Source organism: Jatropha curcas, chromosome 4 (assembly GCF_041381405.1).
Source record: "Jatropha curcas cultivar XTBG-Jc1 chromosome 4, XTBG_Jcur_1.0, whole genome shotgun sequence".
NCBI lineage: Eukaryota > Viridiplantae > Streptophyta > Magnoliopsida > Malpighiales > Euphorbiaceae > Jatropha > Jatropha curcas.
Genome location: NC_143154.1, coordinates 27,047,514 through 27,184,322, shown reverse-complemented (window position 1 = coordinate 27,184,322; position 136,809 = coordinate 27,047,514). Strand labels below are relative to the sequence as shown.

The 136,809-nt window shown below is 32.3% G+C and overlaps 19 protein-coding genes, 1 long non-coding RNA gene, 1 other non-coding gene and 1 pseudogene across 36 annotated transcripts; 14 read left to right on the top strand and 8 right to left on the bottom strand.

Annotated features, from left to right (window-relative positions):
• The first annotated feature begins 2,668 nt into the window (after nt 1-2,668).
• On the top strand, nt 2,669-9,326 carry LOC105646753 (agamous-like MADS-box protein FUL-L). 2 transcript variants are annotated; one of them, XM_020684382.3, is made up of 8 exons: nt 2,669-3,127; nt 7,377-7,449; nt 7,862-7,926; nt 8,030-8,114; nt 8,214-8,255; nt 8,636-8,677; nt 8,766-8,911; nt 9,087-9,326. In XM_020684382.3, exons 1-8 carry the CDS (start codon nt 2,943-2,945, stop codon nt 9,187-9,189), a joined length of 741 nt encoding a protein of 246 aa, XP_020540041.1. In that variant the 5' UTR covers nt 2,669-2,942; the 3' UTR covers nt 9,190-9,326. The 2 variants fall into 2 exon arrangements, with proteins under 2 accessions (XP_020540041.1, XP_012088065.1); XM_012232675.4 differs by having other exon boundaries at nt 2,672-3,127; nt 8,030-8,129.
• A 33-nt stretch (nt 9,327-9,359) lies between these two features.
• Nucleotides 9,360-14,893, bottom strand: LOC105646754 (Regulator of chromosome condensation (RCC1) family protein). Of its 3 annotated transcripts, none has more exons than XM_012232678.4 (9): nt 14,743-14,893; nt 14,180-14,474; nt 13,488-13,681; nt 13,332-13,379; nt 12,397-12,469; nt 11,972-12,143; nt 10,456-10,887; nt 10,187-10,378; nt 9,360-9,669 (listed from the first exon to the last, which is right to left on the bottom strand). In XM_012232678.4, the coding sequence occupies exons 2-9, from the start codon at nt 14,433-14,435 to the stop codon at nt 9,615-9,617; spliced, it is 1,422 nt and encodes a 473-aa protein (XP_012088068.1). In that variant the 5' UTR covers nt 14,436-14,474; nt 14,743-14,893; the 3' UTR covers nt 9,360-9,614. The 3 variants fall into 3 exon arrangements, with proteins under 3 accessions (XP_012088068.1, XP_020540040.1, XP_037496423.1); XM_020684381.3 differs by having other exon boundaries at nt 14,630-14,882; XM_037640495.2 differs by having other exon boundaries at nt 14,180-14,882.
• A 1,225-nt stretch (nt 14,894-16,118) lies between these two features.
• Nucleotides 16,119-17,755, top strand: LOC105646756 (uncharacterized). Of its 2 annotated transcripts, XM_012232680.4 has the most exons (7): nt 16,119-16,275; nt 16,372-16,539; nt 16,621-16,740; nt 16,835-16,878; nt 16,964-17,089; nt 17,229-17,370; nt 17,461-17,755. In XM_012232680.4, the coding sequence occupies exons 1-7, from the start codon at nt 16,228-16,230 to the stop codon at nt 17,536-17,538; spliced, it is 726 nt and encodes a 241-aa protein (XP_012088070.2). In that variant the 5' UTR covers nt 16,119-16,227; the 3' UTR covers nt 17,539-17,755. The 2 variants fall into 2 exon arrangements, with proteins under 2 accessions (XP_012088070.2, NP_001292954.1); NM_001306025.1 differs by lacking the exon at nt 16,119-16,275 and having other exon boundaries at nt 16,396-16,539; nt 17,461-17,538.
• Nucleotides 17,756-21,106: 3,351 nt separating this feature from the next.
• LOC105646755 (oxidoreductase bty37) lies at nt 21,107-22,843 on the top strand. Its single transcript, XM_012232679.4, has 7 exons — nt 21,107-21,264; nt 21,361-21,528; nt 21,611-21,730; nt 21,825-21,868; nt 22,058-22,183; nt 22,323-22,464; nt 22,555-22,843. Exons 1-7 carry the CDS (start codon nt 21,217-21,219, stop codon nt 22,630-22,632), a joined length of 726 nt encoding a protein of 241 aa, XP_012088069.1. The 5' UTR covers nt 21,107-21,216; the 3' UTR covers nt 22,633-22,843.
• Nucleotides 22,844-23,875: 1,032 nt separating this feature from the next.
• Nucleotides 23,876-26,822, top strand: LOC105646757 (Thioredoxin superfamily protein). 7 transcript variants are annotated; one of them, XM_020684392.3, is made up of 9 exons: nt 23,899-24,039; nt 24,190-24,232; nt 25,185-25,353; nt 25,443-25,562; nt 25,652-25,695; nt 25,806-25,931; nt 26,011-26,098; nt 26,382-26,438; nt 26,522-26,822. In XM_020684392.3, exons 3-9 carry the CDS (start codon nt 25,210-25,212, stop codon nt 26,597-26,599), a joined length of 657 nt encoding a protein of 218 aa, XP_020540051.1. In that variant the 5' UTR covers nt 23,899-24,039; nt 24,190-24,232; nt 25,185-25,209; the 3' UTR covers nt 26,600-26,822. The 7 variants fall into 7 exon arrangements, with proteins under 7 accessions (XP_012088071.1, XP_012088072.1, XP_020540051.1 ...); XM_012232683.4 differs by having other exon boundaries at nt 25,181-25,353; XM_012232684.4 differs by having other exon boundaries at nt 25,152-25,353.
• A 346-nt stretch (nt 26,823-27,168) lies between these two features.
• On the bottom strand, nt 27,169-31,874 carry LOC105646759 (E3 ubiquitin-protein ligase At3g02290). The gene is made up of 5 exons (XM_012232685.4): nt 31,627-31,874; nt 30,630-30,991; nt 29,277-29,703; nt 28,389-28,498; nt 27,169-27,433 (listed from the first exon to the last, which is right to left on the bottom strand). Exons 2-5 carry the CDS (start codon nt 30,747-30,749, stop codon nt 27,407-27,409), a joined length of 684 nt encoding a protein of 227 aa, XP_012088075.1. The 5' UTR covers nt 30,750-30,991; nt 31,627-31,874; the 3' UTR covers nt 27,169-27,406.
• Nucleotides 31,875-34,691: 2,817 nt separating this feature from the next.
• Nucleotides 34,692-45,284, top strand: AUG5 (HAUS augmin-like complex subunit). Of its 2 annotated transcripts, none has more exons than XR_002285860.3 (10): nt 34,692-35,710; nt 36,664-37,206; nt 38,324-38,465; nt 38,783-38,956; nt 40,447-40,656; nt 41,989-42,174; nt 42,653-42,812; nt 43,849-44,044; nt 44,289-44,441; nt 44,565-45,284. XR_002285860.3 is itself a non-coding variant. In XM_012232686.4 (10 exons), the coding sequence occupies exons 1-10, from the start codon at nt 35,199-35,201 to the stop codon at nt 44,691-44,693; spliced, it is 2,385 nt and encodes a 794-aa protein (XP_012088076.1). In that variant the 5' UTR covers nt 34,698-35,198; the 3' UTR covers nt 44,694-45,284. The 2 variants fall into 2 exon arrangements, 1 of the variants encoding a protein (XP_012088076.1); XM_012232686.4 differs by having other exon boundaries at nt 34,698-35,710; nt 44,309-44,441.
• A 3,093-nt stretch (nt 45,285-48,377) lies between these two features.
• Nucleotides 48,378-49,993, top strand: LOC105646761 (Pollen Ole e 1 allergen and extensin family protein). The gene is made up of 2 exons (XM_012232687.3): nt 48,378-48,746; nt 48,910-49,993. Exons 1-2 carry the CDS (start codon nt 48,581-48,583, stop codon nt 49,803-49,805), a joined length of 1,062 nt encoding a protein of 353 aa, XP_012088077.1. The 5' UTR covers nt 48,378-48,580; the 3' UTR covers nt 49,806-49,993.
• Nucleotides 49,994-50,953: 960 nt separating this feature from the next.
• LOC105646762 (serpin-ZX) lies at nt 50,954-52,850 on the top strand. The gene is made up of 2 exons (XM_012232689.4): nt 50,954-51,512; nt 51,644-52,850. Exons 1-2 carry the CDS (start codon nt 51,078-51,080, stop codon nt 52,430-52,432), a joined length of 1,224 nt encoding a protein of 407 aa, XP_012088079.2. The 5' UTR covers nt 50,954-51,077; the 3' UTR covers nt 52,433-52,850.
• An 80-nt stretch (nt 52,851-52,930) lies between these two features.
• LOC119371071 (U1 spliceosomal RNA) lies at nt 52,931-53,091 on the top strand. Its single transcript, XR_005178629.1, has one exon. It is a non-coding gene; the product is annotated as a U1 spliceosomal RNA (small nuclear RNA).
• A 2,378-nt stretch (nt 53,092-55,469) lies between these two features.
• Nucleotides 55,470-56,197, top strand: LOC105646836 (protein SOB FIVE-LIKE 4). The gene has a single exon (XM_037640521.2). It carries the CDS (start codon nt 55,567-55,569, stop codon nt 55,972-55,974), a length of 408 nt encoding a protein of 135 aa, XP_037496449.1. The 5' UTR covers nt 55,470-55,566; the 3' UTR covers nt 55,975-56,197.
• A 1,750-nt stretch (nt 56,198-57,947) lies between these two features.
• LOC105646763 (6-phosphogluconate dehydrogenase family protein) lies at nt 57,948-61,257 on the bottom strand. 2 transcript variants are annotated; one of them, XM_037640486.2, is made up of 2 exons: nt 61,237-61,257; nt 57,948-59,745 (listed from the first exon to the last, which is right to left on the bottom strand). In XM_037640486.2, exon 2 carries the CDS (start codon nt 59,735-59,737, stop codon nt 58,271-58,273), a length of 1,467 nt encoding a protein of 488 aa, XP_037496414.1. In that variant the 5' UTR covers nt 59,738-59,745; nt 61,237-61,257; the 3' UTR covers nt 57,948-58,270. The 2 variants fall into 2 exon arrangements, with proteins under 2 accessions (XP_037496414.1, XP_012088080.1); XM_012232690.4 differs by lacking the exon at nt 61,237-61,257 and adding an exon at nt 61,072-61,230.
• A 4,513-nt stretch (nt 61,258-65,770) lies between these two features.
• On the bottom strand, nt 65,771-68,205 carry GAUT9 (galacturonosyltransferase 9). Its single transcript, XM_012232691.4, has 3 exons — nt 67,794-68,205; nt 66,472-67,710; nt 65,771-66,261 (listed from the first exon to the last, which is right to left on the bottom strand). The coding sequence occupies exons 1-3, from the start codon at nt 67,965-67,967 to the stop codon at nt 65,986-65,988; spliced, it is 1,689 nt and encodes a 562-aa protein (XP_012088081.1). The 5' UTR covers nt 67,968-68,205; the 3' UTR covers nt 65,771-65,985.
• A 1,954-nt stretch (nt 68,206-70,159) lies between these two features.
• LOC149497111 (uncharacterized) lies at nt 70,160-79,840 on the top strand. 2 transcript variants are annotated; one of them, XM_089720101.1, is made up of 6 exons: nt 70,160-70,361; nt 70,432-70,498; nt 72,139-72,210; nt 72,592-73,829; nt 77,729-77,795; nt 79,436-79,840. In XM_089720101.1, exons 4-5 carry the CDS (start codon nt 72,596-72,598, stop codon nt 77,776-77,778), a joined length of 1,284 nt encoding a protein of 427 aa, XP_089576227.1. In that variant the 5' UTR covers nt 70,160-70,361; nt 70,432-70,498; nt 72,139-72,210; nt 72,592-72,595; the 3' UTR covers nt 77,779-77,795; nt 79,436-79,840. The 2 variants fall into 2 exon arrangements, with proteins under 2 accessions (XP_089576227.1, XP_089576228.1); XM_089720102.1 differs by lacking the exon at nt 77,729-77,795.
• Nucleotides 79,841-83,391: 3,551 nt separating this feature from the next.
• LOC105646765 (uncharacterized) lies at nt 83,392-84,871 on the top strand. 2 transcript variants are annotated; one of them, XM_037642002.2, is made up of 4 exons: nt 83,392-83,500; nt 83,893-83,996; nt 84,312-84,366; nt 84,564-84,871. In XM_037642002.2, the coding sequence occupies exons 1-4, from the start codon at nt 83,487-83,489 to the stop codon at nt 84,676-84,678; spliced, it is 288 nt and encodes a 95-aa protein (XP_037497930.1). In that variant the 5' UTR covers nt 83,392-83,486; the 3' UTR covers nt 84,679-84,871. The 2 variants fall into 2 exon arrangements, with proteins under 2 accessions (XP_037497930.1, XP_012088082.1); XM_012232692.4 differs by having other exon boundaries at nt 84,462-84,871.
• A 320-nt stretch (nt 84,872-85,191) lies between these two features.
• Nucleotides 85,192-95,678, top strand: LOC105646767 (uncharacterized). The gene is made up of 2 exons (XR_002285872.3): nt 85,192-85,381; nt 91,563-95,678. It is a non-coding gene; the product is annotated as an uncharacterized LOC105646767 (long non-coding RNA).
• On the bottom strand, nt 88,319-89,236 carry BZIP43 (basic leucine-zipper 43). The gene has a single exon (XM_012232693.4). The coding sequence runs from the start codon at nt 89,057-89,059 to the stop codon at nt 88,472-88,474; it is 588 nt and encodes a 195-aa protein (XP_012088083.1). The 5' UTR covers nt 89,060-89,236; the 3' UTR covers nt 88,319-88,471.
• A 1,136-nt stretch (nt 95,679-96,814) lies between the features above and the next one.
• On the bottom strand, nt 96,815-97,916 carry LOC149497110 (uncharacterized). Its single transcript, XM_089720012.1, has 4 exons — nt 97,726-97,916; nt 97,383-97,470; nt 97,117-97,238; nt 96,815-96,932 (listed from the first exon to the last, which is right to left on the bottom strand). The coding sequence occupies exons 1-4, from the start codon at nt 97,914-97,916 to the stop codon at nt 96,815-96,817; spliced, it is 519 nt and encodes a 172-aa protein (XP_089576138.1).
• Nucleotides 97,917-109,047: 11,131 nt separating this feature from the next.
• On the bottom strand, nt 109,048-110,190 carry LOC105646768 (uncharacterized). The gene has a single exon (XM_012232694.4). It carries the CDS (start codon nt 110,087-110,089, stop codon nt 109,304-109,306), a length of 786 nt encoding a protein of 261 aa, XP_012088084.1. The 5' UTR covers nt 110,090-110,190; the 3' UTR covers nt 109,048-109,303.
• Nucleotides 110,191-111,700: 1,510 nt separating this feature from the next.
• On the top strand, nt 111,701-113,533 carry LOC149497109 (uncharacterized; annotated as a pseudogene).
• A 2,368-nt stretch (nt 113,534-115,901) lies between these two features.
• Nucleotides 115,902-119,020, top strand: LOC105646769 (Pentatricopeptide repeat (PPR) superfamily protein). The gene has a single exon (XM_012232696.4). It carries the CDS (start codon nt 115,995-115,997, stop codon nt 118,662-118,664), a length of 2,670 nt encoding a protein of 889 aa, XP_012088086.1. The 5' UTR covers nt 115,902-115,994; the 3' UTR covers nt 118,665-119,020.
• A 216-nt stretch (nt 119,021-119,236) lies between these two features.
• On the bottom strand, nt 119,237-125,427 carry WIT1 (WPP domain-interacting protein 1). 2 transcript variants are annotated; one of them, XM_012232698.4, is made up of 6 exons: nt 125,267-125,417; nt 125,110-125,198; nt 122,398-122,999; nt 120,770-121,971; nt 119,958-120,116; nt 119,237-119,578 (listed from the first exon to the last, which is right to left on the bottom strand). In XM_012232698.4, the coding sequence occupies exons 3-6, from the start codon at nt 122,957-122,959 to the stop codon at nt 119,396-119,398; spliced, it is 2,106 nt and encodes a 701-aa protein (XP_012088088.1). In that variant the 5' UTR covers nt 122,960-122,999; nt 125,110-125,198; nt 125,267-125,417; the 3' UTR covers nt 119,237-119,395. The 2 variants fall into 2 exon arrangements, with proteins under 2 accessions (XP_012088088.1, XP_012088087.1); XM_012232697.4 differs by lacking the exon at nt 125,110-125,198 and having other exon boundaries at nt 125,267-125,427.
• Nucleotides 125,428-136,809: the final 11,382 nt, after the last annotated feature.

The window sequence follows — 136,809 nt, the reverse complement described above, 5'->3', positions numbered from 1 at the left end:
GAGTAGAGCAGAATGTCCATGTAATTACGCTTCCTTTAGATGAAATATGCGAGGGTTGGGCGAATGAAAACCCAGTGGAGTGGACGTAGAGCTGTTTCCGCTATCAGTTTCTCCTGTTAAAAAAGACATAAAAGACGTAGCGGCAGAGATTCAAAGTGAATTAGAGAAATTTGACAGGAGAAGGTATCTCGTTCCTCTCTGGAAACCCGTTCTTTGTCGCCAAAAGATGAGTCTTTTTTATGATGATTGTGATTATTGGGCAACAGCGGTAGATAATGAGCTGGAGTTGGTCGGTGAACTTGAAAAGCAGAGACTTGCTTGTTTGCTGAGAATTAATAGGTTGAACAGAAGGCCCAGGATCTAGAACTTGCTACTGCATGTCCGCGGTGGTTGAGGAACAAAAGTGGGAGAAACAAATCTCCCATAATCGAAATTGCACAATGTTGAGATGGGAATTGGATTTCTGAGTAAATGTTGAATTTTAAACCAAAATTGAAAACCAGGAAAGGAAATGGCGTAGCCATGGAGATTTGCAGTAGGTGTAGGGTTTGAAAAAAAATGACACAGTTACGTTCTTTCTTTATAATTATTTCTTATTCTTAAATAAATTTTTTATTTCCTAGTTTTTAGACTTTTAAATAATCTTTAATAATTGAAAAATATTAAAAATATTATTTCATTCTTTTCACAAAACATTGCACATTTTTTACATGTGTATAAAGTTGGAGCGATAATTTTAGAGAAAATTAATTTTTGGACAAATTATACACGCTGTATTCTTTTTACAATAAATTGAGCCTTCTGCCCAAAATTTTAAAATGTTATATTCTTTTTTCTTAAATAATTTATATTAATAGAATTGCTTGATTTTAATTCATTTTTATAGTTTATACAAACCCCATATATATTTAATTTAGCTAGTATTTAAATTTATCGATATAGTTTATAATTAGGCATGGCCGGTTCAGTGAACCGCCGGTTCCAGTTCACTGAACCGCCTGTTCGAGATTTTTAAAATTTTGAACCAGAACAGACCCTTGAACCTCTGGTTCAAGTCCGGTTCTAGTTCCGGCACGGTTCAGCACGGTTCTGGCAAACCAACGGTTCAAATTACAGTTCCGATTCGGTTCCGACATTACGCAAATTTTAAAAAAAATAATAAAATTTTGATTCTGAATTCATGAATAAATAATAATTTTAAAATGTTTAAATTTTATTAACTAGATGAATTATTATAAATTTTAAAAGAAAAACTTCTATTAACTAACTTAGAACTATTATTACATTAAATTTACAAATTTTGCTAATTTACTAATATAAAAAACTATAAATGGAATATAAAATTAATGGAATGAGTTGAAAATTATTATTTTCAAATACTAAGAAAATTATTTAAAAAATCAAATGAAGTAAATTTATGAATGAAAAAATTTGAGATCAGAGAAAGAATTTGGAATTGGATGTAAGAAAATAAAAAATAAACAATAGATAATTCCAATATTAAGGAAAATAAAGCAATAGAAAAAATAATGAACTATAAAAATTTGAGAGAATTTTGATTGAGAATAAGAGAAGAGTTAGGATATAATTAATTGTGAAATAAAAAATCATCAACTCATCATATTTATACATGTTTCTCATTTATTAGTTTTTCAAATTGTCCTTTATAATAGAAAAATAACAACTATATTTTTGGATAATTTAATAAATTACAGTAAATAAATAAATAAATGATTAAAAATGAATAAAATTTATTTACCAAAAAATAAATAAAAAACACCTATCATATCAAAAACTATCCGTTACACTCTTTTTTTGTACATTTGAAAGTATTTTTTTTATATAAATCAACTATTTATGTACCATTTTTTATATAAATTAAGTCAAAAAATGTGTATTTTTTTCACAATTTTTTATAACTTATGTACCATTTTACTTCTCTTCACCATAAATCAAATTAACTACAATCAAATCAAGTGATATAAATTTTTTTATAAAAATTTTAAGCTACAATTTTTTGTGTATCATGTTCGAACCGGACCGGAACCACCGGTTCCGGGCCGATTCCGGTTCATATTTTAACATTCACATGAACCTTAATCGGCCCTTGAACTGCCGGTTCCGGTTCAAAATTATGAACCACCGATTTCGGTCCGGTTTCAGTTCGTCTACAATACGGTCAGTTCCGGTTAGAACCGAACCGATGGCCATGGTTTCTTAGGCTGAATAGTAATAGTTAAAAACAAAGTTGATTAAAGAACTGTGATGTCTCACATCAAAATATATTTTAATGATATATAGCTTAATAATAGATATAAATTCGAATCTCCCTTCACCACGACGGAAAAAAAGAAAAGAACTGTGACGCCATTACCATAACGTAACCATAACAAATCCATCAATAAAAATTGATAACTTAAACTTAAGCAGAAAGACTGAAAGTGATAAGACTCCAGAGGTATTTATGTACGGATACCATTTCTCTTTCTTTAAGCCTATGGCTCTAACAAACTTCCCAGCCTCTCTTCCAATCACATTTCGGCAGCACATTACCTCCAAAACCACGCTTGTTTCCAAGACCACCGCTGTTAATTCTATTTTATTTTTATTGCAAACTAAATAAATGAATAAAAGATAATAATAAATACTCTTTAACACTCCTTTCCCCATTCCCTTTCTTTCCCATATATACATAAAACCTTCCCCTTTCCTTCATACAATAACAAGAAAGCAAAACCTAGACATACTTAAATAGAAACTTTCCCATAATACCTTGCTCCATACATATACATATTCTTGTTTCTTGTTTCTTGCAAGTTTTCTTTCTTGCTTTTCTTTGAAATGAATAATCCAACAGGTAGGGTTTCTTGAAACAAAATTATAATTCGGTGCTTAACAAAAATTAATTTCAAGAAAACTCGTATAAATACAAGAGTGCAAAAATGGGGAGAGGTAGGATTCAACTGAAGCGGATCGAGAATAAGATTAGCAGACAAGTCACTTTCTCTAAAAGAAGAACTGGTCTGCTGAAGAAAGCTCATGAGATCTCAGTTCTTTGCGATGCTGAAGTTGCTTTAATTGTTTTCTCTACAAAAGGAAAGCTTTTTGAGTACTCTACTGATTCAAGGTACATATTTATATACTTACTGTTTTTTTTTTTTTCCCCTCTTTTTTGCATGGTTTTTTCTACTATCTATGTGGGTTTTGTTTCTTTTGTTTATATTTTTCTTGTTTTTGTTTTCTGTACTGCATTACTCTGGAGATTGTTTCTTCCCATGGCGTGAAGCTCATATGTCTGTTTTCCTTAAAATACACACAAAAAAAAAAAAAAAAAGATATATATGTTAAGATTTCCCCTTCTTGTACTTTAGGTGCATGAAATTGATCTGAGAACAAGAAATGGAGTCTTCTATGTTTAGTAGTACTGTTTTGTAGTGAATTTAACTGGCACTTACAACCAAGATCCTACTACCTTTCTGCTAAATTAAAACCTGGTGAAGAAGTCTCACTAGCACTAGGATGGGCCTGCACTAGCAGACACCTACTTCTGCTCCTAGAGCTTTGTGTTATGGGGTTGAGTGTTTCACTTTTTTTCTTTTTTGCATCAGGTTTATAACCTAGAACGTTTGTATTCATTGATGTTGGTGCACCTCCCTCAATGATATAAAGCAATATTTGTTGATTTGAGGTAGTTATTGATTTAAGATTTCCATACAGATACTTCCATTAGACTATATATGACCATTATTTTTGGCAAATCACAACAGTAAATCCTAAGTTTAAGGGATTTTTGTTAATACTAGAATTAAGTTTAATTAGTATAGCTATAAGGTTTGTGATTAATCTGTTGAAACCTTTTGTATTAGAAATTACTTCTTTTGAAATATTTACTTAGGGTTAAATCTAGCTCTAGTGATTATTGTCGATTTATTGAATTATAGAGATGTATGTTATTCCAAAGATTATTAAGCTTCTTTACTACTACTACTACTACTACAGAATAGAATGGCACTAGTGTTTCTATTGATAATCGTTTTACTTTGTTTAATTTCTTAGATGCTTTTGACAAGTATCAAGGTTCTGATAAGTAAGTTTAAAATAGCCTAGCCAAATTATCAATCTTTGGTTGGTGTGATTCTCCAAATCCGTTTATGTAGTATGACTGTATGATGTCATAGGGATATTATTCTCTCTCCAAAATGCTAATATATTTGGGTGTTTAGCGCCCACGCTTATAAGTCCATAACTCCATCCTTACATATTCGATGTTTGGGATCTATTACATTCTCTCCCACCCAATCTTGTGATGCCCTTGTCACAAGTGAGGCCCCTGCCCACCCGCCTTTGTGGCGTTCGGCAGGACACTGAAATTGAGTCTGAGTTAACTTTGATACCACTTTGTCACAGAGCTTCCCCTAAAAACTAATTTATTGGGCACATACTTATAAGTCCATATCTCCACCCCTATCTATTTAGATTAACTGGCCTAGAGTGGGTTTAAGGATCCACCTATGAACCAAATCAACAAAAATATAAATTTTTTTAAAAGTTGTTTCTACTTTATCCTTTTTTTTTTCTTCTTAGTGTATCATTTTTTTTTCTTCTTAGTGTATCATAAAAATTACGTTCCTTTTAACAAAAAAAAAAAAAAAAAAAACATTTTTTATATTTTTTTTATCTATGAATAGGCCCATAGATCTGTGTTTAGGCCATTTTTCATATTTTTTTTATCTATGAATAGGCCCATAGATCGTGTTTAGGCAAGTCAATCCTTATTTATTTTAACTTATGGGATATTTATCACAATGAGTGTTGACAAAATATATGCTTAATGCAGAAATTTGACTTTGAACCATGGTCAATTATCTTGCTTAAATTTCACCCTGAATCATGGCCAATTATTCTTGTAACTCCTGAACTTTGCCAAGGTTTAATCACGACCATACAATTTCATATTTTACTAATAATCATGCTCCTCACCAAAGTAAAATATCTTGTATAGGTTCAATTATGAACCTACATTTTCACATTTTTTTTTGTACGAGTAGCATAATTATTATTAAAATGTGAAAGTGTAGAATCATATATATATATATATACACACACTTAATAATGAAAGAGCTCAAATGGGAATAGAAGGAAACACACATTGCAATAAGTCAAGAAACCTGTTTCATAGAACTGGAACATACTTCATTATATCTCCTAATTAACAACTAAAAACAATTACTAAGTTGCCAATGAACTTTAGCTTAGTAGCATTTGGAGACATCTGCAGAATTGTGAAGTTGTAATTCTAATATAAAATTAACCAAAAGATAAATAAATAAAAAAGGAATTAGATTAATAATTTAGTAGTGGAATACTTGTCTCATAATACAAGACCACGAAACCTAGCAACTTAAAACCCTATAAAACTTTCATAGACGGTAAACAAAACCTTAGATCGGAGAATATATACTTCAATGCTCGCAAACTTTGGACCCTAGATTTCACACCTTCATGGCTTAAAAGGGGGAGAGTGTAACATTATAGTATTCATTTAATACTTCTTAATTTCCAATTCATATCTTCCAAACTAGTTATAAGAATAAACAAAAAGAAAGCTTCAAAATGGCTAGAGCAGAGAGATGAGAGATATAAAAAACAAGAGTGACTATAGGCATGCATTTATATGTTGTTTTTATTGTATTATTTTTGATTTTTTGAGCATTAATAGGAAATTTTAACATCAGTTAGTTTCTCCTACATACATGCTCTCATCCTTAATAGTAGATTAAGGTTAACAGTTTAGGCAAAAGATGGTTGTTGAGATAATAGAATTTGGAGTTTCTTGTTAAGAGGATATATAAGAAGTTCCTCTATCCTTCTATTTAATGAAGTTGGCATGCCTTAGAAGAATTTCATTTATAACTTAATATAATAGAATAATAATATAGAGACCCTTAGATTAAGTAGTAGTTGCATTTTTCTCCTTCATATTTACTGTACTGTTAAGGAAAATAACCTAATAAAAAGCTAACTGTTTTATATACTTGTTTCCTTTTGATTTTGATATTTACTCTACTCTTAGGGAATTTTGATATTTACTGTACTGTTAAAGTAAATAACCTAAGTAATACCGATGACTCGTATTTAGCTATCTCCAGTTAGTCCCTATCAGCAATTACTTTTGACTATCATAATTTGTTATTTTTATGTAATGTTTTTTATATTTAATACTAAGTTTTTAAAATATGAAATTTTTATAATTTTAAATATTTTTATAATATTAAAGATTAGAACTTTTAATGTTTTTAATTATTTTTCAATATTGTAACTAAAACAAAAAAAGAATTCTTTGAAAAATGTTTTTAAAATATAAGTTATTTTTCAAAAATAAATTGTGCTGAAGTTCAATATATACTAATTATGTTTCAGAAAAAGACATATATCTGTCTTTAATTGAGATTTTATTTGGTTTAATGATAAAAAAAATTTTAAAAATAAAGAAAAAAGAACACCTTATACATGAACTCCTTTTGTAATTCTATCATAAATTCTTATAATTTTCTATTTTTTAGTTCTATACATCATTGGTCCAATTTCAGATAAACTTATTCATAATTTTAACTTATTTTTTATTAAACTGCTAAGTTTTCTAAATTTTAATTTGTCTCTCTCTCTTTCTTTTATTATTTTGATACTAGAAGGGAGATTTTACATCTGTGAGATTCAAATTTTAACTTTCACTATCAGGTTATTAGATGCCTATCATTAACTATAAGCTTGTAAAGGATATCTAAATTTGATATCATTTAGATTTTTTATTAGAAACTTTTTAAACTGCTTCAGTTTGCTTTTAGTAAGACAATTTCTTTCTTAGTTATGCATTTAAACTGACAAGAAGTAGTCTATTTGAAGTAGAGAGTTGGAAGTATAAGAGTAGAGTAGAATGTAAAAATTTGAAAGTATCGAGTTTAAATTCTCTTAATTATAAGAATTTTCATCAATTTAATGTATTTAACGAAGGTTTAACGATCGAGGAAAGGGATTCCAATAGTGGCCCTCATCCTCCCACCTAATAATTTTTTCAAAACCTGTCTTAAAAATTTTAATTTTACCATTTAATAGTGATTTTTTTAATTTTGGCATTTTATCCCTTGACTCTTGAAAATTTTCTTTAGGCCTTTATCTTCCATTTTAGATCCGTCATCGAAAAGGCTACCTCTTATTGTATAGTCATAATGTTATTAAAAACAAAACATAATATTATTTTTTTTTCTGTTTTATTAGTGAGTAAGGTGCTAAATTTGAAGTTTGATGAACAACTCTGTATATAATAAATATTTAAAAGCTGTAGTTGAGCTTGGTTTATAACTTCAACATTTTCACAGCATGGAAAGGATCCTGGAAAGATACGAGAGATATTCATTTTCAGAAAGAGCTCCAAATGACACTGAATCACAGGTATTCTATTTATTTTATTTATACTTTTTTAAAATTTAAAATTAAATTTATTTACAAATCTTACTAATTTTAATAAGATTTTACTGAAGTATAACAAAATTGTTACTATTATGATTTATATTCTTAAGTTATCTTGATATTTCCATATAGCATTGTATTATAGTATTATAAGATATTATAGTATCATATTTCTGTTCTCTACCTATTTAATTACTGAAAAATAATTTCTTTTCAAAAAGAATGCGAAATTTTAAATAGTTTTAATTTATATCCAACATGTTAAGTATGAATTTATAAATAAATTTCACAAAATTTTATAAAATTTATTTATGTCAAATAAAGATTACACATTGGTCGAACTAATTCACAACAAACTTCTTTTTTTCTAAAAAAAAAATTTAATGTCATCTAGGAAAATTGGCCAGTGGAATGCCCCAAGCTCAAGGCTAGAATTGGGATCTTGGAGAGAAGCCTAAGGTACAGAAATTTTATTTTTTCCATATACATATTGGCTTATATATATCTAAATTATATATATTGGGTTGGCTAATAATTTTTTAATTACAAATTGATGATATAGGAACCTTGCAGGAGAAGATTTGGATTCCATGACTCTAAGAGAGCTTCAACACTTAGAGCACCAGATTGATAATGCACTTAAGCGTGTACGATCAAGAAAGGTTAATTAATTATATTAAATCTTTTCAAAATTTTCTATTATGATATAAAATTTAAATGCTTAAATAATTACTGTGGCTTTGCAGAACCAACTCTATCATGATTCCCTTTTAGAGCTGCAGAAGCAGGTAATTAAAGTTTATTGCTTTTGCGATTACTTACGTTGCTTTCTAGGGTTCATCTCAATTTCCTGCTTGCTTAATTTAAAAACCCTAATTTATAGAGTGAATAGATAGAGTTTCCGGATGTGAGACTAATCTCATTTAGGGTTAATGATTGTCCGCTCAATAAGTGCTTTTTCATGGATCAAACTTCTGATTTTATAAAAATCATCCGCTGAACTTAAGTGTGTCTTGTTATTCGAGCTGCTTCCTGTAGATATAGATATATGATTTTCATGAATATGGCTTGTTTATTATGGAAACTTGTTGGCTTTAGTCCAATATTACTTTTTCTTTTGCTTTTCCTTTTAAACATCTTGATCTGATAAAAAAAGGTTTTATTACAGGAAAGATCGTTGCATGACCAAAACAACTTGCTAAGCAAACAGGTAACGGACCTATCTTTCAAAAGTTTCTTAACTACATTGCCTTTAGCAATAGCTAATTTCCTATAGCACCCAAAAACAAAATTTATAGCTGGAGGAAAACCAAAAGAAATTGGCTGAAGATGCACAGTGGGAGCAACAAAATCTTGGCCAGAACTCATCCTCCTTCATGCCTCCACCACCTCCTCCGCCGCCGCCACAGCCACCAATGCTATCTTTTCCGCCTCAAGGGAATCAGTATAGTCTCTCTCTCTCTCTCTCTCTCTCTCCATACATTAAATCATTAACTTAACATCCTTCGATATTTGCAGTTAATAACAATAATAATTAACTCATATAGATAGCATAAATAAGAATTAGAAACTTTTGGCTTTTTAATTAACGTTATGTATTTTGTTGATGAATAATGCAGTGCCAATCTCCAGACAAGAGAATTCATGAATGAAAATGAGGAGGCAATAGCTCAAACTCAGGCTAACATGCCGCCATGGATGCTTGGCCATGTCAATGACTAGAAAATTGCTAATCAATTTTATCACTTGGATCATTATCACTTCATTTCTTTTGCCATTTACGTATTACTACAAAACTATGAACAATGTACTTGTCCTTGTGCCCTAATTGGTATCCATTCACTCTAGTATTAATCAAATCGATGGCCTAATTAAGATCATGATTATTAATATTTTATCAAGGCGTAACAAGTTTTATCATATCATATAAATATTTTAATGAATGTACAATTACAAGTTCATCATCAAGTGGATGAATGTTAGTCATACAATCATGGAATAATCCATCATCTAGGTGGCTGACTGGAAATACACTACTAAGACCAGCTTACAAAATATCAGAGATACCACCCATTGTCATCTAATATATGTACATAGACTGACATAATATTCAGCAATCTTCAAATCAATTTTTCGATCAGCTCTTCTCACTGCTGAGAATATTCTTCATAATCTACCTCGTCACCATCAAGCAAATGCTCCCTGCAGATATAAAGAGTTGTTTAAATTGCTTCTTTTCCACATATAAGCATGACAAAAAAAAAGGTCCAACAGTTTCACACATTATCGGTATTAACAAAATAAATTCTCACAATAAGGTAAAAAAGATAGCAGAAATGTAATTTCTAATGGGAAAGAATTAATCATGACACTTGACTAGTTTGCTCAAAGATCAAATAAAAATTGAAGTTGCATTTCGAGTCATCTTGGAAGTACAAAAAGCACATTCTAGATTCACTGCCAATCTCATTTTACTAAAACTTGTATTGGTTAGTTCCATCAATTGTCAAAGCATCAACAGCAGCACTCATAGTACAAAAGCTTTGGCTTTCGTAACAAATTTTGAGATTCCAAATGAAGTCCAGGGAGTTAAATATGACAATGATACCTTAAAAGGTAAGTGACGAGATTCTATGAAAATCTTCAGAAAATTGCAGCCAATTAGGTCAAAGATAGATCAATTAACTACATTTAAAAGGAAAAAAAAAAAAAGTAATACCTCAATCTTCCACAAAGGCGTGCTAAAGCATCTGCTCCAGTTCTAGATGCAACATCCTCGATCTGCAAAGCGTTCGATAGTGTCACACTATCTGCAAGTCTAAACTCACACAATTCTTTTAGGGAACAAGCATCAGTCAACACAGCTGAATGGCCACCACCGGCTGCTAGTTTTCGCACTTCTCCTACACACCTGCAATATGGTTCTTCCATCAGAGTTGAAGATGACATAACCATGCAGAAGCTACAAACAGCTCAGTGATAACACACCAGTCAACTGGTGATGGATACCAAGCATAAGTAGTTTTCTGATTAGCTGCCTGCCCATAGCTATTATAGCCCCATCCATGTATTCTTCCATCCCTCAAAGAAACAAGCGTGTGAGAATGTCCACAAGCAACAAGTTGCACTCCATTCGGAAGAACCAAAGCGGGGATATTTCGAAGAAATGATTCAGAATCGCTCGGAATGAATGAAAAAGATCCAGTTTGGGGACCAAGGCCCAATTGCCCTACCTGACCACTGCCCCAAGCATAAAGAGCTCCTTTCTCAGTCACAGCACATGTGTGTACACCTCCACATGCAACATCCTTTATGAAAATTCCATCAAGGGCAACCACTCGCCTAGGCAGTAGCTCTTTATCCCCGGACTGAAGAGAAGTGTGCCCAAGTTGGCCCACATTTCCTAAACCCCAAGTATAGCTTTGGGGAACAAAATTGAAAAAAAAAAATATCAGTAATAAAATAAAATAAAATAGTACAGATAAATAAAATTAAAGCCCATTAAGGATTAATCTAATCATTTCTATTTTCATCATTTAAAGGATTCAAATCCAAGCCATAAAAAAAAAAAAAAACATTCCTTGAAATGACAGAATTATTTGATTTAAATAATTAATCATTTCACTGTTGGATGGGGATGAGGGTTAACAAGTGCTGACAAGTATCAATTCTTCTAACCAAAAGCTAAATATCAGAATTTTATTTGGCGGCACAAGACATACAGAAATACTAAGGCTATATTTGATAAGCCATAATGGAATGTAATATGGTGTAAATTTACACTTAAATGTCTTTGATTACATTACAATACAACTTACCAAATGTACCATAAGATAAAACAGTAGTTTGCAGGGCTGAATGGAATCATGAAAATAGGAAAAGAAAATGAATTTGAAATGGAATACTAGAAAACTAAGCAGACAGAACTTTGCAGAATGATCCTAGAAGATGGGACAGCTCTCAGTTAAGATGGTGTCCACCACATAAACAACCAACAATGAACATATATACACACATCAATAAGTACTAACAATATTACACATAGAGTGGGTATTGACTGCTAGTAATCATCACAGTAGAATCACATATAGACAGCATGTATGGATTAGTCGACTTCTGCTACTTAATAAAAACAACAAATGATACAAAAAACTGTGAGTAGATAAAGATTCTAGAAATCACTAGACTCCAGCTAAGGACAAAATTAAGGAATCATAATAGAGAACAAGGGAAACTAGCTATTAACACTTCTCAATGGAAAAAATAATAAAATCCACAAAGCATTTAAGCTCTTTATGGTATAACCAAGCTAAGAGAAAAGAGACTTGCATATTAGAATGCATCGCAATTCCATTGCATCCCATCTCCTGAAAAGACGTGAGATTCCCATAAGAAGATTTTTTCCAACCTTCAAAGAGAGTTACATGTGTCATAATGATAAACACAATTCTCATGCTTAAATGTAGAAATCATCTCCATCTAAGAAGTTCTTCAGATAACTTACACCTCGCCCTTTTCTGAAATGGCAGCTGTGTGATACTCCCCACATGACACTTGGGTGATCTTCACAAGCTCAGGGGCTTCATCAAGAAACTTCGCAAAGGCATTTATTAAACGAGCTCCCTGCAGTCCTTCACAAGTAACACCTCTGCCAAGCTGACCATATTCATTGTACCCTGGTATATCAAAATCACAATATGACACAGATCAATTGGTGAAAAGATATTGCTATAAATAACCCTGTTTCCTCTTATAGATCAAATAACACACACCGTAAACTAATTAAAAAACAAAAGAAAGCAAGAAATGTTTGACCAATGTGAATAAAAATCACATCTACATGATAACTGATTAAGTTGTGATAACACTATCATTTAATTGCTGCCAATAATAAAATCTAGAACATTATGCATTTGGAATAGCATTTACCCCAAGCTTGTAGTAGGCCATCCTCTGATAAAGCCACCACATGAGCCGCACCACAGGACACTTGACGGATAATCTGAAAAAAATAATAATATATAAACCCAATTAATTATATTGTATTAATGGCAGCAACTTAAAAATTAAAGATACATTGGTACACAATAAATTCTCAAATATGTTTCTGTTCCATCGTAAAGCGAATATTACACAAATTTAATAAGAATGGCACTCAAGAACAGAAAATCATAGGCCCTCAAAATGTTGTCACGTCAAGTTATTACAATCCCACTTAAAGATGCAAAAAGGCAAATTTATCCAAGCACATCCAGTGCTACAATAGCATGAAAGCAACAGGAGTACCAACACTCAAGTAACTACCCTACTATTATAACTAGACTATTTTTTCGACTTTAAAATTAATATGAGAAACAGTAATTACTCTACCACAAACCACTCAAAATAGCCTGATTACAAGACTTCAAAACTACTTATAGATGCCCAATTCTCATATCATGACCAGAACAGCATTGAAATAGAACGAGAATAGTAAAAAGAAGACCTTTTGTCCGGTAATCAAAACCAATTCTTCAACAACATCGACTAATCCATTGCATCGATTTTCTCTATTCCTGAAGTAAACTAAGTTGAGTTTGGACCATGACAACATCGAGAAAAGGGTTGATTAAAGCACGTATACACAAAGCAAGTTAATTTAAAAAGCAGATGGCTCTGACTTCACTTGCTACTCAGAAATGCAGAGTGCAAGTATAATGAATGAAGAAACTTAGATGAAGTTATTGTCGAGCATGTTGCACATCCCCATTGTTATCTCAAATAAGAACCACAAAGTCACATCTCATTTTCATGAAATCTGAAAAACATACCAGATTTGCTTCATTATCTGAAAGTCAAAAATGTAAAATCCGACAATCACATACCGTATTTGGTTTGAAGGCCCCCCAAAATAAACGTGGAAAATTTGATCCCTGTAAAGATGAGTAAATGGTTTATCAAAATAGGAAAGGCAACTAGGCAAGGACATATACGTATCCAGATACAAAACAAATAGAATAAACTCAATAGGTCTACATTACTTGGTTTTGTCCCCAAACCCATAGTCTACTCTTTGAGATGGTTCCATCGTTTTCACGTGGTTCTGCAATAGCAGCAGTGCAGTGTGCTCCACAAGATACAGATTTCACAAACTCTGCCTCCAATTGGTCTACTCTCTTTGGGTACTTGCGACCCTCCTCAGTGCCATCTCCCAGTTGACCAAATTCATTAGCACCTGATCAAGCATATAAATATAAGGTTCCTTTCTTCATGGGAGGTAAAGAAAACACAGCCAGGCATAATCCTTTATCTCCCATGTTGGTGATCCTTTCTTCTGATAGAATGATCTTGTAAGAAAAAAAAGAAAGCCTTTGTGCTAGATATTTGTTGTTGTATATCCCACGCCATAAACAAAAAGATGTTACAATCATACTGGTAATATTGTCATCACCATGTAAGATCAAATAAATTCTCCATAAGCAACCATTATCATAATCAGTTTCCATATGAGTCAAGAAGACAATATACAAATTATAAAGTATCAGCGGTTCTGTACATGAAGAAATGCAAGCCCCTGAAACTTCAAAAGAAAACAGAATCATAACCAAATCCCATGAAAAGGGCAACCCATCAAAAGTTATGGCAGAAGATATATAATCAAATTATCGTTCTAACCAAAAGAGAAGAATATGCAATCAAATAAGCAAAGCAAATAAAGTAAGAGGAACCAAACCCCAAGTAAAAAGCGACCCATCAGAGGCTACAGCTGCAGTATGCTCACGGCCACAAGCTATGTCTAACCAGCGAGCATTGGCACCAGCTGGACACCCAAAGAGCTCAGGAGGGAGCTGCTTTGGAATTCGCAATTGGCCTTCTTTGCCTTTCCTTCCCGTTTGCCCACTCTGGTTATAACCCCACACATAAATTGCACTCTTTGCTGGCAGATTCATGGACTTTGCAGTCTCTCCAATAATCTCATTAATGTCCATCTATAATTTGTATGATTTCTAATATACAAATAAAGAAACCTATACAGCAAAATCAATAGAAAAAGGGGGAAAAAAAGAAACGAAATGAGATTGAAGCGTAATTCAAATGAAAATCAAATTTGTTATTTCTAAAACAAATTGCAGTTGAAATTCGCGACTTTATTGACCCATTAAAGAAATTAAAGTTAAGATACCTAAATTTGAAATGGATTGTGTTATTACATGTTTGGTTGCAGGGAAAAATGAGAAACGAGAAAAGAAAAGCAATTTGACTGAAATAGAATCATGGTAAAAGGAAAAATCTTACCTTTTTTAAATTAATCCAAAAAATACTAAATCTTTGAACAAAATCGGACAAATTCAACTTATAAACTTTAGAAGTTTTTAGTGAAATTAATATTTTGGAGAAACTGCGCGTAAAAAAGAAACTAATTGCGTTGGAGTTTTGATTTTACGGTTGAGAGTTGAAACAGGAAAGAAAAGGACGATGTTCCGACACCCAAAAACCTAGGAGTCGGGTCGGATCGGGTCGGGTCGATGTCCGAATCAAAACCCCAGCCCGGTTCTGCCAAAGTGAAGTCTCCAGGTTCCGGTCCTTTTGGCATAACTTTTTCATTGAAATTTTTTGAGAAAAAAATTTAGTAATTAATTAATCTAATTTCAAAGAAATAACCTTTTTACTAGTATTTATTGATAAAAAATTAATCTTTTTTTTTTTTGCAATCTTCTTTTAGCATTTTTAGTTTTTATAATTTTTTAAATGAAATAACCATCAATTATATGGTAGTTTCTCTTTGATATTGAGAGATAAAGTTTTATGAGGCGAAGAAAAATTTTTTATAGGAAAAGATAAATTTTTTTTATTTATTTTTATTTTCTCTAACATTTTTCATCCATCTAAACAAACTATTAGTGTAATTACTTTTCTTTGAACACTCCTACTAATGTATTTATGTAAAAATCAAAATTATAATGATAATAGTAATTTTACTTTTATATATGACTCGTTAATAAATTTTTTTTTTTTTTTGATAATTCGTTAATAAATCTTTTGATAGTTAGTAATCTTTGAAAAGTTTAATGTACCGTCTAGAAGTTAATTTTTTATTGAATCATCTAGAAGTTTGACTTTAATAAATTTTTTTTTAAATATACTACTTTATGAAATGAAATTGTCATGCGCTATATAAATAATTATATTAAAAAAAGAATGATTCACACGGTGTATAGATAATTATATTTAAAAAATGACTACTTAGACTCTTTATATATTCACCCATAATTATATCAATGAAAAGTTTTTTTTTAAACGACGTGCAAAAAAAAAATTAAATGAAAATAAAATTTAAAAATTTGTATTTTAATTAGTTTTTCTCACCGTCATAATCTAGACCAAAAATGTAAAGATTAGACTTATATGGTTTATAGGTTCACCGTACACGAACCCAACGAAGGTGATTTTTTTAATATTATTTTCACTTTATCTTTTTTGAGTGAATAGTAAAAAAAGAATTAACTTGTGATAAACAATTTATAAAAGATTCTTATTTCTATCCCAATCTAGACAAATATACCCCAATCAAAGATACATTTTCTTTAAATAATAAATTATTATTCATTGATTTGGTTAATTGATGGACCAATAAACCGGTTTAGCCCACTCAATCTAAAGCTTAGCCGTCTCATTTGCATTCTCAGTGAAATAAAACAAAAGTCAAAAACATACAGCGATATCAACCCTTTTGCTTACTATAAAGCAAACCAAATATGTCCCTGCAATCATTCACACTCAATGCGCTGGGCAACTCTTAACAAATTCCCACCTTCTGTATTCTTTCAGGTACACAAAACCTTCTAACAGTCTTCTTAATTCTTTCTTTACTTTCATTTTCTTGACCTCTTTTAACACAATTCTTGATTGGAGTTTCCATTTCAGAAAGCTAGCAGATACCCAAGAATCATGAGTCAGTCAGTCAGCAACAGCAGCGGGAAGAAGCAGATTAGAATTGATATCAGCTCAGACACTATATGCATTTGGTGCTTTGTTGGCAAACGAAATTTAGATAAAGCCATAGCTACTGCTAAAGACAGATTTGATTTTGAGGTCTCTCAATTCTACCTTTTCTCATTAAGTTATATTCTAATATATTTTTCATTTCGAACTCAGACAAGTTCTAATTTGCAGATTAGATGGCATCCGTTTCTTATTGATCCATCTGCCCCGAAAGAAGGCACAAAGCTTATGCCTCTTTTCCAGCAAAGATTTGGGTCTCGAACTGATGCAGTTCTAAATCAACTCAGAGAGGTTAATTATCTTCTTCATTTGATAATTATCTATGCAATAATGGCCTTGGAGTTTGACTTTTATTTAATTAACCTATTATGATAATTGCGTTCAGGCTCTTAGAGGTGTTGGTCTGGAATTCAACATATGTGAGCTCTTGTAAGTTCTTTTTTGTAATTCAGCTTTATAAAAAATGTGCTAAGGGGTTTATTTGATGAATTAACATGGTTTTGGTGATGCACAGTGGGAATTCCTTAGAAAGCCATAGGCTTATACATTTTGCTGGCCAGCAAGGTCTTGACAAGCAACATAATCTTGCAGAGGAATTATTCCTTGGTTACTTCACAAAGGCTAAATACATTGGCGACAGGTAAATAGTTAAACTTTTTTGTCATTCAATCTTGTGATCTAATTGGTTTTCTCATTAATACGGAGGGTGGGAAGTATCGAGTTTGAGTTCTCTTCAATCCCATAACGGCGAATACGGTAACATTAATGAATTGATGCAGGGAATTTCTCTTGGAATGTGCTGAAAAAGTTGGAGTAGAGGGGGCTGCAGAATTCCTTCAAGATCCCAATAATGGTGTGAAGGAGGTATATGAGGACCTCCACAAGTACTCAGCAGGCCTCACAGGAGTCCCAAACTATGTGGTATGCAATAAAATACCCATTATTTATATTTTTATTGTTTAATCATTATAATAATCCATATTAATTTTTTCTTTTTCTTTCTCTGAATAGATCAATGGAAAGAAGAAGTTGAATGGAGCCCAGCCTCCAGAGGTTTTCCTCAGAGCTTTTGAAGCTGCAGCAAATTAATAGTTTACATTATATAAGCTGGAAGAGACAACAATAAATCAAGATTTCAACTTTCCCTCATGCATTTGTGTAATGTTTTATTATTTTTAATTATTTTTCTTGTGTAATATTGGAACATAACTGTCATATGCATTTTTCCTGCAGTGGATATGTTCAAATTGGAATGGTTTGAGGATTTGTGTGGAAATTTAAAAATATATTTCTTCTTTCAATATAACTTTCTGATCTTCACTATTTATCTTCACTACCTAACACCCCGTTTATGGGCTTTATCTCGTACACCAAACTAATAAAATAAACTTTTAACAAGAATATTTTTTTACAATCACTAAGAAAAAAAATAATAAAACAAAAATAATAATTAAAAAAATCTTTAATTGGCGTGTTCTATGAAATCACTTATATTATACACCTATCGACAAATCTTATCATATCGACATATCAATATTATCTATTAGTTACAAATTTTAATTGTCATTTACGCTCTATTTTGTATAAATGAAGTCAAAATGTTAAATTCATTGTATATGATTTTTTCATGTTTAGAATAAATTAAAAAATGAAAATTTATTTATTTTTATTTCTAAAATACTCTAGCCATAATAATGTTAGAAGGCTAGGAGGATGAAAAGTTTTGGTTATAAAATATTAGGTTGATTAATTTTATGGAATTCATTTAGAAATTTTACATTTTTCTTGTAAAATTTTATAAATTTTAATTTAGTTATATTCAAATACATAGAATTGAATTCGTATAATTAATTCTTCATTCTTTTTCATACCAAACACAAAAATTTAAATTTATAATTAAATTCTAACAAGTTTTTTAGAATTCATTTATTCCAAACAAGACTTATAAGTCCAATTATATACAAATCAACCGCAAATATATTCAAATCCAATTAATACAAACTTAGACTACAATCAAATACGGATATGTAGGAACTATTAGAAAAATCTTTGAATTAATAATATATATTTGATCTACTACTTTGTAGCATAAACAGAAATATAATATCTTAATTTTGAGAAGATATTATCTCTAATAAAACTTCAAAATAATCGTTGTCTTCAAACTAAATTATGGGCTTATTTTAAATCATTAAAAAAAATTTAAAACTTTACAGGTAATTTTAATTATACGTTAAATTCAATTTTCTTCTCTTACTATTCTGAACTTCAATTTTAATTATAATAGCACCCTAATTTTAAATTGTATCTAATTTAATGAGTAAAATAAACATGAATTTTTAATTATGGTTTATTGAAATTATAATTAAGCTAGATCTCTTATACAAATAAGTTTTATTCATTACAGCATAATTTTATTTTTAGGGAATCATTACTTGTTAATATTATACAAATAAAACAAAAAAAAAAAGTAGTTTTTAGGTGAATATATTATTTTTTATTTTAATATTGGGTACAAAATAATATTTCTTTGAAGGCAATTGAAAATAATATTTATTCACTAAATTGGATATAATTTGAAATTATGGTGCTATTGTAACTAAAATTGAAATTTAGAATACTAGAAGTAGAAAATTAGATTTAAAGTAATTAAAATTACCTATAAAATTTGAAGTTTTTTTAATGATTTAGCCCTTAAAATACTTGGACTTTGATTTTGTAACATTAAAAGTGAATTTGACCACAATCCGGTGATGAAAGACACCGGAAAACTGATGTGGCAAGCATCATTTAAAAAAATAATTTTTTATTTCACGTCATCCTGCTCAAAGTTTTTTGTGTTCATTTTTTCTATTTTGTAAGACCTCCATCTCTCTTCTTCCAATCGAGGCTTTTCGATCTTCATCTCCGTATATAAACCCATAGATCAATAATCAATTCATCAAACAACCCAAAATCAAAACAAACCTCTTTTCAATTTCCTTCTATTTATGAATTTAAACGACACAAACCCAAGTTTTACAATTCTCAATATGCTATCAAAATTAAAATTAAAATCATATCCAGTAAATATTCTTTGCAAAAACACCTTAGAATTCAAACAAAACGTAGAAATAATAATATTCAGGTTTCTAAATTACATACCTGAAATTCTCTTTCTCTCTGTACTAGCTCAGATCCTTAACATTTATTTTTTAATCGAAATTCCTGCTTGACCACTGTGAAGGGGATGAGAGAAAAAAAAAAAAAAAACACCTTTTTAATTGAATAAAATGATCTCTTGTTCAAACCGAAACTTTATAACATCGGCAAATGGTACTTTTTTTTGTACAGCTAACTTAAGCAAACTGGAATTTTCTCTCACAAAAAAGAAGTCTTTTATAGGTGAAAAGCAATTCATGGATGGTTATTAAGGCTTGTGGAGAGTGCAAATGGCTTGTTGTTTGTTGGTTATTTATAAAATAAGAAAATAAGGGAGAGAGCAAAGATCGAAAGAAGAAAAGAAAAATAGCCATTGAAGAGAAAAATGAGATATGGAAGATCATTTAGAAGAAAGAGAAAATGGGCACAAGTTCCATCTCCCGAGACTTTGACGCCGAATAAAAATTTATCTTTTTTAGATCATTCTTCCTCTATCAATTTTTCGGTGTCTTTTATTACCAGATTATGAAAATGATATTTTTAATATTATAAAATCAAAGTCCGAAAAAATTTTAAGCGACAAATTAAAAATTTGAAACTATAAAATGATATCTCTCTAACTTGACAAATCATGGGTAAAAATAAACCTTAAATTATGAGATTTTGTTAGAGATAATTTCACTTAAAAATCAACATTTTGTTGTAACTATAGTAACATGCAATATAATATTAAGATAAACATTAAAAATAATAATAAAAAGATCGTAAATATATTGGCCTACTTCTAGAAAGAATAGAGAAAAAAAATAAATAAAATTTCTTAAGTTAAATTTGTCAGAATTTAAGGCAGGCGAAGACATTATTGAAATAGTCAAAAAAACAATGAAAATGAACCTTCCAAATCCAATTCTTGCAATTCCCCATTGGCTATGCGTTTGGTAGCTCTTCAAAAAGTCTTTCTCAGCTTCAGTATTCTTCTAGGTAAACAAAACCCGGTCTAGGTCCATCCATGTGCTAGACCAATGGAAAATATTAAAAAAAAAAAAAAAAGAAATGAAGCGCTATAATTGGTTTGGCTCGTGAGTGGCTAAAGCGTAAGGATTAAACTTACCTAATCTATAGATTAGGTCCATATATCAAACTAATAAAGGAGATTTTTTAAATATTCTTCTCATCTTTTTTTTTTTTTCTTTCGGGTGAATAGTCAAAAATAGATTCATTTGTCTCGTCTGGATCCATGATCCTATATATAGATCAAATCAATAAAAATAAAAATTTTTATCGAAATCATGATATTTTTACTATAAGCTGAGAAGAAAAGGATAATATAAAAACAATTTTAAAAATTTTTTGTTTTTATAAGTTTAATTCATAGATAGAGTTATAGATCCAATCAAAACAAATATAGTCCCGTCAAAGATACTTATTCTTTAAACAATTAACTATTATTTATTGATTTAGTTCATTAGCAGACCAATAGACGGGATTTAGCCAAATCAATCCAAAGCTTAGCCGTCTCATTTGCATTCTCACTGAAATAAAATATAGTCAAACACATACAGCCAGATCAACCCTTTTGCTTGCTATAAAGCAAATCCAATATTTCCCTTCAATCTTTCACAGGCAATGCGTTTGGCGACTCTCAACAAATTCCCACCTTCTATATTCTTTCAGGTACACAAAACCTTCTAACGGTCTTCTCAATTCTTTCTTTGCTTTCAGTTTCTTGATCTCTTTTAACACAATTCTTGATTGGAGTTTCCATTTCAGAAAGCTAGCAGATACCCAAGAATCATGAGCCAGTCAGCCAGCAACAGCAGCGGGAAGAAGCAGATTAGAATTGATATCAGCTCAGACACTATATGCATGTGGTGCTTTGTTGGCAAACGAAATTTAGACAAAGCTATATCTACTGCTAAAGATAGATATAACTTCGAGGTCTCACAATTCTATCTTTTTCTCATTATGTTATGTTATAATATATTTTTCATTTCTAACTTAGAACAGTTCTAATTTGCAGATTAGATGGCATCCTTTTTTTCTTGATCCATCTGCCCCTAAAGAAGGCACAAAGATTATGACTCTTTTCGGTCAAAGATTTGGGTCTCGAACTGATGCAGTTCTAAATCAACTCAGAGAGGTTAATTTCCTTCTTAATTTGTTAATTATCTATACAATAATGACCTTGGAATTTGACTTTTATTTAATTAAGCTATTATGATAATTACATTCAGACTCTTAGAGATGTTGGTCTGGAATTCAACATATGTGATCTCATGTAAGTTTTTTTTTTTTTTTGTAATTAAGCTTTTTAATAATGTTAGTATATATTGCTTCCGGCGTCAAATAAATTAATCTCTTGTTTAATCGTTAAAAAAAATATTATTCGTATATAGTCCGCTGCTTTATAAGAAAATATGCTAAAGGGGTTTATTTGATGAATTAACTTGGTCTTGGTCATGCACAGTGGCAATACCTTAGACAGCCACAGGCTTATACATTTTGCTGGCCAGCAAGGTCTTGACAAGCAACATAATCTTGCAGAGGAATTGTTCCTTGGTTACTTCACGAAGGCTAAATACATTGGCGACAGGTAAATAGTTAAACTTTTTTGTCATTCAGACTTGTGATTTAATTGGTTTTCTCATTAATATGGAGGGTGGGAAGTATCAAGCTTGAGTTTTCTTGAATCCCATCACGGCGAATTCGGTAACATTGATGAATTGATGCAGGGAATTTCTCTTGGAATGTGCTGAAAAAGTTGGAGTAGAGGGGGCTGCAGAATTCCTTCAAGATCCCAATAATGGTGTGAAGGAGGTATATGAGGACCTCCACAAGTATTCAGCAGGCCTCACAGGAGTCCCAAACTATGTGGTATGCAATAAAATATCCATTACTTATATTTTTATTGTTTAATCATTATAATAATCCATATTAATTTTTTCTTTTTCTTTCTCTGAATAGATCAATGGAAAGAAGAAATTGAATGGAGCCCAGCCTCCAGAAGTTTTCCTCAGAGCTTTTGAAGCTGCAGCAAATTAATAGTTTACAGTATATAAGCTGGAAGAGACAACAATAAATCAAGATTTCAACTTTCCCTCATGCATTTGTGTAATGTTTTATTATTTTTAATTATTTTTCTTGTGTAATATTGGAACACACTGTTATATGCATTTTTCTTGCAGTGGATATGTTCAAATTGGAATGGTTTGAGGATTTGTGTGGAAATTTAAAAATATATTTCTTCTTTCAATGTAACTTTCTGATCTTCAAAAGAAATGTAAACAACCATAAAATCATTAATTACTTTAGAATGAAACACTTACCTACACATGATATGTACATATTCAACATATGCTGATGAGCCTATTTTATATACACCAAACCAATCAAAAATAAACTTTTACGATAAAGATAATTTCTAACATGAGAAAAAAAAAATGATGAATTAGTAATAATTAAAAAAAAAAATTAATTAACTTGGTGTATGGAACCATATAAACTATATACTAGGTATAAACAAGTCTTGTCTTGTCAAGGGTTCAATCTATCCATCACTTACATTTCTGAATCATGTACAAATCAAACACAAATATATTCAAATCCAATTAATACAAACTTAATTACAATCACAATTCATAGTCTAACGATTTTCTTGTATAAGTCTTTGGATACTATTAGGTAGGAACTATTAGAAAAATCTTTGAATTCATAATATATATTCGATCTAACTACTTTGTTTTGTAGGATAAACAGAAACATACTACCTTAATTTAGAGAAGACATTATCTCTAATAAAATTTCACAATTTATTACTATAATTCGTTGTCTTCCTTTTCCAAACTGAAAAGAACTAAATTATGAGATTTTATTAGAGATAGTTTCACTTAAAAAACAACATTTTGTTGTAATTGTAGTAACAGTAATGAAGCTAGGAATTAAAATTAGGGGTTTAAAAAATGTTCAAGAGATAAAAAGGTAAAATTGAAAACAATTACAATTATAATGGGTACAATAAAAGAATTTTAACATTTACAGGCGATTTTTGTATAAAAAATTTTGTTAGGGGGTCGGGTGGGGGCCACTCCTGGACGCCGAGCTCCGTCAACGTGTAGTACAATGCAATATATTATTAAGATAAACATTAAAAAATAGTAATAAAAGGAAGTTTGTTTTATAAAAACATAATAAAAGGAAGTTGAAAAGTAGAATTGACAACCGTAAATATGAAAAATCGGAATATTCTAAATATATTAGCCTACTTTGTAGAAAGGACAGAGTAACTTCGTCAGAATTGTAGGTTGGTGAAGACGTTATCGAAACAGTCAAACAAACCATGAAATTAAACCTGCCCTCTCCTATAAAGCAAATCCAATTCTTGCGATTCCCCATTGGCTATGCGTTTGGTAGCTCTTCAAAAAGTCTGTCTCAGCTTCATTATTCTTCCAGGTCAACGAAATCTCAATTTCATTATCTCAATCTTTTCAATTCTTTCTTTAAAGTTGTGTTCTTTTCCATCGTTGGTTGGTGTTTTTCCCTTTTCTTAGCTTTCTTAACTTAGAGAATTCATTTTCTTGACATATTATTGTTATTCTGCAGTTTTCTGGAAATCTTTGTGCTTGCTGTTTTAATTACTGGACCAGTAAGCAAAACCCATTTATTGTTTTGTTCTTAATTTGTTCATGGTGTCATTATTGAAAAGTAGCGCTTATCTTTCATTATTTGCATTTTAGCTTTTTGTTTCTTTTATTTTACCTGAATTAGTCCAAAAAGGACAAGGATTTCTTTGTTAGGTCTGATTAATAACACAAGTAGAGATCTTATCACCCAAAAGAGCAAATATTCAATTAGTGCTTGCATTAACAACGCAAATGAAAATTACTAAGGGTAACTTCTGATTGTTCCATCAAAGACCTCAGTCTCCAAAAATTTAAAGAAATTGTATGACAGCATATAAAAAGTAAGGATAATTTTAGAGTTATGCTCTTTACTATATTACCAACGTGAAGTTTGTCACTTGAAAACAAACAAATCATTTTTCTTTGTGGAAATGGATATGGTTTAGTAGAAATTAATGAGACAGTATGGGATACAGAACTGTTGATTTGTGAACCTAATGAATAACTAGCTGCCAGTTTACTCTTATACATCATGGATTGGGATAGTTGAACGTGAAACCGTGTGGCTTACAATGCTCATTTCATATTCTTCTGCAACTGAGCCTTGATTATCTGATATTTTTTCAGTGGATTTTGAACTTAAGGCATTGATGACTTCTAGGACAAGTTTGATTTACTATAAAATTGATAGAATTGGTAATGGAATGCAATTCTTGTAATTGGATTCCATTTGTTTTGTTGGGTTCACAGGGAATCCAATTTCTTTTCAATATTTTTATATTATTGGAATGATATCTATTTTAAGTGTAATTCTAATATAACCAACACAATCTATTTGGTTATTTAAAAAATAAACTTGGAATAAGCTTCTTTGAATTTAGACAAACATTTCCATTTCGATTCCAATTCCAAGGTGAACTACCATGCCCTTAGATCTTTCAGATTGGAGCCTGATTAAGTTTCTTGGTTAGAAAGGGAGCCGATACTCTCCTCAAGGATCATGAGTCAGTCAGTCGGTAACAGTAGCGGCAAGAAGCTCATTCGAATTGATATCAGTTCAGACACTGTATGCCCATGGTGCTTTGTTGGCAAGAGAAATTTAGACAAAGCCATTGCTGCCTCCAAAGACAGATTTGATTTTGAGGTCTTTCTCTCTTGTGGAGCTCTCTTTCTTCATATGTTACTTTTTTTTTGTTATGTTCCACAATAACTTGGTTCAGTTTTAGTTTGCAGATAAAATGGCATCCATTTTTTCTTAATCCATCCGCCCCTAAAGAAGGCATTAATAAGCTGCAGTTTTATAGGGAAAAGTTTGGATCCCGAACTGATGCAATTATAGCTCGGATGACAGAGGTTTCTCCTTCTTTGTAAATTACACATGCACATGTTGCCTTCAAATTTGGCTGTCATGTAAATAAGCGATTATCATAATTGAATTGCAGGTTTTTAGGGGTCTTGGTCTGGAATATAACATATCTGGTCTCACGTAAGATTGAAATTTCATTTTAATATTAATATATGGTCCGCTGCTATATAAGAAGACACAACAAGTTTATTTGATCAGCAAACCATTAACATTGTTTTGGATATTTGCAGCGGCAACACTTTAGACAGCCACCGGCTTTTATATTTTGCTGGCCAACAGGGTCCTGACAAGCAACATAATCTTGCAGAGGAATTGTTCCTTGGTTACTTCACAAAGGCTAGATACCTCGGTGATAGGTAAATTAACTTTTGTCATAATGTTCATTAATTCTTGTATCCCAAAATTGCAAATGCTAACATATACAAATGGATGCAGTGAGTTTCTTTTGGAATGTGCTGCAAAGGCTGGGGTAGGGGGTGCTGCAGAATTCCTCCAAGATCCACCCAATAATGGTGTCAAGGAGGTTTGTTCTGTTCTAATTTTCTTTGCTCCTCCTTGTTTTCCAGAAAGCCAACAGAAATACCGAAATTCAACTTTTGTTAGGTTGCAATTGCTTTTTTATTATTCAAGGATTAAAGAAGAATACATATATATATTGGCAATCTATTGGCATAATATTTAACCTTTTCATCTTCCTCCCACACTTATTGGTTAATTGCATTACATCTGTTGGATTCATATTCTTGGTTAATCTTGGTCTTTTCATTTCTTTTTCCTGTTGAACTCAGCATTATGATTCTTTGCAGGTTAATGAGGACCTCCAGAAGCACTCTGCAAATATCACAGGAGTTCCATACTATGTGGTATGCAACAAAATATCGATTTTTATGAGTGTTCGACATCAATATAATCTATATATGTCTATGATTGTTCTTTTCTTGAACAGATTAACGGAAAGCAGAAGTTGAGTGGTGGCCAGCCTCCAGAGGTTTTCCTCAAAGCTTTTGATGCTGCAGCAAGTTAACAGTTTATCCCTGTTAAAAAGCTTTTATTTTTCATTTCCATATGCAGGAAGGATTTCTTTGCCTGTACTTCTAACATCGTAAATATCAGTTGACATGTACAAGTATCCTTTTCATGCGATATATTTATTTACTTATACCTTGAATCATACGGGTATAGTTTACTACATATGTTGGATGAGACAATAACAAGTTAACAATAAATGAAGATTTCACTTTCTTATATGTTCTTGTGTAATATTAGTTTTTCTTGACATTAGCAGGAAGCAAAGTTTATTTCACATGTGAGATAGCTATGAAAGATTGAAATTTGCTTTGAAGAGAATTTTTAAATTTTAGGTAGTTTTAGAATATGAAAAATTCCGCACGCCAAAACATAATCTACTAACAAGTGCATATACAATTTGACAATAAACTTAGCTTCAACTCCCGAAATGTCCTTAGTTATACTCCATTATGAACTTACCAAACTTAGTCTAAACAACATCCATCACAACAATAAAAACTGGGGGCAAAAAAAAAAAAAAAAAAAAAAAAAAAAAAAAAAAAAAAATACCAAACCTGAACCATATTTTGATGAATTATAAGCAGATTTTCATTCATATGGGCAAAAAGAAATTTTAACGGGTGTTTTGAAGAGACGTATTTTGGAACAATTGTTATCATTACAATTTCTTTATATTTACCATAGATAACAAACACTTTAACCTGAAATATTCACAAAAAAACTCTACACGTCTCCTTTTCGGTTTTCTTTCTTCTCCTGTTGTGGCTGGTTTCATCCACGACAAAAAAACCTATGATCAAGATCAAGTCGTTTCATCGAATACCATTGCCTGTTAATGCCAACCAAAGTAAATGCTTCAGTAAAAGTAGCAAGATTCAGGCAAAACAAGATACCTGACTTTATTGCTATTATTGCTTTTATGCTAAAAGAATGTAAAACTTTGGATCCAAAAGAAGAATATGAAAAAAAAGAACTATGATTTTGACATGCAAACATATTATTATAAAAGGGATATATCACAGAAGAAAACACAATCCAACCTTGGTTTGCAAAGAACATAATAAAAGCAATATAAGATTGTTGAATCATGCACGAGTACACAAAAGGACACAAACCACAGACCACACTACCACAAATTTTAGAACAAGGGATAGCTTTTTTCTTCCCTACTCTTTTCTCTAACCGAATTTTTTTACAAATCAAAATACAGCCATCAGTTTCCTTTTCTGGCTACTGGGACAACATGATATCTCAACCATGGGGAACTTTAAGATAATGGCGGTAGAAAAATCATTTAGAACAGTCAAAACCATGCATTGAAGAGTTGGCATATTTAGCTGAAAATTTCAATGTTTTAATGATAAGGATTTGAAGAAAACTGTCAATATCATTCAGAAAGCTCAACAATATATCTGAACGCTTCACCAATAAACAGATGCCCAACCAGTTAAAAGATGTGCTGGGTTACAAAGCCTACAAAGCCATTAGCATATTCATGTCTTTTCCAACTAAGCAGGAGATATAATTCCATTTCATTCAGGGAAAAATCAGTACCTATGTTTCTACATCAGAACCCCAAAAGATAAAACAATTCTACTTTCCCATTTTTGATAAATAAATAACGCGTTTGGGAGACAAGTGAAAGGAGAGTTTTAAAATGCAAAGAAATGAAAAGACATTAGCATGAAATCTGTTTTTTAGAGTACAATGAAAAATAAATAAAGCTCTTGCATGCTATGTGCAGGATCACGATTGAGAACTGGAAAAAGTAAAGCATGAGTTACCTTGCCACAGACTGGACAGCTGTCACTTCTTTCCATCCACTCATAAATACAACCTAGGTGGAAATGGTGAGAGCATTTTGTCACTATCTTGGGATTCTCTGGTGTATATTCTGCACGTGCAAAGGAAAGGATGACAACTTAAAGTTCAATACTGTCAGTCCACAAAAGCAAATTTAATAGCTTCATTAAACAGTTAATATCAATCAGCATTACAACCCTGAAGAATGAAACTTCCGATTCAAGATTGAATTCTAACATTCCTGATCACAGCCAAAGTTGTGTTTTCATAGAAGTTTCTTCTAAATTACCAGACAAATGCTTTTTCAAATGGAATTTTTTTTTTTCATCAATAAGATTGCAACCAATTATCGGGTGGGCAGGTCAGTAAATTAGAGGAGGAACATATATTTACAGGAGCCACGCACTTCACTTAATGTGCCTCTCCAGTTCATCTTACAAGGCAACTTCTGTAAACTTCCCCATTTTCTACATATCCATGGAGAACAAGGATAGATAGACTTTTTAACACGTCAAATTTCAGATGATGATGTTCGAGCAGCTCTTTGGCATCTCCAAAATCTTTGACCAATTTTGTGCAAATCTATACTCACTTTATGGTAAACTGGGGTTTGGTTTGAATGAATTAGCAGATAGTGTTGATAATTACATTATCTTTTTTTGGCAGTAAAGTCCAATTCATTGACAATCTTCTTGGACTAAAGTTAAAAAAAATAAAAACATATAGAAACAGTGTTTGCAGGATGTAAATAACTAAATTAATAGTTTTGCCTTCAAGAGAATGGACAGACATCCTAAGAGAGAAATATAGTTATCATGCAGTAGCTTAGTAGCTGCAACAACAATAATAGGTCAGATAAGATGTTTTACCTTCAAGACATGTTGGACAGACATCCTCATCTTCTGAAGATGAATAAATATATCCAATTCCGACAGTCGCTTTTGCTGATGAGAGCTTTAGTGAGGATCTAGCACGCTGTTCTTTGGATCCTTCTTCGCAAGCAGATGCTGTCCATTTGTCCCCTGTACTCAAGGAATCAGAATCACCATCATTATCACTTCTTAATGGTTCTGATTCCTCATGTGCGTGACTTGAGCCTTTCTCACGTCTTGAAACCAGACCATCACGCTGCAAGCGGAAGTATCTGGGATCGGCATCATAAGGCAAGGGCCTTGGAGGAGAACGATACATGTCAGAGAGAGAGTTATCAAGTGATGAAGAAGAAGTCATAGAAGCTGCCCCCTGAATGGATGAGGGGACCGAATGCACTTCCCCTCTTCGAAACAGTGAGGAATACTAAAGAAAAAAGTAAAAGAAAATTGTTCAGAACTCCATTAGAGTGAATATTAAAGGGGAAAATGTTCTCACTGTTAAATAAGTAATAATTCAAAGTCCACATAAATCAACCTGGTATCCCTAATAGCAAAGCACATAGAATCATCAATTAATTCCTCACAAAAATAATACTCTATGCTGGACTTCAGTATATACTTCAGCAACAAACTAAGACTATGGAAGCCAAGGGCTTCTCCTTGATTAAGAGCAAGCTATCAAAAATCTTTCATTTTTACCGAAAAAACTTTACCAACCCTTGCACTATGATGGTGGTAAATTCTGATGGCAAAACATAGGTGTTCAGGCCTCAAACTCAAACTACCACATTACTTTTACCCAAAAAAATAAAAAAAAATAAAAATAAAAAAAAAAAAATCAGAGGTAGTCCTATTCCAGCTGAATATGCATGCAAGCACAGTATCAATTTGTGAGAAGGGCCAAATAATCGCACATTCTCCAAAGTTGTAGGAATTGCTTCCTTGTTTAACATATTCATTACAATATCAATTTGTGAGAGCCGACATTGAAGAACAAATATGCAAATTCTTTTCCTTGTGAATCAATTTCTTTCTTTACACTTTGTCTCACACACATTGTTCTTCCTGATACTCATTGGCCCAAGAAAAATAAAAAAGAAGCAATATTTCCTATTTTAGCACTCAGTAGATATGCTTTTAGCATTATTGCATCTCATACCAAGCTACTATAAATAAGTGTTGAATCACATTTGCATGCACACAAAAAGATAGTCCTGACAGTTTCAGTTAGATTCTTAGTCAAGGATAATATAAATTGTTCCCACAGAAACTGAGATGCAAAACATCATTAAGAAAAATTAAAGTTGCTCTTGGTTAACAAGGCGTGATAATAAGAATAATGAAACATACCAAGTGTAGAAAATTCTGCAAAAAGCAACTGAGACACATGCAGTTTCTATATGCAGAGCTGTTAGGATTCATATAATCCTCAAAATCCTCGGCATGCAAACAGCAACAAACAGAACCCATTACGTCAGTTCCAATCCCTTTCTTTTACTGAAAGCCCTCCGCAATAATTCCCAAAACTCACCAGCAAAACCCAATGCCACAGCGCATAAGCATCAAGAAGTAATGCCTTGAATAAATAAATAGAGAATGAGAGAGGACTCTAAGCTCGCAGAAGTTGAATTGCCTCCGCGAACCAGTACCCTCTCTCTCCGGTTCAAGTGCCGGAGGCCTCTTTTTTATGTCGGTTAAACAATCACCATCACCTGCAAATTAGAAGAGAATATGAACATGGGAAAAAATTATGGTCCACAACATAATTCAGAAAGATCCGCTAAACGGATATCATTAGAACATAGCAAGATAAATCATCACATAAATCACAAATAATATGTTCAAAGCTCAAAATTTTTTTCCATATCTAATTGATGAACAAAAAAACATTGATAATCGATTGTTGACCAATTCAAGTTATAATAATAATATCAAATTCTTAATAGACTAACAGACTGAATAATATGCAGCTAAAAACGAGAATTATTATCAAATTCTTAACAAAATTAATGGCTGTTTTGACCATAATAGCCAATTGTTTGAAAGTTACAGTTTTTATTCCTTATCAAGGTTTTTCATTCAAAAACATGAAAAAGGGTCATTTCCATTAGCAGAAAGCAAGAATCTTAACAAACAAAAACTGGAATTTGAAAAAAACAAAAATTACCAAATCATCCCACAAACAAAAACCCAGCAAGGAAAACTATCAAAATACCAATAAATTAGAATTGAATCGAAATTCCAAGAAAATAAATTAAAAAAAAAAGATCAAATCATAAATACGCATGGATCATTCAAAATACCAAGCGTGTCAGAGCGAAAAATTTGATGAAGCAGATAAAAGTACCTGGAGGGGGAGCTGGAGAGAAGTGGAGACAGAGAAAGAGAGAGAAAAGATCGATGGAGTATGTTGTGAAGCGAGAAGAGAACCTGACATAATCCGGAAAATCGGAAAGAGCGAGAGAGAATCAAGGACTTGAAATCGGATTTATATTTCGGCGAAAAAAGCTAAGAATGCGCGAAATTAAAGCTGCCGTCTCTCTCTCTTTGATGGTGCTGGTGGTGGCCTGGTGGGTGATAGAATCAATCCACTTTCAACTTTAATTTATAATAAATAAAAAAATGGCTAGTAAAGTACTACTAATATTTGTATTTTCTTATAATTTTATTATATGGTTTTTTATTTTGTTTCTATTATAAAAATACAATAATATATACAAGTAAATGGCACAATTAGAATCTTTTAGTAGTCAAGAAATTAAATTAAAAAAAAAAAAACTTTTAAGGGTCCAATGATTCACATTCTCTATAATGGATTTTGAATATTTATTCTTATTTATTATATAAGAAATAAGAAATAACAATCAAGAAAACAATAAAGGTTTGTATGGCTGTCTACAAAAGTATTTGAGAAGATAATTAATCAATTCTGTCTAGAGAAAAAACAGGTAATCACTTAGCGAAAAAATTGATGAAACCACAATTTTGGTTGGCTTTTTTTATTTTAATAGTAAAATTTGAAATGATGGTATTTATTTATTTTTGAACATTGTCGAGGGATTCAAACTTTAATTAATTGCGAGAATGCATATGCACTTATCATTTAGTTATGTCTTGACATATAAATGATGATAGTTAATTTAATTAGATAATGATAAGAAATTCACATTTTTCTCTTCAAAGAAAGTTGTAAGAGTCTAACATTAACCTATGTATGTTTGATAAGATACATTGATGATTAAATTGTATGGATATTTTTTTAATGTTATAAAGAATTTTGGGTGTAGCTATAGCATCAAACTTTTTGTAACTGAACTGATTAATAATATACAAAACAAACAACATCACCAATTTCAACATTCAAATAAATTGGCCAAATATATAAATTCACTCATGAACTTTATTATTTCAACTTTGTGATGCCTCAACTTTTACTCTGATTCATTAAACACTTCGGCTTATAAAATTAAATCTATTAAACACTTCACTTTTCAATTTTATTTTATTGAACAATTGAACTTGCAAAATTAGATTAATTAAACATTCATTATAAAGTTTAATAAAATTAAACCTATTAATCACTTCACTTTTAAAATTTATTTTATTAAACACTTCAACTTGCAAAATTAGATTAATTAAATACTCATTAAAAAGTTTAAATTTATGAAAATTATTGTTTTAAAAAGTCATGCAGATAAAAGCCAAAATCATGATAGGTCATTCGCAATGTTTAATGTGCCACAAGTTTAAAGTTGTAAAATTCAAGAGTGAATTTATGTATTCAGCCCAGAAATCTATTGCATTGCATAAAGAAAATGTGTACTAAAGCTTAGCATCTAAAAATAAGTTTTTTTATTGTTACGTTTATTTTATAAAAAAATGAAAATTTTATTTAGAAAAAAAAAATAAGAGGAAGAAAGAGTTAAAAAGGTAAAATTACATGATTTAACACATGGTAAGATAAAGGATCAAACATAATTAAACCATTTGACAATACGATATTTATTAAAAACTATTAAAACTTCCAAATTTTCAGATTTAAACTCTTCAAATTTAAATTTTCCATGATGATCTCTTTTGTTTTTGCCCTAAATATTCAAGTTCTCAATTTATTAGAAGAGCATTGAGTTTGTTACAATAGAAATTTATTCATCTTGTTCTAGCTTTTTTTTTTTTTTTTTTTTTTTTCCAACTTCTCTACCAAGTCCACGATATATTTCATTATTATCACTATGTTTTTCAATTATGTCGATTGTTTTATTCATCCTTTGATACTCGTTTTTATATCCTGATCATTTGCACTTGAAACTTCCTTTTGGTTAACTATTTTGCTCGTTTTCTACATATATTTAGCATAATTGAAAATACCTTGTGCAATTTCCCAATAATTTACGAGATCGTTTGTTCTCATCTTTTAGTCTCTTTTAAGCAATCTTTTTAGTAAGGAAGCTCTTCCGTTTAATCCATAAGTCACTTTTCTATCTTTAGAAATTTTAATATATTCAAAGTGATGGGAGCTGAGAATTATTCGGCGGAAGCAAATTAGTATCGAAACAAGTACGAAAGTAAACTAAAACACCAATCACATAAGCATTAATTTGTTTTAGAGCAGAATCACTCATCGGTGTTTTTTCTAGAAAGTCACCTTGTAGTTTTCTGCTATGTGACTTTAATTAATTCTATAAATTTTATTTTTTATTTTTATAAAAAAACTAAAGACAAGATAAAAAAAGAACCATCTGTCACATGAATTTAAAAAAAACGTTAAAAAGATTTAATCCTAATTATTTTTCAAAGTTGTATCTCATTTTCTTTATAAAAATTTGATATTTTTAGCCATAATTAAATTTTATAATAAACTTATTTAAATAAAAATGTTAATTGTTATCATGGTGATATTAATAATAGAATTTTAAAATTTTAATTTGAATTTGTTTAAAAGAAAATAAATGAGAAAAATTTTCAAAAAACTTATATGACTTGAAATTAGAACATATTAAATTATATAAATTGAACACATATATATGAACCTACCCCTTCTTTAAAACTAAAAATTCCACCATTAAACCAAGTTTATGAACGGATTTTTTTAAGATATTACAAGTTGAATTTCGTACAACAACAAATTTATAGGTTATTAAATTTAAAATTATATTGAAAAAATGTAATTACTATTTAATTTTTATTTCAATTTTAATATTTATTTTTGTATAAAATAATTAAAAACCTTTCCACGTCTTTGTAATAAATGAAATTATGAAATAATCATTCCTGAAAACGCCAGAAAATGATTCATTCACTTACTAGTTACAATTCCAAGCTTATTAATAAGAAACGAGAAATAAAAGACAGTATAGACAGGACAACAGAGTAGGACCAATGTCCGCTGCAATTTGATGATACGTCAATAATACATTACATTCTCTAAAATAATTCATAGCTTAACAGTTAATCAAAATCACCAACCGCAGAGCGGGACCTCCATTTTTGAATCTTTTTAACTTTTTCTCTATCTCTGGTTTTCCATTTCAGGATCTTAATGCTAACCCAAACCCGCTTACTCATAATAATACTACAGTCTCTCTATCTATTCTTCTCACAATTTCTTCTTCTTCTTCTTCTTCTTCCTTTTGCCGGCCATATTGCCACCTACATTTGTCAGATCTGTTTGTCCTTACACATACACTCTCTCTCTTCAGAGAAATCTAGGGTTTTTGCTTGTTCTCTCTCGCTTCCTTGTATGCAGACGCATCCTAATTCAGATTGAATATTAGGGCCTTCCATCCTGAGTCAAACCCTAGTTTCTTTCGTAATGCCAACCTCACGAAGCTTAATTTCATGTTTTAGTTCGAGCATAATGCCAGTTTAGTATCAGAAATCACCACTGGCGGAAATCGGAATTCTGAAAATTTTTTAATAATGCAGAGCTCAGCCAGCTCAGTAGCGCAACCTGAGGCCATATTGGAGTGGCTTCAAAAGGAGATGGGGTATCGGCCGTTGGGACCGTACAGTGCCCCTACGAACAAATCGCAATTGCCCTCCACTGATGCGCTTCGGAAGATTTGTCGGGGAAATATGATACCCGTTTGGAATTTCTTGATGAAAAGGGTGAAATCGGAGAAAACCGTGGAGAGTATAAGGAAGAATATAATGGTGCACGGTGGTGTTGAGAGTGGCAGTTCAGTAAATTTGGGAAAGGAGGAGGGTCGGAGTAAAGGAGCGAGGAGGAAAGAGAAGGTGTTGGGGGAGAGTTCTAGCTCGGCAGAGAGTAGGGAGGCTGCTTTGCAAGAAAGGGAAATGGCAGCAAAGGAGGTGGAGAGGTTGAGGAACATTGTGAGGAGGCAGAGAAAAGATTTGAGGGCAAGAATGATTGAGGTCTCAAGAGAGGAGGCTGAGCGGAAGAGAATGCTTGACGAGCGTGCAAAAAACAGGTCTGGCGTTTGAAAGTTTGATGCAATTTCGTTCTGTATCATGATTGCACAGTTTAAATGGTTTTGTGTGTTTATTTCCAAGGACAGTGTTGTTTGTCGCTCTGGCATTGAGGAATGGAAAAATTGCTTTATCTAGAGTTGTTTTACACGTGTGCAAGAATATGTGTAATTTTTCTTGTAAGTTATCAGACTTCTTTAATTTACTAATAATACATATAGTGTTATGGGAACTAGGGAAGTGATGGATGCAAAAGTTGGATGGCGTGGATTTTATTAGTTTTGAGAGGAATGAAGAATTGCATCTATTGTCTTGGCCTATAATTAGGTGGATCTATTTCTACTTTCATAGACAATGCTAATATTATATTCTCAGTGGTAAGAGGGAAACATTCTAGAGATTTTTTTTTATAATTTTTTTTGAGGAATTGATGGTGTATGGTTTTCAATTTGGAATGTAGGATTACTTGGATTGTGAGACCACTTATTTGTTAATTATGATGATGGTGCATCAGCCTAGTGGCTGTGCATAGTTACTTTCAACACTATTATATGTTGTGCCAGGGCTTTGTTATTTTGCACTTGAGAGTGTCTGCGTCTTATTGCACTTCCACTGTTCGTATTGGACCTCCAGAAAATAAAAATATTCTGCCATTTCATTTCTGTGAATTTGAGTGTTAAATCACATTTCATGGATACGAATATGTGGCTGTTTCAAGATTGCTAAGTATTTTATTGATTTGGATATACGCAAGTGCCCTTAGTTTCGGTAATCGTAATTTTTATGTGAAACTAGATATTATACTTCTATTCGATATTCTTTTGTTAAGCTATAAAGCATTAGATAGTCTGCCGAGATTCTGATTTATTTTGCTTCATGGACCAAGAAATTTGGTTCAGGATTCTGAAAGTGATGAACTTTGCTTAGCATTGATGATTTATTATTGCTACTGCAGGCATAAGCAGGTGATGTTGGAGGTTTATGATCAGCAATGTGATGAAGCAGCAAAAATATTTGCCGAGTATCATAAACGTCTTTCTCATTATGTTAATCAAGCAAGGGATGCTCAAAGGTCAAGTGTTGACTCTTCCATTGAAGTAGTTAGCAGTTTTAGTGCAAACAGTGAGAAGGAAGCTGTGTATTCAACTGTTAAGGGCACTAAATCTGCGGATGATGTCATACTTATTGAAACAACTAGAGAAAAACATATTCGGAAGGCATGTGAATCTCTTGCTGTTCATATGATTGAGAGAATCCGCAACTCCTTTCCAGCTTATGAAGGAAGTGGTATTCATTTGAATCCTCAATTAGAAACAGCAAAGTTGGGTATTGATTTTGATGGAGAATTACCAGATGAGGTTAGAACTGTTATTGGAAATTGCTTGAAGAATCCTCCACAATTACTTCAGGCAATTACAGCATACACTTTACGACTGAAAACACTGATTTCTAGAGAAATAGAGAAGATTGATGTCAGAGAAGATGCAGAAACCTTAAGGTAACTTATATTTTCGCATCATTCCATATTGTGGCGTATAAGATCACTTCTTTCGCTGTTTCTCAAAGTTGAAATGATTGCATATCTAGCATTATTTAAATACAGTTTTTGCCTATTGTTATTTGAGAGTCTTGGAGCAGTCTTTTATTTGCCATACGTATACCCCAAGTGTAATGTTGCTTGCAGAATACAGTATTTGGTAGTCTACTCCCTTGATTTGATCTTACATGGTGCGAATGTCTAAATTGATATTTTGGATATCTTTTAAATCCTATTACCAATACTAAGTAGCAGTAAGAAAATTATCCTGTATTTCGCATGTTTGTTTCTGGTATAATTTGCATTTGGCAGACTGGGAATGGCTTTTTTCTTTTCAACAAATGTGAAATGAATGTCAAGTTAAACTGAATATTGTTAACATTAATGCTGATGAAAAAATGCCTTTACAACCTTACTGTGGTCCCATAGTTTCACACGTAGTTTTCTCCCCCTTGCGTTTGTATGCAAGTCCTGCAGTACTACGAATTATCCACAGCTTTGTGCATCCCCGTTAATACTAAATGTTTAGCTGGGATCTTCATATAAGAGATGTATAAAACATCTCTCAATAGATCTAAGTTACAAAATAATCAGTCTTATGTTTTGCTTGCTACTTTGGTGGAAGAGAAGCATAATGCATCTTTCAATTGATCTAAGTTACAAAATAATCAGTCTTATGTTCGCTTCACTCTCAGTTAAGCCATGTACTGAGAAAGGTAGATTTTTATTGTAAGTTTGGTGGGAGAGGCTTCAAGAATGAGTAAGACTTTGGGCTATGGCATTGTCTGAAATTTTTATAATATGGTGATTGTGGCAACAGAAGTATCTTAAATCCTTACTGTTGGACACATGTTGGTGTTAGCTCCATTAGAATCTGTATTCCTTGAACAAATAAGTGAAGGTTTGCGTTTAGCCAAGAAAACAAAGCTGAATGTACATTCATCTCAATGATTTCTCATAATGGATATGCAAATTATTTTTATTTTGTTTATTGTAAAAATTTATCTACTAATTTTACAGTGGGTTTATCTCTTAACATTAGGATAATCAGATTAATAATTTTTAATTTCTTCATCAGATACAAGTATGAGAACAACCGAGTAATGGACATTTCTTCTTCTGATGTGAGCTCACCATTAAATTATCAACTTTATGGCTATGGAAAGATTGCAGCAGATGTGCCCTCTAAAGGAACTCAAAATCAACTTCTTGAACGACAGGTTTCCCTCTTTCTAGATGTTAGCTTCTGTATTTGTAGTAGATCTTATAGTTTTTGTGAAAATAATCTGTCTTGTATGTTTACTTTTGAAGTTAATGTTTCTTTCCCTGCCCCATAAAGTCTTATTTGTCAATGAGGTTAATGACTTTGGGTGCCAAACTCATGCCCTGCTAGTTTTGAAGAGGCATGAACAAATGGTTTTGCATTTATATGTTTTCTTTTTTCATATATTGTGTGTGCATGTACATTTTAGCAAAATCTGTTTTCTCTAATCTTTTCTGGCTATGTTTACTTGATGTTTGTTTTATGTTGTTGCAGAAAGCTCATGTTCAGCAGTTTTTAGCTACTGAAGATGCAATTAACAAAGCTGCAGAAGCTAGGGACATGTGTCAAAAGCTTATAAAACGCTTGCATGGAAGTGCTGATGTAGTTTCATCACACTCACTTAGTGTTGGAGGCACATCACAGAACATGGGCGTCAGGCAATTTGAGGTAATTTCTCAACCTAATCTATCTATAATCTGTGTTTGTTAATTATTGTTGTGCTTTGTTGTTTGCCTATTTCAACACTTGCTTCCTCATATTGAACTTCGATTAAACAATGGTGCGTGTATCATTAATTTTGCCTACTGAGTTCACCTTTTTTTGTGACTTCTGCTTGTTTGTAGAAAATATTTTCTTGGTTAAAAGGAAAATCAAGTCATTTTAAAGGAAAACAATTTCCTTTAAGTGAGGAAAACAGTTTTTGAATATTGACAAACTTATTATAACAAAACAAAAAGCTTATAAACACATTTATTAATTCATAGATTACTGATAGTCACTGTTACTGACCACCTCATTGCTTATCGCCACCATCACTGATCATTGACGACTTTCACTGTTTTTAGTATTAATAATAAAATTTTAAAATATTATTTTGTAGTCTTGTAAATTACAATTTTAATATTTTTTAACTGATTTTTAATATTGCGACCAAATTCTTGGGAATTACTTTCCCAATGTAAATTATTTTTTAGAAACAATGAGCCTAAAATATATTTCGTTTCTTTTTGGTCTATGATAAAGTCATTGGCATCTCATAGGATCAAGAATCTCATCGCTAGACCATAATCTGTTTAGCTAAATGAGGTTTGAAGGGCTTGATACTTTGACAACTATATGTTAAACGATTTTCATCCTTTTATAACTCGATAATCTATTATGACCTTCCTAGGCAAGTTGTTCCTGGGTGTTGATTTAGGATTTAATCTTGGTGGGATCATTAACGAGACTTAAGCGTGGTAAAAAAATAATGTGTTTGATTTTAAGAAAGCTTAAGTTCAGCATAGTTGTTGCATTTTTGACAGCTTGTTTTTGGCATAAAGTTGTATACTGTTGTAACATGTATGGGAACGCTTCACTATATTGTGGCTTCCGAATTCCATAATTTGTACTTTGGATTATTACCGAGTCATGGCAAACTGTAATGATTTCTCAATTTTATGGATAGTACCTAAAAAAGGCCCTTCCAAAATCTGTGTGATATGTGCCTTTTCCTCCCATTAGTTATTTTCACTGCCAAGTGCCAGCATTATACTGTTGGCATTCATTCCAATTCTAGCTTTGCCTGTCTGGAAACCACTTTTTTTCTTCCTCCAAAATGTTTCATTTCTACCTGCTGCTGCTTCTGCTAGAAATATCTGAATCCTTAATGCAAATGGACATATTATCTTGAAGGACACTTTACAGTGTTGATGTTCTACGCTAAGCATAGTTACCTTGAGAGGCGCATTTAGGCTAAAACTATCGTAAATACTAATATAGCTAAATTAATTGGACCATGATTTTACAAGCCAAGTACTCTAGGACATTATTTCCCTTTGTTTGATTTTTTTCTGCATCTATCTTATACTAAATTTTCAGGTTTCTAACTGCATTTACTGCTTACAATGCACCTGTGGTTTTATGGCTTAACCAATCCCTCCATTCTCGTTATGCAGTTGGAGGTTTGGGCCAAGGAGAGAGAAGCTGCTGGACTAAGGGCAAGCCTGAGTACCTTGACATCTGAAATTCAGCGATTGAATAAACTGTGTGCAGAGAGGAAAGAGGCTGAAGATTCTTTGAGGAAGAAGTGGATGAAAATTGAAGAGTTTGATTCACGCAGATCTGAACTTGAAGCCATATACACTGCTTTACTGAAGGCTAACATGGTATGATATCAATTATTCTGTAATTTTCTGAAGTGGTCTGTCTGATATTTAGTCTAGTCTTGTTTTGATAATTGTTGATTCATTAGTTAGAAAATTCAAAATCCCTGTCTATCGACTTTACTTTTGAAGAAGAATTTACCCACAAATATTTGTGTCTTGTTATGCAGCAAAAGTGAATGTGATTTGCACAAGTATTATTTTTATGTGCTACGGCTGATGCCTGGCTTATGGGAAGTATACCACAAAGACCTTTTTGTAAAATTTTTTAAAGCCGGTGCCTAAAAAAATGAAATAAGGTGACAAATACAAGCTATTTGAATGAAATCCTCGAAATAATTCTTTTAGCTGAGGAACAGAGTGGCCAACATCATTAAATGGTGTGAATTTCTTCTCAGCCTCACATTTCATAAGATGGTATTAATTCCTATGGTATACAAGTAAAAGTGGGAGGCCCTATCTGGCATCAATCAAGCTGAGGTAGGACCAAAGAAATTGAAGCCTAGATATAGAATGTACTCATGAATCTTTCTATTGATGTAGCTAAAGTATAAACCGAGTGGAACAGAAGAATGATTATTGACTCTCAATTAGATTCGAATTAAGGATTAGTTGAGTCAAGTTGAATTGTGATGATGTTAAGAAAAGATGAATATCAACAGACCTTCATAGCTGCCTGAATGAAGAACAATGTGATCAACCCATTCCACATTCCTCTTGCATATAGAAACTTAAATAATCACGTGTGTCCCTCATTCTCAAGTTTTCTGCTGTTGTATTTATGGATAATCGCAAGCTTGTGATTAGGAATAGTTACATATAGCCAACAAATTGGATTCTTCAATTGTTGCGTTCTGACTTCATCTAAGACATTAGAAAGTTCATCCATTTACTGTAGTTTTGTATCCTGCACTTCTATGGTAAGTGAAGGTGTCAAATTTAATGTTTGTTCATCTTGTACCATTCTCCAGAGTAGGCAAGTTTGGAAACCTTTAGGGGGTCAGCACACTGTTGCATCTAGCTAAAATACAACCTGTTCCATTCCTCACATAAAAGGTGCTTCTCAATCAACACCCTTCAGGGAATTTTGAAGTTTGATGACATCCTAGCTAGCCAAGTCCTAAGGCTCAGTTTTGCTGGTGACATTAATGTTTCATATGATAGTTGATCTGTGCTTATTAATAATGCATATGTGCAGTATTTGTTTTATTTTCTTCATTTGATGCCTTTCCATTTCTTTAAGTGCACTGCTGTTTTATTCCATATGAACTGTATGGAATTTGGAGTCAACCAAGGAAGTCAGTTATACTTATGCTTCTGTTTTTTGCCTTGTAGGATGCAGCTGCATTTTGGCATCAACAGCCATTGGCTGCAAGGGAATATGCGTCAAGTACCATCATTCCAGCATGTGCAATTGTTGCAGATATTGCAAACAATGCAAAAGATCTTATTGATAGAGAAGTTACTGCGTTCTCTCAGAGTCCTGATAATAGCCTGTACATGCTTCCTTCAACGCCTCAGGTTTGTAAAATTGCAACACTAGTATCTGTTGTCTAATCCTAGTTGATATGCAATTACTGTGGCAAGGAACAAATCATAATTTTCTCATATACTATTTTAAATATTTGTCCAAGGGGATAAACCATAATCCCTCAATCACGTTTCTTCTTGTTGTTGTAGATGTTTTGGTTTGTCTTTCTGGTTTGATAAATTAAATTTTTTTTTAAAGAAGGCAGCCCGATGCATGAAGTCCCGCATTGCACGGTTCTGGGGAAGAGTCGGACCACTTTGGATCTATAGTACGCAGCATTCCCTTGTATTTTTACAAGATGCTGTTTTCACGACTTGAACCTGTGGCCTCAAAGTTACACGGCGATAACTCTACAGTTGCACCTAGGCTGCCCTTCAATACATTAAATTAATGTCAATAAAATATTTATGCTCCTTTGACACCTTTTCCTTTCTTTCTTTATGTATTTTACATATTAAATTCCATCAGGCACTCTTGGAGTCCATGGGTTCTAGTGGATCCACAGGACCTGAAGCTGTTGCTGCTGCAGAGAAAAATGCTGCTTTGTTGACTGCAAGAGCTGGTGCTCGGGATCCATCAGCAATTCCATCCATCTGTCGTGTATCTGCTGCCCTTCAATATCCTTCTGGTGAGTTCTTATTTATCTCTAGCTAGATGCATGTCTATCTTTTAGTATTACTTTTTGGTTGGGTACTGACAGTTACAGCAGAGATTTTATCATTTACTCGTTACGTTTCTACCAAATACTGAATTAATAAGAATTAATTGGATTTAAGCCATGGCATATATTATTTGCGGTGACTGAAACATGTCTAAAATCTGGTCAGATTTCATATCAATTAAACAAATTGCTTGGGTTTTTCTGGAAATATGTATTTTGTCTTAGTGTTCTAGTTGCTGTCAGCTTTCACCCTTGGAAGACCACACATGTTTCAGTTTTTGGCTCCTAGTTGGCTGGATGCCAATTATCTGAATAATGTGATAAATTTTTAAAAGTCCAGCTGAAAGCTAGACTTGTTCAGTGTGGTCTGATAATATATTTTTCTTTGGTAGCATACTATTAATGAGCTTCTTTGAAGAAAATGAATATCCCATAGAAGTTTTGGAGATTTTTCCCCCTTATATACTAAGGGCTGGCCAGACCACATTCCTTCCTGTGCAGAACTCTTTAACCATACTTTTGAAGCCTAATAATTGTTGAAGGCAAAGACAAACACTAGCCTTTGGCTGTACACAAGTTAAAATGAAGAATTAAGAGCGATAATATGTCGTTGACTGCTGAATGGAGTAAATGTTTCTCCTTACTCTAGATGACTTTGGTAGTTAGTTTCAGTAGCAGCAAAAGTTTAACTGTTAGAGGTATTAAGTTGACAATTAGTCATGGTCAGTTGACAATATTCTCTGTTCTAGATATAGTCTAGCTGTCTATTCCTGCCAATGGCGGCTTTAATGTCAATTTATGTCTGTAAGATTGTTGATCATACCTTGATATGAGTGCTGAAAAGTGGTTTGAGAAATTGGGAAAAATTTTAATGACTTGGCATGAGTTTAATATATTGCCTACTGGTGGGTAGGTGGGATGCATCGAATCATGCCCAATGGCCATACATGGTCTTATTTTCATTTATTTTATTCCACTTGAATGATCCATCATTTACAACCAGGTCTGGAGGGTTTTGATGCTGGTTTAGCATCAGTGCTAGAGTCTCTGGAGTTCTGCTTGAAACTTCGTGGCTCTGAGGCTAGTGTATTGGAGGAGTTGGCAAAGGCAATCAATCTTGTCCACATACGACAGGATCTTGTTGAAAGTGGTCATGCATTATTGAATCATGCATACCGTTCTCAACAAGAGTATGAAAGGTAAATCGAATATGGATAAATCTGTTTTATTATTTGATTACAAAGTTATTCATGGAGTCCCTTTTTTTTTTTTTTTTTTTTTTTTTTTTGGAAAAAATATTCTGCATTCAAAATAATCTATTCTCCTTTTATTATATCTTGACTTGGAAGACCGAAACCAAGTTGTGTAGGAAGTTAAATAATGACTTGTTCCAGAAGTTTTGCCTATTTGTTAAACTTTGGTCAGCTTTGATAAGTTTAGCAGTTGTTCACTATGCCATGCAGGACTACAAATTATTGTCTAAGCTTGGCTTCTGAGCAAGAAAAAATTGTCACTGAGAAATGGTTACCTGAACTTAAAACAGCAGTTATGAATGCTCAGAAGTGCTTGGAAGATTGCAAATACGTGCAAGGTTTGGTGAGTAACCACAGTAATCAATAGTTAATTAATGTTTCATTGCACCAGTTCCATGTCTTTCAACTAATTTTTTTTATATAATTCTGAAATTAATTATCAAGTCTTTCATGCATGTTACTTCAGCTTGATGAGTGGTGGGAGCAACCGGCATCTACTGTTGTTGACTGGGTCACTGTTGATGGACAAAATGTTGCTGCTTGGCACAATCATGTCAAGCAACTTTTTGCATTTTATGATAAAGAGCTCTTGTAAAAACTATCGATTACCAGTGCCAAAGAACTCCTAGTTCAGTTGCTCATACTTGGACATTTTGCCATAGCTGTGCTGTTATGTAAAAATTACTTCAGCAAGTACTGTTGGAAGCATGAAAAAATCCTTGGAGATGCAAATGAAGACATTTAAGAGAATCTTTCGATTTGTTATGTAGAGTGAGGATGGTGGTTGGATGCATTTTGAATGGTAGCCACGGATGCATCTTCTATCGAGAGAAGGGGGACAGTGATTAGGCATTTTCCATTCACGATTCAAATCAAGGGCATAATCTATTGATTTAGGAGGTACAAGAGATATTCCGGGAGGATCTCGCATGCTTTGAGGGTCTTATGTTTGGGAGAATTGTTAAGTTTTCACCACTAATTTTGTATAGAATGGATCTTCAATATAAATTATAATGTCTTGTATGTTAGCCATTTGTTGTTCTTGGGTTGTGAGTTGGTTTGAGGCTTTTCAATAATGCCATTTAAAAAGTTGTAATTCTAACCATTTGTATTTGTAGCTTAATCTGCTTCACTACAACTATTTTTTTTTTTTTAATTGAATCGAAGGGTCTTATGTTTGGGAGAATTGTTAGCTTCTCTTAAAATTCACATGATTAGGGTGGAAAACAGCAATTGGCTCGAAAGGTGCTTCTCTAATGTGAATCAATGTGTCTATATAGAGTTCGTCTACTGAAGAAATAATTTATTTAGGGAAAGAGCACGAGCAAGAGTTTAACTTTGTTTTCAAATTTATTATTCCATATTTCTCGTTTCAACTGTAGTTTAAGATAATTATAGAAAGTTAAAAAAATTATTAAATAACTTAAATTCTATAACAAAAATAGGCTTCTTTTATAATTAATCCTAATTTGAATGAGCAAGAAGTGGATAATAAGTTGTAAGAGAAATGCAGCTTGGAAAGGCTCAACAACTTTGAGATTAACAAAAATGGAGTAGACCCTCATGTAGGATTTGCTTGTAAATCTTATTTCAGGAAGGGTTCAGTTGGGGATTGGAAAAACCATTTATTATCAGCTGAAATGAAACAAAGACTATAAAACGTTACCGTTTACCAAGATTTTAAGGTTAATTTGATTATGTTTTAGTGTTAGAGTTTAGTCTCTTTATTCTTCTCTACAATAATTCATGTTGTTCCAAAGTAATTACTCTCTGTTAATCTCAAACCCAATAATTCAGTCGTGTAATCACAATGTTTTGAATTCAAAAAAAAAAAAAAAAAAAATCTTTATAGTTATTTAGAAGAAAGGGATATTTCAATATCCAAGTCTTATCTGTTAGCCACATCTCCTACTTTTTTTATATATTGGTAATATTTGTCAGCCAAAACAAATTTAAAGTTGAATTGCGACATTTGAATGAGCCGACAATGAACATCACCACTAATTTGGCCCGTGAAGATTGGACATGATGATGTGGTTTCATCACTTAAATACACACTTGTTCCGTGAACCAAATGAAGCTCATTGCCTCATTTCGATTTCGACAAAGCGTCTACTTCAGATTATAATATATTAAATGTAAACTTTTAAATTATCATTTTTCAATGAGTTTTTATTTAATAAAAATTTTAATCAATAAATTTACGAATTAACTCGATTCGATTATAGTAAACAAGCTTCAACTCAAGTTTGAGTCCATCAATGAGCTCCAATATATATAATATATCATCCACAATCTTTTTGTCTATTACAAAAAATATATAGAACTAAAATTTTTCATCGGTTAATATGATGCCACCTCAGCAGTTTTGCTGTGATAGCGTCTATGTTATTTTTTCTTAATTTTTAATTGCATTCTAATTTGATTTTTTTTAATAATATAATTAATCATTATTATTTTAAAATAATAAAATAATAAAATATTAAAATATTAAAATAGAGAGGTAAACAATCACGTCACCTTTGATATTCCAAGTTTAATTTTCAAGAAACACGTAAGCTCGAAGTTGTAGGAAATATAATCTCATTGGACAGAGAATGTAAATATTTTTGTACCTTTCAAGAAAATCTATTTTTTTAAGGAATTGAATTTGTATTTTCATATTTACGGGATCGAGATTGCTTTCCACTGCATCTAAACTAAAATTAATAATAATAATAATAATAAAAAGTAGTGAAACATTGTTGACTTCCTTAAATCACAGAGATTATGACTGTGTTCTGCAATAACTTTTTAAACAATTTTTAGCGTTTTGACCGTTATTTAAAAAGTTGTTCAGTAACGTAGCATTTGGACTAGGTTTCAGAAGTTATGGTAGTGTTTTGTGAAAAATTAACTCATGTACTTCTATAACATTTAGCTTGTGGCGTTTCATGAAAAGTTACTCAAACAGCTAATAGTTAAACGCTATTAAAACATCTAACAGTAACCAAAATAACTAATTTTTCCCTAACAATCCCTAAAAGTGAAAGTATTAAATTACACTAAATTAAAGTTTTTTTAAATAAATAGTAGATTTATTAAATATGATTATTTAAGAGAATATAATTTAAATTTTACTATCATGTCATCTAATAGATAGAAAATGTCTAATTGACTAAAACATTTCTCTCTTCCTACCTCTCTGCAATAGATTAAAAAAAAAAATCAATGTATAAATATTTTTATGTTTTTTTTTTTTTGGATGGATTTTGTTTCAGATCTTAATAAAACTCTAATTTACTCATAAAAATATAATTATATATATATATATATATATTCTAATTTTTCATTCTAAATGGAATCAAGTTAAGCTGAAGCTCATACAACAATACTATTGAGTTAAACTTATCCCGAAGTGATGGTCGGCTCCTTTTTAATAAGCTCGGACAGAAGTTGATAAAACGGGGTTCAATTTAATTACACATTTGTCCCTGACTCTCTTCACTTTGGAGAAAACGACAGAACCATTGAAACGTAAATGTAACTGAATCTGCGGAATGCATGCAAAATACAAGAAAATGAGCACATTTTTGTTGAATTTGGAGTCTCAGTAATTAATCGGTGCACTTAAAGCAATGCAACAAACTATTCAAGTTTGAACTTTCGTGTTTTGTTTGGGTATTTAAATGACTTCTAATTGATTAATTCAAACAAAAAGAAACTCTGTGAATCTCCTTATCAAGCATATTGCATATTCTACTGTGAAAATCTTGTCGAGGAAGAGAAAAGAAATCAAATAAAAGATAAAGATGGGAGTTTTGAACTACACAAAACCATGTGCACATACAGTACACAGACAAAAACCTCAGGCTCAGAATCACATGTTGCACAAAATGATAGGATTTCTTTAAGTCTTGGTAGCTTCTACAAGCATTATTAAAATCTTTGATCATTTGCATTTTTTAAAACAAAGAATCTAAGTATATAATTGCCCTGCTTTTTTTTTTTTTTTTTTTTGTCTAAAGTGAAATATCATTAACCCATCAAACAAACATCATTCTCAAATTATTTATTTATTTAAAAAAAAAAAAGAAAAAGAAATCTGTGGCTACGCTGCATGTCTCGTGAACTAACAGGGACCCAACTACAATATCCTTCATTGGTAATTTTACACCAAGAAAGGAACAAACTCCATTAATGATGGTGAAATAAAGGCAACAAAAAGGGTTAGAACAGTTTCAAAACACTGTTTGTTCATGCTTGTCTATTCCAAAAATTTACCTTTCTTTTGAGCTGTTTGGTGGTAGGAAAAATAACTCAGCATTCACTGCTGCTAGTTTGCAGTTGACTGGTTTTTGCATGAATGATATAAAGAGCCTTGATGGGTCAGGTTTTATAAGTGCAACAATTGATTTAAATGCTTACCCATTTTGAACTCTCATTCTAAGAGAGCTTCTTAGTCACAAAAAGAGAAGAAAAATACCCAAAAGGAAAAACAAAATGTCTTGTTTTTTCGTTATATTCTTTCTCTGTTTCACATTAAATAACCTGAATCTTTCACAAGCTAGGCCTTTGCAGAACCTTCCCTCTGCTGTTGTTGTTGGTACTGTATACTGTGACACATGTTTCCAAGAAGATTTCTCAAAGAACAGCCGCTTCATTTCAGGTTAATCCTTTTTTAATTTTCTTGCATTTCTGGTATCAAATTCTTTTTCTTGGTTCTATTTTTCATTTCTTGTATCAATTTCTAGCAAGTTGATAGTCTGAGAGACAACTTTATATTTTAGAATTGTATGATATTAAATATTTTGGGATGATTTTGCATGCAGGAGCATCTGTTGCAGTGGAATGTAGAGATGAGAATGCAAAAAAGGGATTTTACCAAGAGGTGAAAACAAATAATCATGGAGAATTCAGAGTTCATCTACCTTTCTCAGTTAGTAAACATGTAAAGAAAATCAAGAAGTGTTCAGTCAAGTTGATAAGCAGCAATGAGCCATACTGTGCAATAGCATCAACAGCAACTTCATCAACTTTACATTTAAAATCAAGAAAACAAGGGATACACATTTTCTCAGCTGGGTTTTTCAGTTTCAAGCCTCAAAATCAACCAAATCTTTGTAACCAGAAACCTAGTATTCAAGATTCTAAAGAACTCAATTCCCAGAAAATTTCATCAATTCCTCCTTTTAGTACTCCTATTAGTAACCCAATATTTCCACCTCCACTTGAAGACCCAACAATCCCTAATCTTCCTCCGGTTACTCAAAACCCTGTCCCACCAGTTCCTACAATTCCTCTACTTCCAAATCTGCCACCGTTGCCTCAACTCCCTCCTCTGCCAAATCTGCCACCACTGCCACCACTACCACCACTTACACCGTGGCCTGGCAAAACCACCACCACTACTTCTTTGAAAAATAACCAAGAATTAGATCAAACAGAAGCCAAACCTAATTTTTTCTTTCCACCACCAATTTTTCCACCATTATTTCAGCCACCGCCATTGTTCCCTCCATTGCTTCCTCCAAACCCACTTCAGCCTGCTCCATCACCATTGATTCCTCTACCACCAATTCCAGGCTTAACTCCATCACCGCCACCACCAGTCTTTCCATTTCCATTTCCATTTCCTTTCCCCCCTTCACCACCTCCAAGAATCCCAGGAATCCCTCCTGCTGCTTCTTCTTCTTCTTCTTCTTCTTCAAAGAAAACATCTCCTTGACTTATAAACAGTATCCCGTAATTATATATGACTGTAACATTATATCCAATAACTATGTCTAGAAAAATTAGGCCAATTTTTCTTTTTCTTTTTTCCTTCACTATTTTTCCTGTCTATGTAGAAAATTATATATGTTTACATAATATGATATATGGTAATGGGATTGGCAGATTGGGCTTAATGTTCAATAGTAGTGTGTTAATTGTCTTTTCTTGTTAACGAGAGTGAAATAACAGAGAGTTATTGTGGCTATACAAAGGTACTTCCTTTTTTTTTTTTTAAATAGGGTTTTATGAGAGTTTATGTAACCTTATTATCATAATGACAATTTTAGGCCATATGTATAAATTCTAAGAAAAGTCTAATGACTGACATAACTTTATTTTAACATATTAAACACTTAAGTTATAAATTTCACCTTTTTTTTAGTAAATGAAGAGGGAAAAACGAAACAAACTAGAGCATAACCTAAAATAATGTACACCTTTAAAATCATGAGGAGGTCATGATGAAATACTAGCTGCAGGACCTTTTAGAAGATGCAGTCCCAAAGGAAGAAATGGAGCAAAATTAACAATTTCACCAGCACAAAAATTAGCTTCCCAAAAATGTGGAAATCCGAAAATGAGCTCCATTATGCGGGAGAGCTTTGATCTGTTTCACAATGGCCTTCGCTAAACCAGGAAAAAAATGGAATTATTAAGAACTTGCGGAGCTGACAAATTATCCGTTTCAATGTAAAGATTGGTATATCCAATGCTTACCGCAAGCTTAATGCCACTTACAGTCGTCAAAGCTCAAAATTTAAAATTTTATCTATTAAAGGCTTTTCCTTGTAAAATCATTTTTATTAGTATGATTACTCCAATAATTTTATCAGGCCACTCTCATGTCATTAATTAAGTACTATATATCCAATTAGCTAACAAGCATTGTAATCCCTGGAGTGTTTCTAACAGGTTTTTATGTATTGATTAGGTTTATAGAGTGGGTTCAGAATGTGTTTGGCCCAGAAAGTATTGGCTCATAAATGAGCTATTCTAATGAGTTTTGATTAAAGCTTAATTTAAGACAAAAACGCCTCAAGTTTTTTGCCATAGACATAAACAAGAATAATGTTACATCAAGCCGGCAAATATTTGAAGACATCAAATATTTTCCTTTTAATAAATACAAAAACAATCTTTGTAATCTTCGTTATAATGTGATATATTATATTCTTGAACATCAACCAAAGGAAATTGCAGTTTATGTAATAACTTGGATGTAACAATGGCGTCCACAGTGCAGACAGTCACTAGCAATTTCAACATTAGTTTCTGTTCAAAAATGGCAGTTCGTATTTTGCAAAAAGAAATAGAGAAAGAATCAAATTTTGTGCTTTCTCCTTTGTCATTTCAATTGATTTTGAGTCTAATTGCTGTTGGCTCAAAAGGTTCCACTTTGGAGCAGCTGCTTTTCTTTCTAGGATCGAAGAGTATCAATGAGCTAAATGATTTGGCTTCCATTGTTAATTCTGTATTCCTTTCAGCAAATGAAAGCAAAGGCAAACGCAAACGCAAACTCTTGGAAACTTCAAGTCCTCCAGTGGTTTCATTTGTCACTGGTGCTTGGGTCGATAAAAAGTATGGTCTAAAGCCTTCTTTTGAGAAAGTGTTGAAGACTGTTTACCATGCCACAGCCAAAGAGGTTGATTTTGCAAATAAGGTAATCTTCAATTAATGCAAGATTTTGCTTCTAATTAATTATTTTCATAAACCACTTCTTCTTCTTCTTCTTCTTTTATTTTTTTTTTGGAAAGAAAACACCATTTTATATGTGCTTAATTTTCAATGAAGGCTGATCAAGTGACAGAGGAAGTTAATTTATGGGTAAAGAAAGCCTCCAAAGGACTCATCAAAAACCTTCTTCCAAAACAATGTCTAGACAGCAATACAGCTCTTATTCTTGCAAATGCACTCTACTTCAAAGGTTCATGGAATCGAAAATTTGACGTATCAAAAACTAAACACAGAGAATTCCATCTTCTCAACGGTCAAGTTACTGAAGCTCCTTTCATGACAAGCAAAGAACACGAAAAACATCTTTATGGATCCTTTGATGGGTATAAAGTTCTAAAACTACCCTATCAATATGGTCCAGAAACTAATCGATTTTCAATGTATTTCTTTCTTCCAAATGCAAAAAATGGTTTGCACAATTTAATCCAAGTTTTCAAATCAAATCCTGAATTTTATCAAAAAGAAATCGGATTACAGGAAGAAGAGCTACCTGAATTTTGGATTCCAAGATTTAAATTTTCATTCCAGATTGAAGCATCAGACGCCTTGAAAGAGTTAGGACTAGAATTACCATTTTTCCCTTTAGGCGAATTTACAGAAATGGTTGATTCTGCTTCTTCAGAATTACTTGCACTATCAAAAATATTCCATGAGTCTGCTATTGAAGTAAATGAACAAGGAACAGAAGCAGCAGCTACTACTGCTCCTGAATTCAGGTGGTTATGTGCTATTCGGAATCCGCCAAGCTTTGTAGCTGACCATCCTTTTTTGTTCATTATCAAAGAGGAAATCTCTGGATTAGTGCTCTTTATCGGAGCTGTACTTAACCCTCTCATGGTTTCTTGATATTTAGCAGCAAACCAATTAATGCTTAATAAAATTGAACGTGGAATTCAATCTTATAGTTTTTTCTGCATTTTCTTAATACATTTGTGTCTGTATAAAATCCATGATCTTAACAGTAAACTGCTGCTTCTTTCTTTCTTCCAATTGTTTGTAAGAATAATTTGACTCTTAAAGATTGATTTTCTTCTGGATAAGAAAATCTTTCCCTCAGTTTCCCTTTCATCTGCAAACTAGAAGCAAAGAAATACATAGATATACTGTACGATACTAAATATTCTTAACAGTTTTAGAGGAAGGTGACGTTTGTTTCCCGGGAAAGTGCATCTGAAAGGGAAAGTAAAAGGATTTGATAGGACAATGAACACTGTTAGGCGCTTAGCAGTAGGTAAGTTGTTTGTTTTGCTTTTTAAGAATAGTGTTGAATCCCACATCGAAAACATTTGCTGTTGGACATGTGGCTGAGCTCGTATAAGTAGAGGCTAAAATCCTCGGAAGAACATACTTACCTGGACGGGGTCAATGGGTGATCAAGAAGGCCCATGGCCTAGATTAGTGACCTCCATTGCACTTTGGAGGGGTGCTGGTCTAAGGTCTCCCCAAGAGGGAGAGCCTACGTCATAATTTGTGGCAGTGGGGGCCTGCGTTCGCGCGGCCCCTTCCCAAAGTTTAAGTTGAAGTACAATTTTATTTTTCAGGGGCTTGGTAGAAAAGGGCTTAAGGAATTTGTAAAATTCATATTTAGGTATGTTTAAGAACTAAAATAAATTATAGGAGAATCTAATTAAATAGATTAGAGAATGGATTTCTAATAATCGGGATTGATGTCATGGACTACCTCAACCAACACTTTGTTGATAAACTAACCTATAATTTAACACCTTGTTGATAAGCTAACCTAAGTAAAGATTATAACACTTTGTTGATAAACTAACCTATAATTTAACACCTTGTTGATAAGCTAACCTGAGTAAAGATTATAGAAGTTTCAAATTAACATCCTTAAATTACATTTCTTTTTCTTTTATTATTAATTCGACCTTGACCTTAGAAAAAACAACTATACCATTAAGCTAAAATTAGCTCGTTGGTGGAGCAAGGGGTGTTTATTTCAACTTTAACAATTTATTAACCTCTAATTTATTCATTCAGATAATAAGAAATAAAATTGATTATCTACACTAAATTAATAAGTTAGTTCTCTGAATTTGCACTAGAACAAGTTGTACAACTAATTGGATGAAAAGATAAAATTGTATAATTATAAAAATAATATTATATACCATTTTTTAATTATCTAACAATTAATTTTTAATATTACTTCATAATCATTTAGCTTAATAAGATAATAGATCCATAATTAGTATTTAAAATTCAGCTCAAACAAATGACCCTTAAATGAATCACACAAGTAATTGTAAAATGAGGATGAAAAAATAATAATAAAACGATTGAAATTGATAAGTAGCAATAAAATTAGGTCGATAACGAAGGTTTGCATGTAGTTTTGTATTGCTCTGCAAATTATAAGCAAATTTATGTATTAGTCTTATAAAAAATAAAAATGAGACAAAGATAGAACATACTATTATCAAAACCATATTAACTTGTATATCTACACATACTTCACAAGATATTATTATTTTATTCAATTGACTTTTGAAATGAACTTCATTAGGGAAGTCAATTTTTTTCTTAAAAAAAAATTTTTTTTAGTAGAATTGGTGATGATGTTGGTTGGTAGCTATGCCAAAACAAGAGAATAACTAAAGTGATTGAAAAACATTTTTTTTTTTTGTTAAAAATAACAATCGAACCCATATCCTTTTGGATGGGTACTTAAAATGACAACTTAGACCAACTCGACCATCTTGACTTGATTGCTTAAAATTATGCATAGCTATTTAGAATGTGTAATGCAATCTACTCATGTTAAAAGAATATCTCAAAACAACATCACCCATGAAACCAAATAAAGCAAAATGAATAAAGAAGTAAAATGAGTAGTAGTCGAGGGGAAATGCTGAATTTGTATTGCTCAAAAAGCATTAACTCTCATTTTAAAACTATGACTAAAACCAACAAATACAATATAATCAAATTGTGATCCCAGTTAACTAAAAGACACAAGCCAGCTTTATTAACATAACACAAAACAGCATATATCAAAGGAAAAGACAGAACAATAGCCAGCAGAAATTAGGCAGTCTCCATTTTGCAACTATTCTAATGTAACATCAATTTACCAGTTGGCTAATCTTCACTTTCCTTCACAAAAGCTGACCTATTTTTCTGACAAGACAGAGTTGAAAGATAAGCAAGAAGTGGGAAGGCTGTGCTCTAACATGTTTAAGGACATGGGTTCAAATATTCTTCCAAGATTGAGGAATGGGTTCAACTGCAATTCTTCTTACATGACAGATTCATTTCATATTTGTAGAAAATGTATTTTTCATGTTTTGCAGAGATGACTGATAGGGACAGAACAGAATGATATAAAAATGTTTGTTTTTTTATTTTTAGGCCGAAATCATAAGTTACTGTTCCAAACACAGGAGAGGTCATTTTCATATTAATTTCCAAACAAAAAAAATTTGAAATTGGGTTTTGCTGTAATTTGGAATTCAATTTACAAGGCATTTAAGTTGATTAGGCTGTGGCAATTAATCTCCAAAGGGATCATGTCAAGATGCAAACCCTAATCTCTTTCTTCTTTAAAAATTTAGAACGCACCAGAAAGAAAATTAAACAAAAATTCAACCACTAAACAACAATTCCAACTGTGCCTCACATTTAGTTGAAGTCTTAAGGTCAATATTATAATACTTCAAGTTTGTTGACAAACAACCTTCTTTTTAATTATAGACCAAGATAAGAACCCTTTTTCTCTTTTAAGGTTCTTTCTATTTTATATTTCATCACACTTCTAATTAGTTATTATAAGCTGTACTATGCTTTGTTTAAGCAAATGTTGTATTAGCATCTATATAGGATGTATTAGATGTAAAAGATCATTCTAGCTCTCCTTACAGAGGCCATATGCAGTTCTCCAACTCTGAAAAATAAAATAAAAAGAAAAATTCTCCTTCCTCTTCTTGCATTATTTGCATTCTCTTCAGTCTTTCACACCATCAATAATGGATTCATCAAAACACCATTTAGGCACAGAAGGGTGTAGCAGCAGTGAATCTGGGTGGACAATGTACATTGCCTCTCCTATGGAAGAAGATGACAATGAGTGCAGTGACCATGTTGTTGATGATAATGACCACAATACCATTGCTATCGATGGAAATTTCAATGACGAAGGTGGTGATGAGCAAGACAGTGATGACTCGATGGCTTCAGATGCTTCTTCCGGCCCCAATCATCGGTATAAATATGAGAATGGTCAAACTAGTCGTGGAACAACAAGTGTTAAGCAAGATAAGGGCAACAATTTCAACCATTGTTCTCCTACAAAGCCAAACAAAAAGGAGAAGAGTTATGAAAACAGCACCGAAAAGAACAGAAGGTTTCCTGCTAACAGAAAATACAGCAAATAGTCTAGTTGAAAGGGTGCAAGGTTTGTAAAATTCACTGCACAAAAAAAAGAAACATGCTTTTTCTTTACTAGATAAATTTACTTCACGGGTTGAAACTAGAAACACATTCCATTCTCTTTTATGAAATTTTGTATGTTCCTAGAGTTTCAATGTGTTTGTTGGAATCAATTTAGAGTTATCTAAGTCAGAAAGAGAAAAATCTCCTATCAAATCATAATAAAGTCAATGGATTTATGGGCTGCCATTCTGTATTGCAACATATGATAGGCATTTGACTTAAATTTCTGCCAGTTTGTATCAATATGACAATACCAACTTCTTGACATTGCAGCTGGAGCCTGGAATCTGGCTAGTTAACCTTTATGTTATAAAATATCAAAAGCAGTTAGCTGGAAGGTCACATACCATACAGAACAATATAACTAATGCACAAACTCCTTAATGACGATACATTTTATTTGTTCATGTGACCATGTATAATGCATGTGAATCGAGCATTATGAAATAGCAGTATATGCTCTGCTGGAAAGAGCAAAGTTCCCCTCTTTGTTTACGGGGAGCAGGATAAAAAAATAGGAGATCAGTGTAGAAGGTGTGGGATATTGGGTTCCAAGGATATAATTATTTGAGATCAAGTTAAAAAAATTAGTAATACTTTTTTTTTTCCAGCAAAAGCATAATAATGCAATTGCATTGTGTTATGCCTTTGTGTCCTCGAGTGCGTGTGCAATGAAGCAACAGAGTCTTTCATGCTGGAAAGAAGATGGATCAACACAGAACGACAAATAAGCAACATAGATAGATATAACTCAGTTATGCAAACAAGGGTTGCAAGTGCAACAGCTAGGCAACTATAAAGTATGGGCTGTATATCAAAATAACTAAAAAACATATATAAATGACGCACACCACAGATGCAAGAATTGTTGATCAGATGATAGAAACACATGCTAGGAGACCTGTATTTCTTTCTCTAATGAAAACAAAAGGAAAACAATAAAATAATTGAGCATGCTTTATTAGAGACAGACAAGAACATGAAGAAAGACATCTTAAAAAAAGAGATTTACCACCTTCTTCAAAGGTAAACTGAGTTACATTCAAGTTTGCATCTCTTTGATGGCAGTAAGGCTAACATTAGACTGAAGTTTTAAGGATTTGTAAGTAATGAGCTCAGCCTTCTGCAGTAAAAAATGAAATCCAGACCAGAATTAATGTCACAGAGGATGAGGGCATTAGCTTCAGGATGGAGGGAATATAATATGTTTGTCTTTCCATCTTTCTATTCTGTGCGGTGTAGGATACCAGTTACCTCTTTTAGTATGAAAGAGAATGAATGGATTACATAATTTCTTTTCTACAAAAACAATTGACATGTGCAAAACAATTTTTGTTCTTTAAGAAGCAAACTACAAAAGCAAACTAAAAATGTTTGAACTGGTTGTTAGTTTATGCTTTATGATCCTGAACGAATGCGCTATCCCAATTCAGAATTAATTTTGGTTTGGAGCATATTCTGGTGCATTAACCTACACAATCCAACAAAAATACAATCTAGCACATTATATTAACACAAGGAAGAACGTGAGACAGCTAAAGGAATTTAGAGCATGTGATGCCAGTAGGAGTTTTACCAACCAACAAATACAGGATGTACCATGTTCCAGTTGGAACGGAAAAGAAAATAATAAAAAGCTGATACTCAAGTTTGGAGGAGAGACGGTAAGGAAGGAAAGGTTTTTAAATGTAAGGTATGGAAATAGAAAGGAAAGTAAAGCAAATGACTTATCATGTATTTATATTATCCCCGTATCAAGATCAAGAATTAAAATTGGATCTTTTGGATGTTTTGAAGGTTAGGAATCCCAAAAAGATGCCTCCAATTATCTTGACTCTCCTAAATAAAGATGCTTAAAAACCTTACTAAACTTTCTTTTAAGTCCCAAACGGAGTGTAAGAAAGGAGGAACAAAATGCCACCAAATGAGAATTTTCTTGCTCAAACATTTTCATGGTACTATGCTGCAAAGCAGCTACAAGTGCCTTCTTAAACTAGAAAAAGAGGTGACTAATTTCAATAGTACAAATCTAAACACAAAGTGAAAGCAATAGAGCTGCCGAAAAACAGCCACAACATACAAAAGTAGGACAAAAGTCTAAACACAAATTGGACTCAATGAACTTGATTGAGACATGTTGACCAAAATAGTATTGATGCAACTTCTACCCAGCATAGAGTCGAGAACAGAAATTATTATGCTTATTGAGATGTTACTAAGGTACCATGAGAGCACGTGTTAATTCTTTAACTGTCTTGCAATCTTGAACCACTCAGTGTGGAAAGATCCCTCAACATCAATCCTTTCATATGTATGAGCACCAAAATAATCTCTTTGAGCTTGGACCAAATTAGCTGGCAGCCTCTCCCTTCGGTAACTGTCAAAATAAGCAAGACTAGAAGACATCCCTGGAGTACTAATGCCAGAGTTGATAGCAAGACACACAACCCTCCGCCAGGCAGATTGACGATCAATTATTTCCTTTGCAAACTCTGGATCAACAAGAAGGTTGGCCAGATCAGCATTCCTATCATAGGCCTTCTTGATTCTGTCTAAAAACACAGCTCTGATAATGCAGCCTCCCTTCCAAATCCTAGCCAGTTCTCCCAGTTTCAAGTCCCATCCTTTCTCAATACTCTTGGCACGGATCAGATTCATCCCTTGTGCATAACTACAAATCTTGGATGCATAAAGAGCTTGTCTCACATCGTCAATCAACTTCTTCTTGTCAACCACTTGATCGGCCAAAACATCTCCAAAGCCACCTGCTTTGAAGACTTTAGCAGCTTCAACTCGTTCCTCCTTCAAACCACTAAGGAATCTTGCATCCAAAGAAGATGCAATTGTGGGAGCTGCAACTGAGAGATCAGCAGCTTGCTGTACAGTCCATTTACCTGTACCCTTCATTCCAGTTTTGTCCAAAACCTTGTCAACCAAATATCCTTCTCCCTTATCATCTTTAATTCCAAATATATCTGCAGTGATCTCAATCAAGAAGCTCAGAAGTTCACCCTTGTTCCATTCTGCGAAAACACTTTGGAGTTCCTCATTTGACAACTTTCCAACTGATTTTAGTACATCATAAGCCTCTGCAATCAACTGCATATCACCATATTCAATTCCATTATGAACCATCTTGACAAAGTTACCAGACCCACCTTTCCCAATATAAGTCACACAGGGGCCACTATCAGGAACTTGAGCTGCCACTTTAAGAAGAATATCTTCAATGTACTTGTATGCCTCAAAGGAACCTCCAGGCATCAAAGAGGGTCCATTCCGGGCACCCTCTTCACCACCTGAAACTCCCATTCCAAGATAGAGCAAACCCAACTCAGCCATGGCCTTTTCTCTCCTCTCAGTGTTCTCATACCACTCATTCCCACCATCAATGATACAGTCACCTTTCTCCATGTAGGCAGAGAGAGTCTTTATAGTTTGATCAACAGGTGCCCCAGCCTTAACAAGCATAATTATCACCCTAGGCTTTTGGATTGACTGAACAAAAGCTTCAGGATCATGGAAGCCATATAAGGGAAGATCTCCCTCCCTTTTAGCTCTTTCAACAGTCTCATCAACTTTGGAGGTAGTTCGATTATAAACAGAAATGGGAAAGCCTTTTTCTGCAATATTAAGTGCCAGATTCTGGCCCATGACAGCCAGACCTGCAAGGCCTATTCTTGTTGGTTGTGGAGGTGCAGCCATATTTTGCTCTGTCACATAAGATCTTTAATAAGAAAAACTTTAAAAAAGAAAAAAGAAAGCAACAAAAAAATCGCAATTTATACAATTATCTAAGAGGAAATTTTTTTTTGGAATCCTGAACTATAGCTGATAACTACGTCGATATCATGTTTTCCCATATAAAACAGTGTTAGAACAAAAGGATTTATAGAGGAAACTTTTACCAGATTCAGCCTTAGAACACATGACAGCAAAACAAACTTCAGAACAAAAATCAGAATTTTTTGTGTAGACAAACCAGCAATAAATGATTTTGCTGGCTACTAATTCTAGAGTTTTTAACTTCTTGTTATGTTGCTCAATCCCCATCCCCTCTTCTGCCCCATCAAGGAATGCACATGCCATCAAAGCTTTTCCATTTTATCAGTTTGTGAACCAATTTTTTAGTGGAAAACTTCAAGGCAAAATGTGCATGTTGATTTTACGATATCGTGGTTTTTCTCATAAAAAAGATGTGTTCATAGTGAATTATGTCTGATAAAGTTAGTAATGCTAGTCATATGACAAAGTCGGGATGGAAAAGAAAAAACAAAATGTCATGGAAAGGCTAAACAAGAAATCTTTAAAAGCTATACTCCTTAATGTACACATTTATATGACTAACTATAATCAGGTCCTTCAACCCCAAAAAAGGATTTTGGGATCACAACAGAGTTGAGGTGGAATCCATTTTCGTGAGAAAATTCCCATCTCCATGCCTAACACGACAAGCAAGCCTTAACTCTTATTCATAGGATGCTATTATAAGTTTGAGGGATTTTATAGATTTACTATGTTCAATTTAGATCGAATAGCAACCATGCAAGAGAGTGGAAAAGAAGCGAAAAGTTTATCATCTCAAAAACTACTTATTTAGCTCTTGGTAAAGAAATCCTATATTCATCAAAAAGAATAAATCAAACAGAACGAGAACACGATCTGAAGTGCCATGGTTAGCATTAAAAGCAATCAAATCACAGAAATGAAAAAGAAAGATACCCAATTAATTCAACAAGAATCTATGGATCAGAAGAATTAATCAAATCTATTTTTAACTTCTTATCTAACAGACTAGATTTACAAGCAAGATCATGCAGAGACATGCAAATCCAAAACATCAAAATATTCACAAAAGAGAAAAAAAAAAAAAAAAAAAAAAAAAAAAAAAAAAAAAACATGATCAGCAAATCCCACAAACATTTTATTCCACCTATTCCAAATTGAAAAGGATATTTAGATTAAGAACATGCCACAAAATTCAAGCAAAACCCATAAAAAAGCAAATGTACTGAATTGTATTAAAACAAAATACATACTTGGAAATTGGAATCAAGAGAAAAGAAAGACGATCCAGGAAAATCAAAGAGGTGGGTTTTGGAGAAAAGAATAAATAGTTGGTGGTTAGGCGAAAAGAAATGGAAATGTGGGAAATAAAATGGGAAGTTGGGAGATTTATTGGTGGAGATGGTGGAGTTGCTTACCGTGTACAAACAGTAACGACACGGGCGTTCGATTATAGAAATTATAGAATACAATCTCTGACTCGCAGCCTCTGTTAAGTTTTTGGGCACGTCTGACTTGACTCTTTTTTGGTTGGTGAGGTCTAAGGCTGATATGGCCGACTATAATAGGACATTTCACATTTGGTTTTGCCACCTCATCTTTGGTTCGGCTGATGTGGCAAAAGTTTTTGCTTTGTGGGTTTTGATTTCTTTTATATATATATATATATATATATATACATTTAATTCTGATTAGGGTTACAACGGGTAATTTTATTTCTGTGATTATTTCTTTTCATTCATTTATGGAATAATGAAATCAGGTTTAATTTCTGCTAAACTTGAGAGCAACATAAATTTTATCAAAAAATTAATAATTTGTATAATTACTATTTCATTTTTTTACGAAATGATCAAAAAATCCTATTTTATGCAAAAAGAAAATAAAATAATAATTTTTAATATGTCTAATTAACACAAATTATTTAATTTTTGAAATATACTATTAAAAAAATATAAAAAATATTTAACATTTTATTAGTTAAAATATTAAAAATTATTGTTTTATTATAGTTTTTGTTCTAAATTGGGCTTTTGATAATTTGGTGAAGCGTTGGAATAGTAATTATACAAAAATTTGATTATTGACGAATTCTCCATTATTTTTAAATTCAGGAGAAAAATTAAGTATTATTCCTTTTATAATTTTAAACTAGTAAAACACTACTTTCAAAAAAAAAAAAAAAACAACTATTAATATGATGCTCTTCTTTGTTTTTTTTTTCACCACATTAAACACCACTGAATTAAGCCTTTTTTTTTTATACATGTGTCTTACTGTCTCACTCTATACTTAGGCTCCGTTCATTTCCGTAAAATAATTTATAGAAAAATATTTTTCATAATTTTTCATTGTTTGGAGCGCTCAGAAAAATTAAGTCAACAAAAAATATTTTCCTGATCAAAAGAAAATTAAGTCATTTTTTAAGGAAAACAACTTTTCATTTTCAAGAGAGTAAAATATTTTTCAAATATTAGCGAACCTTCTAAATTCATATCTTTTTAATTTATTAATCATAATAGTCACTGCCACCAGTCACCATTTACCACTGACCACCACCACAAGCAACCAGCGGCCACCACCATTGTCACCTGCGGCTTTCATAATTTATAATTTTTTTCTAATTCTTTTCATATTTAACAATAAAATTTTTAAATTATAAAATTTCTATTATTATTAATATTTTTATGGTCACAAAGACTTTAATATTTTTAACTAATTTTTCAATATTACAATCAAACAATGGAAAATAAGTCATTTGAAAGAATTCTTTTTTAAGAAAAATATTTTTCATGAAAATATTTTTTAACAAGTTATTTTCCTGCAAGTTATTTTATAGAAATATACGGAACCTTAAAATAGGAATGATATTCAGTTTATATCTCTTAATAGTTTAAGTTTCGAAACTCGATTTTGTAGATAAAATTAACCCATACAATTCATTTTTATTGATCCAACCATATATTAGTTACTTGCTAATTAAGTTAATTAGCAAAATGCTATAAAATCAAATGATTCTTTATTGAATTGAATTTACAATTATTCAAAACTTTTATAATTAAATTCATTTAGTTAAATTGATATAATTTGCTCAGTTTATAATAGAAAAATTATGAAATGTAATTTTAAATTATAAACAAAATGCCAATAATAAAAATATAATAAATAAACAAAACTGTAATTTATATATATAATAAATAAAAATTTGGAAATTTTAATTAAACAATTCCCAAAAATAAAAATAAAAAATAATTATGAAATAAGCAGATTCTGTAAGCTTTTTTTATATATAATTGGTATGTCATTATGACATGCCAATGACAATGAGTCTTGATTAAATTGAAATTTTGGTTTCCATGAACCAACTTGTTCACAACAAACATATATGAAGTTGATCTTACCCAACCTTATCTTTAAGAAACTATTTATTTTACTTTCATTATTTTATTATTTATTCTAGAACTTGATACCATTAAAGCTTTAGATTTATGTTTGACCCTCACCTCATAAGTTTCCATGTGACCTTCACATGTGTGATGTATCCCATGCAAATTTTTTAAATTATTTTAATTTATTTGGAAGATTCAAGGCTTATAATTACAAGCAAAATGTTATATATATATATATATATATATATATATATATATATATATATATATATATATATATATATATATATATATATAAAAGATTAGAAATAAATACACAAGATATATTTATATTCAGTAGACAATTTGCGCGAGATCAATAATTAATGATTCGATTAATCAAAAAATATATTTATGAATTATAAAACTCAAAACGAAATTATTCTCATATAAAAATCTTTTAAAAATAAATAAATAAGCAAACCATTTAAATTTTTTTTTTTCTCATAAGACTTTGTTTTTTGTCGGAAAACAGATGTGGTGACCTACCTTATAATGGGAAAGGCAATGGCATGTGCTCCATTTCTGTGATTTACTTTTCATATTGAAGATATTTGATTTTTTTTTTTTTTTTCAAGTCGTAACGCAAAGGGAGCAATATTCGAATCAATAGTCAATGGGATAGTTTGTTCATGAGAACTTTCCAAAGGTTGATAAGGAAAATTCTATTTGATTTCTAGATACAATGCAGGGAGAGGTTTATCGTTCAAACTAAGAAGAAAATTTTATTTATTTGTTTGTTTTTATTTAATTATAGATGTTCATATAAACATATCTAGAACTATCAAATTCGTAATCAACTATATTTTTTTTTAAAGGGCGTAGTCAACTATGTTAATATCTTAATAGTAAAACCTTCATATTACCATTTTTTAGATTGAAATTTAAGTAAGTTGCTTATTAAAAAATGAATAAGGTAACGATTTGAATCAAAAAAATCATAATCCACCATACTTATTAAACATACATCCACCGACTAAATAATGTGTAAAATTATATTTAATGGATGTATTTTTACAAGTTAAAATGTTCAGCAGTTGAATGATTTAATGAATTTACACTGGATTTTCCTTGTAAAGTTTTTACTGTCAGGTTTATATACTCAGCTAATTATTAAATGAATTTGACAGAAAAGCTCAATAATGTATTTTTTTCTTTTTTTAAAGAAGTGTCAGAGTCACCAAGCGACCGAGACAATCCATTGCAAGTCACTCTCCTCTTACACACTATGACACTAACATTAAATGATACCGAAACAGTGAACTCAAAGGAGCTACAGCATTCACACATTTTCCCAATGTAAAAATACGATTCTCTTTTCAAAAACCAAGTCAATAAATTTGATGTCGATGCAAAACAAAATGCTTCCCACCCAAACAAGCACCTGTCTCCTAACCTCACCTTTGCAAATTACAAATTGAATATTAACCAACGACATAAAAGTTAAAAACTTTGAGCTTTATAGATAATAATTAATTCCAGACATGACAGCGTTGGTGTTGAAACTGATTTTTCCAAAAGTATCTTTGGAAGTGAAATAGCAAAAGCAGAAAACCTAGAAGCACATGATGACACAAATTCAAGCAACTCATACTATGATAGATGAAGACCACCAATTGGGTAAAACCCGTTTGTTGTTGAGACTTCTAAGTCTGATATTTATAGTATTCTAGAGATTTACAATCAAGCCAAGCTCCAACACCATTTAGAAAGAGTTGATCAGAAATTAACAAGCAAAATCCAGAAAAGTAAGCTTTAAATGAGGTTATCTTTGAGACAGATCAATGCAGGTTGATACATTGATAATTAAGGATCATACAACTCGTTGTTCCAATGAACAATATTTTCAATCATAATTTTCAGATTTCATGATTTCAATTTTAAAGGACAAAACTTATATTCAAGCTCATAATCTTCGGGTGTAAAAGCAATGTGATAAAAAATACTGTATTATCACAAACCTCTCGTCATATAGAATGTTCACAACATATCTCTACAAAACTTTACAAGTTAAATAGCTTTCATATGAAAATGAAAAAAAAATTAAATGCACCAAACTATTATTTTAAACTTAGCCGTCATAATTTAGAGAAGGTAAAATCGTCATAGTTTAGAGAAGGTAAAATGAAATTTAAGTTCCAAATGTTATTAATTAACTCAGGAAAGGTGAAATAAAAGTTTTTTGATGAATCATACCATCAGAAATCGGAAGCATAAAACTAATTTATTGTATTTATAGTTCACGTATATTAACTGATCTTGACAACTAGTAATGCACTATAAGTTCATAACACCAACTAGAATTCATTTCGCTCAAGAGAACTTTGATAACTCTGTTTCAACAGACCACTAGCATATTAACTGTCTTTGCTGGAGAAACTGTCATCAAAACCATGTTGCGATGTGCATCTCATTGGATTAGTTCCTAAGACTACATTTTGAATCATATTTGAACAAAGAGCCTAAGATAAAAGCAGTTTCGGAGATAATAGTCAGGTCCTAAATTTGGTGATACTTTCATGACTAACAAAATTTGTGTCACTGCATTTGAGGATACAAAAAATTTCAATCAAAAGAATCATTTCTGCGTGTACATCACCATTTTGGTCGAATACAATTGCCTTTGAAAATTACAACTAATGATAAAATCCAAAAATGTTGTAAGAATATGAGTACCCCAGTATGAACACTTACAACTTGTAGTGTAGTTGTGCAACAAAGCAGGAAAGTGGTACGTGTCTATAGGCCAAAATTGCACATCTGAACAAACTCCATATCATTGTCGACATATTTAGTCCACAGATTCTTGTACTGATTCATGGCAATGTCCAGCCAAGGTTTCATGTTTCCATTATAATGAATTACTGCAGCATTGTTGATCTCATCCATGCTAATACTTGGATTATACCCAAGACCAAGCACGTGCCAAGATTTGTCCAATGACTTTGTTGTTGAGCAAAAGGTGATCAAGCCAGGTGGAAGAGTACCTAATTTCCATAGAGTACGATCCTCATTCTGGTCACCAAATATGGACAAAGTTAATTGATTATATCTTTCAATCTCAACATAACAATCAATTCATTACCATTTTCAGAAGAAACAATTTCTTGTATGGATTACTTTTATTTGGACATTAAAAGCAAGTAATTTGCAGAATGCTGCTAAATGCATAGCTATCTTAACATCAAAACACAGAGAAGTTCAAAAGGAAGCACAGATACTTACCAAGTTCTGCCAGTAATGATACTGCTCCGTGCACTTTTCACGCCTCCAAGAATCAAGATCAAATATATTCATTCCATAAGCCCAAGCACAGGACTTGGGATTAAATCTCTCCCTAATCAAAGGGTGTGAGAAGTTCAAATACTGTGCATAACGATGAAATGAACCAAAGCATGTCTCGACAGCACCATTCACCTTTCCATCCAAGTCAATCTTCCACAACCCTGTCAAGTCCTTTTGAACCACAACATCATCATCCAAAAACAAAATCTTATGCAACTTAGGGTACATCTCTGGCAGATAAAAACGAAGATGATTCAGCATAGACAAGTATTTGGGATTCCTGAACTTCATATTACTCACATCCTTGGTAGCATTCTCTGCCTGATTTTGAAAGTAAAACTTCTGCAGCTGAAGATTCTCTAATTGCCTCAAAACTGGCACATATGAAGAATTCAAAAAACTAAAATCCTCCACACCCTTAACCTCCACATGGGCACCTCCTTCTACAGGTCGCATCCTAAACCATACCTTCATGGCTGCCACATTCATTCTATCCGTAACCACATGAAAAACATGTTTCCAAGATTCCTCTGCATTCTTCACCGCAGACCTCACCACAACTGACACAGCAATTACGTTATCTGAAAATATAGCATAATGATACAAACTCGGATCCTCAAACTCTGGTTTAGGATCCTCTTCCCTATATTTCTCCGGATGTGAAATCCTCTCCTCCACAAGCCTCATTGCCAAACAATGCAAACTCTTAGGTATTGATTTCGCTGCAATCAAGCTAGCAAAAGCCCCATTCTTTTTTGCCTTAATTAACAACTCGTTAACAGCAAAGATAGTATCTTTAAGCTTCTGAATCTTGATCTGATTATCATAACTCTCCTTAGCCTCAGCTATCATCAACCTAGCAATTTTGACTCTTTCTTTCACTTCCTTCTCAAACTGCCTCAAAACATCCTCATCCACTGCACCCTCTGATTCAAACAATGATGATTTGTAATTGGGTTTTGCAGTAATGTCAGAGAAATTCTTAGCTAAGTCATCAAACATTCTCAATTGCCTAGAAATATCAAGCTTAAGTTTTCTAGCATAAGCAGCATAAGCATTCACTAAAGTCATATGGTCACTAGCTTGTTTATATATCAAATCCAATCTGGTTTTGAACGGATCCGAGTTTAATGCCAGGAAAGTCCTCTGTACATAAGCATTACCAGTACTGGGCAGCGACTGTAAAAAACCCAATGAAAAATTAAAAAGAAATCGAAAAAAAAAAAAAAATACTGACGCTAAATTAAGTAGAATGCACTCACTGAGTCATGAGGAGAGGTAGGAGGATGGGTGGTGAGGAGGACGGAGAGAGTAGCGAGAAAGAGAAGAGTAAACATGGCGGAGACTAAGATCCGGTAAGAGAAGAAACTACGAAGGCCGGAGTTGAATCCAGCGGATCCTCCGCCACCTCGGCTGCCACGGACGGCGACCGCCATTGGAAATTGAGGGTCGGAATGTAGCGTTGCTGTTGTTCTTGTTCGTTTTAGATATGGAAATGGCTACAGCGAAAAAGAGAAGGCAAGTGGAGGATTGTACTTGCACAGATCTAAAATGGAAAATTTGCGCGTCTGTGAGATTATTTTATTTTTGTTAGAGAAATGGGATTTGGTCATAGGATGAGTGGAAGAGTATCTGAGATCACAAGTACATGTCTTTGCCTGTTTGTTTTGCAATATCAAATTCAGAGCTGACCCACGTAGAAAATTACTTGATAATTACTTTTTGAAAAATTATTATTTCATCCTGAAATTTAAATAAATTATTTAAATAGTCATAGCTGTTTAGTTAAATATGGAGACATCTCGCCGGACGATATATTTCTTCCGTCTATGTTTAGATGTTTATGCCGTTAAAACACAATAAAAAATAAAAGAAATATGAGAGAAATCTTTAAAAATACAAATCTACCCTTAATTTTAAAGTTTTCACTAACAATTGCTAAAATGATTTAAGAGCTAAGAAATTAAATTATTATTATTATTATATTAAATGCATTCGCTAAAGGAGATTAGGCAATAATTTTGGGTTAATTAAGCAATTCCATAGCCATTAGCTTTCGCATTTTTGTCTTTCTATTAATTCTTTTTTTAGTTTCAATCCCTCTGTGCATATTTATCCCCATATCCCCTGATTCGCATAGGAGAAATAAAGGAGAAGAAGAGAGGACGTAAAGATATTTTTGGTGTTCGGATACTAAGAAGTGTTAGAGGTATTTACGGAAATTTTAATCTTTTTCTGCAATTTAATGGTCAAAATCCTTCAAATTAGATGGAAGAACTATTTAAAATTAGTTAATCAAACTTAAAAAACGCGTTGGATATTCGATTATACAATAGGAATTATTTAAATAATTTAGTCTAACCTCGTGACAAAATAATAATTTTTATTTATTTTTTTTCTTTATTTTTGGTATTTTTTATTTTAATTACAATAATATAAATTGATTTATTATTTTTAAAAATTATAAATATATAGTAAAAGGAAATTACACCTCTTGAAAAATCATATAATTTGATTGGAGAATTAGTATTTGGTTCCAATAACTTGATGAAATCAACTACTGAAACATATATAAATGTATTCATTTAGTTTAAAATCGTATATTTAAATTTTACCTTTTACCATTAATTTTCAATAAAAATACTATAATACATTTTATTATGTGTTAATTGATAAAAATAATCCCATCATTTCAATAAATTGGTTAAATATGTAAATTCATCCATGAATTTTACAATTTTAATCTTGTGACACCCTAAATTTCACGAATGACCTATTAAGCACTTGAACTTGTAAAATTTTGATAATATCACACCATTTTTTATACTAATATCAATAATTTCTAGGGTTTTGGGCTTTTATATGTAAAATATCAACTTGATATGTAGTTAGCATGGCTTTTGCAATAGTAATTTTCATAAATTTAAACTTTTTAATGAGTATTTAACTGATATAAATTTAGCAAGTTGTAGTGTTCAATAGAATAATTTTAAAAATATAAGTGTTTAATGGATGTAATTTTATAAATTGAAGAGTTTAATGGGTCAAAATAAAAGTTGAAAGTGCCACAAAATTAAAGTTGCAAAGTTCATGGGTGAATTTATGTAGTCTAGCTAATAATTTCTATGCATTATCATTATCATCTTCATTACTATTATTATCATCATTATTAAAAATAATTTTTACTTTTAGCATAAAAGGTACGGAAAAAATAGGATAAACATTATTTTGGTATTTTTATTAAAAATTAATAAAATATATAATTTTTGAAAAAAATAATTTATTAATCAAATGGAATCAAATATAAAGGCGAATCAAACGAATGTTTAAAAGGCAATGACTAAATAATTAATTTTATATAAATAAAAAAAATTTGATTGTAACATCCTACTGAATCGAATCGTTGCATAGAGTCGAGTCGAGTTGAGCCGAACAAGAACCCGGTTCAAGCCATTTAAATCCAGAGTGGGGTAGAATGGGATGTAACTTAAATAAGTAAAAGAAGTGGACTTACTTGAATGAAACAAAAAGATCAAAGTATAAGGAATAGGACTTACTTGCACTAAAATATAAAGTTTAGGTATTAAAATGTAACATATGGAAAATATAGGTACTATTTGGTAATTTTTAACACACAATCAAAGATAAATTTGGACTACACGAGACTTCCATTTCAGTTTGCCTTCTTCATTTTCTTCATCTTCATCTTCAACGTCTTCTTCATCTTCATCTTCCTCTTCATCTCCTTTCATCTTTCTCTTCATCTCCTTCCTTTCTCCATCCATTTTCATGTGATTTAAACACTACATTCAACCTAGAACTCTATCCAAGTAAGTAGCCCTTCTTGATTTTCATACTTTTGTGATATTTTAGATGATTTCTAAGAGTTATTATGTATAGGAGAGGGGAACTCAAAGTTGGAAGAAAAGGAAGCTAAGAAGAGGATTTAAAGCTCTTTTGGTTGAAGGTTTGATATCTCTTTTAGTTTTTCACATTTTCTTGCATGAAAACTTGTGTAGTGTGTTGATAATGAAAACATATATTGCTGAATGTTGAATTAGAGGTCTGTAAATGGTGATAAAGCATGGGATGAATTGAATGAATGAAGTAGATATTGATTTCATGCTGAACCCAGTTTGTTGGACCATTGACCAGTAACTTCACCCTGATTTTGACTCTGTTTAACGATGGAATTAGGAAGTGTTATAGAAGAGTTATTTGTTCCTCTATGTTTTATCTGTCCATGAGTTTTTGAATCACCTAATTTGGAGTTATAAATTGAGAGATATGACCAAAATAGTACAGACTGTGCAGGTTGGAAATCAACAGTCTGGACGGACTGGAAGTTGCTCATTTCGGTAAATATTTGCCTACCTTACCAACGTAATTAAGAGATGTGGTAGAAGACAAATTTGTAGCCTAATGTGTTAGCTAACCATAGAAGGCAGAATCACCTAAATTGGAGTTATATATTGAGATCTGTGACCAAAATAGTATAACTTGTGCAGGCTGGAACCCAACAGCAGGGCAGACTGACAGTTGCTACTTGAGCTCAATGTTTGACTACCGTACCAACGTAATTAAGAGATGTGGTAGAAGACAAATTTGTAGCCTAATGTGTTAGCTAACCATAGAATGTAGAATCACCTAAATTGGAGTTATAAATTGAGAGATATGACCAAAATAGTATAAACTGGGCAGGCTGGAAACCAACAGCAGGGCAGACTGGCAGTTGCTACTTGAGCTCAATATGTGACTACCTTGCCAACGTAATTAAGAGATGTGATAGAAGAAAACTTTGTACCTTAAGATGTTAGCTAACCATAGAATTTAGAATAGCCTAAATTGGACGTATACAGAAAGAGTTATGATAGGATTTGTGAAACATGTACAGGCTGTCTGGCAGATTTCAAGAACACATTAGAAATAATGTTGGAATGCATATGTAGATTCATTCACCCGAAAATTATTACTGCATTTTACCTTCTAAGTGAACTTAATTCAAACTAAGAATTTCCTTAATCTGAATGGTAAAATTTAGTTACATAAATATTAGTAAGAATTGCATCGCGGGTGCAATAGCTAGAGTATTTCCATGCAAGTTACTTTATACATTATCAATGGTATGCATTATTCCTCATTAGATATTTTCTAAATAATTCTTGTATTATCACAATACACATAATATGCTCCATTAAGGTTAGGCAGAAACCACGTAGATAAGACTATGTCGCGACATAGGATAGCAGATCTGCGCCCCATACAGTTTGGTACTCCAGCTACAGGCTGTTGAGTGGATATGATTTATATACGGGCCATAACAGCCCAGCCATACAGTATTCATCCAGTTTCATACAGTTCATACAGTTTTTCTTATCACTTTGGTTTCACTATAACCTTATGGAGCCATGCAGTTATGTGATTTATTATTTATAAAGTATACGATGGTTAATAAAAGTTGCAAAATTTATACAACATCATGAACAGCAGGTAAAATCATGAAAGTATAATGATATGTGTGCTTATATGTTTATTGTTTTATTTCTTATTAAATTGAGATATCCACTGAGCATTATTTGCTCAGCGAGTTATTTATTTAACTCGTAGGTTTCGAGACTGGACCGTAGAGAATCAGCTTACAACTGCTGCAGTTCATCTGTGGAAGACTCAGTCTTCAGGGTAGCTACTCATTTGGATATTTTGATTCTGTCTATCCTTATCATGGCATGTACAGGGCACACAGTTGGGCCCATTTCATTTTGAAAATTAGTATCATGTCTTGTAAAAATATTAAGTACATATCTATATTTTCCTCATGTAAAAAGCAACAGCTTGACATCATAATCAGCATACAACATGATATTAGCCTAAAAGGACATAGGTTCAACCAGATTGTAGCGTCTCAGCTCGGTTCATTTGAGTTAACGGGTGGACCGGGAAGGGATGTTACAAATTTTGGTATCAGAGCACTAGTTTAGTTCCTCGGGCTTAAATGCATATGTCATTATAGTGTACATGCCATGACTACCCTGATGAACTAAGCAGTTGTTATTTTTATAGGAGGATGTCACAAGAAGGTGAAACCGAGTCACACGCCTCCAGAGCTGTGGAGGGTGAGGCTCCAGTAGCACCAGGTCAAGAGGTGCTGTTAAAGCAACTTGCAGATACGTTTAGACAGATTGCAGGGGTGGTACCTCAGGCATCAGTAGTAGTAGACAGAGAAAGAAAGTCCCCACTAGAAAAGCTTAGAAAATATGGTGCAAAAGAATTCAGAGCTAGCAAGGACGACAATCCCGAAACAGCTGAGTATTGGTTAGATGGTACTTTAAGAGTCCTGGAGCAATTACAGTGTACACTAGAGGACAAGTTGATTTGTGCCACGTCATTACTGATAGAGGAGGCATACACATGGTGGACTACTGTTCAACAGAGAGTACCAGCAGAGCAGCGTACCTGGCAATTCTTTTTGGATGAATTCAAGAAAAAGTTCATCACAGAGGCTTATCTTGATGCTAGAAGGAAGGAATTCTTGTACCTGAGACAGAACAGAATGTCAGTTGCAGAATACGAAAAAGAATTCACCAGACTCAGCAGGTATGGTGACCGGATAGTGGCTACAGAGGCAGAGAGGTGTAAAAAGTTTCAGGAGGGCCTGAACGATGAGATTCAGATGGGAGTGGTAGCTTCCAGATTCAGAGAGTTCTCAGCTTTGGTAGAGGCAGCTCAGGAGATAGAGCGAATTCAGGCCAGTCAGCGTACCAGACGCCAGCGGTCTCAGCAGAAGAGAGATCAGACTCAGAGTGCACCCAGTACATATCAGTCGGAGAGCAAGAGATTCAGAGGTGGTAGTACTTCAGCTGGTCCTAGGCATCCTTTTAGCCACGGCACAGCTAGGGGTGCTCATGCGCCAGCGGCATCAGTTGTGGCTAGTTCTGCCGGTGGTGGTCGAGGTTCAGGCAGAGGAGCTAGTAGAGGCACCAGTAGAGGCACAGGGTCCGATGGTTATACTTTTCCACCTTGTGAGCATTGTGGCAGACGGCATGGTGGAGATTGTTGGATGGTGACAGGTAGATGCATGATATGTGGAGCATCAGACCATCAGAGGAGGGACTGTCCTAAGAGGGCAGAAGTTTCTACACAGTTCATAGCAGGCAGAGGTAGAGGTCGGAGTAGAGGTGAGAGCTCCGGAGGGCAGAGACAGCAGTCAGAGACTGTGGACAGACCTGATACCAGAGTTCCAGCCAGGGTCTATGCTATGCGAGCCAAGGAAGATGAGGAAGCTCCAGATGTCATAGTTGGTGCGTTTTCTTTATTTGGTCATACAGTTTATGCTTTAATTGATCCTGGATCATCACATTCATACATTAGCGTACCTAAACACTGGGTTAAAGGGTTAGCAATTGAGCATGTGAGTCAGGGTATTTTGGTTACTAATCCATTAGGAGATACAGTAAAAACTCATATAGTAGTCAAAGGGTGTCCAATTGTTATTCATGGAAAGGAGTTTCCAGGAGATCTTATGGAGTTACCATTCAGAGAATTTGATGTTATTCTGGGTATGGATTGGCTATCTAGACATCAGGCTATAGTTGATTGTGCAAAGAAAAGGGTGACATTATATACAGTAGCAGGGGAAGAGATTACAGTCGTCGGGAAGCGACGAGATTTTCTTGGTAATGTGATATCAGCCATGGCAGCAAAGAGATTAATTCAGAAGGGTTGTGAAGCATACTTAGTTTGTGCATTGAAAGCAGAGAAAGAAAAGTTAAAAGTGCAAGACATACCAACAGTATGTGATTATCCAGACGTATTTCCAGAAGAGTTACCAGGGTAACCACCAAGGAGGGAAGTGGAGTTTACCATAGATGTCTATCCTGGAGCAGCACCAGTATCAATTGCACCTTACAGAATGGCACCAGTAGAGCTAAAAGAGTTAAAGCTTCAGCTACAGGAGTTATTAGACAAAGGCTTTATTCGCCCCAGTGTATCACCTTGGGGAGCACCAGTGTTATTCGTAAAGAAGAAAGATGGATCACTCAGACTGTGTATTGATTATAGACAGCTGAACAAGCTGACAATCAAGAATAAGTATCCATTGCCTCGAATCGACGATTTGTTTGATCAGCTAAAGGGTGCAGGCATGTTTTCTAAGATCGATCTCAGGTCGGGATACCATCAGTTGCGGATAAAGGAAGAAGATATCTCCAAGACGGCATTCAGGACCCGATATGGTCACTATGAATTTTTAGTAATGCCATTCGGTCTCACTAATGCACCGGCGGTTTTCATGGATCTTATGAACCGCGTGTTTCATTCATATCTAGATCAGTTCGTGGTGGTGTTTATAGATGACATTTTGGTCTACTCCAGAGACAGGGTTGAACATGATAAACATTTGCGGATTGTACTTCAGACACTGAGGGATAAACAGCTGTATGCCAAGCTCAGTAAGTGTAAGTTTTGGCTGGAAGAAGTTTCTTTCTTAGGACATGTGGTGTCATCAGAGGGTATCAGAGTGGATCCTAAGAAGATTGAAGCTATTATTGATAGGAGACCACCCAGGAATGTTACAGAAGTTCGAAGTTTTCTGGGTTTAGCCGGCTATTACAGAAAGTTCGTAAAGGGATTCTCCATCATTGCATCACCTTTAACAAGATTATTGAAGAAAGAGGTTGTATTCCAATGGGATGATAGGTGTCAGCAGAGTTTTGAAACTTTGAAGAAAAAGTTGACTGAAGCACCAGTGTTGACCCAACCAGTGTCATGTAAAGAATTTGAGATTTACAGTGATGCCTCTCATACTGGGTTAGGATGTGTACTCATGCAAGACAGTAAAGTGGTAGCTTATGTCTCCAGACAATTGAAGCCACATGAATTGAATTATCCAACCCATGATTTAGAACTGGCAGCCATTATTCTAGCGTTCAAAGTATGGAGGCATTATCTATACGGTGAAAAGTGTTACATTTACACTGATCATCAGAGTTTAAAGTATTTACCGACACAGAAAGACCTGAATTCAAGACAACGGAAGTGGATGCAGATTCTGGCTAATTATGATTATGTCATTAATTACCATCCGGGTAAAGCTAATGTGGTAGCTGATGCCCTTAGTCGAAAACCATTGTATGTTTTGAGAGCAATGAGAATCAACATGGAGTTGCAACAGCAGGGAGCTATTCTAGCACAAATGCAAGTACAACCATCTTGGGTTCAGGAAGTTGCAGAAGCACAGAAGAAAGATGAGCACATAGCACTATGGGTTAAACAAGTACAGGAAGACCATGGTGGGAAATTCAAAGTGGATAACAGTGGAGTATTGTTCTATGAAGACAGAGTTGTTGTACCACAAGGGGAAATCAGACAGAAGATTCTGCATGAAGCTCATAACAGTCCATATACAATGCATCCAGGCAGTACTAAGATGTATCAAGATTTGAAGAAAGGCTATTGGTGGCCAGGCATGAAGAAAGACATTGGAAACTTCGTAACAAGATGTTTGACATGTCAACAAGTAAAAGCAGAACATCAATTGCCAGCTGGGTTGCTTCATCCAATAACAGTTCCAACATGGAAATGGGATCAGATCACGATGGATTTTGTTACCGGATTACCTCAGACGCAGCGGAAGCATGATGCAGTATGGGTAATTGTTGACAGATTAACCAAGTCTGCGCACTTTCTACCAGTCAGGATGGACTATTCTCTGGACAAGTTAGCAGAAATCTATGTTAGAGAAATCGTTCGACTACATGGAGTTCCATCATCCATTATATCGGATCGTGATCCAAGGTTTACATCGAAGTTCTGGGGTAAACTGCAAGACGCATTAGGAACGAAACTACATTTCAGCACTGCCTTTCATCCTCAGACAGATGGCCAGTCAGAGAGAGTCATTCAAATCTTGGAAGACATGATGAGATCATGTGTTATAGAATTTGAAGGCAGTTGGGACAGATATGTACATCTCATGGAATTTGCCTACAACAACAGCTATCAATCGAGCATCAAGATGGCACCATATGAAGCGTTGTATGATAGAAAATGCAGGACACCTGTATGTTGGACAGAACTTAGTGAGAAGAAGATTTTGGGTCCAGATTTGGTTAGAGAAACAGAAGAGAAAGTGGAAATCATCAGAAAACGGCTGAAGGAAGCAAGTGATCGACAGAAGTCCTATGCTGATTTAAAGAGAAAGGACATTGAGTATACGGTCGGTGATAAAGTATTTCTAAAAGTGTCACCATGGAAAAAGATCCTAAGGTTTGGAAGAAAGGGTAAGCTTAGTCCTAGGTTCATTGGTCCATACGAGATTCTTGAACGTGTAGGACCATTAGCCTATCGCCTAGCGTTACCTTCGACATTAGATCAAATTCATAATGTCTTTCATGTATCAATGTTAAGGAGATACAGATCCGACCCATCACACGTGTTATCAGCAGAAGAGATTGAAATTCAACCAGATCTCACTTATGAAGAAGAACCAGTTCAGATCCTAGCCAGAGAAATTAAAGAATTGCGAAACAAGAAAATAGCATTGGTCAAAGTTCTTTGGAGGAATCATAAAACAGAAGAAGCAACTTGGGAATCTGAAGAAATCATGCGACAACAGTATCCGCATTTGTTTACAACAGGTAAACTTCGGGACGAAGTTTTTTATTTAGAAGGGTAGAACTGTAACATCCTACTGAATCGAATCGTTGCATAGAGTCGAGTCGAGTTGAGCCGAACAAGAACCCGGTTCAAGCCATTTAAATCCAGAGTGGGGTAGAATGGGATGTAACTTAAATAAGTAAAAGAAGTGGACTTACTTGAATGAAACAAAAAGATCAAAGTATAAGGAATAGGACTTACTTGCACTAAAATATAAAGTTTAGGTATTAAAATGTAACATATGGAAAATATAGGTACTATTTGGTAATTTTTAACACACAATCAAAGATAAATTTGGACTACACGAGACTTCCATTTCAGTTTGCCTTCTTCATTTTCTTCATCTTCATCTTCAACGTCTTCTTCATCTTCATCTTCCTCTTCATCTCCTTTCATCTTTCTCTTCATCTCCTTCCTTTCTCCATCCATTTTCATGTGATTTAAACACTACATTCAACCTAGAACTCTATCCAAGTAAGTAGCCCTTCTTGATTTTCATACTTTTGTGATATTTTAGATGATTTCTAAGAGTTATTATGTATAGGAGAGGGGAACTCAAAGTTGGAAGAAAAGGAAGCTAAGAAGAGGATTTAAAGCTCTTTTGGTTGAAGGTTTGATATCTCTTTTAGTTTTTCACATTTTCTTGCATGAAAACTTGTGTAGTGTGTTGATAATGAAAACATATATTGCTGAATGTTGAATTAGAGGTCTGTAAATGGTGATAAAGCATGGGATGAATTGAATGAATGAAGTAGATATTGATTTCATGCTGAACCCAGTTTGTTGGACCATTGACCAGTAACTTCACCCTGATTTTGACTCTGTTTAACGATGGAATTAGGAAGTGTTATAGAAGAGTTATTTGTTCCTCTATGTTTTATCTGTCCATGAGTTTTTGAATCACCTAATTTGGAGTTATAAATTGAGAGATATGACCAAAATAGTACAGACTGTGCAGGTTGGAAATCAACAGTCTGGACGGACTGGAAGTTGCTCATTTCGGTAAATATTTGCCTACCTTACCAACGTAATTAAGAGATGTGGTAGAAGACAAATTTGTAGCCTAATGTGTTAGCTAACCATAGAAGGCAGAATCACCTAAATTGGAGTTATATATTGAGATCTGTGACCAAAATAGTATAACTTGTGCAGGCTGGAACCCAACAGCAGGGCAGACTGACAGTTGCTACTTGAGCTCAATGTTTGACTACCGTACCAACGTAATTAAGAGATGTGGTAGAAGACAAATTTGTAGCCTAATGTGTTAGCTAACCATAGAATGTAGAATCACCTAAATTGGAGTTATAAATTGAGAGATATGACCAAAATAGTATAAACTGGGCAGGCTGGAAACCAACAGCAGGGCAGACTGGCAGTTGCTACTTGAGCTCAATATGTGACTACCTTGCCAACGTAATTAAGAGATGTGATAGAAGAAAACTTTGTACCTTAAGATGTTAGCTAACCATAGAATTTAGAATAGCCTAAATTGGACGTATACAGAAAGAGTTATGATAGGATTTGTGAAACATGTACAGGCTGTCTGGCAGATTTCAAGAACACATTAGAAATAATGTTGGAATGCATATGTAGATTCATTCACCCGAAAATTATTACTGCATTTTACCTTCTAAGTGAACTTAATTCAAACTAAGAATTTCCTTAATCTGAATGGTAAAATTTAGTTACATAAATATTAGTAAGAATTGCATCGCGGGTGCAATAGCTAGAGTATTTCCATGCAAGTTACTTTATACATTATCAATGGTATGCATTATTCCTCATTAGATATTTTCTAAATAATTCTTGTATTATCACAATACACATAATATGCTCCATTAAGGTTAGGCAGAAACCACGTAGATAAGACTATGTCGCGACATAGGATAGCAGATCTGCGCCCCATACAGTTTGGTACTCCAGCTACAGGCTGTTGAGTGGATATGATTTATATACGGGCCATAACAGCCCAGCCATACAGTATTCATCCAGTTTCATACAGTTCATACAGTTTTTCTTATCACTTTGGTTTCACTATAACCTTATGGAGCCATGCAGTTATGTGATTTATTATTTATAAAGTATACGATGGTTAATAAAAGTTGCAAAATTTATACAACATCATGAACAGCAGGTAAAATCATGAAAGTATAATGATATGTGTGCTTATATGTTTATTGTTTTATTTCTTATTAAATTGAGATATCCACTGAGCATTATTTGCTCAGCGAGTTATTTATTTAACTCGTAGGTTTCGAGACTGGACCGTAGAGAATCAGCTTACAACTGCTGCAGTTCATCTGTGGAAGACTCAGTCTTCAGGGTAGCTACTCATTTGGATATTTTGATTCTGTCTATCCTTATCATGGCATGTACAGGGCACACAGTTGGGCCCATTTCATTTTGAAAATTAGTATCATGTCTTGTAAAAATATTAAGTACATATCTATATTTTCCTCATGTAAAAAGCAACAGCTTGACATCATAATCAGCATACAACATGATATTAGCCTAAAAGGACATAGGTTCAACCAGATTGTAGCGTCTCAGCTCGGTTCATTTGAGTTAACGGGTGGACCGGGAAGGGATGTTACATTGATAGTAGTAATTTATTCTAGTTTTCACCTAAATTCTAATAAGATATTATAGTTGTTAACATTTATAAAATACCTAGTGTTTTGTTCAATTCAATTGTAGCTGTGAAATTTATTTTGAAATTAGCAAATTATAATATCTTTGTGATCAAGAGAAAATATTGTAGGTTACACGACAAGAGAATTTCTCCCATTTACTCAGGAAATCTATAACTTTATACATTTTATTTTTCACATAAGTGAAAAAAATTAGCTAAATTAAGTTATTAATAACTAATTTTGTAGTATTCATCTTCTTGTTTTGCAATGTTTTTTTTTTTTTATTTTCTGAAAAAAAGTCTAATTAACTGATTTATTTTTTAAGTAAAAAAAATTCAATAATTTAAAGAATATGACTTTTTATTATTAAAATTAAAATAAAATGGTCAGTAATGATGAAAAAATATATTATAGTATTATAAGTGTGTATATGTTGATTTTATAAATAACTAGATGAAGTTCCGCAGATTGTGCAGATTGCTCTATTTATTATACATTATATTTTATTTTAAAAAATATTTCATTGATAACTTTTAAATAAATGAATAATAAAAATAATTGGAAGTATCTTAGATAAAAATGATTTGATCTAAACCTCTTTAAATTTTCAAGCATTTCAAGTTTATAAGTGTCGCTTAATTTTTATGTTCTAATGATAAGACGATACCATTTACACTGTAGGTTACACAACATGGGATAGCCCTCTTCTTGGCTCACCAAATTGGTGAAAACACCTATGGATGAGAGGACTCAAATTCCTCATATAAGGGAGAAAACTAACCAAACCTCTCACATATTTAATATAATAGTTATTTTAGACCGAAAATATTGTTTTTTATTATGGAAAACTATTACACTGATTTGAAACTAATATATATATAAATAAAAATAGAAAAATAAATAAAAAAGATATATAAAAATAAAAAATATGTAAATATAGATAAGAGAAAAATTTCAAAAATAATAACTAATAACTATCTTTGTAGAAATATAAGAAAAAAATTAATTTATTTACTTATATATTGAGTCTGATTTTCCTAACAAAAAAAGAGTTATTTTTATTTTGTTTGGAAACAAAAACTGGGAAATATTAATCATTCAACAGTCCTCATTAATTATAATAAAAAATAAAAAGAAACAGTAAAATACACGTGTTCTATTTGTTCGTGTTTCGCATGATCAGGTGTCCATGCCATTCAGGAACTGTATTCATGCAGTTGGAATTTGGCGTAGTTTAGTGCATGTTCGTGTTTGGCATCTCTTTTTTCAGGAAAATTGTTCTGTCTATTGTTTTTTTCTTACAGTTGAGAGTCCTTAGCCTTTGTCGTTTGGTGTGGCTTGTTGGCTCATTTAGAAGAATCACAATGCATGGATTCTCTGCGGTTCTGGTTCAGCTGTCTTTACTGTTATGCTGTATGTTGTAAATTTCGGTTGTCCCTTTTTCCAGCGGTTCAACTTTAGGTTTAGTGGATTTAATGGATTCCAACTAATTAATTTATAGCCTCAAATCCAACTTAAATCTCAAAGAACTCAAAATAAATAAATAAATAAAAACCGTTATACTGTAAATGCTGTCAATTAATAAACACAAGATGAACACTCTAAATTTATATTTAATTCACCTATTGAGCTAAATCAAAATAGAAATAAAAGTTGATTGAACAATAATGAAAATAATATATTTAAAAATAAAAAGAGAAAGAAAAAGAAACAAAAGAAAATAGAGCAAAACTACTAAAAGAAAGAAAATTAAGATAGGCGTGACCAAATTGTTTAGTTGCTTTACAACCTCAACTTCCTTATATAGATAAAAATGAAATTCAAAAATTTTAAAATTATATTTGGAATTTTAAAATTATATATTTTTACATTTCAAACCAACTAAAAATAAATTTTAAATACTAAAAAGATACTGATAGGATAAATTTTGTTACCTTAATCAATTATATATATATATATATGAATAAAAAAAAATATTTTCCTAACTAATTATTTATCTACAAAAAAAAATAAAAAATAAGATAGAAAACTCAAAACTTTGTAAAAAAAAAAAAAAAGAAAAATAAAGATAATAGAAGGAGAGAATGCCAAGTCAGCTTTGTAGAGATATTTTGTGATTCAAGGTTATAGATGGATATATAAATATAGATAGATAGATATTATGATACGTTTGTGGAATCCATTTTTTTGGTATAATTTGACTTTAATTATAATCAATTTTATAAATTTGAATTTTTAAAATTAAAATTTTAAAATTGGTTTCTACATTTAGTGAAAGTAAACAGCCAAAACATGCTAAATTTTACAAAAAATTATTTTGTGGAATTGAACCAAACAGGTTGTTAAAGAATTATCTTATTTAAAAAACTTCACAGGGTTAAAAAAAATAACTTAATATATTATTTCATCCTCAACTTTAAGTTTTATTGCATAATTTACTTTGATTCAATCTTTATGCCAATTTCACCGTGAACTTTAATATTTTATTGTAATTTTACTTCAATTTGTCCTTTGTATAAATTTCACTATAAACTTTGATATTTTATTGCAATATCACCCTAAATTATAATTATGATTTAAATTGTAAATAAAAAATAGATTCACTCTTGACCTTGAGTTTAGATTAATTTAATACATTTGTGTGAACGAAAGAGTTTGCATTAATAGTAAGGACAATCTCTGTTATTATTTTTAATATTTTTAAATTATTTCTTTTATTGATAATAAGTAATATTTAAAAATTAATTATTTGATACAAGAACTTTTTTAAAAAATAAAATATAATATAATTATTATTATGACTTGATTTTAATATAAATTTTAAAATAATTATAAAAACTAAAACAAAGCTAATTGCAATTTATTTGACTCATAAACTATTAGAAATTGTAACATTTTTTTTATCAAGGTAGAATATAAAATATAATTATATTCTAATTTTTTTTAAAAAAATAAAGCATTCATGTATATAAAATTACTTTTTAAATATTATTTATTACCAATTACATAAACAATTTAAATATTAAAAAAAAAAATAAATATGGTTTTTACTATTAACCCAAACTCCTTCACTTACACAAATGTATTAAGTTAATCCAAGTCTAAAGTCGAGTGAATCTATTTTTTATTTACAATTTAAATCCTAATTATAATTTAGAGTGCTATTGCAACAGAATGTCAAAGTTCGGTACGAAATTTGTATAAAGGATAAATTGAAGTGAAATTACAATAAAATGTTAAAGAAAACTTAAAATTGAGGGTGAAACAATATCTTAAATTATATATCAAAATGTAAAAAATTATATATTAAAATAGCCAATCAACTCAATCTTATATACGTTATAACCAATAAATTATTATTAGTATTAGTTGGTAAGTGTTAGAAAATTTTGATTTGTCAATAGCTGTACTACAATCGTAACTTTGTTTTGAAATTATGTACGTTACGATGCATGTGTGCCATCTTTCAACAAATTTTACATAGAACGACACGTGTAAAAATTGAATTTTATTTTATTAATTATTAGTGTAATTACCATCATTTATTTGCCATTTTATCTTCAAATTTTTTTTCCTTTATAAACAAATAGATTAAGAAGATACAATTCCTATTATTTTCTTAGCATCCAAAAGAGAGAAAGCAAAGACAACAACACTTTGTTTAGCTAAATGTCTGCAACTCGGTGAGTTATGTTTTTGTGAATCGTTTTATTTCTCAGTTGGTTTATTAATTTAATCTTTTTCCCCTTTGCATTTAATTATTAATCAATAGTTAATCTATTAATTTATGGGTTTTATATTATGATATGTATTTTTTAGCCTTTTTTTATCATTTTTTATATCTAAATTCTTAAAAGAATTGAGAATTATTAAAATCTCATCATTTAAATCTCTTATCTATCTTGTATTAAGAGATAGATAGATAATCGTAATGTTTGAATTTATTATAATCGATGTTGCAGCTAATTGATTTGCATAATTCTTTCTTGAACTATTTAAAATGATAATTTTGAATCCATTTACTCTTTGAAAAAAAAAAAAAATGAAGAAGATTGATTGTTGTTCTTGGTAATAGAGATGGGGAAGACATGAATCCTACAATGAAGTATGAGAAGTATGAAGCTGAGTATGCTCAATATCTAATGGGAAAATATTTCTCTGACAAGAGCTTATGTGGAGGTAATATTATTATTTTTCATATAATATAGGATGTTGTTAGAGATTTTCTTTTTCTAAAGTTTATATTGTTAAAATTTAAATCTCACTGATAACCATTTTTTCGTTTCAATTTTTCTTTTTTAGTTAAGGTAAAGTAAATAGTTGTCCTTACCATAACAAAATTATTTTTTGGTATTTATTAATATAATTTGATTTTCCAAAAAAAAAAAAAAGAAGAATGGGATATAAGGAAAAATTTTATTTTTTTTTAAAATACAAATAATATTGGACTTTGAGGTATAAATATAAGTTGAAATTTTCTTATAATTTCCACAGGAAAGATCTTTGATAATGAAGTGAAGATTGATGACCAAATCATCAAGTCAAGCAGGTCACAATAATTCCTTTTTGCAATAAATAGTTAATTTTCATTTCTTGTTATATCTATGTATATATTTTTATTAAAAAAAAAAAACTTTTTTTTAGGTTTCCTTGCATGCAGTCCTATATAAATCCAGTCCAAGCCTTCTCATCTGAAGAGAGCAAAGGAATAAGTAGTTTCACTAACAGTGCATATGGTTCTTCCAGTTTCAGAACCAGTAATCTCCAGGATGAAAACAAGCCATCATCAAGTTTTCTTCCAGCTCTGAGCTCTACTAGTATCCCATGTAGGAAACCTAGATCCAGGGTAGAATATTTTTAGTTTAATGCTTGTTTGGTTTCTTGGAAAATTATTGCTTCCCGCTTTGGAACGTTGCTTCCATTTGGTGGTCACAGCACTTGGTTCATAAATGTTGATGTTTTAGGTAAAACTTTGACGGTGGTTCTGGTTAAAAATGTAAAATCACATAAAAATATAATTATTTTTATATATAATTTATGTATTTCTTTTAATATTTACGATGGATGTATTATTTTTTATTTTGATATATTATATAAATAAAATATTAATTAATTTTTAATAGCATTTAATATAAATTATCTATTTTTAAATAACTACAGATAAAATAATTATAAAAAATATTAATTTAAAAAATTATTTTATTATTAATTTTATAATAAAACTATATTACAAATGAGGTAACAATTATCGTAACTGATAGAATTAGTTCATTAAAATTAGCAGTTATGAGCCACGGATTTGGACTATCGGCTTAGCTGAATTAAAAGGCGATCTTAATAAGGAAAACTAAAACTAATCTTTATTTAAATTTTATTTTGGAAATAAATAAATAAGCCACAAAGGCTAAAGTTAGTGGCCGTGGCTCGCAGTGTCAATAATTAATTCGTGAAGTGCGCGTTTTTGCGCTCTGAAATTCAAATCACACATTTTCCTTCACCACGAAAGAATTTCTCGAGAACCAAACAGAATTTCGCGGTTATGTTCCCAAAAAGGTGAAATTTAGGTATGTGTTCCGCTTCCCAATCGTCCTTTCCTGTTCCAATTCTTTTCGCCTTCTCTTCTTTCAACGCTTAATGTATTTACAATATTATGTTTGTGCTTACTAACCATAAACGCCATAAGCTTATCTGCTCAAATTTTTATTTCTTTTAAGCATTTTAGAAGATTATTAATTGCATTGCATAAGGTCTGTCGCATTTTGATCTTGCAATGATGATAGGTCCATCTGCAGTTTTAGGTTAATTTTGGTATTCTAGCTGATATTAATATTATGTTAGATAGAGAAGGTGTTCAGGCCTCTGATTATTTGGGTTAAGTCGTATAGAAAACTTAAGAACAAGTTTAATTTGATAATTTTATTTTGTAGAAAGGATTTTTGAGTACCTCAAGACCCCTTTGATTGCCTAGAATTTGTAGCTTATGCCACTCACTGTCCAATTATAATTCTAGAAGGTTCGGTAGTCGTTGGCCAGCAATTATGTGCATACATGAGAATTTGCGGGAAAGAGTTAAAAATGGATGTATGTATTGCAGTCTATACTATGAATTTTTGGTCAGTTATAGATAATTCACTTACATTGACTGTTTGTCAAGAAGTTATGGTGTCGGGCACACTTAGAGTAATTTTCCCTTGTGTGGTTTTTTTTTTGGCAAGCTAATGCTTTAAACAGAAAGTTATGCAAGACCAAGAATCAAGACAGGTTGATTGCTTTTAGGTTAGCTTATTTAGGCCAGAATAGAAAGTTGCAGGAAATTTTAGAAAGGGAGTCGAAAAAAGTATTTTAACTATTTTTTTGTTGTTTTTTTTTTAAAAGGTTCAAGAGGCAGAGAAGTAGTGAAATGTGGTTGCCTTCAATTAACTAGAATGGAAGTTTTGTTGCTATACATTATGCGATGAAGTGTAGTCTAAAGTGCATACACCAAGAAAAAGGGAGAGAAGTCATACAACAATTAAAAAATTTTACACAAAACTCAACTTCATGACTAACTATCAACTGTAACTCAAATCAATGTGAAGAGTGTGTACATTGCTCAAATGTCTATTAAAGATCAGGATCATAACTGCAATTTAAAGACCATTAAAGACCCTAAATTTTGATACCTCAAGGGAATGCAAACGAAAGGTCAAGTGGTCAACCATGTTGGAAAACCCAATGTGTCCCCTGTCATAACTCATGTGAAAGCATAAAAACATACATAAAATGAGTAGCTGCAGACTAATGTTCGAAGATACTAGCAAGGACACTTTTACTTTGGGTAAAATGTTTTTGAATCGCATGGAGCCAACAGTTCCATCCCTATGTTTCCAAAATTGGCTGCCTCTCAATCAAGCAATGGATTTTCCAGCAGCACATCATGCAATGATCAGAATACTTGGTGAAATTATATCTTGAATTTTGTCAGGGATGGCATTGGAGTCCTTCTGTTGCAATATCTTGCATGGACTTGGGCCTCAAGAAATTCTTTTTTGAGAGATTGTGTTAGTGGCTTTAAATCCGTTGAACATTGATCAGCTAGACTTCTTTTTAGCGTCTTAGAGGTGGAGCTAGAAAAGTTTTAGTTTGTGGAAATCTTTCCTTATGCCTCAATCACTAAGAAGAGAAGCCTGATTAATATCCAATCATGGATGATCTTGTATTACAAAGACACTCAGGGAATATGTGCAAATTTGTTTTTTCTCATTTGCTGCGTTCCAGTTTACTTAATCCTCTGTTTGATGGATATGGAAGGGGAAGATAGAAACTTTTTATGGAAATGGACTTTATTGTGCACTAATTAAATAATAGTTTAATTAGTAGCCTTAATCTTAGTGTTTGAGACGGAAGTTGCCTACTAAAGTATTCCCACTTTTAGGTTGTGGAATCTTTGGAAAAAAAAATTTGCCTGGTTTTTTTTGTTTTGCATTCACTTTTCTTCTTTGATGACGCATGAGCGCATGAATTGCACACTGTTTTTTTCCTTCTTATTTTTAAAGTAGGAAGAAAGAAAAGTGATTATGGGATTCATGAACATGGCAATGAATATACTTTAAATGTATAATAACTGTGAGAAAACTGGAAACATGACTCATTAAATTTGTAAAGGTCAGCTTCTGATCTAGCAACAGCGTGGACATAGAGTCAAACAGGGATCTACAGGATTTTGTCATGAATTTGTTTGGCAGCTAGAATCAAGTTTTTATGGATGATTCTATAATCTGAATTGGGGTTTTGATAGTAAGCTACCTAGATATATGATGTTTGGAAGATCTTTTTATGAATAATAATTGATTAAAAGAGAAAAAGAAAGAGAGGAAGAATTACGGAAGCATTTAATGAATGCTCTCCTGGAATGATATGTTTTCTGCGTAAGAGAGATGTAATTGTACAAAATAACTTAGACATGACCTCTGCTGGACACTATGCTATAAAGGAGATACACACGCCCAACAAAATTCAGTCAAAGAAGCTCTCAAGAGCGAGGAACAGTAACTGGGATTTAGTGGATAGCTTTTCATATGTTCTTCTTGATATAGCAATTTTGTATTATAAACCAACATTATCCATCATCGTTTTTTTCTGTCATGTCTAACTTACTCCTTCCCCTGTTCTATGATACTCGAGGGAAATATTTCCTTTTAAGTGAAAATGCATGGAAATTTGTTTAGTATGCTGCTCTTATTAAGCTTGTAATGTCTCTTTTTTAGGTCCAAAGTTTAAGTGGTCGTTCATAGTTCAGGGCCAATTTTCTCTCACATGATTTCAGAGATAGGGTCAGTATGGAGTCTTTTACAAATTTCTAGCAGGTGATGTAATTTGATTCCAATATGCACACATGGTTATGAGCCACTTTATATTTACAGGTAAGAAATAAAGGAGACCTTTATGATGTTGTTCTCAAGTAACTTGCAGAAGAACTGAAGAAGATCAAAATATAAATTTGTGACATCATAATCGAGCAGTGATTTAAATTATATCCTCAATATTTTATTCCACTTGTTCAATCTCATACACTTAAAACTGAGGCTAGGAGCCTAGGAAAGATCGAATTGAAAACAAACAGAACCAAAAATAGGGAAAAAGGTAAAAATAATAATAAATATGTTGCTTTCACCTTAGCCTAGCATATCTGTAGAACTTGTGATAGACTGGTTTGAGGATTCTCCTCTGAGATAAGCAGTATTACAGGGTATGTCCTCCAATTCCCTCAAAGTATCATAAGGGCTATTCAATTGCATGTCACTAAGCATTTGCCGTAATTCAGAGGCTTCTTCTTTTAGTTGAGTATTTTCTTGAACAACTCGGTCATGACACTCAGACACATGGTTCAGCTTATCTATAAGCTGGTGATTCTCATTTCGGAGCCAAACTACCTGTGACCAGAGCTCATCTAAGTGTTTCTGCTTTCGCATGCGTGATCGGCGAGCAGACTCTCTATTAGATATCATCCTTCTCTGTTTCCTCTCATTGATAAGGGAGAGTTGTTGCTCATCCGCTTCATCAGAAGTTGAGTTGTTACTTGGACATGATGATTGTAGGCTGAATTCTTGAACTGGAGGAGAAATTTGGATATTATGAAGGTTATTGAATCTATTAAATGGAAATGTGGATGTGTTACTTTGAGTCATGCTAAAGTAAGCTGAATATGGGGATGGGTTTGAGGACACTAGATAATGGAGTCCTGTAACGTCACTAGGCTGCATGGCTTGATCGGGGTGAAAATCTTTTGAAAATTGGCCTCAGAAAGAGAAGGTGAAATAGATTAATTTGATGTTAGATTGAAGGAGGTTGCAAGCCTGAAGAGAGGCAGCCTTTTATAGAGTGAGAAAAGGTTGAGGTGACCCCACCGTTGGCAATTTGGAGTAACAGTAGGAAAGCTTCTTAAAACATAGACCACAAAAATATAATGCAGATTATGGAGCATTAGTGCATGTATGTATGATATGAAGCATTCATAGATGCGATTCACCTGTTAAAAATTGTTTCTTGCTTTTATGATCATGTTATGGATATATGCATATATGCATGCACTTGATGTCATGATCTCATTGCTGAATGTTGCAATTTTTGTTGTGGATAATCATCTTGGGATCAAATTGTGCTTACATAAGGGAGAAAGATGGGGTTTATATTGTGGGGAGTATAATTATTTTAATAAGGAAATGTACCAGCTAAAGAAGCAAATGAGAGAAATAGGGTACAAGAGTCAATCTTTAAAGTGGAGGTAACCCAAGTTTACTCGGAATAGTTTTTTACTTGAATGCTCATAAACCAATAAAGTCTTGTGACGTAAGGAATTGAAACAGAGGGAAAAGGAAACCCCTTTTATATAACTATATTTAGGAAAGATTATATAAAGAGTTGATGACTCAACAACCACTTCTAAGAACAAACAACAATAGATAAACAGTAGATCCATTAGATTGAATCTGTAAGCATGGACTCTCATCTGGAGATTGATTATCAAGTACCATTCTAGGTATTTCATGGAATGGAAATTATTAGGAATTGTGCCAGAGCTACAGATTTAAGAGAATTGCTGCAAGATATAAACCTGCAAATCCAGAGCTTTTTTTTGGTATTAGTTGGCATTTTGTTAAGATTTTCTTGGATATCATTTAAATTTATTTTTACCACTCATGAGATAAGTTTACCTTGATTAACAAAATGAAAAAACTTAAATATTTGTTGGAAAATGCGTTAGCAGAATTCAACTAAAGGTACGATCCAAGTGCGAGCTCTGATTTTACATATGATGATATGAAAACAACCGCAATCTATTGGTTGTCCGTGGATTATGTATGAGAACACTAAAGGAAAAGGTTTGGCAAGTTTAAGTGTAGTAATCAGTGGTCCAAGGTATTTAATAACAAATTGGAAAAGGGCCAATAGTTTTTGATTGCCACATATGTATCCAAGTATATTTGGTACAATAAATGCTGACATATTAGGAGGATAAATTTGAGTTTAGGGCTTTGATAGTGGGTAAATAGTGATCACTGACTGAATTCTATTAAAGGAAAATGCTTTAGCTTAGATTATAATTTTTTTTACAATATAGAACCAAAAAATTTATTGCTGATTCCTGTAGAAATTTGTTTTATTTGCACAAAAAGTAAAGAGATGTATGACTGTTAATTTTCTCTTCTCCCTTCGGAATCTACTTGTTTCTCTAAAAATTCACGACAGCAATTGTTACTTTGTTCATAAGATGCAAGGTTGCACTAGAAAAGGCACATTTGATTTATCTTAGTAGTGCGTTACTTTCACTCACTTTGTTAACAGTAATGGCCACCCAAGAGCACTAGTTCGAGGAAGTAGTATTAGTACACCTAAAAAAATCCATTTCAAGTGTGTAAGATACATAGGTCAAATTCTGCATGCTCTATGTAGAAACATGGAGAGGACTAGCTTTTGATCTTGCTACACCATTTAGCTACTCTTGCAAAGTATAATAATCTTGTATATGGGTGGTGGTGGTGGTGGTGGTGGTGGTGGTGGTGGTGGTGGGGAGGAAAAAGGAGGTGTGTTATATGGATGTACTTTGAAAGGTTAGTCCTCCACTAAATAAAAAAGCTCTCTTGGACATCAGGAACCAAAATCTTACCCAGGCAAATGTTCTCTTTCCTGACTTAAGGTTGGGGCAGGTTGAGTGGACCAAATAGTCAACAATATCATTAGACAGATTTAGACTTGTCTTTCTTTTCTTGTCTTGTGATTGCCCTACCTTGCTGCATTTTTCTTTATTATTATGTAGTATTTCATTTTTCTCTGTATTAACCTTGTGGCAATTCAGAGTATGAAGGTGGATGAGTTGTTGACGACTGACATTATGTAATGTTTTTTATTGTACTTTTATTATACACTGTAAGTTAGATATTATCTAACTGGACTATGTTTCACCATTTGGGCATATAAGGCTTATTTTGACTGCATTCTTCTGTTTAAATGCTTTGCTTTCTGTATGATAAAATATAATATATTTAATGTCAGATGCTCGTTAGTGCATAGGTATGGATAATTCCTAACAGAAAATCTGTACATCAGAATTTGACTTACACTTACATTTCCTATTCTTTGTAAGAACCATTTGTCCTCTATACCTATATTTCTCTTGCCACATTACTTGGTCTTAATTGAATAACTGAGTTCCATTTCTTGTAGTTTTCTCTCACTGTGAACCTGACAAGTGGCTTTCTATTACAGGGGTTATTTTTTATATTGATGGGTGGATTAATTACCTTAAGAGATGACGATCCAGTCGGACTTTTGAGGTTTGATCCTTAAAAACCCTCAAACACTCTGGTTTGCTTCAATCTACAGCTTTATATATATAGTCTAGCATTTCTGCATGTGTGCTTCCCTAAATTTATCTCCTCCATGATATGATAATTTTTTTGGATTTGAAATGATATAAAATTGTCAAATCTACTATAGGCATGAACTTTAGAGATGAAAATAATTTGGAAAATTATAAGGTTAATTTTGTTTTACCATGTGTCACAACTAGTAACTTCCCAAGGTGGGAAGCGTCACGCCTGCAATAAGTTTTATCATCATTACAATGAATCTCAAATTGGTGGCTTAATTATTAGTTACAAGTAATATATTGCCTGGTTTGAAGGGGGAATAACCTTTTGATTTTCGGCTAGCCTATATGCCTGCACTTGTTTGGAGAGATCACTATAAATGATTAAAGTGTGTCGTTTTCAATCCATAAATATTCAGCCAGAGCTGCTCCTTGTATTTTTTAGGAATTAATTATTTTATTAAAAATAAACAATTTCAATTTCAACCTATCCGTAGTCGAATTTTTTTTTTCCAAAATTTTCTACTTTTTCCAGTATTTTCTTTACCTCAGAAATTAGTAATGGAAAAATCTATTCTGATCTGTGAAGTTTGTCTATTCAAATTAAAAGCATATAGTGCAAGTGAATTGATTCCTTTTATAAAGTAGACTAGAGCATTCTCATGTTTCATACTTTTGGCTATGTAGCAGTGCATGCTTGTGTTCTATATTCTTTTGGCTAGTGTATCAATACATGCTTGAATCTTTTTTTCTCAAGACTTTTATTGAAATCAGTATTTCTTAATAAATCATCAATTCGGGATTTCTTTGGATTATTCCAAATTACTTTTGTATTAAAAACATTTCTACCAATGATTTTTTGAGTTGGAGAGTATTTTTTTTTCCCTTTTCGTTTATGGAATGAGATTATTTTAAATAATTTAGCCTTTTCTATTAGAAAAATGATGGTTTATAAAATTTTCTCATGCAAAAAGATAATGACAGAAAAAATAAATTGACTCTTACAATTTTCATAAAAAGTTTTTTGGCACTTTCAATTTTAATTGACCTATTGAATACTACAATTTATGAGATTTCATTTATTAAGCACTTTGATGCGGTAAATTATTTTTTAAATAGTTCACATTGTAAAATTAGATTGATTAAATATTTATTAAATAGTTAAAAAATATAAAAATTCTTATTTTAAAAGTTGTACTAATCCTACATTACTTTGATATTTATAATAAAAATCAAGAACATTGAAAAATTGTTATTATTATTGGGAGAGGCATATAATGATATCAAAATTCAAAACTTTAGAGTTTTATAATTATGTATTTTGCCGAAAGAAAATTTCCCGAAATTTACAAAATTTGACAGTAAAATCTACATTAGTTACTTGTGCGAACCTTGGAAGAAGGAAAAAATATTGAAAAAAGAAATTAATGTTTTTTCTGGGCTATCTTTTCATTTCAAAATAATCAAACAGGACTCTTCTCCAAAAAAAAAAAAAAAAAAAACAAATCAAACAAGACATGATTCTGGAATATCTATCATGAACCATCATTAAGATTTGATGAGACCAATTTGTGTGCTACTTTAGTTGATCTGTAAGAGGACAAAATCGACCGGAGTAACACGTATTTAGCCTAGAGGTAGACTTTCTAAGTTCTGCAAAACAAAAAAAATTTAGAATTTTTTTATAACCACGAATTAGCAACCGCTTTTTATAATTATTTTTTTCGTTTCTATTTGGATATAATGAATAAAAAATCAAATTATATTTTTTATATTTGAAAAAGGTAAAATTTTATAGGAAGAAAATATTATTATTATAATGATAATTATATACTGATCAGAAATTTAAAAATGGACAATTATTAAAAATTTGAGAGTATTTGAATAATTAAAAAAAAAATGAATCTCATTTTTTTGGTTGATTTTCTTTTTAAATTAAGAGCTTCCCAAAATCAATTGAAAATAAATTAAGTTTTACTTTTATTATTATTTCCCCCTGTTTTCCCAAATAAAGGAAAACTCTATTTTCAGCTATCTTCCATAGTTATTTCTCTCCTTCAAAAGAAAAAAAAAACCAAATAAAGGCTAAATAAAAGAAAATAAAATCCAAATTTTATTAAATCGTGTGGCTGAGCTTTATTAACCAAACAATAGTACAACATAAAGTTTTTTAACAAAAATGACTTCTTGAAATAAGTAATCATACGATCATGCGATTAATTTCCTTTTTCTCTTTATAAGATTTCTTTTAATATTTTTTCCCACCAACGGTAAAAGGTATACTTCCTAACGTGAAAGTAATGGTTGTACTTTATTTGTTTCATTTTACTGAAGTGAACAATCCTGAAAGTAAAAAACTCATACTGCATTTCCCCTTTCACTATCCAACCTCCTTGTCTCTTCTTTTCATTACCAAAATACCCCCCTACATTATAGCAAGTGCATTTTTGGGTAATGGTTTAATAATATGCACTGATAAATCTTAAAATGTTTGAACATTTTAATTTCAGCTTTTAATTAATAATTCTAAGTTTAAAATTTTACTAAGAAAGTTTGAATTATCATCTTGAGAATAGACTTTTTAATCTATGTATAATTTATCAAAATTTTTTATTTAGCATTCTAAACTAGGATAAGTGTATTGAAAAATTTTGATGACACGAGTTTAGATGTTTGACTATGTTAAATTTTTTTCCGAATTTTAATAGTAAAAGAAATTTTTGTTGATAAAATTTAGTAACAAATGTTTAACACAGATTCAGAACACAAATGTATAAATAAATAAAAATCAAAATAAAAAAATTAATATTTTAGTTACAATTTTTAAACATTTTTAAATTAGTTTTGTTAATGGAATCAAAACCACAACGAGCTAAAAACAAAGGAGAGGGTAATTTGGGAATGAAAATGATCTCAGGTTGGAACAATTTCCTAGAATAAAGGTTTGGGTGATGCACGGAAGGGTACTTGATTTGATTGCTTTTAACTTTAACATTGATGGTCTACCAAAATGACCAAAGAAACAAAAGTGACCGAGCACAGGCTCACTCTAACTTTTGTTTCTATAACAGCCTCTTCTTTCTGTTTTTAAATCAGATAGTAGTAATGCGAGAAAAACGCGGGCGCACGATAGATGTCGCATGTGGGCCATGCTAGCAAGCGCGCGTGGGATCGGTGTCTAATGCACAACCCTAATTCCCTATTGCTTAGCCTTTCAATTCAATTGCTGCCTTTAGAAAAATAAAAATAAAAGGAAAATTGCGCTCTCTATTTCATTCCCTTTAAACAAGATATATATTAAACTTTTATTAACTTTAGTAGTTATTTCTTTTGATTTAATGAATAATAATATATTTATTAATAAAGATATGTATTTAATAAGAATAATTTTGCTACGGATTCCACCGCGAAAGACACGGTCTTAGAATCCATATGTTTTCGTATTTTAAAATCTCATTTTTCAAAAACTAATGAGTTTCTCCAAACTTAGCCTCGTGGAGGTTGAGTTATATGTACGGTTTGAATTCCTTCCTTTAAATTTGACAAAAAAAAAAAGGAATAAAATATTTTTTTTTAAGAAAACATAAAAGATAAGATTATAGTTCGAGTAAATGGGGAAAAAGAAAAGGTACGCCTATATAGGACGGGGAGTAAAATCTGTAGGGCTATTTGGTTTGTTTGGTTGTGTGCATGCTCCTCTTTAGAGGCTCCCACGCCCATTAGGCAGGGTGCTTTGCAAGATTGAGGTGGTGGCCTCATTTGCATATTTATAAGTTGTGCACCCCACTTAGGCAACCTGGACAAATTTTGTTGGATGGTGATGCAAGCTGAGGGGCATGCATGTATAAAGCTTTTTCTTTTTTTCCCTTTTTATCAATTACAAATTTTTACTTATTATTAATGGGTTTACTAATAGAAGTATATCATATCAATGATTTTATAGTTATGTATTCTTGATTTTGAACATAAATCATTCTTGTCTATGTATATTGTTCATAGAATTTTTTTGTCAATTCTTTTCTCTGTGTATGTGTGGGAGATTTGATTGATAATTATATGTATGATTAGCATTTTCACTAATTGGGGATTAGGTTTAGTGCTTTGTTTATCATTATAAAGCTTTGGTTTCAACACATGTAAATTCACCCAATTTTGATTTTTATCAAATTGTTTTAAAGTTTTGTAGAGATTTAGCTAAATATTATTGGTTATGAGAATAACCAATTTTTTAAAAATAAAATTTTATATCAAATAAATGTTATTTGGTTGTTATATTAAAACTAGTAATTTTGATATTCTTAACATAAAATTGAGGGGAAACTATTTTACTAAAATTGAATTAAAATGAGAAATAAGCTAGATGAAGTAGAGACGGCAGCGGATTGAGTACCTATAAATTTTAAATTATTTGTACTAAAATATACTATCGATACTCTTTTTAAATTCATTTAAATATATTTTGACACCTATATTAATAATTTTACTACTCATACTTATTTCAAATTTATGTAAAATATCCTCTAAACTAGTAGGATACTTATAAATTTTAAACTATCTAAATCTAAATCTGTTCAAAATACTTAAATGGGCAAATGCTTATCCACATCAATAGGTGTAGAAATTAAAGGAAAGAATATGTTTTATTTCTTTTAATTGTGTTATCTTTTTCAACCTCTACTTCACTATATATATACAGAAAATTGTTCCAATATAGGAAGTAATCTAAATTGGAATAAATCTAAACTAGGAAACACAATCTTTACACTAATTAGGAATAAACCTAAACTAGGAAACACAATATTTACTTTAATCACAAAGATTTCAACACTTTTCCTCAAGTTGGTGCATAGATATTACTAATGCCCAACTTGCAAATTAAATGATTAAACAACTTGCTATGCAAACCCTTTGTGAAAACATCAGCTAGTTGCACTTTTGAAGCTATATAAGAGACAGTTATAAAATCTTCAACTATCTTCTCTTTTATAAAGTGACGATCAATCTCTATGTGCTTAGTTCGAACAAGCTGGACTTGATTGTTCATAATAATGATGGCTGCTTTACTATCACAAAATAAGGATATATTTGTTGTTTCAATCAACTTTAACTCTTCCATTAATTTGCGCAACCATAGAAGTTCACAGATTCCTTATGCCATAACTCTATATTCAGCTTCTGCACTGGACCTTGCAACAACAACCTGCTTCTTGCTTCTCCATGTGACCAAGTTTACTCCAACAAAAACACAATAACATGAGGTTGATCTCCTGTCATCAAGGGAACCAGTCCAATTCACATCTGTATAGCTTGTTATTGTTATAATGGCCATGTTTAGAAAATAAAAGTCCTCTACCTGGAGCTGATTTTAAATATCTTTGAATCCAATGCACTGCTTCTAAGTGAGACACACAAGGGTCATGCATGTACTGACTCACTAACAATCTCTGATACCTGCCAACATCAACATAACTTCTCACTCCAGCTTGAAGCTTATGATTGGCTTCAATAGGTGATTCTACAGGTTTACATCCCAACATATCAGTTTCTTTAGGGAGATCAAGGATGTACTTTCTCTGAGAAATAAAAATCTCTTATTCTGACCTAGCAACTTCTATCCCAAGGAAATATCTCAACTTTTCCAAATCCTTAATCTCAAACTCCCTAGCTAAAAAATTTCTCAAGTGAGTCATTTCTTCTTCATTATTTTCAGTCATCACTATATCATCAACAAAAACAATAAGCAATTTGATCTTACCTTCATGATGTTTAATGAACAAAGTATGATCAGCATTGCTCTGAATATACCTAAAAGAAAGCATAGCTTTACTAAACCTTTCGAACCATGCTCTTGGTGATTGTTTTAGCCCCATATAATGACTTCTTTAACTTACAAACTTTTCCTCTGGTTTTGTCATCATCAAATCCAGGAGGAATCTCCATATACACCTCTTCTTTCAAATCACCATGTAGAAAAGCATTTTTAACATCAAATTGATGTAACTCCTAGTCAAGATTGATTGCACAAGACAACAAAATTCTGATTGTGTTCATTTTAGCTACAGTGAAAATTTCTCCTGATAATCAACTCCATAGGTCTGACTGAATCCTCTGGCTACCAATCTAGCCTTGTATCTCTCAATTGAACCATTTGCCCTATGTTTAACTGTGAACACCCATTTACATCCAACTGGCTTCTTTCCTGGTGGAGGAATTACAAGATCCCATGTCTCAGTTTTTGCCAAAGCTCTCATCTCCTCAACTATTGCAGCCTTCCATTTTGAGTCCTGTAATGCCTCTTGCCAATCCTGTGATATAGAAATAGAAGAAACAGAAAAAACAAAGGCTCTATAGAAACAGAGCATTATAGGAGATAAAATGGGAGATGGGATGTTTAGTGCATGTTCTAACTCCTTTTCTAAGAGAAATAGGAATATCAAGGTCATTGTTAGAAGGACTGGAATCAAGATTAGGATCAGAATTAACGGGAATTAAAGAAGACTCACCAAGTTTTTGTTCTTCTGTATCTTCAGGGACTGAAATTGGAGAGGACGGTTGATCAGAGGTCTCATGCTCTATGGTTGTATCTGTATTAGTCCGCCGTGTGTAGGTTTTCAAATCTGGTCTATCCAATCTTCCTAGAGATTTGGGTGGTTGCTCTCTCTTACTATCTATGTCTACAAGAATCTCCCCCAGGAAAGAAATGCCATCCATCACCTTTTCCATCTGATATTTCTTCCCCTGAAGAGGTGACTGGGAAGGAAAATAAGATTCAAACTCCCGAAAGGTAACATCCATACTCACAAAGTACTTCCTAGAAGAAGGATGATAACACTTGTATCCTTTTTGAGTAGTAGAGTAACCAACAAACACACACTTTAAGGCTCTAGGATCTAATTTGCTTAGACCATTCTGATGAACAAAGCAAACACAACCAAAGACTTTAGGAGGTACAATATAATAGTTTTTCCTTAAAGAACCTCTAATGGAGTTTTAAAATTTAAAGTACGAAGAGGCATACGATTGATAAGATAAGTATCAGTCAAAATAGCATCCCCCCAATATCGTTTGGGAAGATTCATAGTGAACATAAGGGACCTAGCTACTTCCAGTAAATGTCTATTTTTCCTTTCTGCTATTCCATTTTGAGCACTAGTATTGACACAACTAGTCTGATGTAGAATACCAGTAGAATCTAAATAGGTACGAAAAACTGGATTCATGTATTCGGTACCATTATCAGTTCTTAGGATTTTAACATGCGCATCAAACTGAGTACAAATCATTTTATGGAAGTTTTGAAAACACGAAAAAACTTCATTTTTTGTTCTCATCAAATAAACCTAAGTCAATCTAGTGCAACAATCAATAAAGGTCACAAAACATCTATAATCAGACAGAGAGACAGTTTTAGTAGGACCCCAAACATCAGCATGAATAGTAGCAAAAGGAATCAAATTCTTATTATTAATTGGAAAATAAGAATGCCTGGTGTGTTTGGCAAGTTCAGAAGCATCAAATACTAATGAATTAAAATCACATTTAGCAAACAAAATGGGAAATAAATGTCCTAAAACAGAAAAAGAGGGATGTCCTAATCTCCTATGCCATTGAATAACTTCATGGGAAGGATTTCTAGAAGTTCCTAACAAAGCTTGACTGGTACCCGAATTTCAAAAACGACAAATGTCATCCAACAGATATTGTCCATCGTGCAAGCTATCACTGCCAATCGTTCTCCCCGTATTCAGTTCCTGAAATATACAATAAGTAGGGTAAAAAGTTACTTTACAAGTAAGTGCTTTTGTGATTAAGCTAACAGATAATAGATTAATAGGAAATTTAGGAACAGGAAGAACTGGGGAGAGTTTAATATTGGAAGTACTGTTAATAGAACCTGTGCCAGCAATTGGTACTAAGGAGCCATCTACAATGCAATTTTGTCTGTGTCTTGATATTTAGAATATGTGAGGAAATGTTTTATAGAGCCTATTGTATGTTTATTTGCTCCTGAATCTATAACCCAAGAGGGTTTTGCAATTTTTGCAAGAAAGGTAAGGAAAGCATTGCCTGAATTAACAAAATTAGAGGCTGCAGTCTGAGTTGAGGACGAATCAAGTTGTGACAACAATCATTTCAGGGACTGAATCTCCTTATCAGAAAAGCTTCCAGCAATAGATGGTTCCTCAGATAAAGCTCCACTATCAAATACGTGTGCCTGTGGTCTAGAAGAACTGACCTGCTTTCCTCCAAGCCCTTTAGTTGGGCGTCCATGTAATTTCCAACAGACCTTCTGAGTGTGCCTTTTCTTACCGCAATAGTCACAAAATAATTGATTTTATCTGAAAAACTGCTCTTTGCAGCTTGAAAATGTTCTCTTGCAGAATTAGCAATCAACCCTGCTTTGTCAATGGTAAATATGTGAACCATATTGTTCCTCCTAGTCTCCTCTTGCTGTACAAATGAGTATGCTTATCGTAAGGATGGAAAAGGATCTTTTCCAAGAACTTGGGCTTGAATCTAATCATACTCGTTATTTAGGCTAGCCAAAAAATTATACACACGTGCTATTTTAATCAACTTCTGAACTTCAGTTGCATCATCAGTACATCTTGCTTCAAAGTCTTGATAATAATCCAGTTCTTGCCATAACCCACTAAGTACAGCAAAACACTGAGCGATAGTCAGATCTCCCTGCTTAGTTTCATGAACTTTCTGTCGCAATTCATACCTCTAAGCATAGTTTCCAGTTTGTGAATACGTCTGTGAAGCAGCATCCCATATCTTCTTAACTGTATCAAGAAGCAAATATCCTCGGGAAATAGTTAGCTGCATGGAATTTATTAACCAAGACATAATAAGAGAATTCTCAGATTTCCACTTGTTAAAGGCTGGATCTGTCGAAACTGTTTTAGTTGCTCCACCATCAAGGTATCCCTGCAAACCTCTAGCTTTAATGAATAATAAACAAGAACGAGACCAAGCCAGGTAGTTTGTTCCATCTAACTTCACGGGACTAATCTAAAGTGAGGGGCTCTTTGAGTGCAAACCATATCTACCTTCTTACCGTCAACTATATCTTAAAAATAAAATGGAAACGGCAATAGTGGTAAAAAAGGTAGCAGTGGTAAAAGGCAACAGCAGTGGTGGAAAGGGAAAAAAATTTCAAAAAAGTCAAAACTAGTGCTGAAGAACCAGTATGTCTGAGTCGCCACACCGAGTCGAGGTCGTTGGAACAAGAATCGTCGACGGAGCTCTCAGGAAACAGCCGCACGCGCCAGAGCGGGAAGAACAATCAGAATCTTCTGGAGGTGCGTGTGCACAGGAGCGTGGTCGGACGACGACGCGGTTTGGACAGAGTGTCGACCGGCGGTCGTTCTTCCTTTTGAGACAAGCGGTGACGACCAACTCCCACTTCCAGCGGTGCTGTATGTATCTCAGACCACTTTGCAAATTGAAACCACCGTCGAAAAATTCATGGCAATGGCTCTGATACCATGTAGGAATTAAAGGAAAGAATATGTTTTATTTATTTCAATTGTGTTATATTTTTCAACCTTTACTCCATTATATTTATACAAAAAATTGTTCCAATATAGGAAGTAATCTAAATAGGAATAAATCTAAACTAGGAAATACAATCTATACACTAATTAGGAATAAACCTTAAACTAGGAAACACAATATTTACTTTAATCATAAAGATTTCAACAATATGCAATTGAGCTAATTTAATATAGTAGATAATGAGCAAGGATATTTAAATTTATATCTTACTAAAGTCATCAAAATTACACATTTATTACTTGTATCTAACCAAAAAAAAAAAAAAGTGCCAAATTTTATAAATCTTGAATCTTAAGCTCTTAATTACTCTTGTACAAGTTAATATCTGTAAACTAATATTAAAAGCTAATATTTGTAATTATTAGTGTTTGAGCTTAATTTGCCACCAAGATTGGGATCATTTGGCTTGTGTAGATGTTGGATTGCTAAATGTTTGATTGGCATATTAATGACTTTTCTTAGACATAATAAATTAATCAATAAAATGTCCAAGTTGGCGCACTTGTTACATTTTTTTATTTTTTATTTTTTATTTTTAAACATCTAGTGTTCAAAGCCTACTGGTCTAATCAATCTGGATTTGTGTTGGGTAAATCCATAAAAAGGGACAAAGTGCTCCAACATAAGAATTTAAAGGGACTCTATATTTAGGATTCGAACTCAAAACTTCTGGTTAAGAGAAAAAGATTCTTGTTATCACATTTCGCCCTTCATATAATATATATATATTTTTAAAACTAAATGCATGGAAATTGAAAACAACTTCTGAACCAGAAAGTGAAAATGGCTGGACAATTATTTCACTAATGAAGCCTGAAATTTGATTGGCTAATACAGGATAAACCCATCATCAGTTCACACCTTATCCATCATTAACTTACTCCATGTTTAAGCACTTCCGATTATTCATTAAAAAATTCCAGCATTGTTTATTGTTAGTCTAATTAATTTCTGAATAAAAAATTTCATTATTTAATCATCTTAATCCAATAATAAAGATCGTCATCTTTTGGTGCAACTTTAATTTAATGTTTGATGGTGCATTTTGGTGTAAGACTAACTCACACTTAGAGCCATTAATTGCTGCTTACGTGCTTGTAATAGTACAAATAACTAATAAGGTCTTCATCCACTATCAAATGTGGATAATAGAGGAGATTTTTTATTATTTTAATTGTTAAGTAGGTATTGCTTCTATTATTATTATTTTTTCTGATTATCATTAATCGCATTTTTTTTTATTATTTGGAAGTGAATTTCAATTTCATCAACATTGTGGCCTACCATCTTTTTTGTTTTTGCTGCTGTAACGTGGATTGTCTTAGATTATCCACTTAATATGAGTATTCAAATTTTGTTTAATATTGTTTTTATTATTTTTATCCGTTTAGCGGTGATTTTTTTGGCAAGTGAATATATTAATATAAAATTTCTTGAGAATAAAGTTCAATGGACTAAATCTATCAGGAAGGAATTTTAAATGCTCGAACTAGGGTGACATTCAGATAAAAATAATTTTAATAGTAGGAGCTTTAAATTTCGAAGATAAAATTCTTGTGAAAATATAGTCACTCTCAAGGTAAAAAGAAAGAATATTTGATATCATACGCACCTGATATTTACATTGCTGCAATACCTGCAAATAAAAAATGGATTAACAATAATCTTTAAAATGGATTAGGTATTAAAATGAATTTTTAATTTAAATACGCTTGGATATAAAATTGAAAAAGAAAAGGAAGATCGCACTAACACGTGTGTGATTATCCATTTGCATTAGACATGGTCTTCATACGCGGCCACTCATGCGATCAATCACAGTATGGAAGGATTAAATATTTAAAAATGCCACAGTATGCGGCGCGCGTGCATAGTTTTGTCCTGCTTGTACAACACACTCGATAATTGTTATTGTTTTTTTCTTTAATTAATAAAAGGTGAGAATTACTATTTAGTTGCTAAGTTTTGACTTAATTAACTGATCAAATTTTTTACTTTGACAAATATTTTATATTATTTATCTATTCAACTATTTTAATTATTTCATAAGAAAAAAAAAAGTGATTCTAGCATTTAAATAATAATAAAAAGATGAAAAAAATTTTATATGAACAATAGTGTATTATTTTTCAAGTGAATTTTATTTGTAAATACAGGTGCTTCATAATTTAGAAATACCTATAGTGGAACAATTTTATGTGAATATCACTCAGTTACAATGTGAAAAAATATATATATAAACAGACCTTAAATACACATTCGGACTTTTTAAAATATTGAGGTGTCACAAAGTTAAAATAATAAATGTAGACGTCACTTTATACATTAGGCTAAACTGTTCTTACAAAGAAGATATTAGTTTGATAAGGTTAACAAAAATGAATACTAGCATTTGGTACCTTCCTCCTATATTTTCCATGATAGTCAATTTATCTTCAAGTTCCCAATGGTAAGAGCATCTTCAATGCTAATGTAGATTGTGGCTTATGTATTATATGGAATAGAAAGTGTGAATGATGATGTGGTTGAATGTCTACTTAGAAACAATGAATTTTAAAAAACTCTCTCCAATGCATTAGTTTTGAATCTTCTTTCATTCTCTTTTTTTTTTTTCTTTCTTTTTTTTAGTCCACAATTTAATATACAATTGATCACCAAAGAGCAATAAATGTTAATATTGTTTAAGATACCTCCAGAAATACAAGGTGTAGCAGACAATGTCTATTATTTTTTTGACACATCAGCTTGATATCCTAAATAGATATTAACATCGGAGAGCATTTTTAAAAAAGTCTTTCCATTCTTTTTGATGTGGCAATTTCTATATTTATACTGGAGATGCTATAACGGCACTACTTATCCTCCTCTACTCCATCATTTGCACAATGAAACTTCTCCAAAAACATATCAAAGTAAATGATGAATGTTACCCTCAAAGATATGGTATTTATATAATATGTTAGTGATATGTACTCTTATACACAGACAATTAATATCTACCGCTTGTTTCTTGTCTATGTTTTGTTGTCCTATACATTGTCTTTACTGTGATTTTGTTTTTTCTCTTACACTTAATTTAATTATAGAAACTTGAAATATTTATAACTCCTTCGGCCCTAAAAAAAATTATACTCGCCTATAATGAAAATATAAAATTTCTTACCTAAAAGACTCAAAATCTTTAGTAAGTTGTGATGGGAATTTAGTGTCCGTAAATATGTCCAACAATAGTTCTAAAAATGGTCAAAAAGAAAAAGAAAATTAGTAATTGAGATAGCGTCACTTGTAATTGTATAATCTATTTAATATTTTGATTATCTCATTTTATATTTTGATGTAGACAAAATAAATTTTTTTTTTTTTTTTTAAAGTTATAATAACTTTTGACTCTCACATCAAATCACTATATATTTCTTTACAATCTCAATTTGCTTGACCAGAATTTCATGTCATGTCCCAAATAAAATCATATGAGAACAAAATTGGATGATGATATAGTGTTGAGAAAGAAACAAGAATTGGTCTAATCATATTCTTAATTATAGCGATAGCAATTAATTGGATTGGAAAACCTTTTCTAAAGAAACAAATTGTCCACCTTCCTAATGCTTTGAATCAAGTTAATCTACTTAAGTTGGCTACATTATTTCTGGTTTGGCCCATAAAAGCATTTCTGTTGTTTGAGATTAGAAGGAATACATTTGGGATATTTTGTATTTTTATTTTCTTCTTTTTTTTACTAATTATTATTAGACAAACATGTACATAATTCTCCAAAAATTTTAGCATATTTTTAATAAATATCATATTTTTTATGGATAAAAGATCTTTTTTTTTTATTATACGCTGCAAAATCATACACGTGTATATTATGTTCATTTTTATTGGCAGATTCAGAAATATTTTTTTTCGAGATTAATATATTATTTTAAAAAAAGAGAAGTCAAAAACGTAAATAAATTGAACTTTATGGATATATATATATATATATATATATTGATCCCTCTTTTTTATTAAGTGGATCCACCACTGCTTATCTTTCTAATAAATTAAAAGGAAATCATTTATGTCAATATTAAGAAATTTTAAAAATATATATATTTGAGAATTAAGTTGTAATCAATAAAGTAAATACAATAATGACTTAAGTTAAATTTTATATCGATGATTATATTCAGAAATGAAAATTACCTCAAATAAATGAATTACTCAATTCAAACCAAGAATTGAAGTGTTGACTATATTAAGTTATTAAGATTAGTGAATGCCTCATATTATAAAAGATTACAAGTTCAAATTTTGATATTTCAATCCTAGTTTGAAAATTCTATTATATAAAAAATATCATTATGAAAAATTTAATCATGAAGCTTTTATCTTACTATGTGAGAAATTAAAAATTTAAGTCGTAGTAACTTTTTTTTTTAATATTTGAATTATATCATAAATTTAAATATTCAATCCATAAATCAGAAAATACATTTTCCAAATATATTGGCACAGCTCATAATGTTAAGCACACCACCACACCATGACATCAAGTTGTAACTGAAAATAACAAAAAAATCATCTACAGAAATACAAAATTTAGGGCCTATCTAACATTTTCAATTTCTAAATGATTGTGGTAATAATTCTTAGTCCCCAGCCCCTATTAATAATAAATATTACATACATAAATAATTTTTGAGCCAAAGCCAATTCCAAGGGCCATACTTGTAAATAATTTTTATAATTTTTTTTTTTTTCTTTTGGTTTGTAGAGGGAAATTTTGTTTAGTGCTTTGATTGATTGCTTTTGTGGACACCATGAGACCCATATGGCCCTATTCCAATTTGTGAAAATGACAAGTTTGTTTGTTTGTTTCTTTGCTTATTAATTATATACATATTTTTTAAAAAAAATAATATATTTTGGTGTGTATTTTGTTGGTGATGTAATCCATAATTAATTAAAGGTTAGAAAGGAAATCAAATAGGGGGAGAAGTGGGTGGATAAAAATTAAACTTTGATTAATATTTAATTGAACTTTCAACTTGACCATTTTATATCATGGCTTTCAACTTGATGATAGCAACATTTTCATCCAGAAGATATTTATCACCATTTCCCATATATTATTCATAGCTTTACTCTCCTATACCACAAACAATATAAAATTTTGATTTGGACTGACATTTTAATCTTCCTCTTCCTTTTTTATTTTTTATTTTTTTAACATCATGTGCTATCATTTTTTTTATTTTTTCTTTTGAGAGAGAGCTCAGTTTTTCTTAACAAATATATTTACTTATTATTTGGTAGGACCATAAGTCCATCACAAATGTCTATTTTACAATATTCTACTTATCATGTGCTATTTTATATTTCTTTCTCTAATCTAGGCCGATGAGATAACAACACCTAATTGTTCAAGCCAACAAAAGAACATGCAAGTTGTTATTGTTTTCTATGATCCTATAAGTTATTATTATTTTCTATAATTTTAATTTAAACTTACTGATGAAAAGATTTTATTTAAATATCAGTCTTATCTCTAAACGTAAAAATACATATAAGAGAACTTAAAATAAAGACCCCGCGCTCTTCACATCTTGTACAAAATATAAAAAAATCAACTAAATTACACCATGTTGACAACTTAATAGGTGCTATATTGATTTATTTTTCATTTTGCTGATCATAGTTAATTTTACAATAATGAGGTTTCATATATATATATATAAAGGAAAGGTATTTTTGTTTTGCATCAAAAGAAACTACAATAAAAATAGAACGACCATTTGTGGCCCAATTACTTTTGGAGAATTTGAATACAACTTTTTTTTTTCCTTTAATTTTTTTATGTGTATACGCAACTATTATAGCCTTTTCAAAAATTGGTCTTTGAAACATCTTTTATTTTCTTTTGCTTTTTGATTCCTTATCTTCCTTTTTATCTTTTGTACTAAAATTTTTTTTTTTTCCATAATACTTTTCCATGTTTGAGGGAATTCTTTTACTTTTAACCCCTTTTTCCCCTCAATCCCTTTCTAAATTTGTATAAAATAAATTTCTAAATTTGTATAAAATAAATCGATCAAGCATGACTTGATTCGTCATCTCATGTAGTGTAGAAATTTCGAGTTCAAGAACATCTCACTGTAAAAATTATCACATATTTAGTGAATATTATTCAAAAAAAATGGATGTCCCTCTATTGTATAGTCCACGTGTTCTCCAGATTCATTGGACCTCCTATATATATATATATATATATATATATATATAACATTAATAAAATAAATTATACCGTGAATCACACCATTCTCTAATGAAAGTATTTTGATTCCAAACATTCCATTTCCATATTGAGTATATAGAAAAATCTTGACATGGGTGGATAAGCTGTTGAGTCTCTCTCTCTTCATAATCCTAGAGTGAAGCTTAGAAGGCCTTACTAGAGGCCCATGAAGTGAGCACTGTATTATAGATATCTGTCTAAACCTAATGCTTTCAATAGATTTCTTTCAAGATTAGACTATTATGAATATGCTAATCCATATTCCTGCACTTGAGACTTTTGAGTTACAGGCCCAAACTTGGTATCAAAAATATTAGAAGCATTCTTGAGCAATCTGTGAAGATGCCGAACTCTTGTTACCAAACATGAAAATATGATATTTCAAATGAATTACATAAAATTTTGTCAAAGCTCATTAATACCAACATGGCCTTAATCATGTTGCACTCCAATCGAAAAACTGAACAAGAATAAAATAAACATTTTCTTTTACATCAAACTTAATAATATAAATTTTTCCATAAAGTTTTGTGAAATTCTTGCATATCAAACAACGCATAAGCATAAATAAATGAGAAAGTAGTCTTCAAAGACTTGACTTTTATTAGTATGTTTTAGGATAGTACTTTTATTCACAAATATAAGTCAGTTTTATTAGGATGCATGACTGCGCTTATCTGAAAAAAAATGAAGCATGAATGTGGAGATAAATATGACACAGCATTCCTTCCCAATTCCTATGAGAAATGCTTCAACCGAGACTACTTTATATCAAATCTATAAAAAGGTATTAAGAAATGAAAGGTTAAAGAGGGAAATTTCATTAGCAAGGAGATAATGGCAAATCCAGAAGTGCTATTAAATGTTTGCAAACTTCATCATCTTATAGTTTTATGCATACACATGAATACTTCTTTTCCCCATAAGGTAAAGGTGAAAATGATATGCATAATTCTTTTATCTAACAAACAAAGGAGCGCCGATATAAATCTCAACTTCAAACGTGTACTAGAAAACCAACATCTATTATGATTGTACAATGGATAGAGAGAAAGAAAATTCTTGTATGAGAATCCTACATTTATCCTCTAACTTCAAAATTTAGGTATATCTAACCCCACAATGATGCACACTGTATGGTGAAACAAATCGAACTTAATTGCACATTCAAAGAAAAAATCAGTAACAGGTAACTCATTGAGATAAAAAAGACTGTAGTTACTTCAACAAAACCACCATACAATTCCATCAACTGATGAAATTTTATGGAGGTTGTTTCATATAACACAAAATTCCACAAGCATACATCACATAGAGAGTCCACACAAATGCACTCAAAATCAATAATCGAATGGTCATGCTCAATCAAGTTTGAATGTTTTCTGTATTATACCAAGACATAAACAGCAAAATCAAATACTTCTCGATGTGAAACTTCTAGTATTACAACTAACACAATGTCACACAATTTCGCAGCTATTGCCAGTAAAGAAATGGTGCAGGGTAATGTACAGTTCTAAGCAATTAAAACACTCTTAAGAAAAAACATTATTTATTAAACTTGATTATACTTGATATATCCATACAATTTGACTATTAGTCATCAGAAAAACCCAGCTTAAACATAATTCAGTCAATTGAATGCATTCCCATTCAGAAATATTGAATGCCTTATAAAAGCAAAACCTTTAAAATGCATAAGACATCAAAATCCAAATATTTAGAAAGCAAAACTATTAACTCCAGTTTAAAATTCTGAAAGATAAGCCAACATGTCAAAAATTATACCCATTAATTGGTAGGATCCATGGAGATCCCACTTGCACTTCTCTGTGTCCTCCGACTCCTGCTTCTACTCTCATAGTCTTGATCATCAGTGGGCAACTCATATCTACAGACAGGACAAGTGTTCCTTATCCTCAACCAAGGCACAATGCAGTCACCATGATAATAATGACAACAAGGCAACTTGTTTACTTTCTCCCCTTCCAAAACCTCATCTTTGCAAATAGCACAAACTACAGAAACCAAATCCCCACTTTTGAAGTCCACCAATGGAAGATTGTCCACTACCTTTTTCGCAGCTGGTGGACTTCCCCTCCAGTCAATCTCATTATCCACTAACTGCTCTAAAAATGTATCATAATCAGCATCAAACATAACAGAATCCTCATTTAAATTACTATCAAAGTTAATAGCCAACAAGAGTTCCCATTCAGGATTACTTATTGAATCTTCCATTGGTTCCCCTCCCACTTCTTCTATTAGGTTTGAAATACTTGACGAAGACATTGATAATTCCTCAACTAAATCATTTGCCATAATCAAACCTCCACTTCCATTAATTGCTTGATCCAATTCCTCCCACCCAAATCCCTCGTCGAGATTTTCAATTCCCATATAATCATCCATGAAAGTATCGCACAATCTGTTAGAACCCGAAGATTCATTACCTTCATTATCACCGCCAACAGTACCCAAATCAACAATCTCGTTATCAGAATTCGGATCCCTAAGTCCGTCTCGTGTAGCTTCATCACCATCGAACCCAGATCCTAATTCGCCCGTCGTGATCATCGGATTGCGACTTTGCTAGTGCGTAAATGTTCTTTTCCAGAGGCCTTTCAAGAGACTCCCACACCTAAAAGGGAGAGGATTTTGCAAAATTGAGAATGCGAAGTGCTTTGGTATACAAATATATACTACTCGTTCTCCGCGCTCCGAGCAACACGGGCCAATTTATAATTTAATTTGAACTTTTTAAAATTAATTTATATAAAACATAGAGAAATTATATATGCATAAATATATTAATACTTTTATTAAATAGAATATAATTATTATTTTGGAAAGTCAATAATAAAAATAATTGAAAGAGTTTAACAAATTTTAAGGAAATAATAATAATCTTTATTTTTTATTCATAAACTATTGATTATTTGCTAATATTTCATTTATGTATATTGAGAAAAAAAAAAAGAACTTAACTATGCTAAAATGAAGAACAACATAGTTAATAAATGATAAAAAAAGAACATAATGATTGAAATTTCAATGGCAAACTAAAATATAGAAGATGATTAATGATTAATTTAAAAAAAATAAAATTAATATTGTCAAGTGCTGAAACGATAATTTTTTTTAAGTGAATTTTCTTAATATATAATGTCCCAGATTAAATTTGGAATCACCTGTTTAAGGTGAATTTTATAATGACATAAAATTAATTTCAACAAATTTAGTTAAAACGTTTCTATTATAGGCCTACAATTAATTAAAATAGGTTAATTATATACTTTTATCAATTGATGAAAAAATTAACTAGTTAAAATTTTTATATAAAATTTCACAATTATAACCATTTTCAAGTAAATATCCATTGAAGGAGCACATGCACTCGCGTAAAATTAAGACCCCACACGTACGAAGAACACTTACATTTTCTTACAAACAAGTAGAAGATGGAAACTTGTAAAAGAAAAAGGAATTTAATTGATAGATTATATTTATATTCTGGACGAATTTATAATTAACTAAGGACTTAATTGTAATTTTCCAAAGGTCTTTTCTATAATCTTTCACTTAGCTTATAGAGTTATGTCCTGTTACCAATAAGTTTTTAGCTGACTTTTTAGTGTTTTGACCTGTCTTGTACTGTCCGGTAATATAGTATTTAACTTATAATAGCTTTTAGAGGTTAAAGAAGTCTTTTTTTTAGCAAATTTTAAACACTTTAACTTTTAGCATTTCACAAACCGTAATTAATTTTTACTTACAATCATATTCATTGTTAAGAGAGAAGTAGTCTCGGATACTCTATCTTTCAATACATACATATATATATATTACTGAAATTTTTTCATGAAAAGACAAAATAAAGAAAATAAAGCAGTAATTACGAGCATTTTAACTATTAGTTCTTCAGTAATAGTAAGTATACATAGCTATCAAACAAAATAGCAAATGAAGCAAAACCCAACCCCTCAACGGAATATGGAAGCAACCCATAAAAGGCTAGCCCACAATAACATTACTAAGCAGAAAACCATGGAAATAACAGAAAAGAAATAGTAAAACTTGCCAATCTTGGGCTTTCTTTCCTTGAAATATATAGAGCAAACAGAGCAATAACAAGAACCCGTGAGAAAAACAAGAAACGCATAGAAAATACCAGAATGTCCATGAAAAATGACAGTTGGTATTGGCTTCTCATCTATATATTCCATAGGCAGGTTCAAGATCAGAATTGCAGTGAAGCAAGAGACAGTAAAAATAACTTCATCTAGATGAATTCTTCTTAGTCCTCTATAAAAACCATCTCCTTTTTCTGTTTGATGATCATCTGGTGCTTTGATGTTCATGATTGTGTGTTATGTTATGTATGATGGTTCTGGGTAAATATATAACCTGCAGGTCTTGCATATTTAGTCCTGACTGAGAAATTTCCTAGTTGTTGAGGAAGAAATAGTTAGAGAAAGTCACCTAAATTAATTAAAGTCTAGTATGACATATGTATATTATTCTTTGTTTCTACTTTGATAAAGTCGAAAAACGCGTAGATTGAATTTGAAATTTCTAAGTAGAAATTGGAGCATGCATGACTTGAACATTGAAAGAGATGGACATACAAAATTCAACAAAAGATGCCATTTATTTACATTTTTTTTTTCAATAATTCAAATCCTCAATTATAAATTTTTTTTCCAAAAATCAAAACAGAGAAAATTAAGAAATCAAGACACCATAAATATAATCAACACGCTGAATTAGCAAGGATGAGAATCATCCTTTCTTGGTTAATAATGTTGTCGAGAAGCATAATATTTTCTAACGCATATATCAGGTTAAATATTGCAGAGTACATCCTTAAAAAAAATGTTCAGAACAGGGAATTAATTTATGAACACATAAGCTAGTTTAAAAATATCTTAACCGTAAATACCAAAAAAAAAAATTGCAAATAGAAATAGTACCTACCCTAGTGGTAAATTGTAAATTTGTAGTAGAAATATTCTTTACCTCCTTATTTTAAGATGGCCTTTGCTTATAATCTAATAATCTAATTATAAAACATTCTTAAATAACAAAATATATGAGGAAGAATATTCTTTTACCCATTTATTAATCCCAAAGGCATAATCAAATTTGTCCAAATGCAAATGGTTTAACAATTAATTAAGAAGCAATTACCAAAGTAATTACCCAAAACCACATGCTGAAGTTTGATGATTAAATTGATAATTGAAGACATTGGACTTGGAGAAACAAACTTTTAATTTGTCCTTAGATTGACAATTTCATTGAGCTTAGAGATTTTAACCTATGGGTTTGAGTTTTAACCCCTTCAAAGCCAAAAGAGCGTTAGTTGAAACCAAAGCATCTGCTCCATTTAAAGAGGGTATAAAAGACGCTAATGGCACAAGAGAAAATTTCTCTTGTTTAGTTTTAATCAAACAAGAGCCCCAACACTAGCAGCCATGAGGTAGAGATGGAAGGCTTAAGCCAAGAACAAGAATCATCATCAACTACAAGAAAAGAACTTGAAATCAAGAAACAAGCAATCCCAATCAAGAAGAGCATTTTTGAAAGATGGGCCAACATATTTGTTATGATGCCATTTACGTTCATAATGTTGCCTTACGGGCTTTAAATGGAAACCCTAATGGATCTTCCATTGATCTTAGCTCCTCAACTTACCATGTCTTCTTCTTCCTTGTGATGCTAAATTTCTATGCTTCAATCATCGGAGTTCTGCTATGGCATGTCTCTCCTAAGGTTGACCTAAAGGGTTTCACCTAATGGCATTTCTATGTGTTCTCCTTTCATCGACTCTACAGTTTTGTGCAATTCTTCCAAGTGAACTCAAAGGGCTACCATGGATTTTTATGGCAGTTGTGGTTCTGATAGTTGCAGGACTACTTATATACGAGCTCTCTTCACTGTCCAAGAAGTTTTCACTGGAATAAAAAGGTTCAATTTAAAGATAGCACGTGAGGCTGGCTAAATGAAAATAAGTAAACTACAGTTTAATAATCAATTTAACATATAGTAATTCCATCCAAAAAGTGTTATTTTCTTTGTTAAGTACTCTATGATATTTGGCTATTCGATCCTTCATAAATCACAATTAATATATAGTTAATATTTAGTCCCACACATTTACTACTGCTATTTGGTCTTTCATTTAATGGCAAAACGAATAATTGAATAAAAATATTATCTTCTTTTCATAATACTTGTCACATTTGAAAAAATAATTTGTTTCAAAATATTTGTCACGTTGTGGTTTCAATGAGTGATAAATCTTTTTTTTTCCATGTTTATCCTTTGTATATGAGTAATGATTATTACTTCAATTTAATGATATTTTTAGAGAATTTTGTATTAAATTAAGAGTAATATAGTCAATTTACTCAATAATTTATTATAACTTAGACAAATTTTATAGTTTTCTTTAAAAAACGTGAAATTCCAAATATGACAAGTATTATGAAATAAAAATAGTAACTAATAGAAACAGACCTCAAGAATTTTATAGTAATTTCACTGAACACTAGGAAAAAATAATAATTTCATCCAATCTCAGGGCTTCAGTCATTTATTCAATATTCCAATGCATTTTGGACATAAACATGCAACATAACCGTCTCAGAAATATTTAGTAATTTGACAAGTCTGGAGACCACACGGAAATGAATCAGTTTTTCGAGTTGTGAATGGCAATTTAGAGACTATTCAGAACATTTTTGAGTATAACATTATTTTAAAGTTTTTTAGTTGTATTTTAGTAATTTTAGAAATCATTAGTTAATAATTTTTTACAAAGAGCATTTTAGTCGTTCTATATGGACAAAGTCAAAATTTTAATTATTTAAAAAAATTCAATTTTAATTAAGGAAATGTTAACGTTGGAGTTATTTTATTTTTGCATAGGAAATGAAGTGTTGGGATTGTTTTATTTCAGGCAAAATGCATAAATTTATTTATTTATATACTTTACACTTCACATTTTACATAAGGATCTAGTGTATTCTAGAACTATGAATTTTGATAACATTATATACCTCTTTACAGTAATTTTTTTTAATAAATATATACCCTTTTACGCTAGTAATAATAAATTTTTGATATATTTTATTCTTATATGTAAAATATTGATTTCACGTATGGTTATTAATACTTTGCAATAATAATTTTACATTTTCAATTAATCAATATGTGTTTAACCAATTTAATTTTATGAATTGTAATGTTCAATAGAAATTTTTGCAAGTTAAAATTTCTAATAGATGCAATTTTATAAATTAAAGTGTTAATTAATAAATATAATTTTATAAGTTAAAGTGTCCACTGAATCAAAGTAAAAATTAAAGATACCATAAAGGATTTTTTTTATTAAGTTACAAGAATAAATTTATGTACTTAGCATTTTATTCTTGCTTTTAGAATATTGTTTAAATATCCATTGAAGTTTTTCCTTTATTTTAAGCAAGCTATTTCAAGTAGACTGAACTTATAATTATTCTTATGATTTCTACTATGGTGGTGATTTATGAAATGAGTGAGATCGTAAATGAAAATAGCAAAATGAGAAAAGAGATAGATAGTGAAATACGAAAATGGTAGATTTGTTAATAAAATTTAAGTTGTAACTTTTTTTTAAATTTATTTGAAAATTTTATCAATTTTTATAAAATTTTATTTTATTATGCTCGATTCTATAGAATTGCGGCTTTTCCAGCCCCTTCTCATTAATGGACTCCTGACGTATAGGAAGGAGTGCGGTTCGTTCGAAAAAATTTTATCTCTCTATCTATTTCTCAGATGTAATATATATATATATATATATATATATATATATATATTTTTTTTTTTTTTTTTTTTTTTTGCCAAATATAAAAATTTACATTTCAAAATGAATTCCTTAGAAATTTTGTGAAATTCCTTTGTTCCAAACAAAAGGCTTTTAACTAACCATCATCGATCCAAATTTATAAATAAAAATTTTATAAAAATAACAAGCAATATTATATATATATATATATATATATATACATTAAATAATTATTATTAATATTTGATAGCAGAATTGGATTTTTTTTCCCTTTTAAAAGAAAAATCTAAATAAAAACATTTTTTTTCTTTTTTCAATTGATTAATCAAATAATCAATAAAATTTTAACAAAATTTAGTTCAACATCAATAAAAATAATAATGGGACTATTTAATTAACTTTTAAAAAAGGTATTCTAACTTATAAATTTTACCAAACTATAGAAATTAAATGACAATTTTATTTATTATTTGAATCTTACTAGTTAATTGAAAAGAAAATAGTTTTTTTTTTTTTTATCAAATATCACCCTATTTTCGAAATGATGATGATAATAATAATGGGAGGGACCGAAACAAAACGTTCTGTGAGAAAAACTGAACTCCTAAAACAGTTTAAGAACTCCCCGAAGCATGACTGCCATGGTTGATGGCATATCGCACATCTTCTTTTTGCTTATTCACAAGAATATTTCCTCATTCCTCAGGAATTCTATACAAAAAAGCTCAACAGATCTTTACTTTCTCTACAGTCTCTACGCAACGTACACCAAACCAACCAAAGATAAAAACTTTTTCCCATATTTACCAGGAATGCTCCATTCTCAACTCTCTAAATCCAGGCAAACAAGCCCATGCTCGCATGATAATATCTGGGTTTGTACCTACTATCTTTGTTTCGAATTGTTTGATCCAGATGTATGTAAAATGTTCCCATTTGAAGTACGCATACCAAGTGTTTGGCAAAATGACTGAAAGGGATGTAATTTCTTATAACACAATGATATTTGGCTATGTTGGTTGTGGGGAAATGGGTATTGCGAAACAATTTTTTGAGAACATGCCCAATAGAGATGTCGTATCATGGAACTCGATGATTTCTGGGTATCTACAGAATAGTGAGTATCTAAAGTCGATTGACTTTTTCTTGGACATGGGCAGATCGGGTGTGGGTTTTGACCTAACTACTTTTGCTGTTATTTTGAAAGTGTGCGCTGTTTTGGAAGAGATTCTTGTGGGGATTCAGGTTCATGGCCTTATTCTCCGTATGGGATTTGATAATGACGTGGTTACAGGTAGTTCTTTGTTGGATATGTATGCCAAGTGTAAGAGATTAGATGATTCACTTCAAGTTTTTAGTGAAATTCCCGAGAAGAATTCAGTTTCTTGGAGTGCCATGATTGCTGGCTGTGTTCAGAATAGTCAGTATGTTGAGGGTTTACAGTTTTTCATAAAGATGCAAAAGGCTGGAGTTGGGGTCAGTCAATCCACCTATGCTAGTGTGTTCAGGTCATGTGCAGGGATTTCTGCATTGGAATTGGGCTCTCAGTTGCATGGCCATGCTGTTAAGGGTAGTAATTTTAGAGCCGACATCATTGTAGGGACGGCCACTTTGGATATGTATGCAAAATGTGGTAGCATGGCAGATGCTCAAAAGCTATTTAACTGGTTGCCAAAACATAGTTTACAATGCTATAATGCCATTATGGTTGGGTATGCACGAAATGGCCAAGGGTTTGAAGCTTTGGAATTATTTAGGCTTTTGCTAAAATCTGGCCTTGGATTTGATGAAATTAGTCTGTCTGGCGCATTTAGTGCATGTGCAACTATTAAAGGTGGTTTGGAAGGGCCTCAACTACATTCATTAGCAGTTAAGGCTAATTTGAGGTCAAACATTTGTGTGGCAAATGCTATTCTAGACATGTATGGCAAATGTGGAGATTTGGGTGGAGCTGTTGGAGTGTTTGATGAGATGGAAATAAGAGATGCTGTGTCTTGGAATGCAATTATTGCTGCTTATGAACAGAATGGAAAGGAAGAGGAAACATTTTCATTTTTTGCATCAATGCTGCACTTTGGACTGGAGCCTGATGAGTTCACTTATGGCAGCATCTTAAAGGTTTGTGCCAGTCAGCAAACTTTGAGTACTGGCATGGAGATCCATAACAGAATTATAAAATCTGGAATGGGTTTCAACTCCTTTGTAGGAGGTGCTCTTGTTGATATGTACTGCAAGTGTGGAATGATGGAAGAGGCACAGAAAATCCATAAGAGAACCGAACAACAGACAATGGTTTCATGGAATGCAATTATTTCAGGATTCTCTCTGCTAAAACAAAGTGAGGATGCTCACAGTTTTTTCTCTAAAATGTTGGAAATGGGTATGAAGCCAGATAACTTCACATACGCAACAATTCTTGATACTTGTGCCAATTTAGCTACAATTGGACTTGGAAAGCAAATACATGCTCAAATCATCAAGCTTAGACTACATGCAGATGTGTATATATCCAGCACTCTCGTTGATATGTACTCCAAGTGCGGAAGCATGCAAGATTCAAGACTAGTGTTTGAGAAAGCACGTAATAGAGATTTCGTAACATGGAATGCCATGATTTGTGGCTATGCTCAGCATGGTCTTGCAGATGAGGTCCTTAAAACTTTTGAGAACATGCAACTTGAAAATGTGAAACCAAATCATGCGACTTTTATTTCTGTCCTCAGAGCTTGTGCGCACATGGGGCTTGTTGATAAAGGGTTGCATTACTTTGATGCTATGCTAAGTCATTATGGTTTAGATCCTCAATTAGAGCATTATTCATGCATGGTTGATATAATAGGTAGATCAGGCCGTGTAGCCGAGGCCTTGAAGCTTATTCAAGAAATGCCTTTTGAAGCTGATGCTGTTGTGTGGAGAACTCTGCTCAGTATTTGCAAGATTCATGGAAATGTTGAGATTGCAGAAAAGGCGGCAAATTCTATTTTGCAATTGGACCCACAAGACTCTTCTGCGTACATTCTTATATCGAACATATATGCTGATGCTGGAATGTGGGGTAAGGTTTCGGAGATGAGAAAAATAATGAGGTATAGTAAGGTAAAGAAGGAACCAGGTTGCAGTTGGATTGAGCTAAAAGATGAACTGCACGCGTTTCTTGTTGGAGACGAGGCTCATCCCAGGTGTGAAGAGTTGTACGAAATACTTGATGTCCTAATTAATGAGATGAAGCGGGATGGATACTTGCCTGATGCTGATTTCTCCCCTGGTGAGGAGGCGGAGGAATATGTGCTGCCGGCAGAAGAAGAAGCAGCAGCTTAGTTGTGGTTTTGGATAAGACGGCGCGCCTAAGAGCCCATATGTCGAATAAACCAAACCAAACACAGGCTAATCGAAGCGAACCCACCAGCATTGACCACCATCCTAATGTTTTCATTTTCTCTTCCCCATACCCTTTACACCAGGAGAAGCGGCGTCGTTTCTGTTGTTTTTCTCTGACGGTAAGTCACTAACGACGACGTGCTGCTTAACTTTTTCTTTCTTATTTTTATTGGATATTAAAATCAAGGACAAGTCATTTTTTTATTTTTCCCATTTTATTGTATAGCTTAAAATTCGAATTTATAATTAAACTTAGACAGAAAGTTGAAAAGAAAAATCATGCTTGGCTCCTTAAATTCATATGATGTAAACATTTATTTCTGAGTGGAAACTTTTCCTTGTCGTTAGAGGAAATTCTTTTCTCTTCAAAAAGAAAATTTTCCCCTGGAAACCTTTTTTTAATCTTTCTTTCTTTCTAATCCTATGAACCAATCCTTTGCGTACTTTTTCAAACCGATGGATATCCAGATGACATTTAAAAAAAGAAAAAAAAAAAAAAAGAAAACAAAGACTACAAGCCCAAACTCAGTCAAGATCACTTTGATTTGTCTGAAAATGGTATTACTGCCTCCTGTACTATGTTGCATTTTTAGCATTTCTAATTCATAACATACAAAAACTATCCAAAAATTGTGTTAGGATCTCTACTAATACTATCATAGGCCTCGGCTCTATTGGTGAAATAAGTAGACAGCTGCTGCAATCATTAAAATAAGAACTGCCATGATAACATGCTTAAAGTTGAGCATTCCTGCATCTATTCTCCTTACACTTTCAGGTTCCGATACTGAACCTGCCGGCACCGCTGTCACTTTTGTCTCACCAACAGATGCATTTTTCTGGGACTTGTCCAACTGATAAGCAGGAAAAGAAAAAAATTAGACAAATGGGGAAAATGTTAATGATGCTTCTGTACTGTAACCATAACAAGTTCCAACTTCCAAGCAAAAGATTTTACAAGAAGAAATAAGAAAAGAAAATGCATTGTAGCCCTAAAGAGGAAAGTGATTTGGACTTCCTTGCCCATCTAAGCTAGAGAACTGATGGTTTCTGCATTATTTTCTTTCCTTGGAAAAACAACTTGGTTTGAAAAATAAGTGATTTTGTACTTGGTATATCATGGATCATTCCCATTCCCCAATAGGAAAAACCTGCCTAGTTTGCATTTAAGAACCCTCTCCCATCAGCAGATGTTCAAACAAATTTATTCAGAATGTAACAGCTAACACTTACCTTGGAACCAGATGCTGAGATTTGGGTTATTTCATGCTCAGGAAACAGATGCTTTTTGCCATCCCATCCACTATAATGGTCAGTACCTGTAAAGGGATCCTTTCTTGCTTGCTGTAATTTCATCGCCAAATGTCTATTCTCAAGCGATAATGATGTCAGCTGTAAATATCAACAAAGCATCAGAAAGTCTATGCAGAAATAGTCATATAATGCAACTGCAAACATGTGCATGTATTTAGAGTGTGTGTTGAGATTCATCAAAAGGCCCTATAACAAGGATACCAAAAACAATTCTCAGGTAGACACCACAGCTCTGCTTAGCCAAAAGAAGATGGTTATTTGGATATTTATGAACAATAGTGACAAAGATTGAATCATTACATGAAAAAGAAATAAATATCTTTGCTATTTTGTATTACCTCCTATCTCCAAGTTTCTGTCTATTCAAAACTTATAAGCATTCACGTTATCATTTAGAGAGAGCACAAGAGAGAGAGAGAGAGAGAAGTGCTTCAATTAAGTTTTGATCGTCATTTGGATATTTCTGTTTGTGAATCCTGGACAGTAATTACCTTCATTTATTTCTACTAATGTTCTAATAATGTTTCAACCCACACATATTAATGTGCATTTGCACACAACATAAAGTTTAATGTACTAAACACCAGCCTGTAATTATGATTATCTATGTTCTTTCAAAAGATTATGTGATTCAATTTTAAGATAATGCTTTAGGAAGATATATATATATATATATATATATATATATACACATCGAAAAAGACACCTCTGGTAGTAAATTCAGGTGATACCTGCTTATGAAGACGCTCTCTTTCAATAGCCAATTGCAACATCAAATCTGTTATTACTTTAGTCCGAAATCCAATATCCTTTGCAGTAGCCATTTTTGTTTCCTCAGCTTGATTCAAAGATGCCTCCAAGCATTCAAGCCTCCCCCTCAAAAAGCTCAGTTCGTCATTGAGTTCTGCATTAGATTCAGATAACACAATGCATTTATCCTCTGCACTGTCTGCTCGACTTTCTGCTTTCTGAACTTTCAACTTTAGATCCTCAATTAAGTTTTCCATATCTCTAATTGAAGCATACAGCATAGTTTGCTTCTCCTGACTGGCATCAGCAGATGCCAATGCATGCTGGAGTCTGATATCAGATTCCCTCAACTGCTTCTCTAATGAATCCACCTTTTCAGAGGTACCTTTAAGATGGGATACCTCTTCATTAAGATCCATATTAGTCTCCGCCAACAACTTACATTTGACTTCTGCACTTGCTGCCCTACTTTCCACTTTAGTTAGTTGTTCTTTCAAATCCTCAATTATATTTTCCATGCTCGTGACCTCAGAACGTAAAGCATTATGCTGTTCCTGATTTCCCTCATTGACCTTTGCATTAGACAGATGAAACTCAGATTCTTCCAGCTGCTTCTCAAGTGAATTCACCTTTTCTCTTAGAGTGAAAACCTCAGAATTTGCAAGAATTAAATTGTCTTCAGCTTCTGTCAAGCTTGTGTTTAAATTGTCAGTCTTTGCAAGAAGCTTTAGTTTTGAACTGCTGCTATTGAACTTTTGCAAAGCATTTTCTTTGGCTTCCAACTGTTCCATGGATTTCTCAAGGCTTGATCTGAGTGCAGCTTCTCGTTGAACTGAACCACTCAAATTGAACTGAAGTATCTTTACTCGACTCAGTAATTCTTGTGAAATTCCCATCAGAATTTCTGCAGCATTTTCTGCTGTGAACAATCTTTCATAAACATCTATTGCATCTTCTTCCATGAAGAGTACTTCTTGTTCTGTAGAAAGTAGCCTACGTTTCATCTCTGCCTCTATTTGTCTTGAATCAGTTAGCTTCTTTTCAAGATCCATCTCTCTTGCCAAAGATTTCTCTAGCATCCTCAAAATATGTCTTTGTTGTTCAGCAGTTTGCATCTTGATCTTTGCATTCATGTCCAAAAATTGGTTTTCTTCTGAGAAATTTGGCCCCTCATCACCATTCCCTATCAACATGCATGCATTAGAATGTGAACAAACAAAAAAATGGATTTTTCTAACATATCCTTCTACCGAGTCAAAAGTGCAAAACAATCATTCAACTAAAATCTTCTTTGCTTGTCAATTAATACTTCAGAAACAAGAGAGTTAAGCTTTAGAATACGAAAATGTGAAAGTCCACATCACCTCCCACAACTGCATGATATCAAAATTTATGCATAGAAGGAGAGAATGAATTTTCTGAACTTCCTTTTAATTTTAAGCAAGGAAAGGAACTTCTAAATTTCACAATCATTTAAGTAAACTGTCAACTATAATGATCTTAAACAAGCCCTTTTTAATGGGTTTCTCGAGTAACAGACAACTAAATTGATACTTAAAAGGTAGATATATACAAACACAGATTTTTAATAATGACCAATGTAGCTTACAATTTTCTTCTCTTTTCAGACATGCCAAGGTCCTTTGAAACTTGGCAGATTGCATCCTGATTTCTGAGACTTGACCCTGTAATTGCTTCAGCGATTTTTCACAATCAAGTAATTTTTCTTCCATTGCCATGAAAATTTCTTCCAAATGTTGATATAAGGATATCATTTTACGGGCATCAACAATATTTTTCTGGGTATCTGTCATGAACTTATCCAATTCTGTTACTTCAGAATCCAAAATCCAGGATAAGAGATCAAATTCCAGAGCTTCCACTGAATCTCCCACAAAATTTTCTTTTGGAGAGGTAATTGTTTCAAACTCACTTTCCCTGGTTGCCACATGCATCATGAGTAGACTTAGGTTAACCAGCTTCTCTGAAGCACATGCCAAATCTAATTCCATTCTTGTTAGAATCTCATCCGCAATTCCTAACTCCCCATTTATTTCTGCATCAGAAGACATTTCAACAAGTAAATCAATTTTACTTGACTCAGTTTCTTGATCTGCCGGATTGGCTTCGTCAAGGGAGACACTAACTTCAGCATCAGAATCAGTACCCATTCTTATGTCTACTTATTCAACTAGCCTTCAAACCTGAATACTGATAGAGAATAGAAAAACAGAGTAGAAGAAATTAGCGCCAGTCAAAAGAAAAAGGGGTGCGATAATTAAATAAATATTTTCAAATAATAGCATCAAATATTGGTAAGTTAAGGTCCACAGTGAATAAATAATTATGTCCCAGCCAGCCATCTAGATATGGTGGTTAGCATAAATGGTAAGGACAATAACATATGGGCCAAGGAGGGGAAGAAAACAACAAATATTAAGCCTCAATCCCAAACTAGTTGGGTTCGGCTAAATGAATCTTTTGTCTCCATCCTGCTTTGCTCATAGTTAAATCTACATTAATGTCAAGAGACTGTAAATCTTTTGTGACAACTTCCCTCCACCTGATCCTAGGTCTACCTCTTTTCTGTTTAGCACCCTTCACCACCAATATATCACACTTATGAGCCGAGGCAAGAGAAGGGAAATAAAATTTAGAAAAATACAGTGTCTATATTTTGGAAACACCACCAACACTGAGATCCATTATGTTGTGCATGATAAAGTGAAAAAAAGGAGGACTAGAATTGATGACACTGGTTTTTATACACCACTAAATTATAAGTCAGATTTTGTTGTCAATAATCATCAGAATTGGATTTAAAAAATTAAAAAAAAAAAAAAAAAAAAAAAAAAAAAAAAAAAAGAGCTAATTGTGATCATCATGGACAAGAAGATCTGACTTACAATTGTTTCTCTGCCTATCACATGATATGCACCATGGCCTATCAGTTTTGTACAAATTACATTATTCAGGTTAATCAGTGGATATCAATTTTGGAATACACAACCTAAACATCAAAAAGGGGGACCCTATTAGTCTCGTCTTCAACTTTGGATTTTCCACAACAATTTTCAACGAATGCTGCAGGCATGATTTGAACTTAACATACAAGCACAACCAAATATATATATGATAGGAACGAGGCCCAAATGTGCCGGAAGAGATTTAGGTAATGAGAGATGAAAATCACAAATCTCAGAATTGAGCTGGAACCAGAAAAAGCTAAAGAAAATTTTAAGTTTTCAAGTCTTCTTTAAGCACAAACACAATTGTCAAATGACAACCAAACCACTGCCAAGTTGCCAGCGCAACTTATTATTAAATAGGAATAAAAAATTCGGATCTAATACACGTTACAACCTCTAAAACGTACTCCTCACCATTTATATGTGAAGATCATTGGAAGTGCCTCACACAACAAAGCTATAATATTTGGCACAATAAAATCCTTCTGACTCTTACCCCTTTTCTGGAAAGCCAATTTTACAAGAACTCAATTCAAAAGGATTTTATTTTGTCAAATCTCATGTTTGGAAATAAGAGAATTTACAGAAAAGGAATGACTTTGAAATAATATAAATCATGTCACTTCAAAATATATTATCATTGGTTCTATTTAAATAAATAAAGATAATGAAGAAAATAAAATAATTTGGATTCAGTTTATTTCTTCCAATAGAATTGAATTGAATTCTTGTACATGATTTTTCCAAACGGTGCCTTAGATATCTAGTTCAGAATCTTATTCATAAATTACTCATCAGAACAACCTCGTCCATTAATATAAACCGTCTCAAAAAGACCCATTGATGGAAACAACAAGAACATCATATCCTAATCCAGGTGAGTTCTGAGTTCAAACGAGAAAGGAATGCAGCATATATACATGTATAAGTTCAAGCCCCTTCTCAAGTGAGATGGTAGATATAAAGTTGAAAATGCTGAAGCATCATTCTCAACCAATTCTTACCACATTGGCTACTCTCCATTCACCAAAACAACTTGATTGCAAAATATTAAACTTATATTTTCTTATTGTGCAATTTCAAGAATTCTAAATATACAATTCTTCATTAATAACAAATCATCAACTATGCAGTGATATCCTACTCCGTAATGAATTATTCTCAACAAGGAAAAATAGATTCCAACTTTCCTAAATTGAAGAAATTAACCCATTACCATCTCCTACCGCCCAAAACAATCTATCAATAATTAAATAAGAAGCTCGCATGTAAACCCTCAAAGAAGACAAGGACGCATATAAGTTAAAACCTAACATGCCCATTTCAACTTATCAAAAATAAAATAAACTAACCCATTCCTACGTTTGCAATGTAAACAGACGAATCATCCAAAGAATCAATGACAAAAATCCACCATATTTTCTGTCACTTTCCTGGAAAACTGAAGGGAAATCTCAAAATGAAAAACATCAGCAAGCAAAATTGAAAAACAATCATTTCTGAACGTACCCTTTTGAAGAGACTCTTCTGGAGTCTGCGATAGCTACGACAGAAGACGAGAAACAAGTGGAGTGAAGAGTGAAGAGAGAGAAACCGAAGGTTAGAAAGGATCAATATAATAATATTATTAATCTGTCTCAAGGTGGAGTTCCATTTTCCATCTTAAAGGATGAGTTCAGAACATTTTAAAATAAAAATTATCGAATACCGCATGTTAACGTACACCCTGCAATTCATAACACGTGGCGTTTTCTGATCTGATTTGTGTTTTTATTCCTTTTTTTTAACTAAGAGATCGAATGGCCACAAATATTATTGCTATATATAACAAAACAATTGTTTTATATTTTTTTAATAAATATTGCATTAAGAGTTTTTTTTTTTTTTTTTTTTGGGGGGGGGAGCATTTGCTAGACTTAAGTAGAAATGATGTGGCATGCTAAGATGTATGCAACTTGAATATCAGTGCTAATGTAGATGGTGACTGATGTGTCGTGTGAAATAGGAGGTGAGGTGTGAATGATAATGTAGTTAAATGTTTATTTATAGACAATGAATTTTAAAAAATTCACTCTAATGTATTAGTTTTGAATCTTCTTCCATTATCTTTGTTCTCTCTTTTCTGGTCCTATATTTTAATATGCAGCCAATCACTAAAGACTAATAAATATTGATATTGTCTAAGAAACCGTCTAGAAATAGAAAGTGTAGTAGACAATGTCTATTTGGTTTGTTTTACACATCAGTTTGACATCCTAAATAGACATTACTATTGAAGATTATTTTTAAAAAGTCTTTTATTTTTCTAATGTGGCAATTAAATAAGAGCAATTCACGTTTGCATTGGAGATGCTATTAGCTATATCAACACTTTTTTTGAAAAATACTCAAATAGTTATGTCATATTAATATTCGTTATGATTTAATTATTTTCTTTTATTTTTTTAATTTATTTGACTATTAGATTTCTAATCTTTTTATTTGACCTATTATTATTATAAGCTTAATTTTTTTTGGTTATTTATTGATATAATTTAATTTTTTTTAACTTATGAACACAATTTATTAACTCATTGATAGATATTAAATTAAAAATATTACATAATTATATATATATTCACAAGTTATATAACAAGTGTCTTCTAGTTAAAATTTTTTTTAAAACATGGAAAGATAGAGTAGGTTAAAAAAAATTTTGAAAAGTTGTAATACAAGATTAGAAGTTCAGAGACTGCAGTTAGCATTCCCTAATTATTATTATTATTATTATTATTATTATTATTTTGAAGATTTATTTCCTAATTAGTTTTTGGGCCAAGATAGCAAGTTAAATGGCATTGTGGAAATATTCATGTGATTGATGCGTAGATTTTTTTGTGGGCCAAATTGGGCGGGCCCAATTCTGATTGGATTCGGCCTTACTTAATGAATTAATGTCTTTGAAAAGAAAATAATTTTCTTTACTTATCATGGGACTCTAATCTTGGATAAATAAATAAGAAATTTTATGTTATGTTAACAGATTTGCATTCTACAAAATATTTTAGTTCTTCTCATACTACTTATAATGTTTACTTATTTGATAGTTTCTTACAGTTCAAAATTTTTTTTTTTTTATGAAAAAATTTCAAAAGTATTTTTAGTTTCTCATTTAACGAGAAAAATAATACTTTCCAAAATAAAATAGTGTAATAGAATTAAACATCGTAAGTTAATTATTAATATAACTACTAAATAAAAAAAATACCAAATTATAATTATTGTTTGAGGTATCCTTCTCGTCATTATTACCTCATGGAAAAAAATAGTATTGAAGTGTATACATAAAACTATAGGTGAGCATTCGGTTAATCAAACCGAATTATTTATGTTTCGGTTTATCTGAATATATTTTTACGATAATCAAATATGAAACTGAATAATATAATAACTGAATTAATTCAGTTAGAATTCGATTATTTTAAATCAAATTAATTATTTTAAATTTAAAAAATTGGTTAGTTTTTTCAAAAAAAAAAAAAAGATTAGTTATATATGATAATCAAATTAAATTAAACAGTTTTATTTATTCAAATTGATCAGTAAACAAAATTTTAAAACTATTTATCCAAATTCGATTAAAAGAAATCGATTTAATTCAATTTTCAATTAAAAATTGATAACCACTGAACCCCTGCATCAAAATATTTACTGTAAAGGAGCAAAAGCAGTGGCTGGATGCATTTCATACAACACAAATGCCTTCATCTCTGTATTTTCACAACTTGTGAGACTTTGCGTCAAGATTCACAATATTGAAACTTTCTTTTTTTTTTATTATTTTTTATTTTTTTTATTGGGCCCTGTCTGTTGCGTGTCCCCGCGTCGAAATAGTGCTTTGACAATGAAACTATCAACCATTATGAAATTAAAATTTTGCATAAAAAAATAAATATATGACTTTTCATAAGCTAGTGGGTCCATGGGTGGTTGGTTGGGCCTACACCCTTCACTATCACAACCCCTTACCCGTCTCACCAGACCAAATCAAAATAAAAAATCATTACAAAATGAATCCAATGTGATAACCAAGAGTTTATTAATTAATTTTTTTAAGATGATTTTATTGTTTAACTTAATCATTAAAATCTAAATAAACTAATTAGATGTAATTCGATATATTTTTCCTTTTTTTATATAAAAATATAGCGAGTAAGAAGTTTTTAATTCAAATTATCTCTACTGTAAAAATTTTTTAACAAATTTTTCTATTTAAGAGAAGGGTTTGATCTTATTGAATAAAAAAAATTAGATATATTTTCTATAAATAAAAATTCAATGCTACTAATTTATTAGGAAAATAAGCATAGCTATTGTCACGACCCAATTCCATGGGCCGGACCGGCACTAGGGCCCAGGTAAGCTTAAGGCCCCCGAGGCCCGTAGTCAGCCTGAAACACTAGAATCTATTATCTCGGTATAAATTTCAACATTCAGCCTATATGATTATGAAAAATGAACCTCAATATTTTATTATTTCTCGGCCCAATTTTATCTCCTACAGCATTCCATAGTTCGGGCCCAATTTACAATCACATTCTAATATGGGCTTACAGGATTAATTTGTCTAAGTTAATACACGACTAAATATCTGTAAATCTTACAACTGCGGAATCACTAACCGTTTGGTATACATGGCTTTTTTATACACATAATTACATAGTAAAATACTTATGGAACTAGGAAAATTTCTCTATTGCCCCGCGCCGAAGAAACATAGCCGAAATCGAATTAAAGAAAAACTTAACTTCCTGAAAAATCAAACAAGACATGTGAGTTTTCTAAGAAGTAATAATTATTGCACAACACACGCAGTCACACAAATATAGTCATCCGACTAGTTATATGCTCACGCAGCCGGTCACACAAATGGCAAATCACCAGCACTCACAAACAATATCACCTTCAAATAATCACATCACGTGGAAATTGGTCAGTGGCGTCACCGAACCCCCGATGAGCCGTCCTCCCACATGGCTCATCCTCTCACATGTGCACCAGGGAGCCGATCCCCCATACTGGCCGACCGGTCTAATCCTCACTTGACCAGCCCTCTCATTGTTTTTCTATCCTCTCTTTTCTTTTTCATACCAACAGGAGGCAACCCGGTGGTCTCCATCCAATCTAGATCATCAAGCGCTCACAACAGGAGGCCACCCTGCGGGCTTCAATCAAACCTAGATTATCAGGATCCAACAACAAGAAGCCATCCTGTGGTTAACGGTAACGGTAACGGTAGGTGCACATGGGGGCGCCGATCTCCCATTTACCCGGCTAACAGTAATCAGATCAGGATCCATATAACAGTAACGGTATATAACGGTAACGGTAATCATAATCAGGATCCATATAACGGTAACGGTCTCACAAACCCATGGTGACCCACTTCATCCCAATTCCACACAAGCAAAGCACAGCAATATCACAACACAATTAATCAAACATTGCACTCGAATGCAGACATATTAATCAATTTGACAACGTAATGCAATGCACAACTATACAACCATTCTCAAGTGCAATTAAATAAATAAATAAATAACATTAAGAATAAACAAACAATAAAATAATTTATAATAATGGAAATAAATAATTAAATAATTAGAGCACTCTGTTAATAGTTATGAAATTATAGAATTAATCTAAATAAACTTATTAATTATGTCATTACTTAAAACTAATCTAAGTTCTATCGAAATTTCGGCAGCACCTCCCCTGAAAATTGGACTATCTACCTGCTCAAATATCACAAAATTATATATATTTATTAATCAATGCACACAGCCCATCCGTCGGGCAATCAATCAATTTAAAATCCCATCCTCCTTCCACAACAACAATCTCAACACTCAACCAAAAATTTACAAACTAATTCTAATAATATCCGTATAAGATCATATATTAAGTCATTAGTTAACTAAATTAATAGCTTTACGGTAACTAATTTGTTAAACAGCTAAAATATATTTCAACAATAACTTATTATAACTACTACCTATTAAAATTCGGTTTTTATATCAATATCGAAAATGGCTAGGCCTCCCAAATATTAAGTTATCAAAATTTCGAATCTAACCGTTATCCAACTAAAATTCGCCTTACTTTTCTTATGCACAATCGGCTAGTTTTAAACTAATGATTATCTAATTAACTACTTCTAATATATTTATCCTCCTTAAATCACCTAATTATAATAATAATCATGTAATATATTTGACAATGTTCAAAAATAAATTTTTAACTACATTATACCAGTTAATTAATTTCATAGCAAGGGTTATATTTGATCTCAACTTGATAAATTAATAGTTTTAAACTTGGAGTTTAAAACAAAAATTGGGAAATAGGTATTAGGGCGTACCATTTGAGAATCGGACCACAATTCCATGATCCACGCGAAGATGAGATCATTCTGCCTCTCGGAGTCCTCGCCGGAGTCTCGCCGGAGCGCCGCCGCCGCCGCCGTACACGGTGGCCGGAATCGTCAAACCGCCCAGAAATTCACAACGATCACACCACTCGACTCAAAATAGACCAAGGATTCCATTTTTAGTGTTAATTTAGTGAGATCGGTCCTCTAATTGGCCGGATCGGGCCCGACAGCAGCTGCACCTCCTCCGCACACGATCACTTCTCAAACCTTGATGAAATCGCAAAGTTATGGAGGGGAATTACTCATAGCGGCGTGGAGAGTCGATTGGCGCCTGTCTCCTCCACTGAAACCGCCGAAAACGGTGTGGATCGCCATAGATGAAGAAGAGAGACTATCGCAAGGAAGACAGCTCCATCCGCGCCGCTGCAGGTCCGATCGGCGTGAAGGGAGGCTAGAATCATGACCACCGACGTCAGACGAACTGATCGCCACTCCGTTCCGATCGAGTGGTGGCCGGAGACGAAAGGAGAGGGAGGTGGTAGGGATCGCGCGACTCCGCTGGAAAAAAAAAGAAAGGAAAAAGAAAAAGAAAGAAAAGAAAGAGGCTAACGCTTCTAGACCATTCCGGTTCGATTCGAACCGGTTCGGTCTAATTCCATGATTTGGCTCAATTTGCTTGGTTTTCAAAAAAATCAATTTGGTTTACGGGTCCAGTTTAGCAATAATAAAATACTAGCTGGTATAATCTCATTGGTTGAAATAAAAAAATTTAGTTTTTAAATGAAAATTCTACGAAATTAAATTTTCGGGTCGTTTCAATCTCCCCCCCTTGTAAAAATTCGTCCTCGAATTTTAGAAATGAACAAGAGATAGGAATGCAACTAGAAAAGAAAGCATGTAAGAATATTTAACAAACAAATTATCATTTGATTGACGTCCAAGAATAAATGAATGAAAGGTTTCATTATAACTCAAACCCCTTAAACTAGCAAACAAGGTTCCATCGCACTCAAAATGTATTCGTTCAACTATCTATTACATCTATTGTCACTTGATTAAAACTCACAGGAAACTTAAGTCTATTACTATAACCTCCAATTTCTATTATCAGTCAGCTACTGAAATCTTTAGAAAGTCGTTCAATAAAACCGAGTTTAGCAGTAACATGCATAGTAATAATAATAATAATTAATAATACATATTTTTCTCAAGATTATTTAATTTTATTTGAAAATTTAAATTTTATTACATATTTGTCCATGAAAACCATGTTCCAATAAAGTCGAAAATACACAATGGTGATATCAAAAGGCTTTCCCATCAATCTAGCCAAAACACATATTCTATGAAAGCAAAATATATTGGTAAGGATTAAATACATAGCTTACGAAAACTAAAAATAATTGAAATTTGATTGGCTTATAATAAGGATTAACTCATGTAGTTTACATATGTTATAACTACATCTTTGCTTAATCAAAAGTTCGAAAACTATTTCTTTAATTCAAAACTTTTAAGAAAAATCGTCTTGTAACTTTCATTGTCTATTAGTATCACAGGGCGACTTGAGCTCACTCTCTTGGTTCTTACCTATATAAGTCTTACTTCCCCTATAATATTCTCACTATAGACTGGTGCAACTATTAGATAGCTCCTGAACTAATGATCTCACTGTATCACCAGTTATCATGCCTCTACAAAGATTGTAATGCTTTCAACTCAACTATCACTTTTCGCTTTAACTTAATCTCTCAAGTTACTCTAAAACTTATCATCTAATTGACTTTCATAATAACACCTTTCATCTCTCTTAGCTCTTATATTTCTAATAACTTTTCATTCCACCAATGTTGCTATTAGTTCATCCTAAGGAGATTAAATATTCTTCTTAATTATTTGTCCACTTGGTTTCTTTCATACTACTAAAAATTACTATTCACGACTTACCTAATACTCATCAATACTAATAAAATTCCTTATACCCTTAAACTATTCAAGTTCATTCTTCATGTTATCTTTCCCTTTTACACATTAAATAGTCCTATATTCCAAATCTAATCCCCACTTAATTCCTATACCAAAATCGGCTACCCGACATTTCCAGCGTTCATGTTCTCAACTTGACTACTAACTGTCTACTTACTTATTATTATCACCACCAGTCTTATTCCTTTTTTTTTTTTTTTTTTTTTTTTTTTTTTTTTGATCTAATCCAATTGGCCCCGTGATATAAATAGACGACTTTCGAAAATAATTTTCTATATAAATAATCAATTTCAAATTATTTATCATAACACAATTTGAATTCAAAATAAAAATGGAGTTTTAAATTTTAAATATCAAATATCAAGTAAATAAAACAATTAAAAAGATTATCTTTTGAATAAATTCTAAAGAAATTCAGTAGCCGAGCTGAATACTAAAATGCCGATTTCTAATCACCCAAAGTTCATCAATCCGCCATTCAAATGAAAAACCTATTTATTCTCTACACTATCCTATTCACTGTAGGAATAGAGCTCACATGAAAAGTAGTGTACTGGGTGATCAGGCCAATCCACTACCATCAAGTATTACTCTATTCCCTAGCCTAAGGGTTGATACCAACTCTAGCCCCTATAGGTATTGCGATGGATTTATTTTATTGTCTATTGCTTTCACTACAAACATTAAATTACTTCTTCTATAGTCTATTGATCTACACAATAGGTGTGGGTTTTCCCACCTCATAGGGTGTAGTGCGTCCACCATCCCTAGAGAGGAAAATCACAAGGTTTCCTTTCTTATGTTGGTTACGGCCGATCCCAACATAAAGAAAGTTCTTATACTCCGCAGTTGTGTCCTAGAACCCTAACCTAAGCTCTGATACCAACTTTGTCACGACCCAATTCCATGGGCCGGACCGGCACTAGGGCCCAGGTAAGCTTAAGGCCCCCGAGGCCCGTAGTCAGCCTGAAACACTAGAATCTATTATCTCGGTATAAATTTCAACATTCAGCCTATATGATTATGAAAAATGAACCTCAATATTTTATTATTTCTCGGCCCAATTTTATCTCCTACAGCATTCCATAGTTCGGGCCCAATTTACAATCACATTCTAATATGGGCTTACAGGATTAATTTGTCTAAGTTAATACACGACTAAATATCTGTAAATCTTACAACTGCGGAATCACTAACCGTTTGGTATACATGGCTTTTTTATACACATAATTACATAGTAAAATACTTATGGAACTAGGAAAATTTCTCTATTGCCCCGCGCCGAAGAAACATAGCCGAAATCGAATTAAAGAAAAACTTAACTTCCTGAAAAATCAAACAAGACATGTGAGTTTTCTAAGAAGTAATAATTATTGCACAACACACGCAGTCACACAAATATAGTCATCCGACTAGTTATATGCTCACGCAGCCGGTCACACAAATGGCAAATCACCAGCACTCACAAACAATATCACCTTCAAATAATCACATCACGTGGAAATTGGTCAGTGGCGTCACCGAACCCCCGATGAGCCGTCCTCCCACATGGCTCATCCTCTCACATGTGCACCAGGGAGCCGATCCCCCATACTGGCCGACCGGTCTAATCCTCACTTGACCAGCCCTCTCATTGTTTTTCTATCCTCTCTTTTCTTTTTCATACCAACAGGAGGCAACCCGGTGGTCTCCATCCAATCTAGATCATCAAGCGCTCACAACAGGAGGCCACCCTGCGGGCTTCAATCAAACCTAGATTATCAGGATCCAACAACAAGAAGCCATCCTGTGGTTAACGGTAACGGTAACGGTAGGTGCACATGGGGGCGCCGATCTCCCATTTACCCGGCTAACAGTAATCAGATCAGGATCCATATAACAGTAACGGTATATAACGGTAACGGTAATCATAATCAGGATCCATATAACGGTAACGGTCTCACAAACCCATGGTGACCCACTTCATCCCAATTCCACACAAGCAAAGCACAGCAATATCACAACACAATTAATCAAACATTGCACTCGAATGCAGACATATTAATCAATTTGACAACGTAATGCAATGCACAACTATACAACCATTCTCAAGTGCAATTAAATAAATAAATAAATAACATTAAGAATAAACAAACAATAAAATAATTTATAATAATGGAAATAAATAATTAAATAATTAGAGCACTCTGTTAATAGTTATGAAATTATAGAATTAATCTAAATAAACTTATTAATTATGTCATTACTTAAAACTAATCTAAGTTCTATCGAAATTTCGGCAGCACCTCCCCTGAAAATTGGACTATCTACCTGCTCAAATATCACAAAATTATATATATTTATTAATCAATGCACACAGCCCATCCGTCGGGCAATCAATCAATTTAAAATCCCATCCTCCTTCCACAACAACAATCTCAACACTCAACCAAAAATTTACAAACTAATTCTAATAATATCCGTATAAGATCATATATTAAGTCATTAGTTAACTAAATTAATAGCTTTACGGTAACTAATTTGTTAAACAGCTAAAATATATTTCAACAATAACTTATTATAACTACTACCTATTAAAATTCGGTTTTTATATCAATATCGAAAATGGCTAGGCCTCCCAAATATTAAGTTATCAAAATTTCGAATCTAACCGTTATCCAACTAAAATTCGCCTTACTTTTCTTATGCACAATCGGCTAGTTTTAAACTAATGATTATCTAATTAACTACTTCTAATATATTTATCCTCCTTAAATCACCTAATTATAATAATAATCATGTAATATATTTGACAATGTTCAAAAATAAATTTTTAACTACATTATACCAGTTAATTAATTTCATAGCAAGGGTTATATTTGATCTCAACTTGATAAATTAATAGTTTTAAACTTGGAGTTTAAAACAAAAATTGGGAAATAGGTATTAGGGCGTACCATTTGAGAATCGGACCACAATTCCATGATCCACGCGAAGAGGAGATCATTCTGCCTCTCGGAGTCCTCGCCGGAGTCTCGCCGGAGCGCCGCCGCCGCCGCCGTACACGGTGGCCGGAATCGTCAAACCGCCCAGAAATTCACAACGATCACACCACTCGACTCAAAATAGACCAAGGATTCCATTTTTAGTGTTAATTTAGTGAGATCGGTCCTCTAATTGGCCGGATCGGGCCCGACAGCAGCTGCACCTCCTCCGCACACGATCACTTCTCAAACCTTGATGAAATCGCAAAGTTATGGAGGGGAATTACTCATAGCGGCGTGGAGAGTCGATTGGCGCCTGTCTCCTCCACTGAAACCGCCGAAAACGGTGTGGATCGCCATAGATGAAGAAGAGAGACTATCGCAAGGAAGACAGCTCCATCCGCGCCGCTGCAGGTCCGATCGGCGTGAAGGGAGGCTAGAATCATGACCACCGACGTCAGACGAACTGATCGCCACTCCGTTCCGATCGAGTGGTGGCCGGAGACGAAAGGAGAGGGAGGTGGTAGGGATCGCGCGACTCCGCTGGAAAAAAAAAGAAAGGAAAAAGAAAAAGAAAGAAAAGAAAGAGGCTAACGCTTCTAGACCATTCCGGTTCGATTCGAACCGGTTCGGTCTAATTCCATGATTTGGCTCAATTTGCTTGGTTTTCAAAAAAATCAATTTGGTTTACGGGTCCAGTTTAGCAATAATAAAATACTAGCTGGTATAATCTCATTGGTTGAAATAAAAAAATTTAGTTTTTAAATGAAAATTCTACGAAATTAAATTTTCGGGTCGTTTCAGCTATTAACTATTTGAATTGCTTAGAAACACTTTTGTTCAAAGTGTTCTTAATTTTAAAAGTGAATTTCATATATTTTAATTATACAAATTTTAGAATATTTCAATAATAATCCAAAAATATTATGTTCTCCAATAAATATAAAAAATAATTTTTAGAAAAATAATTTGAATTTCAACACTGAACACATCCTTAGTAAAAAACCGAGAATTAATTTATAATATTAATTTGAAAAAATAAAATAGAAAAAAAAAAAAAAAAGCACGTGACAATTTGATCAACATTCACCTTATGAGGTCACTTTCTTTTATTTTAGTAATCTCCGCGATTAATTCGGATTTTAGATTCTATAGAAATTTTTTTATGAAAGCGACTCTCTTAATTTAATTTTTTCTATTTACAACGTCATGATTCAATTAAAGTCTTTAACATTATTTAAAGGATGCGGCAAATAAAGTGATCTTCCTTGATTTTGATTTCGCGGTAAGTTAGATATAGATCTTTTTCATGAATCACATAATTATTAATAAAAGTTAAAACCTATTAATATTTAAATATATTCTATCAATTATTTACTTGGCATGGATTCCTAATATTTCACAAATCAATCAATCTTTACAAGTGGTGCAACCTCAGCCCCATATTTATAATAAAAAATTATGAAACATATAAATATAATTAATAGACAATGAATGTGCTATTTTATTTTTATTTTTTACAAAGGGGTTTTAAGATTATTGGTTTGTGCCTAACTAATGACAAAGAAGACAAATTCATTAAGGATGTGGAAATTGGAGATCTAATAGATGACATTAACATTGGTGAATTGTCCACCACAAATGTTATTGTCTCTTCTTTATGTTTTTTTTTTTTTTTTTTTTTTTTTTTT

What these genes read in the sequence shown, in the direction of transcription:
- LOC105646753 (XM_012232675.4), top strand. Translation starts at nt 2,943, where the DNA reads ATGGGGAGAGGTAGGATTCAACTGAAGCGGATCGAGAATAAGATTAGC. An exon ending in CAAATGACACTGAATCACAG is followed by an intron (nt 7,450 to 7,861) that starts GTATTCTATTTA and finishes AATGTCATCTAG; the next exon opens with GAAAATTGGCCAGTGGAATG. An exon ending in ATCTTGGAGAGAAGCCTAAG is followed by an intron (nt 7,927 to 8,029) that starts GTACAGAAATTT and finishes TTGATGATATAG; the next exon opens with GAACCTTGCAGGAGAAGATT.
- WIT1 (XM_012232697.4), bottom strand. Translation starts at nt 122,959, where the DNA reads ATGGGTACTGATTCTGATGCTGAAGTTAGTGTCTCCCTTGACGAAGCC. An exon ending in TCTGAAAAGAGAAGAAAATT is followed by an intron (nt 121,972 to 122,397) that starts GTAAGCTACATT and finishes GCATGTTGATAG; the next exon opens with GGAATGGTGATGAGGGGCCA. An exon ending in GAGAGCGTCTTCATAAGCAG is followed by an intron (nt 120,117 to 120,769) that starts GTATCACCTGAA and finishes TGATATTTACAG; the next exon opens with CTGACATCATTATCGCTTGA.
- LOC105646769 (XM_012232696.4), top strand. Translation starts at nt 115,995, where the DNA reads ATGGCATATCGCACATCTTCTTTTTGCTTATTCACAAGAATATTTCCT.
- LOC105646768 (XM_012232694.4), bottom strand. Translation starts at nt 110,089, where the DNA reads ATGATCACGACGGGCGAATTAGGATCTGGGTTCGATGGTGATGAAGCT.
- LOC105646761 (XM_012232687.3), top strand. Translation starts at nt 48,581, where the DNA reads ATGTCTTGTTTTTTCGTTATATTCTTTCTCTGTTTCACATTAAATAAC. An exon ending in GAACAGCCGCTTCATTTCAG is followed by an intron (nt 48,747 to 48,909) that starts GTTAATCCTTTT and finishes TTTTGCATGCAG; the next exon opens with GAGCATCTGTTGCAGTGGAA.
- LOC105646757 (XM_012232681.4), top strand. Translation starts at nt 23,927, where the DNA reads ATGAAATTAAACCTGCCCTCTCCTATAAAGCAAATCCAATTCTTGCGA. An exon ending in CAGCTTCATTATTCTTCCAG is followed by an intron (nt 24,040 to 25,184) that starts GTCAACGAAATC and finishes TTGGTTAGAAAG; the next exon opens with GGAGCCGATACTCTCCTCAA. An exon ending in CCAATAATGGTGTCAAGGAG is followed by an intron (nt 26,099 to 26,381) that starts GTTTGTTCTGTT and finishes GATTCTTTGCAG; the next exon opens with GTTAATGAGGACCTCCAGAA.
- AUG5 (XM_012232686.4), top strand. Translation starts at nt 35,199, where the DNA reads ATGCAGAGCTCAGCCAGCTCAGTAGCGCAACCTGAGGCCATATTGGAG. An exon ending in TGGGCGTCAGGCAATTTGAG is followed by an intron (nt 38,957 to 40,446) that starts GTAATTTCTCAA and finishes CTCGTTATGCAG; the next exon opens with TTGGAGGTTTGGGCCAAGGA. An exon ending in GCAAATACGTGCAAGGTTTG is followed by an intron (nt 44,442 to 44,564) that starts GTGAGTAACCAC and finishes ATGTTACTTCAG; the next exon opens with CTTGATGAGTGGTGGGAGCA.
- LOC105646762 (XM_012232689.4), top strand. Translation starts at nt 51,078, where the DNA reads ATGGCGTCCACAGTGCAGACAGTCACTAGCAATTTCAACATTAGTTTC. An exon ending in AGGTTGATTTTGCAAATAAG is followed by an intron (nt 51,513 to 51,643) that starts GTAATCTTCAAT and finishes TTTTCAATGAAG; the next exon opens with GCTGATCAAGTGACAGAGGA.
- BZIP43 (XM_012232693.4), bottom strand. Translation starts at nt 89,059, where the DNA reads ATGCAGCCTAGTGACGTTACAGGACTCCATTATCTAGTGTCCTCAAAC.
- LOC149497110 (XM_089720012.1), bottom strand. Translation starts at nt 97,916, where the DNA reads ATGAGAGCTTTGGCAAAAACTGAGACATGGGATCTTGTAATTCCTCCA. An exon ending in TATCAGGAGAAATTTTCACT is followed by an intron (nt 97,471 to 97,725) that starts GTAGCTAAAATG and finishes GCTTTCTTTTAG; the next exon opens with GTATATTCAGAGCAATGCTG. An exon ending in TTGTTTTTGTTGATGATATA is followed by an intron (nt 97,239 to 97,382) that starts GTGATGACTGAA and finishes TTTATTTCTCAG; the next exon opens with AGAAAGTACATCCTTGATCT.
- LOC105646755 (XM_012232679.4), top strand. Translation starts at nt 21,217, where the DNA reads ATGCGTTTGGCGACTCTCAACAAATTCCCACCTTCTATATTCTTTCAG. An exon ending in TTCAACATATGTGATCTCAT is followed by an intron (nt 21,869 to 22,057) that starts GTAAGTTTTTTT and finishes GGTCATGCACAG; the next exon opens with TGGCAATACCTTAGACAGCC. An exon ending in GCTAAATACATTGGCGACAG is followed by an intron (nt 22,184 to 22,322) that starts GTAAATAGTTAA and finishes GAATTGATGCAG; the next exon opens with GGAATTTCTCTTGGAATGTG.
- LOC105646756 (XM_012232680.4), top strand. Translation starts at nt 16,228, where the DNA reads ATGCGCTGGGCAACTCTTAACAAATTCCCACCTTCTGTATTCTTTCAG. An exon ending in AAGACAGATTTGATTTTGAG is followed by an intron (nt 16,540 to 16,620) that starts GTCTCTCAATTC and finishes TCTAATTTGCAG; the next exon opens with ATTAGATGGCATCCGTTTCT. An exon ending in TTCAACATATGTGAGCTCTT is followed by an intron (nt 16,879 to 16,963) that starts GTAAGTTCTTTT and finishes GGTGATGCACAG; the next exon opens with TGGGAATTCCTTAGAAAGCC.
- LOC105646754 (XM_012232678.4), bottom strand. Translation starts at nt 14,435, where the DNA reads ATGGACATTAATGAGATTATTGGAGAGACTGCAAAGTCCATGAATCTG. An exon ending in ATTTCAGAAAAGGGCGAGGT is followed by an intron (nt 10,888 to 11,971) that starts GTAAGTTATCTG and finishes TGTTCCCCAAAG; the next exon opens with CTATACTTGGGGTTTAGGAA. An exon ending in CGCCTTTGTGGAAGATTGAG is followed by an intron (nt 9,670 to 10,186) that starts GTATTACTTTTT and finishes TTATATCTGCAG; the next exon opens with GGAGCATTTGCTTGATGGTG.
- LOC105646759 (XM_012232685.4), bottom strand. Translation starts at nt 30,749, where the DNA reads ATGGGTTCTGTTTGTTGCTGTTTGCATGCCGAGGATTTTGAGGATTAT. An exon ending in CTGTCCAACATGTCTTGAAG is followed by an intron (nt 28,499 to 29,276) that starts GTAAAACATCTT and finishes TTGCACGTGCAG; the next exon opens with AATATACACCAGAGAATCCC. An exon ending in GCTGTCCAGTCTGTGGCAAG is followed by an intron (nt 27,434 to 28,388) that starts GTAACTCATGCT and finishes TGGCATTAACAG; the next exon opens with GCAATGGTATTCGATGAAAC.
- LOC105646765 (XM_012232692.4), top strand. An exon ending in TGACAAGAGCTTATGTGGAG is followed by an intron (nt 83,997 to 84,311) that starts GTAATATTATTA and finishes TAATTTCCACAG; the next exon opens with GAAAGATCTTTGATAATGAA. An exon ending in CAAATCATCAAGTCAAGCAG is followed by an intron (nt 84,367 to 84,461) that starts GTCACAATAATT and finishes ACTTTTTTTTAG; the next exon opens with GTTTCCTTGCATGCAGTCCT.
- LOC149497111 (XM_089720101.1), top strand. Translation starts at nt 72,596, where the DNA reads ATGTCACAAGAAGGTGAAACCGAGTCACACGCCTCCAGAGCTGTGGAG. An exon ending in AGCTCCAGATGTCATAGTTG is followed by an intron (nt 73,830 to 77,728) that starts GTGCGTTTTCTT and finishes TATTATGTATAG; the next exon opens with GAGAGGGGAACTCAAAGTTG.
- LOC105646836 (XM_037640521.2), top strand. Translation starts at nt 55,567, where the DNA reads ATGGATTCATCAAAACACCATTTAGGCACAGAAGGGTGTAGCAGCAGT.
- LOC105646763 (XM_037640486.2), bottom strand. Translation starts at nt 59,737, where the DNA reads ATGGCTGCACCTCCACAACCAACAAGAATAGGCCTTGCAGGTCTGGCT.
- GAUT9 (XM_012232691.4), bottom strand. Translation starts at nt 67,967, where the DNA reads ATGGCGGTCGCCGTCCGTGGCAGCCGAGGTGGCGGAGGATCCGCTGGA. An exon ending in CTACCTCTCCTCATGACTCA is followed by an intron (nt 67,711 to 67,793) that starts GTGAGTGCATTC and finishes GGTTTTTTACAG; the next exon opens with TCGCTGCCCAGTACTGGTAA. An exon ending in ATCATTACTGGCAGAACTTG is followed by an intron (nt 66,262 to 66,471) that starts GTAAGTATCTGT and finishes TTTGGTGACCAG; the next exon opens with AATGAGGATCGTACTCTATG.